The 141,553-nt window shown below is 46.2% G+C and overlaps 28 non-coding genes across 28 annotated transcripts; all 28 read left to right on the forward strand.

Annotated features, from left to right (window-relative positions):
* The first annotated feature begins 22,967 nt into the window (after positions 1-22,967).
* Trnai-aau (transfer RNA isoleucine (anticodon AAU)) lies at positions 22,968-23,039 on the forward strand. Its single transcript has one exon. It is a non-coding gene; the product is annotated as a tRNA-Ile (tRNA).
* A 4,471-nt stretch (positions 23,040-27,510) lies between these two features.
* Trnai-aau (transfer RNA isoleucine (anticodon AAU)) lies at positions 27,511-27,582 on the forward strand. The gene has a single exon. It is a non-coding gene; the product is annotated as a tRNA-Ile (tRNA).
* Positions 27,583-33,616: 6,034 nt separating this feature from the next.
* On the forward strand, positions 33,617-33,688 carry Trnai-aau (transfer RNA isoleucine (anticodon AAU)). The gene has a single exon. It is a non-coding gene; the product is annotated as a tRNA-Ile (tRNA).
* Positions 33,689-35,132: 1,444 nt separating this feature from the next.
* Trnai-aau (transfer RNA isoleucine (anticodon AAU)) lies at positions 35,133-35,204 on the forward strand. Its single transcript has one exon. It is a non-coding gene; the product is annotated as a tRNA-Ile (tRNA).
* A 15,223-nt stretch (positions 35,205-50,427) lies between these two features.
* Positions 50,428-50,499, forward strand: Trnai-aau (transfer RNA isoleucine (anticodon AAU)). The gene has a single exon. It is a non-coding gene; the product is annotated as a tRNA-Ile (tRNA).
* A 2,967-nt stretch (positions 50,500-53,466) lies between these two features.
* Positions 53,467-53,538, forward strand: Trnai-aau (transfer RNA isoleucine (anticodon AAU)). Its single transcript has one exon. It is a non-coding gene; the product is annotated as a tRNA-Ile (tRNA).
* A 1,459-nt stretch (positions 53,539-54,997) lies between these two features.
* On the forward strand, positions 54,998-55,069 carry Trnai-aau (transfer RNA isoleucine (anticodon AAU)). The gene has a single exon. It is a non-coding gene; the product is annotated as a tRNA-Ile (tRNA).
* Positions 55,070-56,514: 1,445 nt separating this feature from the next.
* On the forward strand, positions 56,515-56,586 carry Trnai-aau (transfer RNA isoleucine (anticodon AAU)). The gene has a single exon. It is a non-coding gene; the product is annotated as a tRNA-Ile (tRNA).
* Positions 56,587-59,555: 2,969 nt separating this feature from the next.
* On the forward strand, positions 59,556-59,627 carry Trnai-aau (transfer RNA isoleucine (anticodon AAU)). The gene has a single exon. It is a non-coding gene; the product is annotated as a tRNA-Ile (tRNA).
* Positions 59,628-61,073: 1,446 nt separating this feature from the next.
* Positions 61,074-61,145, forward strand: Trnav-aac (transfer RNA valine (anticodon AAC)). Its single transcript has one exon. It is a non-coding gene; the product is annotated as a tRNA-Val (tRNA).
* A 5,992-nt stretch (positions 61,146-67,137) lies between these two features.
* Trnai-aau (transfer RNA isoleucine (anticodon AAU)) lies at positions 67,138-67,209 on the forward strand. Its single transcript has one exon. It is a non-coding gene; the product is annotated as a tRNA-Ile (tRNA).
* A 1,444-nt stretch (positions 67,210-68,653) lies between these two features.
* On the forward strand, positions 68,654-68,725 carry Trnai-aau (transfer RNA isoleucine (anticodon AAU)). The gene has a single exon. It is a non-coding gene; the product is annotated as a tRNA-Ile (tRNA).
* A 6,001-nt stretch (positions 68,726-74,726) lies between these two features.
* On the forward strand, positions 74,727-74,798 carry Trnai-aau (transfer RNA isoleucine (anticodon AAU)). The gene has a single exon. It is a non-coding gene; the product is annotated as a tRNA-Ile (tRNA).
* Positions 74,799-76,242: 1,444 nt separating this feature from the next.
* Trnai-aau (transfer RNA isoleucine (anticodon AAU)) lies at positions 76,243-76,314 on the forward strand. The gene has a single exon. It is a non-coding gene; the product is annotated as a tRNA-Ile (tRNA).
* A 1,459-nt stretch (positions 76,315-77,773) lies between these two features.
* Positions 77,774-77,845, forward strand: Trnai-aau (transfer RNA isoleucine (anticodon AAU)). Its single transcript has one exon. It is a non-coding gene; the product is annotated as a tRNA-Ile (tRNA).
* Positions 77,846-86,925: 9,080 nt separating this feature from the next.
* On the forward strand, positions 86,926-86,997 carry Trnai-aau (transfer RNA isoleucine (anticodon AAU)). Its single transcript has one exon. It is a non-coding gene; the product is annotated as a tRNA-Ile (tRNA).
* A 1,459-nt stretch (positions 86,998-88,456) lies between these two features.
* On the forward strand, positions 88,457-88,528 carry Trnai-aau (transfer RNA isoleucine (anticodon AAU)). The gene has a single exon. It is a non-coding gene; the product is annotated as a tRNA-Ile (tRNA).
* A 2,984-nt stretch (positions 88,529-91,512) lies between these two features.
* On the forward strand, positions 91,513-91,584 carry Trnai-aau (transfer RNA isoleucine (anticodon AAU)). Its single transcript has one exon. It is a non-coding gene; the product is annotated as a tRNA-Ile (tRNA).
* A 1,447-nt stretch (positions 91,585-93,031) lies between these two features.
* Positions 93,032-93,103, forward strand: Trnai-aau (transfer RNA isoleucine (anticodon AAU)). The gene has a single exon. It is a non-coding gene; the product is annotated as a tRNA-Ile (tRNA).
* Positions 93,104-94,547: 1,444 nt separating this feature from the next.
* On the forward strand, positions 94,548-94,619 carry Trnai-aau (transfer RNA isoleucine (anticodon AAU)). The gene has a single exon. It is a non-coding gene; the product is annotated as a tRNA-Ile (tRNA).
* Positions 94,620-96,090: 1,471 nt separating this feature from the next.
* Trnai-aau (transfer RNA isoleucine (anticodon AAU)) lies at positions 96,091-96,162 on the forward strand. The gene has a single exon. It is a non-coding gene; the product is annotated as a tRNA-Ile (tRNA).
* Positions 96,163-97,621: 1,459 nt separating this feature from the next.
* Positions 97,622-97,693, forward strand: Trnai-aau (transfer RNA isoleucine (anticodon AAU)). Its single transcript has one exon. It is a non-coding gene; the product is annotated as a tRNA-Ile (tRNA).
* A 1,474-nt stretch (positions 97,694-99,167) lies between these two features.
* On the forward strand, positions 99,168-99,239 carry Trnai-aau (transfer RNA isoleucine (anticodon AAU)). Its single transcript has one exon. It is a non-coding gene; the product is annotated as a tRNA-Ile (tRNA).
* Positions 99,240-100,707: 1,468 nt separating this feature from the next.
* Positions 100,708-100,779, forward strand: Trnai-aau (transfer RNA isoleucine (anticodon AAU)). The gene has a single exon. It is a non-coding gene; the product is annotated as a tRNA-Ile (tRNA).
* Positions 100,780-102,241: 1,462 nt separating this feature from the next.
* Positions 102,242-102,313, forward strand: Trnai-aau (transfer RNA isoleucine (anticodon AAU)). Its single transcript has one exon. It is a non-coding gene; the product is annotated as a tRNA-Ile (tRNA).
* Positions 102,314-103,772: 1,459 nt separating this feature from the next.
* Positions 103,773-103,844, forward strand: Trnai-aau (transfer RNA isoleucine (anticodon AAU)). Its single transcript has one exon. It is a non-coding gene; the product is annotated as a tRNA-Ile (tRNA).
* Positions 103,845-106,804: 2,960 nt separating this feature from the next.
* Trnai-aau (transfer RNA isoleucine (anticodon AAU)) lies at positions 106,805-106,876 on the forward strand. Its single transcript has one exon. It is a non-coding gene; the product is annotated as a tRNA-Ile (tRNA).
* A 1,474-nt stretch (positions 106,877-108,350) lies between these two features.
* Trnai-aau (transfer RNA isoleucine (anticodon AAU)) lies at positions 108,351-108,422 on the forward strand. The gene has a single exon. It is a non-coding gene; the product is annotated as a tRNA-Ile (tRNA).
* Positions 108,423-141,553: the final 33,131 nt, after the last annotated feature.

Consider the following 141,553-nt stretch of genomic DNA (forward strand, 5'->3'; position numbering starts at 1 on the left):
AGCAGTAATTTGTCGCCATAGCTGCAAATATTAGCCGGTAATATGAAGTGTTGTCAGCTAAAGTCAGATGATGCAGACGACCGTAAGGACGAAGTACCCAAGAGTACCGCTAGGCCGCGCCTCTTTAGCTCAGTGGTAGAGCACTGGTCTAATAAACCAGGGGTTGTAAGTTCCATCCTCACAGGAGAAAGATGAATTTTGGAAATCAGTTGCGCGTCGTGGCCGTATAGCAAACAGTACCTGTGATGACGAACAATTAGCGACAGGCGTTTTTTTAAGAATCACTCTCAGATGCGATTAAGGCGAATGGCGCAGATAAAGCATTTGCCAAAGCGGTACAGCATAAGGTGGGACGAGGCAGTCTGAATTACATTTTATAGATGTATTTCTCACATATCTCAGAGTCTCTCGCGATATTCGTCGTCGTCGTCGTCGTCGTCGTCGTCGTCGTCGTCGTCGTCGCCGCCGCCGCCGCTTCTGCAGAAGTAGCAAATGGCAATCGTAGCAAATGCGGCGAGGGACGCCCTGCCTTCGATTCCGAATGCACAAAGTGTGTGGTCTTGTTTCTCAGTCTATATTTGGTCGGTCACGTCAGAGGTTGAATGTAACGAATGGGTGGGAAAGAGCAAGGGGCAGCGGCTGTGTAGAACGAAAACGCAAATCCTCAGGGGTGTGAGCGTTTCGAGATGAGTCGTATACATGTAAATGTTGGTCGTCAGTGACCGTGTAGCCTAATGGATAAGGCGTAGGACTTCGGATCTGAAGATTACAGGTTCGAATGCTGTCACGCTTGTGTTTTTCCAGTTCTGAAAAAGAAACATAACGTTTTAATGTAGCAATTGAGCAGTACGAAACCGTCTGAATGTTGCTGTTGACCATTTTTTGCTTGGAGATGCTCTTGAGCTTGAAACACACACAACAAGACCGGTGTTAACTAGCGAAATGGTCGGCAGAGTGCCGACACAGCGAGTTTTGACTATCACTTGCACATCTAAAACAACGTCGGAAAGTAACTCGTTCGGCTTTTGAGTCACATAAAGTATGTGCGTTAATTTTGACGCCACTAGCTCTGCATGTTGTCATGCTATTTCTTTACCTCTCACAAATGATTATGACATAAAAGTGAAGTACGTGACGAGTGTGACGTTAGGAAAACATTAGGCATCATGGAGAGATTCTGTACGGGACCACCCAACCCAAACGAGTACTGTGTGACGTGCTACCCGGCAGGTATTCGCCGAGGTAGCACGCTAGCTCAGGCGGTAGAGCTTCAGACTCTTAATCCCAGGGTCGTGGGTTCGAGCCAGACGCTAGGCGAAATGGAATTTTGTTCCGCTGCAAGTGTAAATTACCGTTTTTCTGATTAACGAGATTTAATGGAAATAGCAACTTTAAACTTTGCCTACATCTCTGTCAGTCGCAAGGAAGCTGTATTTGAAGGTGAAGATGATTTTGTAGACATGTGTGAAAGACATGTTCTGAAATGCAAGTGTTGTTGTTTGGAGAGCACATCGGTTACGTGTCAGATGTGTAGCCAAGCAGTAATTTGTCGCCATAGCTGCAAATATTAGCCGCTAATATGAAGTGTTGTCAGCTAAAGTCTGATGATGCAGACGACCGTAAGAACGAAGTACCCAAGAGTACTGCTAGGCCGCGCCTCTTTAGCTCAGTGGTAGAGCACTGGTCTAATAAACCAGGGGTCGTAAGTTCCATTCTCACAGGAGAAAGATTAATTTTGGAAATCAGTTGCGCGTCGTGGCCGTATAGCAAACAGAACCTGTGATGACGAACAATTAGCAACAGGCGTTTTTTTAAGAATCACTCTCAGATGCGATTAAGGCAAATGGCGCAAATAAAGCATTTGCCAAAGCGGTACAGCATAAGGTGGGACGAGGCAGTCTGAATTACATTTTATAGATGTATTTGTCACATATCTCAGAGCCTCTCGCGATATTCGTCGTCGTCGTCGTCGTCGTCGTCGTCGTCGTCGTCGTCGTCGTCGTCGCCGCCGCCGCCGCTTCTGCAGAAGTAGCAAATGGCAATCGTAGCAAATGCGGTGAGGGTCGCCCTGCCTTCGATTCCGAATGCACAAAGTGTGTGGTCTTGTTTCTCAGTCTATATTTGGTCGGTCTCGTCAGAGGTTGAATGTAACGAATGGGTGGGAAAGAGCAAGGGGCAGCGGCTGTGTAGAACGAAAACACAAATCCTCAGGGGTGTGAGCGTTTCGAGATGAGTCGTATACATTTAAATGTTGGTCGTCAGTGATTGTGTGGCCTAATGGATAAGGCGTCGGACTTCGGATCTGAAGATTACAGGTTCGAATGCTGTCACGCTTGTGTTTTTCCAGTTCTGAAAAAGAAACATTACGTTTTAATGTAGCAATTGAGCAGTACGAAACCGTCTGAATGTTGCTGTTGACCATTTTTTGCTTGGAGATGCTCTTGAGCTTGAAACACACACAACAAGACCGGTGTTAACTAGCGAAATGGTCGGCAGAGTGCCGACACAGCGAGTTTTGACTATCACTTGCACATCTAAAACAACGTCGGAAAGTAACTCGTTCGGCTTTTGAGTCACATAAAGTATGTGCGTTAATTTTGACGCCAGTAGCTCTTCATGTTGTCATGCAATTTCTTTACCTCTCAGAAATGATTATGACATAAAAGTGAAGTACGTGACGAGTGTGACGTTAGGAAAACATTAGACATCATGGAGAGATTCTGTATGGGACCACCCAACCCAAACGAGTACTGTGTGACGTGCTACCCGGCAGGTATTCAGCGAGGTAGCCGGCTAGCTCAGTCGGTAGAGCGTTAGACTCTTAATCCCAGGGTCGTGGGTTCGAGCCAGACGCTGGGCGGAACGGAATTTTGTTCCGCTGCAGGTGTAAATTACCGTTTTTCTGATTAACGAGATTTAATGGAAATAGCAACTTTAAACTTTGCCTACGTCTCTGTCAGTCGCAAGGAAGCTGTATTTGAAGGTGAAGGTGATTTTGTAGACATGTGTGAAAGACATGTTCTGAAATGCAAGTGTTGTTGTTTGGAGAGCACATCGGTTACGTGTCAGATGTGTAGCCAAGCAGTAATTTGTCGCCATAGCTGCAAATATTAGCCGGTAATATGAAGTGTTGTCAGCTAAAGTCTGATGATGCAGACGACCGTAAGGACGAAGTACACAAGAGTACTGCTAGGCCGCGCCTCTTTAGCTCAGTGGTAGAGCACTGGTCTAATAAACCAGGGGTCGTAAGTTCCATTCTCACAGGAGAAAGATTAATTTTGGAAATCAGTTGCGCGTCGTGGCCGTATAGCAAACAGTACCTGTGATGACGAACAATTAGCGACAGGCGTTTTTTTTAAGAACTACTCTCAGATGCGATTAAGGCAAATGGCGCAAATAAAGCATTTGCCAAAGCGGTACAGCATAAGGTGGGACGAGGCAGTCTGAATTACATTTTATAGATGTATTTCTCACATATCTCAGAGCCTCTCGCGATATTCGTCGTCGTCGTCGTCGTCGCCGTCGTCGTCGCCGCTTCTGCAGAAGTAGCAAATGGCAATCGTAGCAAATGCGGCGAGGGTCGCCCTGCCTTCGATTCCGAATGCACAAAGTGTGTGGTCTTGTTTCTCAGTCTATATTTGGTCGGTCTCGTCAGAGTTTGAATGTAACCAATGGGTGGGAAAGAGCAAGGGGCAGCGGCTGTGTAGAACGAAAACACAAATCCTCAGGGGTGTGAGCGTTTCGAGATGAGTCGTATACATGTAAATGTTGGTCGTCAGTGACCGTGTGGCCTAATGGATAAGGCGTCGGACTTCGGATCTGAAGATTACAGGTTCGAATGCTGTCACGCTTGTGTTTTTCCAGTTCTGAAAAAGAAACATAACGTTTTAATGTAGCAATTGAGCAGTACGAAACCGTCTGAATGTTGCTGTTGACCATTTTTTGCTTGGAGATGCTCTTGAGCTTGAAACACACACAACAAGACCGGTGTTAACTAGCGAAATGGTCGGCAGAGTGCCGACACAGCGAGTTTTGACTATCACTTGCACATCTAAAACAACGTCGGAAAGTGACTCGTTCGGCTTTTGAGTCACATAAAGTATGTGCATTAATTTTGACGCCACTAGCTCTGCATGTTGTCATGCAATTTCTTTACCTCTCAGAAAGGATTATGACATAAAAGTGAAGTACGTGACGAGTGTGACGTTAGGAAAACATTAGGCATCATGGAGAGATTCTGTATGGGACCACCCAACCAAAACGAGTACTGTGTGACGTGCTACCCGGCAGGTATTCACCGAGGTAGCCGGCTAGCTCAGTCGGTAGAGCGTCAGACTCTTAATCCCAGCGTCGTGCGTTCGAGCCAGACGCTGGGCGGAACGGAATTTTGTTCCGCTGCAGGTGTAAATTACCGTTTTTCTGATTAACGAGATTTAATGGAAATAGCAACTTTAAACTTTGCCTACGTCTCTGTCAGTCGCAAGGAAGCTGTATTTGAAGGTGAAGGTGATTTTGTAGACATGTGTGAAAGACATGTTCTGAAATGCAAGTGTTGTTGTTTGGAGAGCACATCGGTTACGTGTCAGATGTGTAGCCAAGCAGAAATTTGTCGCCATAGCTGCAAATATTAGCCGGTAATATGAAGTGTTGTCAGCTAAAGTCTGATGATGCAGACGACCGTAAGGACGAAGTAACCAAGAGTACCGCTAGGCCGCGCCGTTTTAGCTCGGTGGTAGAGCAATGGTCTAATAAACCAGGGGTCGTAAGTTCCATCCTCACAGGAGAAAGATGAATTTTGGAAATCAGTTGCGCGTCGTGGCCGTATAGCAAACAGTACCTGTGATGACGAACAATTAGCGACAGGCGTTTTTTTAAGAATCACTCTCAGATGCGATTAAGGCGAATGGCGCAGATAAAGCATTTGCCAAAGCGGTACAGCATAAGGTGGGACGAGGCAGTCTGAATTACATTTTATAGATGTATTTCTCACATATCTCAGAGCCTCTCGCGATATTCGTCGTCGTCGTCGTCGTCGTCGTCGTCGTCGTCGCCGCCGCTTCTGCAGAAGTAGCAAATGGCAATCGTAGCAAATGCGGCGAGGGTCGCCCTGCCTTCGATTCCGAATGCACAAAGTGTGTGGTCTTGTTTCTCAGTCTATATTTGGTCGGTCTCGTCAGAGGTTGAATGTAACGAATGGGTGGGAAAGAGCAAGGGGCAGCGGCTGTGTAGAACGAAAACACAAATCCTCAGGGGTGTGAGCGTTTCGAGATCAGTCGTATACATGTAAATGTTGGTCGTCAGTGACCGTGTGGCCTAATGGATAAGGCGTCGGACTTCGGATCTGACGATTACAGGTTCGAATGCTGTCACGCTTGTGTTTTTCCAGTTCTGAAAAAGAAACATAACGTTTTAATGTAGCAATTGAGCAGTACGAAACCGTCTGAATATTGCTGTTGACCATTTTTTGCTTGGAGATGCTCTTGAGCTTGAAACACACAAAACAAGACCGGTGTTAACTAGCGAAAAAGTCGGCAGAGTGCCGACACAGCGAGTTTTGACTATCACTTGCACATCTAAAACAACGTCGGAAAGTAACTCGTTCGGCTTTTGAGTCACATAAAGTATGTGCGTTAGTTTTGACGCCACTAGCTCTGCATGTTGTCATGCAATTTCTTTACCTCTCAGAAATGATTATGACATAAAAGTGAAGTACGTGACGAGTGTGACGTTAGGAAAACATTAGGCATCATGGAGAGATTCTGTATGGGACCACCCAACCCAAACGAGTACTGTGTGACGTGCTACCCGGCAGGTATTCACCGAGGTAGCCGGCTAGCTCAGTCGGTAGAGCGTCAGACTCTTAATCCCAGGGTCGTGGGTTCGAGCCAGACGCTGGGCGGAACGGAATTTTGTTCCGCTGCAGGTGTAAATTACCGTTTTTCTGATTAACGAGATTTAATGGAAATAGCAACTTTAAACTTTGCCTACGTCTCTGTCAGTCGCAAGGAAGCTGTATTTGAAGGTGAAGGTGATTTTGTAGACATGTGTGAAAGACATGTTCTGAAATGCAAGTGTTGTTGTTTGGAGAGCACATCGGTTACGTGTCAGATGTGTAGCTAAGCAGTAATTTGTCGCCATAGCTGCAAATATTAGCCGGTAATATGAAGTGTTGTCAGCTAAAGTCTGATGATGCAGACGACCGTAAGGACGAAGTACCCAAGAGTACCGCTAGGCCGCGCCTCTTTAGCTCAGTGGTAGAGCACTGGTCTAATAAACCAGGGGTCGTAAGTTCCATCCTCACAGGAGAAAGATGAATTTTGGAAATCAGTTGCGCGTCGTGGCCGTATAGCAAACAGTACCTGTAATGACGAAAAATTAGCGACAGGCGTTTGTTTAAGAATCACTCTCAGATGCGATTAAGGCGAATGGCGCAGATAAAGCATTTGCCAAAGCGGTACAGCATAAGGTGGGACGAGGCAGTCTGAATTACATTTTATAGATGTATTTCTCACATATCTCAGAGCCTCTCGCGATATTCGTCCTCGTCGTCGTCGTCGCCGCCGCCGCCGCTTCTGCAGAAGTAGCAAATGGCAATCGTAGCAAATGCGGCGAGGGACGCCCTGCCTTCGATTCCGAATGCACAAAGTGTGTGGTCTTGTTTCTCAGTCTATATTTGGTCGGTCTCGTCAGAGGTTGAATGTAACGAATGGGTGGGAAAGAGCAAGGGGCAGCGGCTGTGTAGAACGAAAACACAAATCCTCAGGGGTGTGAGCGTTTCGAGATGAGTCGTATACATGTAAATGTTGGTCGTCAGTGACCGTGTGGCCTAATGGATAAGGCGTCGGACTTCGGATCTGACGATTACAGGTTCGAATGCTGTCACGCTTGTGTTTTTCCAGTTCTGAAAAAGAAACATAACGTTTTAATGTAGCAATTGAGCAGTACGAAACCGTCTGAATATTGCTGTTGACCATTTTTTGCTTGGAGATGCTCTTGAGCTTGAAACACACAAAACAAGACCGGTGTTAACTAGCGAAAAAGTCGGCAGAGTGCCGACACAGCGAGTTTTGACTATCACTTGCACATCTAAAACAACGTCGGAAAGTAACTCGTTCGGCTTTTGAGTCACATAAAGTATGTGCGTTAGTTTTGACGCCACTAGCTCTGCATGTTGTCATGCAATTTCTTTACCTCTCAGAAATGATTATGACATAAAAGTGAAGTACGTGACGAGTGTGACGTTAGGAAAACATTAGGCATCATGGAGAGATTCTGTATGGGACCACCCAACCCAAACGAGTACTGTGTGACGTGCTACCCGGCAGGTATTCACCGAGGTAGCCGGCTAGCTCAGTCGGTAGAGCGTCAGACTCTTAATCCCAGGGTCGTGGGTTCGAGCCAGACGCTGGGCGGAACGGAATTTTGTTCCGCTGCAGGTGTAAATTACCGTTTTTCTGATTAACGAGATTTAATGGAAATAGCAACTTTAAACTTTGCCTACGTCTCTGTCAGTCGCAAGGAAGCTGTATTTGAAGGTGAAGGTGATTTTGTAGACATGTGTGAAAGACATGTTCTGAAATGCAAGTGTTGTTGTTTGGAGAGCACATCGGTTACGTGTCAGATGTGTAGCTAAGCAGTAATTTGTCGCCATAGCTGCAAATATTAGCCGGTAATATGAAGTGTTGTCAGCTAAAGTCTGATGATGCAGACGACCGTAAGGACGAAGTACCCAAGAGTACCGCTAGGCCGCGCCTCTTTAGCTCAGTGGTAGAGCACTGGTCTAATAAACCAGGGGTCGTAAGTTCCATCCTCACAGGAGAAAGATGAATTTTGGAAATCAGTTGCGCGTCGTGGCCGTATAGCAAACAGTACCTGTGATGACGAACAATTAGCGACAGGCGTTTTTTTAAGAATCACTCTCAGATGCGATTAAGGCGAATGGCGCAGATAAAGCATTTGCCAAAGCGGTACAGCATAAGGTGGGACGAGGCAGTCTGAATTACATTTTATAGATGTATTTCTCACATATCTCAGAGCCTCTCGCGATATTCGTCGTCGTCGTCGTCGTCGTCGTCGTCGTCGTCGTCGTCGCCGCCGCCGCCGCCGCTTCTGCAGAAGTAGCAAATGGCAATCGTAGCAAATGCGGCGAGGGACGCCCTGCCTTCGATTCCGAATGCACAAAGTGTGTGGTCTTGTTTCTCAGTCTATATTTGGTCGGTCACGTCAGAGGTTGAATGTAACGAATGGGTGGGAAAGAGCAAGGGGCAGCGGCTGTGTAGAACGAAAACACAAATCCTCAGGGGTGTGAGCGTTTCGAGATCAGTCGTATACATGTAAATGTTGGTCGTCAGTGACCGTGTGGCCTAATGGATAAGGCGTCGGACTTCGGATCTGACGATTACAGGTTCGAATGCTGTCACGCTTGTGTTTTTCCAGTTCTGAAAAAGAAACATAACGTTTTAATGTAGCAATTGAGCAGTACGAAACCGTCTGAATGTTGCTGTTGACCATTTTTTGCTTGGAGATGCTCTTGAGCTTGAAACACACAAAACAAGACCGGTGTTAACTAGCGAAAAAGTCGGCAGAGTGCCGACACAGCGAGTTTTGACTATCACTTGCACATCTAAAACAACGTCGGAAAGTAACTCGTTCGGCTTTTGAGTCACATAAAGTATGTGCGTTAGTTTTGACGCCACTAGCTCTGCATGTTGTCATGCAATTTCTTTACCTCTCAGAAATGATTATGACATAAAAGTGAAGTACGTGACGAGTGTGACGTTAGGAAAACATTAGGCATCATGGAGAGATTCTGTATGGGACCACCCAACCCAAACGAGTACTGTGTGACGTGCTACCCGGCAGGTATTCACCGAGGTAGCCGGCTAGCTCAGTCGGTAGAGCGTCAGAATCTTAATCCCAGGGTCGTGGGTTCGAGCCAGACGCTGGGCGGAACGGAATTTTGTTCCGCTGCAGGTGTAAATTACCGTTTTTCTGATTAACGAGATTTAATGGAAATAGCAACTTTAAACTTTGCCTACGTCTCTGTCAGTCGCAAGGAAGCTGTATTTGAAGGTGAAGGTGATTTTGTAGACATGTGTGAAAGACATGTTCTGAAATGCAAGTGTTGTTGTTTGGAGAGCACATCGGTTACGTGTCAGATGTGTAGCTAAGCAGTAATTTGTCGCCATAGCTGCAAATATTAGCCGGTAATATGAAGTGTTGTCAGCTAAAGTCTGATGATGCAGACGACCGTAAGGACGAAGTACCCAAGAGTACCGCTAGGCCGCGCCTCTTTAGCTCAGTGGTAGAGCACTGGTCTAATAAACCAGGGGTCGTAAGTTCCATCCTCACAGGAGAAAGATGAACTTTGGAAATCAGTTGCGCGTCGTGGCCGTATAGCAAACAGTACCTGTAATGACGAAAAATTAGCGACAGGCGTTTTTTTAAGAATCACTCTCAGATGCGATTAAGGCGAATGGCGCAGATAAAGCATTTGCCAAAGCGGTGCAGCATAAGGTGGGACGAGGCAGTCTGAATTACATTTTATAGATGTATTTCTCACATTTCTCAGAGCTTCTCGCGATATTCGTCCTCGTCGTCGTCGTCGCCGCCGCCGCCGCTTCTGCAGAAGTAGCAAATGGCAATCGTAGCAAATGCGGCGAGGGACGCCCTGCCTTCGATTCCGAATGCACAAAGTGTGTGGTCTTGTTTCTCAGTCTATATTTGGTCGGTCTCGTCAGAGGTTGAATGTAACGAATGGGTGGGAAAGAGCAAGGGGCAGCGGCTGTGTAGAACGAAAACACAAATCCTCAGGGGTGTGAGCGTTTCGAGATCAGTCGTATACATGTAAATGTTGGTCGTCAGTGACCGTGTGGCCTAATGGATAAGGCGTCGGACTTCGGATCTGACGATTACAGGTTCGAATGCTGTCACGCTTGTGTTTTTCCAGTTCTGAAAAAGAAACATAACGTTTTAATGTAGCAATTGAGCAGTACGAAACCGTCTGAATATTGCTGTTGACCATTTTTTGCTTGGAGATGCTCTTGAGCTTGAAACACACAAAACAAGACCGGTGTTAACTAGCGAAAAAGTCGGCAGAGTGCCGACACAGCGAGTTTTGACTATCACTTGCACATCTAAAACAACGTCGGAAAGTAACTCGTTCGGCTTTTGAGTCACATAAAGTATGTGCGTTAGTTTTGACGCCACTAGCTCTGCATGTTGTCATGCAATTTCTTTACCTCTCAGAAATGATTATGACATAAAAGTGAAGTACGTGACGAGTGTGACGTTAGGAAAACATTAGGCATCATGGAGAGATTCTGTATGGGACCACCCAACCCAAACGAGTACTGTGTGACGTGCTACCCGGCAGGTATTCACCGAGGTAGCCGGCTAGCTCAGTCGGTAGAGCGTCAGACTCTTAATCCCAGGGTCGTGGGTTCGAGCCAGACGCTGGGCGGAACGGAATTTTGTTCCGCTGCAGGTGTAAATTACCGTTTTTCTGATTAACGAGATTTAATGGAAATAGCAACTTTAAACTTTGCCTACGTCTCTGTCAGTCGCAAGGAAGCTGTATTTGAAGGTGAAGGTGATTTTGTAGACATGTGTGAAAGACATGTTCTGAAATGCAAGTGTTGTTGTTTGGAGAGCACATCGGTTACGTGTCAGATGTGTAGCTAAGCAGTAATTTGTCGCCATAGCTGCAAATATTAGCCGGTAATATGAAGTGTTGTCAGCTAAAGTCTGATGATGCAGACGACCGTAAGGACGAAGTACCCAAGAGTACCGCTAGGCCGCGCCTCTTTAGCTCAGTGGTAGAGCACTGGTCTAATAAACCAGGGGTCGTAAGTTCCATCCTCACAGGAGAAAGATGAATTTTGGAAATCAGTTGCGCGTCGTGGCCGTATAGCAAACAGTACCTGTGATGACGAACAATTAGCGACAGGCGTTTTTTTAAGAATCACTCTCAGATGCGATTAAGGCGAATGGCGCAGATAAAGCATTTGCCAAAGCGGTACAGCATAAGGTGGGACGAGGCAGTCTGAATTACATTTTATAGATGTATTTCTCACATATCTCAGAGCCTCTCGCGATATTCGTCGTCGTCGTCGTCGTCGTCGCCGCCGCCGCCGCCGCTTCTGCAGAAGTAGCAAATGGCAATCGTAGCAAATGCGGCGAGGGACGCCCTGCCTTCGATTCCGAATGCACAAAGTGTGTGGTCTTGTTTCTCAGTCTATATTTGGTCGGTCACGTCAGAGGTTGAATGTAACGAATGGGTGGGAAAGAGCAAGGGGCAGCGGCTGTGTAGAACGAAAACACAAATCCTCAGGGGTGTGAGCGTTTCGAGATCAGTCGTATACATGTAAATGTTGGTCGTCAGTGACCGTGTGGCCTAATGGATAAGGCGTCGGACTTCGGATCTGACGATTACAGGTTCGAATGCTGTCACGCTTGTGTTTTTCCAGTTCTTAAAAAGAAACATAACGTTTTAATGTAGCAATTGAGCAGTACGAAACCGTCTGAATGTTGCTGTTGACCATTTTTTGCTTGGAGATGCTCTTGAGCTTGAAACACACAAAACAAGACCGGTGTTAACTAGCGAAAAAGTCGGCAGAGTGCCGACACAGCGAGTTTTGACTATCACTTGCACATCTAAAACAACGTCGGAAAGTAACTCGTTCGGCTTTTGAGTCACATAAAGTATGTGCGTTAGTTTTGACGCCACTAGCTCTGCATGTTGTCATGCAATTTCTTTACCTCTCAGAAATGATTATGACATAAAAGTGAAGTACGTGACGAGTGTGACGTTAGGAAAACATTAGGCATCATGGAGAGATTCTGTATGGGACCACCCAACCCAAACGAGTACTGTGTGACGTGCTACCCGGCAGGTATTCACCGAGGTAGCCGGCTAGCTCAGTCGGTAGAGCGTCAGACTCTTAATCCCAGGGTCGTGGGTTCGAGCCAGACGCTGGGCGGAACGGAATTTTGTTCCGCTGCAGGTGTAAATTACCGTTTTTCTGATTAACGAGATTTAATGGAAATAGCAACTTTAAACTTTGCCTACGTCTCTGTCAGTCGCAAGGAAGCTGTATTTGAAGGTGAAGGTGATTTTGTAGACATGTGTGAAAGACATGTTCTGAAATGCAAGTGTTGTTGTTTGGAGAGCACATCGGTTACGTGTCAGATGTGTAGCTAAGCAGTAATTTGTCGCCATAGCTGCAAATATTAGCCGGTAATATGAAGTGTTGTCAGCTAAAGTCTGATGATGCAGACGACCGTAAGGACGAAGTACCCAAGAGTACCGCTAGGCCGCGCCTCTTTAGCTCAGTGGTAGAGCACTGGTCTAATAAACCAGGGGTCGTAAGTTCCATCCTCACAGGAGAAAGATGAACTTTGGAAATCAGTTGCGCGTCGTGGCCGTATAGCAAACAGTACCTGTAATGACGAAAAATTAGCGACAGGCGTTTTTTTAAGAATCACTCTCAGATGCGATTAAGGCGAATGGCGCAGATAAAGCATTTGCCAAAGCGGTGCAGCATAAGGTGGGACGAGGCAGTCTGAATTACATTTTATAGATGTATTTCTCACATATCTCAGAGCTTCTCGCGATATTCGTCCTCGTCGTCGTCGTCGCCGCCGCCGCCGCTTCTGCAGAAGTAGCAAATGGCAATCGTAGCAAATGCGGCGAGGGACGCCCTGCCTTCGATTCCGAATGCACAAAGTGTGTGGTCTTGTTTCTCAGTCTATATTTGGTCGGTCACGTCAGAGGTTGAATGTAACGAATGGGTGGGAAAGAGCAAGGGGCAGCGGCTTTGTAGAACGAAAACGCAAATCCTCAGGGGTGTGAGCGTTTCGAGATGAGTCGTATACATGTAAATGTTGGTCGTCAGTGACCGTGTAGCCTAATGGATAAGGCGTAGGACTTCGGATCTGAAGATTACAGGTTCGAATGCTGTCACGCTTATGTTTTTCCAGTTCTGAAAAAGAAACATAACGTTTTAATGTAGCAATTGAGCAGTACGAAACCGTCTGAATGTTGCTGTTGACCATTTTTTGCTTGGAGATGCTCTTGAGCTTGAAACACACACAACAAGACCGGTGTTAACTAGCGAAAAAGTCGGCAGAGTGCCGACAGAGCGAGTTTTGACTATCACTTGCACATCTAAAACAACGTCGGAAAGTAACTCGTTCGGCTTTTGAGTCACATAAAGTATGTGTGTTAGTTTTGACGCCACTAGCTCTGCATGTTGTCATGCAATTTCTTTACCTCTCAGAAATGATTATGACATAAAAGTGAAGTACGTGACGAGTGTGACGTTAGGAAAACATTAGGCATCATGGAGAGATTCTGTATGGGACCACCCAACCCAAACGAGTACTGTGTGACGTGCTACCCGGCAGGTATTCACCGAGGTAGCCGGCTAGCTCAGTCGGTAGAGCGTCAGACTCTTAATCCCAGGGTCGTGGGTTCGAGCCAGACGCTGGGCGGAACGGAATTTTGTTCCGCTGCAGGTGTAAATCACCGTTTTTCTGATTAACGAGATTTAATGGAAATAGCAACTTTAAACTTTGCCTACGTCTCTGTCAGTCGCAAGGAAGCTGTATTTGAAGGTGAAGGTGATTTTGTAGACATGTGTGAAAGACATGTTCTGAAATGCAAGTGTTGTTGTTTGGAGAGCACATCGGTTACGTGTCAGATGTGTATCCAAGCAGTAATTTGTCGCCATAGCTGCAAATATTAGCCGGTAATATGAAGTGTTGTCAGCTAAAGTCTGATGATGCAGACGACCGTAAGGACGAAGTACCCAAGAGAACCGCTAGGCCGCGCCGCTTTAGCTCGGTGGTAGAGCACTGGTCTAATAAACCAGGGGTCGTAAGTTCCATCCTCACAGGAGAAAGTTGAATTTTGGAAATCAGTTGCGCGTCGTGGCCGTATAGCAAACAGTACCTGTGATGACGAACAATTAGCGACAGGCGTTTTTTTAAGAATCACTCTCAGATGCGATTAAGGCGAATGGCGCAGATAAAGCATTTGCCAAAGCGGTACAGCATAAGGTGGGACGAGGCAGTCTGAATTACATTTTATAGATGTATTTCTCACATATCTCAGAGCCTCTCGCGATATTCGTCGTCGTCGTCGTCGTCGTCGTCGTCGTCGTCGTCGTCGCCGCCGCCGCCGCCGCTTCTGCAGAAGTAGCAAATGGCAATCGTAGCAAATGCGGCGAGGGACGCCCTGCCTTCGATTCCGAATGCACAAAGTGTGTGGTCTTGTTTCTCAGTCTATATTTGGTCGGTCACGTCAGAGGTTGAATGTAACGAATGGGTGGGAAAGAGCAAGGGGCAGCGGCTTTGTAGAACGAAAACGCAAATCCTCAGGGGTGTGAGCGTTTCGAGATGAGTCGTATACATGTAAATGTTGGTCGTCAGTGACCGTGTAGAATAATGGATAAGGCGTAGGACTTCGGATCTGAAGATTACAGGTTCGAATGCTGTCACGCTTATGTTTTTCCAGTTCTGAAAAAGAAACATAACGTTTTAATGTAGCAATTGAGCAGTACGAAACCGTCTGAATGTTGCTGTTGACCATTTTTTGCTTGGAGATGCTCTTGAGCTTGAAACACACACAACAAGACCGGTGTTAACTAGCGAAAAAGTCGGCAGAGTGCCGACAGAGCGAGTTTTGACTATCACTTGCACATCTAAAACAACGTCGGAAAGTAACTCGTTCGGCTTTTGAGTCACATAAAGTATGTGTGTTAGTTTTGACGCCACTAGCTCTGCATGTTGTCATGCAATTTCTTTACCTCTCAGAAATGATTATGACATAAAAGTGAAGTACGTGACGAGTGTGACGTTAGGAAAACATTAGGCATCATGGAGAGATTCTGTATGGGACCACCCAACCCAAACGAGTACTGTGTGACGTGCTACCCGGCAGGTATTCACCGAGGTAGCCGGCTAGCTCAGTCGGTAGAGCGTCAGACTCTTAATCCCAGGGTCGTGGGTTCGAGCCAGACGCTGGGCGGAACGGAATTTTGTTCCGCTGCAGGTGTAAATCACCGTTTTTCTGATTAACGAGATTTAATGGAAATAGCAACTTTAAACTTTGCCTACGTCTCTGTCAGTCGCAAGGAAGCTGTATTTGAAGGTGAAGGTGATTTTGTAGACATGTGTGAAAGACATGTTCTGAAATGCAAGTGTTGTTGTTTGGAGAGCACATCGGTTACGTGTCAGATGTGTATCCAAGCAGTAATTTGTCGCCATAGCTGCAAATATTAGCCGGTAATATGAAGTGTTGTCAGCTAAAGTCTGATGATGCAGACGACCGTAAGGACGAAGTACCCAAGAGAACCGCTAGGCCGCGCCGCTTTAGCTCGGTGGTAGAGCACTGGTCTAATAAACCAGGGGTCGTAAGTTCCATCCTCACAGGAGAAAGATGAATTTTGGAAATCAGTTGCGCGTCGTGGCCGTATAGCAAACAGTACCTGTGATGACGAACAATTAGCGACAGGCGTTTTTTTAAGAATCACTCTCAGATGCGGTTAAGGCGAATGGCGCAGATAAAGCATTTGCCAAAGCGGTACAGCATAAGGTGGGACGAGGCAGTCTGAATTACATTTTATAGATGTATTTCTCACATATCTCAGAGCCTCTCGCGATATTCGTCCTCGTCGTCATCGACGCCGCCGCCGCTTCTGCAGAAGTAGCAAATGGCAATCGTAGCAAATGCGGCGAGGGTCGCCCTGCCTTCGATTCCGAATGCACAAAGTGTGTGGTCTTGTTTCTCAGTCTATATTTGGTCGGTCACGTCAGAGGTTGAATGTAACGAATGGGTGGGAAAGAGCAAGGGGCAGCGGCTTTGTAGAACGAAAACGCAAATCCTCAGGGGTGTGAGCGTTTCGAGATGAGTCGTATACATGTAAATGTTGGTCGTCAGTGACCGTGTAGCCTAATGGATAAGGCGTAGGACTTCGGATCTGAAGATTACAGGTTCGAATGCTGTCACGCTTATGTTTTTCCAGTTCTGAAAAAGAAACATAACGTTTTAATGTAGCAATTGAGCAGTACGAAACCGTCTGAATGTTGCTGTTGACCATTTTTTGCTTGGAGATGCTCTTGAGCTTGAAACACACACAACAAGACCGGTGTTAACTAGCGAAAAAGTCGGCAGAGTGCCGACAGAGCGAGTTTTGACTATCACTTGCACATCTAAAACAACGTCGGAAAGTAACTCGTTCGGCTTTTGAGTCACATAAAGTATGTGTGTTAGTTTTGACGCCACTAGCTCTGCATGTTGTCATGCAATTTCTTTACCTCTCAGAAATGATTATGACATAAAAGTGAAGTACGTGACGAGTGTGACGTTAGGAAAACATTAGGCATCATGGAGAGATTCTGTATGGGACCACCCAACCCAAACGAGTACTGTGTGACGTGCTACCCGGCAGGTATTCACCGAGGTAGCCGGCTAGCTCAGTCGGTAGAGCGTCAGACTCTTAATCCCAGGGTCGTGGGTTCGAGCCAGACGCTGGGCGGAACGGAATTTTGTTCCGCTGCAAGTGTAAATTACCGTTTTTCTGATTAACGAGATTTAATGGAAATAGCAACTTTAAACTTTGCCTACATCTCTGTCAGTCGCAAGGAAGCTGTATTTGAAGGTGAAGGTGATTTTGTAGACATGTGTGAAAGACATGTTCTGAAATGCAAGTGTTGTTGTTTGGAGAGCACATCGGTTACGTGTCAGATGTGTAGCCAAGCAGTAATTTGTCGCCATAGCTGCAAATATTAGCCGGTAATATGAAGTGTTGTCAGCTAAAGTCTGATGATGCAGACGACCGTAAGGACGAAGTACCCAAGAGTACCGCTAGGCCGCGCCTCTTTAGCTCAGTGGTAGAGCACTGGTCTAATAAACCAGGGGTCGTAAGTTCCATCCTCACAGGAGAAAGATGAATTTTGGAAATCAGTTGCGCGTCGTGGCCGTATAGCAAACAGTACCTGTGATGACGAACAATTAGCGACAGGCGTTTTTTTAAGAATTACTCTCAGATGCGATTAAGGCGAATGGCGCAGATAAAGCATTTGCCAAAGCGGTACAGCATAAGGTGGGACGAGGCAGTCTGAATTACATTTTATAGATGTATTTCTCACATATCTCAGAGCCTCTCGCGGTATTCGTCGTCGTCGTCGTCGTCGTCGTCGTCGTCGCCGCCGCCGCTTCTGCAGAAGTAGCAAATGGCAATCGTAGCAAATGCGGCGAGGGTCGCCCTGCCTTCGATTCCGAATGCACAAAGTGTGTGGTCTTGTTTCTCAGTCTATATTTGGTCGGTCTCGTCAGAGGTTGAATGTAACGAATGGGTGGGAAAGAGCAAGGGGCAGCGGCTGTGTAGAACGAAAACACAAATCCTCAGGGGTGTGAGCGTTTCGAGATGAGTCGTATACATGTAAATGTTGGTCCTCAGTGACCGTGTGGCCTAATGGATAAGGCGTCGGACTTCGGATCTGACGATTACAGGTTCGAATGCTGTCACGCTTGTGTTTTTCCAGTTCTGAAAAAGAAACATAACGTTTTAATGTAGCAATTGAGCAGTACGAAACCGTCTGAATGTTGCTGTTGACCATTTTTTGCTTGGAGATGCTCTTGAGCTTGAAACACACACAACAAGACCGGTGTTAACTAGCGAAAAAGTCGGCAGAGTGCCGACACAGCGAGTTTTGACTATCACTTGCACATCTAAAACAACGTCGGAAAGTAACTCGTTCGGCTTTTGAGTCACATAAAGTATGTGCGTTAGTTTTGACGCCACTAGCTCTGCATGTTGTCATGCAATTTCTTTACCTCTCAGAAATGATTATGACATAAAAGTGAAGTACGTGACGAGTGTGACGTTAGGAAAACATTAGGCATCATGGAGAGATTCTGTATGGGACCACCCAACCCAAACGAGTACTGTGTGACGTGCTACCCGGCAGGTATTCACCGAGGTAGCCGGCTAGCTCAGTCGGTAGAGCGTCAGACTCTTAATCCCAGGGTCGTGGGTTCGAGCCAGACGCTGGGCGGAACGGAATTTTGTTCCGCTGCAGGTGTAAATCACCGTTTTTCTGATTAACGAGATTTAATGGAAATAGCAACTTTAAACTTTGCCTACGTCTCTGTCAGTCGCAAGGAAGCTGTATTTGAAGGTGAAGGTGATTTTGTAGACATGTGTGAAAGACATGTTCTGAAATGCAAGTGTTGTTGTTTGGAGAGCACATCGGTTACGTGTCAGATGTGTATCCAAGCAGTAATTTGTCGCCATAGCTGCAAATATTAGCCGGTAATATGAAGTGTTGTCAGCTAAAGTCTGATGATGCAGACGACCGTAAGGACGAAGTACCCAAGAGAACCGCTAGGCCGCGCCGCTTTAGCTCGGTGGTAGAGCACTGGTCTAATAAACCAGGGGTCGTAAGTTCCATCCTCACAGGAGAAAGATGAATTTTGGAAATCAGTTGCGCGTCGTGGCCGTATAGCAAACAGTACCTGTGATGACGAACAATTAGCGACAGGCGTTTTTTTAAGAATCACTCTCAGATGCGGTTAAGGCGAATGGCGCAGATAAAGCATTTGCCAAAGCGGTACAGCATAAGGTGGGACGAGGCAGTCTGAATTACATTTTATAGATGTATTTCTCACATATCTCAGAGCCTCTCGCGATATTCGTCGTCGTCGTCGTCGTCGTCGTCGTCGTCGTCGCCGCCGCCGCCGCTTCTGCAGAAGTAGCAAATGGCAATCGTAGCAAATGCGGCGAGGGTCGCCCTGCCTTCGATTCCGAATGCACAAAGTGTGTGGTCTTGTTTCTCAGTCTATATTTGGTCGGTCTCGTCAGAGGTTGAATGTAACGAATGGGTGGGAAAGAGCAAGGGGCAGCGGCTGTGTAGAACGAAAACACAAATCCTCAGGGGTGTGAGCGTTTCGAGATGAGTCGTATACATGTAAATGTTGGTCCTCAGTGACCGTGTGGCCTAATGGATAAGGCGTCGGACTTCGGATCTGACGATTACAGGTTCGAATGCTGTCACGCTTGTGTTTTTCCAGTTCTGAAAAAGAAACATAACGTTTTAATGTAGCAATTGAGCAGTACGAAACAGTCTGAATGTTGCTGTTGACCATTTTTTGCTTGGAGATGCTCTTGAGCTTGAATCACACACAACAAGACCGGTGTTAACTAGCGAAAAAGTCGGCAGAGTGCCGACACAGCGAGTTTTGACTATCACTTGCACATCTAAAACAACGTCGGAAAGTAACTCGTTCGGCTTTTGAGTCACATAAAGTATGTGCGTTAGTTTTGACGCCACTAGCTCTGCATGTTGTCATGCAATTTCTTTACCTCTCAGAAATGATTATGACATAAAAGTGAAGTACGTGACGAGTGTGACGTTAGGAAAACATTAGGCATCATGGAGAGATTCTGTATGGGACCACCCAACCCAAACGAGTACTGTGTGACGTGCTACCCGGCAGGTATTCACCGAGGTAGCCGGCTAGCTCAGTCGGTAGAGCGTCAGACTCTTAATCCCAGGGTCGTGGGTTCGAGCCAGACGCTGGGCGGAACGGAATTTTGTTCCGCTGCAGGTGTAAATCACCGTTTTTCTGATTAACGAGATTTAATGGAAATAGCAACTTTAAACTTTGCCTACGTCTCTGTCAGTCGCAAGGAAGCTGTATTTGAAGGTGAAGGTGATTTTGTAGACATGTGTGAAAGACATGTTCTGAAATGCAAGTGTTGTTGTTTGGAGAGCACATCGGTTACGTGTCAGATGTGTATCCAAGCAGTAATTTGTCGCCATAGCTGCAAATATTAGCCGGTAATATGAAGTGTTGTCAGCTAAAGTCTGATGATGCAGACGACCGTAAGGACGAAGTACCCAAGAGTACCGCTAGGCCGCGCCGCTTTAGCTCGGTGGTAGAGCACTGGTCTAATAAACCAGGGGTCGTAAGTTCCATCCTCACAGGAGAAAGATGAATTTTGGAAATCAGTTGCGCGTCGTGGCCGTATAGCAAACAGTACCTGTGATGACGAACAATTAGCGACAGGCGTTTTTTTAAGAATCACTCTCAGATGCGGTTAAGGCGAATGGCGCAGATAAAGCATTTGCCAAAGCGGTACAGCATAAGGTGGGACGAGGCAGTCTGAATTACATTTTATAGATGTATTTCTCACATATCTCAGAGCCTCTCGCGATATTCGTCCTCGTCGTCATCGACGCCGCCGCCGCTTCTGCAGAAGTAGCAAATGGCAATCGTAGCAAATGCGGCGAGGGTCGCCCTGCCTTCGATTCCGAATGCACAAAGTGTGTGGTCTTGTTTCTCAGTCTATATTTGGTCGGTCTCGTCAGAGGTTGAATGTAACGAATGGGTGGGAAAGAGCAAGGGGCAGCGGCTGTGTAGAACGAAAACACAAATCCTCAGGTTTGTGAGCGTTTCGAGATGAGTCGTATACATGTAAATGTTGGTCGTCAGTGACCGTGTGGCCTGATGGATAAGGCGTCGGACTTCGGATCTGAAGATTACAGGTTCGAATGCTGTCACGCTTGTGTTTTTCCAGTTCTGAAAAAGAAACATAACGTTTTAATGTAGCAATTGAGCAGTACGAAACCGTCTGAATGTTGCTGTTGACAATTTTTTGCTTGGAGATGCTCTTGAGCTTGAAACACACACAACAAGACCGGTGTTAACTAGCGAAATGGTCGGCAGAGTGCCGACACAGCGAGTTTTGACTGTCACTTGCACATCTAAAACAACGTCGGAAAGTAACTCGTTCGGCTTTTGAGTCACATAAAGTATGTGCGTTAATTTTGACGCCACTAGCTCTGCATGTTGTCATGCAATTTCTTTATCTCTCAGAAATGATTATGACATAAAAGTGAAGTACGTGACGAGTGTGACGTTAGGAAAACATTAGGCATCATGGAGAGATTCTGTATGGGACCACCCAACCCAAACGAGTACTGTGTGACGTGCTACCAGGCAGGTATTCACCGAGGTAGCCGGCTAGCTCAGTCGGTAGAGCGTCAGTCTCTTAATCCCAGGGTCGTGGGTTCGAGCCAGACGCTGGGCGGGACGGAATTTTGTTCCGCTGCAAGTGTAAATTACCGTTTTTCTGATTAACGAGATTTAATGGAAATAGCAACTTTAAACTTTGCCTGCGTCTCTGTCAGTCGCAAGGAAGCTGTATTTAAAGGTGAAGGTGATTTTGTAGACATGTGTGAAAGACATGTTCTGAAATGCAAGTGTTGTTGTTTGGAGAGCACATCGGTTACGTGTCAGATGTGTAGTCAAGCAGTAATTTGTCGCCATAGCTGCAAATATTAGCTGGTAATATGAAGTGTTGTCAGCTAAAGTCTGATGATGCAGACGACCGTAAGGACGAAGTACCCAAGAGTACCGCTAGGCCGCGCCTCTTTAGCTCAGTGGTAGAGCACTGGTCTAATAAACCAGGGGTCGTAAGTTCCATCCTCACAGGAGAAAGATGAATTTTGGAAATCAGTTGCGCGTCGTGGCCGTATAGCAAACAGTACCTGTGATGACGAACAATTAGCGACAGGCGTTTTTTTAAGAATCACTCTCAGATGCGATTAAGGCGAATGGCGCAGATAAAGCATTTGCCAAAGCGGTACAGCATAAGGTGGGACGAGGCAGTCTGAATTACATTCTATAGATGTATTTCTCACATATCTCAGAGCCTCTCGCGATATTCGTCGTCGTCGTCGTCGTCGTCGTCGTCGTCGCCGCCGCCGCCGCCGCTTCTGCAGAAGTAGCAAATGGCAATCGTAGCAAATGCGGCGAGGGACGCCCTGCCTTCGATTCCGAATGCACAAAGTGTGTGGTCTTGTTTCACAGTCTATATTTGGTCGGTCTCGTCAGAGGTTGAATGTAACGAATGGGTGGGAAAGAGCAAGGGGCAGCGGCTGTGTAGAACGAAAACACAAATCCTCAGGGGTGTGAGCGTTTCGAGATGAGTCGTATACATGTAAATGTTGGTCGTCAGTGACCGTGTGGCCTAATGGATAAGGCGTCGGACTTCGGATCTGAAGATTACAGGTTCGAATGCTGTCACGCTTGTGTTTTTCCAGTTCTGAAAAAGAAACATAACGTTTTAATGTAGCAATTGAGCAGTACGAAACCGTCTGAATGTTGCTGTTGACCATTTTTTGCTTGGAGATGCTCTTGAGCTTGAAACACACACAACAAGACCGGTGTTAACTAGCGAAATGGTCGGCAGAGTGCCGACACAGCGAGTTTTGACTATCACTTGCACATCTAAAACAACGTCGGAAAGTAACTCGTTCGGCTTTTGAGTCACATAAAGTATGTGCGTTAATTTTGACGCCACTAGCTCTGCATGTTGTCATGCAATTTCTTTACCTCTCAGAAATGATTATGACATAAAAGTGAAGTACGTGACGAGTGTGACGTTAGGAAAACATTAGGCATCATGGAGAGATTCTGTATGGGACCACCCAACACAAACGAGTACTGTGTGACGTGCTACCAGGCAGGTATTCACCGAGGTAGCCGGCTAGCTCAGTCGGTAGAGCGTCAGACTCTTAATCCCAGGGTCGTGGGTTCGAGCCAGACGCTGGGCGGAACGGAATTTTGTTCCGCTGCAGGTGTAAGTTACCGTTTTTCTGATTAACGAGATTTAATGGAAATAGCAACTTTAAACTTTGCCTACGTCTCTGTCAGTCGCAAGGAAGCTGTATTTGAAGGTGAAGGTGATTTCGTAGACATGTGTGAAAGACATGTTCTGAAATGCAAGTGTTGTTGTTTGGAGAGCACATCGGTTACGTGTCAGATGTGTAGTCAAGCAGTAATTTGTCGCCATAGCTGCAAATATTAGCCGGTAATATGAAGTGTTGTCAGCTAAAGTCTGATGATGCAGACGACCGTAAGGACGAAGTACCCAAGAGTACCGCTAGGCCGCGCCTCTTTAGCTCAGTGGTAGAGCACTGGTCTAATAAACCAGAGGTCGTAAGTTCCATCCTCACAGGAGAAAGATGAATTTTGGAAATCAGTTGCGCGTCGTGGCCGTATAGCAAACAGTACCTGTGATGACGAACAATTAGCGACAGGCGTTTTTTTAAGAATCACTCTCAGATGCGATTAAGGCGAATGGCGCAGATAAAGCATTTGCCAAAGCGGTACAGCATAAGGTGGGACGAGGCAGTCTGAATTACATTTTATAGATGTATTTCTCACATATCTCAGAGCCTCTCGCGATATTCGTCGTCGTCGTCGTCGTCGTCGTCGTCGTCGCCGCCGCCGCTTCTGCAGAAGTAGCAAATGGCAATCGTAGCAAATGCGGCGAGGGTCGCCCTGCCTTCGATTCCGAATGCACAAAGTGTGTGGTCTTGTTTCTCAGTCTATATTTGGTCGGTCTCGTCAGAGGTTGAATGTAACGAATGGGTGGGAAAGAGCAAGGGGCAGCGGCTGTGTAGAACGAAAACACAAATCCTCAGGGGTGTGAGCGTTTCGAGATGAGTCGTATACATGTAAATGTTGGTCGTCAGTGACCGTGTGGCCTAATGGATAAGGCGTCGGACTTCGGATCTGACGATTACAGGTTCGAATGCTGTCACGCTTGTGTTTTTCCAGTTCTGAAAAAGAAACATAACGTTTTAATGTAGCAATTGAGCAGTACGAAACCGTCTGAATGTTGCTGTTGACCATTTTTTGCTTGGAGATGCTCTTGAGCTTGAAACACACACAACAAGACCGGTGTTAACTAGCGAAAAAGTCGGCAGAGTGCCGACACAGCGAGTTTTGACTATCACTTGCACATCTAAAACAACGTCGGAAAGTAACTCGTTCGGCTTTTGAGTCACATAAAGTATGTGCGTTAGTTTTGACGCCACTAGCTCTGCATGTTGTCATGCAATTTCTTTACCTCTCAGAAATGATTATGACATAAAAGTGAAGTACGTGACGAGTGTGACGTTAGGAAAACATTAGGCATCATGGAGAGATTCTGTATGGGACCACCCAACCCAAACGAGTACTGTGTGACGTGCTACCCGGCAGGTATTCACCGAGGTAGCCGGCTAGCTCAGTCGGTAGAGCGTCAGACTCTTAATCCCAGGGTCGTGGGTTCGAGCCAGACGCTGGGCGGAACGGAATTTTGTTCCGCTGCAGGTGTAAATCACCGTTTTTCTGATTAACGAGATTTAATGGAAATAGCAACTTTAAACTTTGCCTACGTCTCTGTCAGTCGCAAGGAAGCTGTATTTGAAGGTGAAGGTGATTTTGTAGACATGTGTGAAAGACATGTTCTGAAATGCAAGTGTTGTTGTTTGGAGAGCACATCGGTTACGTGTCAGATGTGTATCCAAGCAGTAATTTGTCGCCATAGCTGCAAATATTAGCCGGTAATATGAAGTGTTGTCAGCTAAAGTCTGATGATGCAGACGACCGTAAGGACGAAGTACCCAAGAGTACCGCTAGGCCGCGCCGCTTTAGCTCGGTGGTAGAGCACTGGTCTAATAAACCAGGGGTCGTAAGTTCCATCCTCACAGGAGAAAGATGAATTTTGGAAATCAGTTGCGCGTCGTGGCCGTATAGCAAACAGTACCTGTGATGACGAACAATTAGCGACAGGCGTTTTTTTAAGAATCACTCTCAGATGCGGTTAAGGCGAATGGCGCAGATAAAGCATTTGCCAAAGCGGTACAGCATAAGGTGGGACGAGGCAGTCTGAATTACATTTTATAGATGTATTTCTCACATATCTCAGAGCCTCTCGCGATATTCGTCCTCGTCGTCATCGACGCCGCCGCCGCTTCTGCAGAAGTAGCAAATGGCAATCGTAGCAAATGCGGCGAGGGTCGCCCTGCCTTCGATTCCGAATGCACAAAGTGTGTGGTCTTGTTTCTCAGTCTATATTTGGTCGGTCTCGTCAGAGGTTGAATGTAACGAATGGGTGGGAAAGAGCAAGGGGCAGCGGCTGTGTAGAACGAAAACACAAATCCTCAGGTTTGTGAGCGTTTCGAGATGAGTCGTATACATGTAAATGCTGGTCGTCAGTGACCGTGTGGCCTGATGGATAAGTCGTCGGACTTCAGATCTGAAGATTACAGGTTCGAATGCTGTCACGCTTGTGTTTTTCCAGTTCTGAAAAAGAAACATAACGTTTTAATGTAGCAATTGAGCAGTACGAAACCGTCTGAATGTTGCTGTTGACCATTTTTTGCTTGGAGATGCTCTTGAGCTTGAAACACACACAACAAGACCGGTGTTAACTAGCGAAATGGTCGGCAGAGTGCCGACACAGCGAGTTTTGACTGTCACTTGCACATCTAAAACAACGTCGGAAAGTAACTCGTTCGGCTTTTGAGTCACATAAAGTATGTGCGTTAATTTTGACGCCACTAGCTCTGCATGTTGTCATGCAATTTCTTTATCTCTCAGAAATGATTATGACATAAAAGTGAAGTACGTGACGAGTGTGACGTTAGGAAAACATTAGGCATCATGGAGAGATTCTGTATGGGACCACCCAACCCAAACGAGTACTGTGTGACGTGCTACCCGGCAGGTATTCACCGAGGTAGCCGGCTAGCTCAGTCGGTAGAGCGTCAGTCTCTTAATCCCAGGGTCGTGGGTTCGAGCCAGACGCTGGGCGGGACGGAATTTTGTTCCGCTGCAAGTGTAAATTACCGTTTTTCTGATTAACGAGATTTAATGGAAATAGCAACTTTAAACTTTGCCTGCGTCTCTGTCAGTCGCAAGGAAGCTGTATTTAAAGGTGAAGGTGATTTTGTAGACATGTGTGAAAGACATGTTCTGAAATGCAAGTGTTGTTGTTTGGAGAGCACATCGGTTACGTGTCAGATGTGTAGTCAAGCAGTAATTTGTCGCCATAGCTGCAAATATTAGCTGGTAATATGAAGTGTTGTCAGCTAAAGTCTGATGATGCAGACGACCGTAAGGACGAAGTACCCAAGAGTACCGCTAGGCCGCGCCTCTTTAGCTCAGTGGTAGAGCACTGGTCTAATAAACCAGGGGTCGTAAGTTCCATCCTCACAGGAGAAAGATGAATTTTGGAAATCAGTTGCGCGTCGTGGCCGTATAGCAAACAGTACCTGTGATGACGAACAATTAGCGACAGGCGTTTTTTTAAGAATCACTCTCAGATGCGATTAAGGCGAATGGCGCAGATAAAGCATTTGCCAAAGCGGTACAGCATAAGGTGGGACGAGGCAGTCTGAATTACGTTCTATAGATGTATTTCTCACATATCTCAGAGCCTCTCGCGATATTCGTCGTCGTCGTCGCCGCCGCCGCCGCCGCTTCTGCAGAAGTAGCAAATGGCAATCGTAGCAAATGCGGCGAGGGACGCCCTGCCTTCGATTCCGAATGCACAAAGTGTGTGGTCTTGTTTCACAGTCTATATTTGGTCGGTCTCGTCAGAGGTTGAATGTAACGAATGGGTGGGAAAGAGCAAGGGGCAGCGGCTGTGTAGAACGAAAACACAAATCCTCAGGGGTGTGAGCGTTTCGAGATGAGTCGTATACATGTAAATGTTGGTCGTCAGTGACCGTGTGGCCTAATGGATAAGGCGTCGGACTTCGGATCTGAAGATTACAGGTTCGAATGCTGTCACGCTTGTGTTTTTCCAGTTCTGAAAAAGAAACATAACGTTTTAATGTAGCAATTGAGCAGTACGAAACCGTCTGAATGTTGCTGTTGACCATTTTTTGCTTGGAGATGCTCTTGAGCTTGAAACACACACAACAAGACCGGTGTTAACTAGCGAAATGGTCGGCAGAGTGCCGACACAGCGAGTTTTGACTATCACTTGCACATCTAAAACAACGTCGGAAAGTAACTCGTTCGGCTTTTTGAGTCACATAAAGTATGTGCGTTAATTTTGACGCCACTAGCTCTGCATGTTGTCATGCAATTTCTTTACCTCTCAGAAATGATTATGACATAAAAGTGAAGTACGTGACGAGTGTGACGTTAGGAAAACATTAGGCATCATGGAGAGATTCTGTATGGGACCACCCAACACAAACGAGTACTGTGTGACGTGCTACCCGGCAGGTATTCACCGAGGTAGCCGGCTAGCTCAGTCGGTAGAGCGTCAGACTCTTAATCCCAGGGTCGTGGGTTCGAGCCAGACGCTGGGCGGAACGGAATTTTGTTCCGCTGCAGGTGTAAGTTACCGTTTTTCTGATTAACGAGATTTAATGGAAATAGCAACTTTAAACTTTGCCTACGTCTCTGTCAGTCGCAAGGAAGCTGTATTTGAAGGTGAAGGTGATTTCGTAGACATGTGTGAAAGACATGTTCTGAAATGCAAGTGTTGTTGTTTGGAGAGCACATCGGTTACGTGTCAGATGTGTAGTCAAGCAGTAATTTGTCGCCATAGCTGCAAATATTAGCCGGTAATATGAAGTGTTGTCAGCTAAAGTCTGATGATGCAGACGACCGTAAGGACGAAGTACCCAAGAGTACCGCTAGGCCGCGCCTCTTTAGCTCAGTGGTAGAGCACTGGTCTAATAAACCAGAGGTCGTAAGTTCCATCCTCACAGGAGAAAGATGAATTTTGGAAATCAGTTGCGCGTCGTGGCCGTATAGCAAACAGTACCTGTGATGACGAACAATTAGCGACAGGCGTTTTTTTAAGAATCACTCTCAGATGCGATTAAGGCGAATGGCGCAGATAAAGCATTTGCCAAAGCGGTACAGCATAAGGTGGGACGAGGCAGTCTGAATTACATTTTATAGATGTATTTCTCACATATCTCAGAGCCTCTCGCGATATTCGTCGTCGTCGTCGTCGTCGTCGTCGTCGTCGTCGTCGCCGCCGCCGCTTCTGCAGAAGTAGCAAATGGCAATCGTAGCAAATGCGGCGAGGGTCGCCCTGCCTTCGATTCCGAATGCACAAAGTGTGTGGTCTTGTTTCTCAGTCTATATTTGGTCGGTCTCGTCAGAGGTTGAATGTAACGAATGGGTGGGAAAGAGCAAGGGGCAGCGGCTGTGTAGAACGAAAACACAAATCCTCAGGGGTGTGAGCGTTTCGAGATGAGTCGTATACATGTAAATGTTGGTCGTCAGTGACCGTGTGGCCTAATGGATAAGGCGTCGGACTTCGGATGTGACGATTACAGGTTCGAATACTGTCACGCTTGTGTTTTTCCAGTTCTGAAAAAGAAACATAACGTTTTAATGTAGCAATTGAGCAGTACGAAACCGTCTGAATGTTGCTGTTGACCATTTTTTGCTTGGAGATGCTCTTGAGCTTGAAACACACACAACAAGACCGGTGTTAACTAGCGAAAAAGTCGGCAGAGTGCCGACACAGCGAGTTTTGACTATCACTTGCACATCTAAAACAACGTCGGAAAGTAACTCGTTCGGCTTTTGAGTCACATAAAGTATGTGCGTTAGTTTTGACGCCACTAGCTCTGCATGTTGTCATGCAATTTCTTTACCTCTCAGAAATGATTATGACATAAAAGTGAAGTACGTGACGAGTGTGACGTTAGGAAAACATTAGGCATCATGGAGAGATTCTGTATGGGACCACCCAACCCAAACGAGTACTGTGTGACGTGCTACCCGGCAGGTATTCACCGAGGTAGCCGGCTAGCTCAGTCGGTAGAGCGTCAGACTCTTAATCCCAGGGTCGTGGGTTCGAGCCAGACGCTGGGCGGAACGTAATTTTGTTCCGCTGCAGGTGTAAATCACCGTTTTTCTGATTAACGAGATTTAATGGAAATAGCAACTTTAAACTTTGCCTACGTCTCTGTCAGTCGCAAGGAAGCTGTATTTGAAGGTGAAGGTGATTTTGTAGACATGTGTGAAAGACATGTTCTGAAATGCAAGTGTTGTTGTTTGGAGAGCACATCGGTTACGTGTCAGATGTGTATCCAAGCAGTAATTTGTCGCCATAGCTGCAAATATTAGCCGGTAATATGAAGTGTTGTCAGCTAAAGTCTGATGATGCAGACGACCGTAAGGACGAAGTACCCAAGAGTACCGCTAGGCCGCGCCGCTTTAGCTCGGTGGTAGAGCACTGGTCTAATAAACCAGGGGTCGTAAGTTCCATCCTCACAGGAGAAAGATGAATTTTGGAAATCAGTTGCGCGTCGTGGCCGTATAGCAAACAGTACCTGTGATGACGAACAATTAGCGACAGGCGTTTTTTTAAGAATCACTCTCAGATGCGGTTAAGGCGAATGGCGCAGATAAAGCATTTGCCAAAGCGGTACAGCATAAGGTGGGACGAGGCAGTCTGAATTACATTTTATAGATGTATTTCTCACATATCTCAGAGCCTCTCGCGATATTCGTCCTCGTCGTCATCGACGCCGCCGCCGCTTCTGCAGAAGTAGCAAATGGCAATCGTAGCAAATGCGGCGAGGGTCGCCCTGCCTTCGATTCCGAATGCACAAAGTGTGTGGTCTTGTTTCTCAGTCTATATTTGGTCGGTCTCGTCAGAGGTTGAATGTAACGAATGGGTGGGAAAGAGCAAGGGGCAGCGGCTGTGTAGAACGAAAACACAAATCCTCAGGTTTGTGAGCGTTTCGAGATGAGTCGTATACATGTAAATGTTGGTCGTCAGTGACCGTGTGGCCTGATGGATAAGGCGTCGGACTTCGGATCTGAAGATTACAGGTTCGAATGCTGTCACGCTTGTGTTTTTCCAGTTCTGAAAAAGAAACATAACGTTTTAATGTAGCAATTGAGCAGTACGAAACCGTCTGAATGTTGCTGTTGACCATTTTTTGCTTGGAGATGCTCTTGAGCTTGAAACACACACAACAAGACCGGTGTTAACTAGCGAAATGGTCGGCAGAGTGCCGACACAGCGAGTTTTGATTGTCACTTGCACATCTAAAACAACGTCGGAAAGTAACTCGTTCGGCTTTTGAGTCACATAAAGTATGTGCGTTAATTTTGACGCCACTAGCTCTGCATGTTGTCATGCAATTTCTTTATCTCTCAGAAATGATTATGACATAAAAGTGAAGTACGTGACGAGTGTGACGTTAGGAAAACATTAGGCATCATGGAGAGATTCTGTATGGGACCACCCAACCCAAACGAGTACTGTGTGACGTGCTACCCGGCAGGTATTCACCGAGGTAGCCGGCTAGCTCGGTCGGTAGAGCTTCAGTCTCTTAATCCCACGGTCGTGGGTTCGAGCCAGACGCACACACGCGAGACAGATTTCCGCTGCAAGTGTAAATTACCGTTTTTCTGATTAACGAGATTTAATGGAAATAGCAACTTTAAACTTTGCCTGCGTCTCTGTCAGTCGCAAGGAAGCTGTATTTAAAGGTGAAGGTGATTTTGTAGACATGTGTGAAAGGACATGTTCTGAAATGCAAGTGTTGTTGTTTGGAGAGCACATCGGTTACGTGTCAGATGTGTAGTCAAGCAGTAATTTGTCGCCATAGCTGCAAATATTAGCTGGTAATATGAAGTGTTGTCAGCTAAAGTCTGATGATGCAGACGACCGTAAGGACGAAGTACCCAAGAGTACCGCTAGGCCGCGCCTCTTTAGCTCAGTGGTAGAGCACTGGTCTAATAAACCAGGGGTCGTAAGTTCCATCCTCACAGGAGAAAGATGAATTTTGGAAATCAGTTGCGCGTCGTGGCCGTATAGCAAACAGTACCTGTGATGACGAACAATTAGCGACAGGCGTTTTTTTTAAGAATCACTCTCAGATGCGATTAAGGCGAATGGCGCAGATAAAGCATTTGCCAAAGCGGTACAGCATAAGGTGGGACGAGGCAGTCTGAATTACATTTTATAGATGTATTTCTCACATATCTCAGAGCCTCTCGCGATATTCGTCGTCGTCGTCGTCGTCGTCGTCGTCGTCGCCGCCGCCGCTTCTGCAGAAGTAGCAAATGGCAATCGTAGCAAATGCGGCGAGGGACGCCCTGCCTTCGATTCCGAATGCACAAAGTGTGTGGTCTTGTTTCACAGTCTATATTTGGTCGGTCTCGTCAGAGGTTGAATGTAACGAATGGGTGGGAAAGAGCAAGGGGCAGCGGCTGTGTAGAACGAAAACACAAATCCTCAGGGGTGTGAGCGTTTCGAGATGAGTCGTATACATGTAAATGTTGGTCGTCAGTGACCGTGTGGCCTAATGGATAAGGCGTCGGACTTCGGATCTGAAGATTACAGGTTCGAATGCTGTCACGCTTGTGTTTTTCCAGTTCTGAAAAAGAAACATAACGTTTTAATGTAGCAATTGAGCAGTACGAAACCGTCTGAATGTTGCTGTTGACCATTTTTTGCTTGGAGATGCTCTTGACCTTGAAACACACACAACAAGACCGGTGTTAACTAGCGAAATGGTCGGCAGAGTGCCGACACAGCGAGTTTTGACTATCACTTGCACATCTAAAACAACGTCGGAAAGTAACTCGTTCGGCTTTTGACTCACATAAAGTATGTGCGTTAATTTTGACGCCACTAGCTCTGCATGTTGTCATGCAATTTCTTTACCTCTCAGAAATGATTATGACATAAAAGTGAAGTACGTGACGAGTGTGACGTTAGGAAAACATTAGGCATCATGGAGAGATTCTGTATGGGACCACCCAACCCAAACGAGTACTGTGTGACGTGCTACCCGGCAGGTATTCACCGAGGTAGCCGGCTAGCTCAGTCGGTAGAGCGTCAGTCTCTTAATCCCACGGTCGTGGGTTCGAGCCAGACGCTGGGCGGGACGGAATTTTGTTCCGCTGCAAGTGTAAATTACCGTTTTTCTGATTAACGAGATTTAATGGAAATAGCAACTTTAAACTTTGCCTGCGTCTCTGTCAGTCGCAAGGAAGCTGTATTTAAAGGTGAAGGTGATTTTGTAGACATGTGTGAAAGACATGTTCTGAAATGCAAGTGTTGTTGTTTGGAGAGCACATCGGTTACGTGTCAGATGTGTAGTCAAGCAGTAATTTGTCGCCATAGCTGCAAATATTAGCTGGTAATATGAAGTGTTGTCAGCTAAAGTCTGATGATGCAGACGACCGTAAGGACGAAGTACCCAAGAGTACCGCTAGGCCGCGCCTCTTTAGCTCAGTGGTAGAGCACTGGTCTAATAAACCAGGGGTCGTAAGTTCCATCCTCACAGGAGAAAGATGAATTTTGGAAATCAGTTGCGCGTCGTGGCCGTATAGCAAACAGTACCTGTGATGACGAACAATTAGCGACAGGCGTTTTTTTAAGAATCACTCTCAGATGCGATTAAGGCGAATGGCGCAGATAAAGCATTTGCCAAAGCGGTACAGCATAAGGTGGGACGAGGCAGTCTGAATTACATTTTATAGATGTATTTCTCACATATCTCAGAGCCTCTCGCGATATTCGTCGTCGTCGTCGTCGTCGTCGTCGTCGTCGTCGTCGTCGCCGCCGTCGCCGCCGCCGCCGCCGCTTCTGCAGAAGTAGCAAATGGCAATCGTAGCAAATGCGGCGAGGGACGCCCTGCCTTCGATTCCGAATGCACAAAGTGTGTGGTCTTGTTTCACAGTCTATATTTGGTCGGTCTCGTCAGAGGTTGAATGTAACGAATGGGTGGGAAAGAGCAAGGGGCAGCGGCTGTGTAGAACGAAAACACAAATCCTCAGGGGTGTGAGCGTTTCGAGATGAGTCGTATACATGTAAATGTTGGTCGTCAGTGACCGTGTGGCCTAATGGATAAGGCGTCGGACTTCGGATCTGAAGATTACAGGTTCGAATGCTGTCACGCTTGTGTTTTTCCAGTTCTGAAAAAGAAACATAACGTTTTAATGTAGCAATTGGGCAGTACGAAACCGTCTGAATGTTGCTGTTGACCATTTTTTGCTTGGAGATGCTCTTGACCTTGAAACACACACAACAAGACCGGTGTTAACTAGCGAAATGGTCGGCAGAGTGCCGACACAGCGAGTTTTGACTATCACTTGCACATCTAAAACAACGTCGGAAAGTAACTCGTTCGGCTTTTGAGTCACATAAAGTATGTGCGTTAATTTTGACGCCACTAGCTCTGCATGTTGTCATGCAATTTCTTTACCTCTCAGAAATGATTATGACATAAAAGTGAAGTACGTGACGAGTGTGACGTTAGGAAAACATTAGGCATCATGGAGAGATTCTGTATGGGACCACCCAACACAAACGAGTACTGTGTGACGTGCTACCCGGCAGGTATTCACCGAGGTAGCCGGCTAGCTCAGTCGGTAGAGCGTCAGACTCTTAATCCCAGGGTCGTGGGTTCGAGCCAGACGCTGGGCGGAACGGAATTTTGTTCCGCTGCAGGTGTAAGTTACCGTTTTTCTGATTAACGAGGTTTAATGGAAATAGCAACTTTAAACTTTGCCTACGTCTCTGTCAGTCGCAAGGAAGCTGTATTTGAAGGTGAAGGTGATTTCGTAGACATGTGTGAAAGACATGTTCTGAAATGCAAGTGTTGTTGTTTGGAGAGCACATCGGTTACGTGTCAGATGTGTAGTCAAGCAGTAATTTGTCGCCATAGCTGCAAATATTAGCCGGTAATATGAAGTGTTGTCAGCTAAAGTCTGATGATGCAGACGACCGTAAGGACGAAGTACCCAAGAGTACCGCTAGGCCGCGCCTCTTTAGCTCAGTGGTAGAGCACTGGTCTAATAAACCAGAGGTCGTAAGTTCCATCCTCACAGGAGAAAGATGAATTTTGGAAATCAGTTGCGCGTCGTGGCCGTATAGCAAACAGTACCTGTGATGACGAACAATTAGCGACAGGCGTTTTTTTAAGAATCACTCTCAGATGCGATTAAGGCGAATGGCGCAGATAAAGCATTTGCCAAAGCGGTACAGCATAAGGTGGGACGAGGCAGTCTGAATTACATTTTATAGATGTATTTCTCACATATCTCAGAGCCTCTCGCGATATTCGTCGTCGTCGTCGTCGTCGTCGTCGCCGCCGCCGCTTCTGCAGAAGTAGCAAATGGCAATCGTAGCAAATGCGGCGAGGGTCGCCCTGCCTTCGATTCCGAATGGACAAAGTGTGTGGTCTTGTTTCTCAGTCTATATTTGGTCGGTCTCGTCAGAGGTTGAATGTAACGAATGGGTGGGAAAGAGCAAGGGGCAGCGGCTGTGTAGAACGAAAACACAAATCCTCAGGGGTGTGAGCGTTTCGAGATGAGTCGTATACATGTAAATGTTGGTCGTCAGTGACCGTGTGGCCTAATGGATAAGGCGTCGGACTTCGGATGTGACGATTACAGGTTCGAATGCTGTCACGCTTGTGTTTTTCCAGTTCTGAAAAAGAAACATAACGTTTTAATGTAGCAATTGAGCAGTACGAAACCGTCTGAATGTTGCTGTTGACCATTTTTTGCTTGGAGATGCTCTTGAGCTTGAAACACACACAACAAGACCGGTGTTAACTAGCGAAAAAGTCGGCAGAGTGCCGACACAGCGAGTTTTGACTATCACTTGCACATCTAAAACAACGTCGGAAAGTAACTCGTTCGGCTTTTGAGTCACATAAAGTATGTGCGTTAGTTTTGACGCCACTAGCTCTGCATGTTGTCATGCAATTTCTTTACCTCTCAGAAATGATTATGACATAAAAGTGAAGTACGTGACGAGTGTGACGTTAGGAAAACATTAGGCATCATGGAGAGATTCTGTATGGGACCACCCAACCCAAACGAGTACTGTGTGACGTGCTACCCGGCAGGTATTCACCGAGGTAGCCGGCTAGCTCAGTCGGTAGAGCGTCAGACTCTTAATCCCAGGGTCGTGGGTTCGAGCCAGACGCTGGGCGGAACGGAATTTTGTTCCGCTGCAGGTGTAAATCACCGTTTTTCTGATTAACGAGATTTAATGGAAATAGCAACTTTAAACTTTGCCTACGTCTCTGTCAGTCGCAAGGAAGCTGTATTTGAAGGTGAAGGTGATTTTGTAGACATGTGTGAAAGACATGTTCTGAAATGCAAGTGTTGTTGTTTGGAGAGCACATCGGTTACGTGTCAGATGTGTAGTCAAGCAGTAATTTGTCGCCATAGCTGCAAGTATTAGCCGGTAATATGAAGTGTTGTCAGCTAAAGTCTGATGATGCAGACGACCGTAAGGACGAAGTACCCAAGAGTACCGCTAGGCCGCGCCTCTTTAGCTCAGTGGTAGAGCACTGGTCTAATAAACCAGCGGTCGTAAGTTCAATCCTCACAGGAGAAAGATGAATTTTGGAAATCAGTTGCGCGTCGTGGCCGTATAGCAAACAGTACCTGTGATGACGAACAATTAGCGACAGGCGTTTTTTTAAGAATCACTCTCAGATGCGATTAAGGCGAATGGCGCAGATAAAGCATTTGCCAAAGCGGTACAGCATAAGGTGGGACGAGGCAGTCTGAATTACATTTTATAGATGTATTTCTCACATATCTCAGAGCCTCTCGCGATATTCGTCGTCGTCGTCGTCGTCGTCGCCGCCGCCGCCGCTTCTGCAGAAGTAGCAAATGGCAATCGTAGCAAATGCGGCGAGGGACGCCCTGCCTTCGATTCCGAATGCACAAAGTGTGTGGTCTTGTTTCTCAGTCTATATTTGGTCGGTCTCGTCAGAGGTTGAATGTAACGAATGGGTGGGAAAGAGCAAGGGGCAGCGGCTGTGTAGAACGAAAACACAAATGCTCAGGTTTGTGAGCGTTTCGAGATGAGTCGTATACATGTAAATGTTGGTCGTCAGTGACCGTGTGGCCTAATGGATAAGGCGTCGGACTTCGGATCTGAAGATTACAGGTTCGAATGCTGTCACGCTTGTGTTTTTCCAGTTCTGAAAAAGAAACATAACGTTTTAATGTAGCAATTGAGCAGTACGAAACCGTCTGAATGTTGCTGTTGACCATTTTTTGCTTGGAGATGCTCTTGAGCTTGAAACACACACAACAAGACCGGTGTTAACTAGCGAAATGGTCGGCAGAGTGCCGACACAGCGAGTTTTGACTGTCACTTGCACATCTAAAACAACGTCGGAAAGTAACTCGTTCGGCTTTTGAGTCACATAAAGTATGTGCGTTAATTTTGACGCCACTAGCTCTGCATGTTGTCATGCAATTTCTTTATCTCTCAGAAATGATTATGACATAAAAGTGAAGTACGTGACGAGTGTGACGTTAGGAAAACATTAGGCATCATGGAGAGATTCTGTATGGGACCACCCAACCCAAACGAGTACTGTGTGACGTGCTACCCGGCAGGTATTCACCGAGGTAGCCGGCTAGCTCAGTCGGTAGAGCGTCAGTCTCTTAATCCCAGGGTCGTGGGTTCGAGCCAGACGCTGGGCGGAACGGAATTTTGTTCCGCTGCAGGTGTAAATTACCGTTTTTCTGATTAACGAGATTTAATGGAAATAGCAACTTTAAACTTTGCCTACGTCTCTGTCAGTCGCAAGGAAGCTGTATTTGAAGGTGAAGGTGATTTTGTAGACATGTGTGAAAGACATGTTCTGAAATGCAAGTGTTGTTGTTTGGAGAGCACATCGGTTACGTGTCAGATGTGTAGCCAAGCAGTAATTTGTCGCCATAGCTGCAAATATTAGCCGGTAATATGAAGTGTTGTCAGCTAAAGTCTGATGATGCAGACGACCGTAAGGACGAAGTACCCAAGAGTACCGCTAGGCCGCGCCACTTTAGCTCAGTGGTAGAGCAGTGGTCTAATAAACCAGGGGTCGTAAGTTCCATCCTCACAGGAGATAGATGAATTTTGGAAATCAGTTGCGCGTCGTGGCCGTATAGCAAACATTACCTGCGATGACGAACAATTAGCGACAGGCGTTTTTTTAAGAATCACTCTCAGATGCGATTAAGGCGAATGGCGCAGATAAAGCATTTGCCAAAGCGGTACAGCATAAAGTGGGACGAGGCAGTCTGAATTACATTTTATAGATGTATTTCTCACATATCTCAGAGCCTCTCGCGATATTCGTCGTCGTCGTCGTCGTCGTCGTCGTCGTCGTCGCCGCCGCCGCCGCTTCTGCAGAAGTAGCAAATGGCAATCGTAGCAAATGCGGCGAGGTTCGCCCTGCCTTCGATTCCGAATGCACAAAGTGTGTGGTCTTGTTTCTCAGTCTATATTTGGTCGGTCTCGTCAGAGGTTGAATGTAACGAATGGGTGGGAAAGAGCAAGGGGCAGCGGCTGTGTAGAACGAAAACACAAATCCTCAGGGGTGTGAGCGTTTCGAGATGAGTCGTATACATGTAAATGTTGGTCGTCAGTGACCGTGTGGCCTAATGGATAAGGCGTCGGACTTCGGATCTGAAGATTACAGGTTCGAATGCTGTCACGCTTGTGTTTTTCCAGTTCTGAAAAAGAAACATAACGTTTTAATGTAGCAATTGAGCAGTACGAAACCGTCTGAATGTTGCTGTTGACCATTTTTTGCTTGGAGATGCTCTTGAGCTTGAAACACACACAACAAGACCGGTGTTAACTAGCGAAATGGTCGGCAGAGTGCCGACACAGCGAGTTTTGACTATCACTTGCACATCTAAAACAACGTCGGAAAGTAACTCGTTCGGCTTTTGAGTCACATAAAGTATGTGCGTTAATTTTGACGCCACTAGCTCTGCATGTTGTCATGCAATTTCTTTACCTCTCAGAAATGATTATGACATAAAAGTGAAGTACGTGACGAGTGTGACGTTAGGAAAACATTAGGCATCATGGAGAGATTCTGTATGGGACCACCCAACACAAACGAGTACTGTGTGACGTGCTACCCGGCAGGTATTCACCGAGGTAGCCGGCTAGCTCAGTCGGTAGAGCGTCAGACTCTTAATCCCAGGGTCGTGGGTTCGAGCCAGACGCTGGGCGGAACGGAATTTTGTTCCGCTGCAGGTGTAAGTTACCGTTTTTCTGATTAACGAGATTTAATGGAAATAGCAACTTTAAACTTTGCCTACGTCTCTGTCAGTCGCAAGGAAGCTGTATTTGAAGGTGAAGGTGATTTCGTAGACATGTGTGAAAGACATGTTCTGAAATGCAAGTGTTGTTGTTTGGAGAGCACATCGGTTACGTGTCAGATGTGTAGTCAAGCAGTAATTTGTCGCCATAGCTGCAAATATTAGCCGGTAATATGAAGTGTTGTCAGCTAAAGTCTGATGATGCAGACGACCGTAAGGACGAAGTACCCAAGAGTACCGCTAGGCCGCGCCTCTTTAGCTCAGTGGTAGAGCACTGGTCTAATAAACCAGGGGTCGTAAGTTCCATCCTCACAGGAGAAAGATGAATTTTGGAAATCAGTTGCGCGTCGTGGCCGTATAGCAAACAGTACCTGTGATGACGAACAATTAGCGACAGGCGTTTTTTTAAGAATCACTCTCAGATGCGATTAAGGCGAATGGCGCAGATAAAGCATTTGCCAAAGCGGTACAGCATAAGGTGGGACGAGGCAGTCTGAATTACATTTTATAGATGTATTTCTCACATATCTCAGAGCCTCTCGCGATCTTCGTCGTCGTCGTCGTCGTCGTCGTCGTCGCCGCCGCTTCTGCAGAAGTAGCAAATGGCAATCGTAGCAAATGCGGCGAGGGACGCCCTGCCTTCGATTCCGAATGCACAAAGTGTGTGGTCTTGTTTCACAGTCTATATTTGGTCGGTCTCGTCAGAGGTTGAATGTAACGAATGGGTGGGAAAGAGCAAGGGGCAGCGGCTGTGTAGAACGAAAACACAAATCCTCAGGGGTGTGAGCGTTTCGAGATGAGTCGTATACATGTAAATGTTGGTCGTCAGTGACCGTGTGGCCTAATGGATAAGGCGTCGGACTTCGGATCTGAAGATTACAGGTTCGAATGCTGTCACGCTTGTGTTTTTCCAGTTCTGAAAAAGAAACATAACGTTTTAATGTAGCAATTGAGCAGTACGAAACCGTCTGAATGTTGCTGTTGACCATTTTTTGCTTGGAGATGCTCTTGAGCTTGAAACACACACAACAAGACCGGTGTTAACTAGCGAAATGGTCGGCAGAGTGCCGACACAGCGAGTTTTGACTATCACTTGCACATCTAAAACAACGTCGGAAAGTAACTCGTTCGGCTTTTGAGTCACATAAAGTATGTGCGTTAATTTTGACGCCACTAGCTCTGCATGTTGTCATGCAATTTCTTTACCTCTCAGAAATGATTATGACATAAAAGTGAAGTACGTGACGAGTGTGACGTTAGGAAAACATTAGGCATCATGGAGAGATTCTGTATGGGACCACCCAACCCAAACGCGTACTGTGTGACGTGCTACCCGGCAGGTATTCACCGAGGTAGCCGGCTAGCTCAGTCGGTAGAGCGTCAGACTCTTAATCCCAGGGTCGTGGGTTCGAGCCAGACGCTGGGCGGGACGGAATTTTGTTCCGCTGCAAGTGTAAATTACCGTTTTTCTGATTAACGAGATTTAATGGAAATAGCAACTTTAAACTTTGCCTGCGTCTCTGTCAGTCGCAAGGAAGCTGTATTTAAAGGTGAAGGTGATTTTGTAGACATGTGTGAAAGACATGTTCTGAAATGCAAGTGTTGTTGTTTGGAGAGCACATCGGTTACGTGTCAGATGTGTAGTAAAGCAGTAATTTGTCGCCATAGCTGCAAATATTAGCTGGTAATATGAAGTGTTGTCAGCTAAAGTCTGATGATGCAGACGACCGTAAGGACGAAGTACCCAAGAGTACCGCTAGGCCGCGCCTCTTTAGCTCAGTGGTAGAGCACTGGTGTAATAAACCAGGGGTCGTAAGTTCCATCCTCACAGGAGAAAGATGAATTTTGGAAATCAGTTGCGCGTCGTGGCCGTATAGCAAACAGTACCTGTGATGACGAACAATTAGCGACAGGCGTTTTTTTAAGAATCACTCTCAGATGCGATTAAGGCGAATGGCGCAGATAAAGCATTTGCCAAAGCGGTACAGCATAAGGTGGGACGAGGCAGTCTGAATTACATTTTATAGATGTATTTCTCACATATCTCAGAGCCTCTCGCGATATTCGTCGTCGTCGTCGTCGTCGTCGTCGTCGTCGTCGTCGTCGTCGCCGCCGCCGCCGCTTCTGCAGAAGTAGCAAATGGCAATCGTAGCAAATGCGGCGAGGGACGCCCTGCCTTCGATTCCGAATGCACAAAGTGTGTGGTCTTGTTTCACAGTCTATATTTGGTCGGTCTCGTCAGAGGTTGAATGTAACGAATGGGTGGGAAAGAGCAAGGGGCAGCGGCTGTGTAGAACGAAAACACAAATCCTCAGGGGTGTGAGCGTTTCGAGATGAGTCGTATACATGTAAATGTTGGTCGTCAGTGACCGTGTGGCCTAATGGATAAGGCGTCGGACTTCGGATCTGAAGATTACAGGTTCGAATGCTGTCACGCTTGTGTTTTTCCAGTTCTGAAAAAGAAACATAACGTTTTAATGTAGCAATTGAGCAGTACGAAACCGTCTGAATGTTGCTGTTGACCATTTTTTGCTTGGAGATGCTCTTGAGCTTGAAACACACACAACAAGACCGGTGTTAACTAGCGAAATGGTCGGCAGAGTGCCGACACAGCGAGTTTTGACTATCACTTGCACATCTAAAACAACGTCGGAAAGTAACTCGTTCGGCTTTTGACTCACATAAAGTATGTGCGTTAATTTTGACGCCACTAGCTCTGCATGTTGTCATGCAATTTCTTTACCTCTCAGAAATGATTATGACATAAAAGTGAAGTACGTGACGAGTGTGACGTTAGGAAAACATTAGGCATCATGGAGAGATTCTGTATGGGACCACCCAACCCAAACGCGTACTGTGTGACGTGCTACCCGGCAGGTATTCACCGAGGTAGCCGGCTAGCTCAGTCGGTAGAGCGTCAGACTCTTAATCCCAGGGTCGTGGGTTCGAGCCAGACGCTGGGCGGGACGGAATTTTGTTCCGCTGCAAGTGTAAATTACCGTTTTTCTGATTAACGAGATTTAATGGAAATAGCAACTTTAAACTTTGCCTGCGTCTCTGTCAGTCGCAAGGAAGCTGTATTTAAAGGTGAAGGTGATTTTGTAGACATGTGTGAAAGACATGTTCTGAAATGCAAGTGTTGTTGTTTGGAGAGCACATCGGTTACGTGTCAGATGTGTAGTAAAGCAGTAATTTGTCGCCATAGCTGCAAATATTAGCTGGTAATATGAAGTGTTGTCAGCTAAAGTCTGATGATGCAGACGACCGTAAGGACGAAGTACCCAAGAGTACCGCTAGGCCGCGCCTCTTTAGCTCAGTGGTAGAGCACTGGTCTAATAAACCAGCGGTCGTAAGTTCCATCCTCACAGGAGAAAGATGAATTTTGGAAATCAGTTGCGCGTCGTGGCCGTATAGCAAACAGTACCTGTGATGACGAACAATTAGCGACAGGCGTTTTTTTAAGAATCACTCTCAGATGCGATTAAGGCGAATGGCGCAGATAAAGCATTTGCCAAAGCGGTACAGCATAAGGTGGGACGAGGCAGTCTGAATTACATTTTATAGATGTATTTCTCACATATCTCAGAGCCTCTCGCGATATTCGTCGTCGTCGTCGTCGTCGTCGTCGTCGTCGTCGTCGTCGTCGCCGCCGCCGCCGCTTCTGCAGAAGTAGCAAATGGCAATCGTAGCAAATGCGGCGAGGGACGCCCTGCCTTCGTTTCCGAATGCACAAAGTGTGTGGTCTTGTTTCTCAGTCTATATTTGGTCGGTCTCGTCAGAGGTTGAATGTAACGAATGGGTGGGAAAGAGCAAGGGGCAGCGGCTGTGTAGAACGAAAACACAAATCCTCAGGGGTGTGAGCGTTTCGAGATGAGTCGTATACATGTAAATGTTGGTCGTCAGTGACCGTGTGGCCTAATGGATAAGGCGTCGGACTTCGGATCTGAAGATTACAGGTTCGAATGCTGTCACGCTTGTGTTTTTCCAGTTCTGAAAAAGAAACATAACGTTTTAATGTAGCAATTGAGCAGTACGAAACCGTCTGAATGTTGCTGTTGACCATTTTTTGCTTGGAGATGCTCTTGAGCTTGAAACACACACAACAAGACCGGTGTTAACTAGCGAAATGGTCGGCAGAGTGCCGACACAGCGAGTTTTGACTATCACTTGCACATCTAAAACAACGTCGGAAAGTAACTCGTTCGGCTTTTGACTCACATAAAGTATGTGCGTTAATTTTGACGCCACTAGCTCTGCATGTTGTCATGCAATTTCTTTACCTCTCAGAAATGATTATGACATAAAAGTGAAGTACGTGACGAGTGTGACGTTAGGAAAACATTAGGCATCATGGAGAGATTCTGTATGGGACCACCCAACCCAAACGCGTACTGTGTGACGTGCTACCCGGCAGGTATTCACCGAGGTAGCCGGCTAGCTCAGTCGGTAGAGCGTCAGACTCTTAATCCCAGGGTCGTGGGTTCGAGCCAGACGCTGGGCGGGACGGAATTTTGTTCCGCTGCAAGTGTAAATTACCGTTTTTCTGATTAACGAGATTTAATGGAAATAGCAACTTTAAACTTTGCCTGCGTCTCTGTCAGTCGCAAGGAAGCTGTATTTAAAGGTGAAGGTGATTTTGTAGACATGTGTGAAAGACATGTTCTGAAATGCAAGTGTTGTTGTTTGGAGAGCACATCGGTTACGTGTCAGATGTGTAGTAAAGCAGTAATTTGTCGCCATAGCTGCAAATATTAGCTGGTAATATGAAGTGTTGTCAGCTAAAGTCTGATGATGCAGACGACCGTAAGGACGAAGTACCCAAGAGTACCGCTAGGCCGCGCCTCTTTAGCTCAGTGGTAGAGCACTGGTGTAATAAACCAGGGGTCGTAAGTTCCATCCTCACAGGAGAAAGATGAATTTTGGAAATCAGTTGCGCGTCGTGGCCGTATAGCAAACAGTACCTGTGATGACGAACAATTAGCGACAGGCGTTTTTTTAAGAATCACTCTCAGATGCGATTAAGGCGAATGGCGCAGATAAAGCATTTGCCAAAGCGGTACAGCATAAGGTGGGACGAGGCAGTCTGAATTACATTTTATAGATGTATTTCTCACATATCTCAGAGCCTCTCGCGATATTCGTCGTCGTCGTCGTCGTCGTCGTCGTCGTCGTCGTCGTCGTCGCCGCCGCCGCCGCTTCTGCAGAAGTAGCAAATGGCAATCGTAGCAAATGCGGCGAGGGACGCCCTGCCTTCGATTCCGAATGCACAAAGTGTGTGGTCTTGTTTCACAGTCTATATTTGGTCGGTCTCGTCAGAGGTTGAATGTAACGAATGGGTGGGAAAGAGCAAGGGGCAGCGGCTGTGTAGAACGAAAACACAAATCCTCAGGGGTGTGAGCGTTTCGAGATGAGTCGCATACATGTAAATGTTGGTCGTCAGTGACCGTGTGGCCTAACGGATAAGGCGTCGGACTTCGGATCTGAAGATTACAGGTTCGAATGCTGTCACGCTTGTGTTTTTCCAGTTCTGAAAAAGAAACATAACGTTTTAATGTAGCAATTGAGCAGTACGAAACCGTCTGAATGTTGCTGTTGACCATTTTTTGCTTGGAGATGCTCTTGAGCTTGAAACACACACAACAAGACCGGTGTTAACTAGCGAAATGGTCGGCAGAGTGCCGACACAGCGAGTTTTGACTATCACTTGCACATCTAAAACAACGTCGGAAAGTAACTCGTTCGGCTTTTGACTCACATAAAGTATGTGCGTTAATTTTGACGCCACTAGCTCTGCATGTTGTCATGCAATTTCTTTACCTCTCAGAAATGATTATGACATAAAAGTGAAGTACGTGACGAGTGTGACGTTAGGAAAACATTAGGCATCATGGAGAGATTCTGTATGGGACCACCCAACCCAAACGCGTACTGTGTGACGTGCTACCCGGCAGGTATTCACCGAGGTAGCCGGCTAGCTCGGTCGGTAGAGCGTCAGACTCTTAATCCCAGGGTCGTGGGTTCGAGCCAGACGCTGGGCGGGACGGAATTTTGTTCCGCTGCAAGTGTAAATTACCGTTTTTCTGATTAACGAGATTTAATGGAAATAGCAACTTTAAACTTTGCCTGCGTCTCTGTCAGTCGCAAGGAAGCTGTATTTAAAGGTGAAGGTGATTTTGTAGACATGTGTGAAAGACATGTTCTGAAATGCAAGTGTTGTTGTTTGGAGAGCACATCGGTTACGTGTCAGATGTGTAGTAAAGCAGTAATTTGTCGCCATAGCTGCAAATATTAGCTGGTAATATGAAGTGTTGTCAGCTAAAGTCTGATGATGCAGACGACCGTAAGGACGAAGTACCCAAGAGTACCGCTAGGCCGCGCCTCTTTAGCTCAGTGGTAGAGCACTGGTCTAATAAACCAGCGGTCGTAAGTTCCATCCTCACAGGAGAAAGATGAATTTTGGAAATCAGTTGCGCGTCGTGGCCGTATAGCAAACAGTACCTGTGATGACGAACAATTAGCGACAGGCGTTTTTTTAAGAATCACTCTCAGATGCGATTAAGGCGAATGGCGCAGATAAAGCATTTGCCAAAGCGGTACAGCATAAGGTGGGACGAGGCAGTCTGAATTACATTTTATAGATGTATTTCTCACATATCTCAGAGCCTCTCGCGATATTCGTCGTCGTCGTCGTCGTCGTCGTCGTCGTCGTCGTCGTCGCCGCCGCCGCCGCTTCTGCAGAAGTAGCAAATGGCAATCGTAGCAAATGCGGCGAGGGACGCCCTGCCTTCGTTTCCGAATGCACAAAGTGTGTGGTCTTGTTTCTCAGTCTATATTTGGTCGGTCTCGTCAGAGGTTGAATGTAACGAATGGGTGGGAAAGAGCAAGGGGCAGCGGCTGTGTAGAACGAAAACACAAATCCTCAGGGGTGTGAGCGTTTCGAGATGAGTCGTATACATGTAAATGTTGGTCGTCAGTGACCGTGTGGCCTAATGGATAAGGCGTCGGACTTCGGATCTGAAGATTACAGGTTCGAATGCTGTCACGCTTGTGTTTTTCCAGTTCTAAAAAAGAAACATAACGTTTTAATGTAGCAATTGAGCAGTACGAAACCGTCTGAATGTTGCTGTTGACCATTTTTTGCTTGGAGATGCTCTTGAGCTTGAAACACACACAACAAGACCGGTGTTAACTAGCGAAATGGTCGGCAGAGTGCCGACACAGCGAGTTTTGACTATCACTTGCACATCTAAAACAACGTCGGAAAGTAACTCGTTCGGCTTTTGACTCACATAAAGTATGTGCGTTAATTTTGACGCCACTAGCTCTGCATGTTGTCATGCAATTTCTTTACCTCTCAGAAATGATTATGACATAAAAGTGAAGTACGTGACGAGTGTGACGTTAGGAAAACATTAGGCATCATGGAGAGATTCTGTATGGGACCACCCAACCCAAACGCGTACTGTGTGACGTGCTACCCGGCAGGTATTCACCGAGGTAGCCGGCTAGCTCAGTCGGTAGAGCGTCAGACTCTTAATCCCAGGGTCGTGGGTTCGAGCCAGACGCTGGGCGGGACGGAATTTTGTTCCGCTGCAAGTGTAAATTACCGTTTTTCTGATTAACGAGATTTAATGGATATAGCAACTTTAAACTTTGCCTGCGTCTCTGTCAGTCGCAAGGAAGCTGTATTTAAAGGTGAAGGTGATTTTGTAGACATGTGTGAAAGACATGTTCTGAAATGCAAGTGTTGTTGTTTGGAGAGCACATCGGTTACGTGTCAGATGTGTAGTCAAGCAGTAATTTGTCGCCATAGCTGCAAATATTAGCCGCTAATATGAAGTGTTGTCAGCTAAAGTCTGATGATGCAGACGACCGTAAGGACGAAGTACCCAAGAGTACCGCTAGGCCGCGCCTCTTTAGCTCAGTGGTAGAGCACTGGTCTAATAAACCAGGGGTCGTAAGTTCCATCCTCACAGGAGAAAGATGAATTTTGGAAATCAGTTGCGCGTCGTGGCCATATAGCAAACAGTACCTGTGATGACGAACAATTAGCGACAGGCGTTTTTTTAAGAATCACTCTCAGATGCGATTAAGGCGAATGGCGCAGATAAAGCATTTGCCAAAGCGGTACAGCATAAGGTGGGACGAGGCAGTCTGAATTACATTTTATAGATGTATTTCTCACATATCTCAGAGCCTCTCGCGATATTCGTCGTCGTCGTCGTCGTCGTCGTCGTCGTCGTCGCCGCCGCCGCCGCTTCTGCAGAAGTAGCAAATGGCAATCGTAGCAAATGCGGCGAGGGACGCCCTGCCTTCGATTCCGAATGCACAAAGTGTGTGGTCTTGTTTCACAGTCTATATTTGGTCGGTCTCGTCAGAGGTTGAATGTAACGAATGGGTGGGAAAGAGCAAGGGGCAGCGGCTGTGTAGAACGAAAACACAAATCCTCAGGGGTGTGAGCGTTTCGAGATGAGTCGTATACATGTAAATGTTGGTCGTCAGTGACCGTGTGGCCTAATGGATAAGGCGTCGGACTTCGGATCTGAAGATTACAGGTTCGAATGCTGTCACGCTTGTGTTTTTCCAGTTCTGAAAAAGAAACATAACGTTTTAATGTAGCAATTGAGCAGTACGAAACCGTCTGAATGTTGCTGTTGACCATTTTTTGCTTGGAGATGCTCTTGAGCTTGAAACACACACAACAAGACCGGTGTTAACTAGCGAAATGGTCGGCAGAGTGCCGACACAGCGAGTTTTGACTATCACTTGCACATCTAAAACAACGTCGGAAAGTAACTCGTTCGGCTTTTGACTCACATAAAGTATGTGCGTTAATTTTGACGCCACTAGCTCTGCATGTTGTCATGCAATTTCTTTACCTCTCAGAAATGATTATGACATAAAAGTGAAGTACGTGACGAGTGTGACGTTAGGAAAACATTAGGCATCATGGAGAGATTCTGTATGGGACCACCCAACCCAAACGCGTACTGTGTGACGTGCTACCCGGCAGGTATTCACCGAGGTAGCCGGCTAGCTCGGTCGGTAGAGCGTCAGACTCTTAATCCCAGGGTCGTGGGTTCGAGCCAGACGCTGGGCGGGACGGAATTTTGTTCCGCTGCAAGTGTAAATTACCGTTTTTCTGATTAACGAGATTTAATGGAAATAGCAACTTTAAACTTTGCCTGCGTCTCTGTCAGTCGCAAGGAAGCTGTATTTAAAGGTGAAGGTGATTTTGTAGACATGTGTGAAAGACATGTTCTGAAATGCAAGTGTTGTTGTTTGGAGAGCACATCGGTTACGTGTCAGATGTGTAGTAAAGCAGTAATTTGTCGCCATAGCTGCAAATATTAGCTGGTAATATGAAGTGTTGTCAGCTAAAGTCTGATGATGCAGACGACCGTAAGGACGAAGTACCCAAGAGTACCGCTAGGCCGCGCCTCTTTAGCTCAGTGGTAGAGCACTGGTCTAATAAACCAGCGGTCGTAAGTTCCATCCTCACAGGAGAAAGATGAATTTTGGAAATCAGTTGCGCGTCGTGGCCGTATAGCAAACAGTACCTGTGATGACGAACAATTAGCGACAGGCGTTTTTTTAAGAATCACTCTCAGATGCGATTAAGGCGAATGGCGCAGATAAAGCATTTGCCAAAGCGGTACAGCATAAGGTGGGACGAGGCAGTCTGAATTACATTTTATAGATGTATTTCTCACATATCTCAGAGCCTCTCGCGATATTCGTCGTCGTCGTCGTCGTCGTCGTCGTCGTCGTCGTCGTCGTCGTCGTCGCCGCCGCCGCCGCTTCTGCAGAAGTAGCAAATGGCAATCGTAGCAAATGCGGCGAGGGACGCCCTGCCTTCGTTTCCGAATGCACAAAGTGTGTGGTCTTGTTTCTCAGTCTATATTTGGTCGGTCTCGTCAGAGGTTGAATGTAACGAATGGGTGGGAAAGAGCAAGGGGCAGCGGCTGTGTAGAACGAAAACACAAATCCTCAGGGGTGTGAGCGTTTCGAGATGAGTCGTATACATGTAAATGTTGGTCGTCAGTGACCGTGTGGCCTAATGGATAAGGCGTCGGACTTCGGATCTGAAGATTACAGGTTCGAATGCTGTCACGCTTGTGTTTTTCCAGTTCTAAAAAAGAAACATAACGTTTTAATGTAGCAATTGAGCAGTACGAAACCGTCTGAATGTTGCTGTTGACCATTTTTTGCTTGGAGATGCTCTTGAGCTTGAAACACACACAACAAGACCGGTGTTAACTAGCGAAATGGTCGGCAGAGTGCCGACACAGCGAGTTTTGACTATCACTTGCACATCTAAAACAACGTCGGAAAGTAACTCGTTCGGCTTTTGACTCACATAAAGTATGTGCGTTAATTTTGACGCCACTAGCTCTGCATGTTGTCATGCAATTTCTTTACCTCTCAGAAATGATTATGACATAAAAGTGAAGTACGTGACGAGTGTGACGTTAGGAAAACATTAGGCATCATGGAGAGATTCTGTATGGGACCACCCAACCCAAACGCGTACTGTGTGACGTGCTACCCGGCAGGTATTCACCGAGGTAGCCGGCTAGCTCAGTCGGTAGAGCGTCAGACTCTTAATCCCAGGGTCGTGGGTTCGAGCCAGACGCTGGGCGGGACGGAATTTTGTTCCGCTGCAAGTGTAAATTACCGTTTTTCTGATTAACGAGATTTAATGGATATAGCAACTTTAAACTTTGCCTGCGTCTCTGTCAGTCGCAAGGAAGCTGTATTTAAAGGTGAAGGTGATTTTGTAGACATGTGTGAAAGACATGTTCTGAAATGCAAGTGTTGTTGTTTGGAGAGCACATCGGTTACGTGTCAGATGTGTAGTCAAGCAGTAATTTGTCGCCATAGCTGCAAATATTAGCCGCTAATATGAAGTGTTGTCAGCTAAAGTCTGATGATGCAGACGACCGTAAGGACGAAGTACCCAAGAGTACCGCTAGGCCGCGCCTCTTTAGCTCAGTGATAGAGCACTGGTCTAATAAACCAGGGGTCGTAAGTTCCATCCTCACAGGAGAAAGATGAATTTTGGAAATCAGTTGCGCGTCGTGGCCATATAGCAAACAGTACCTGTGATGACGAACAATTAGCGACAGGCGTTTTTTTAAGAATCACTCTCAGAGGCGATTAAGGCGAATGGCGCAGATAAAGCATTTGCCAAAGCGGTACAGCATAAGGTGGGACGAGGCAGTCTGAATTACATTTTATAGATGTATTTCTCACATATCTCAGAGCCTCTCGCGATATTCGTCGTCGTCGTCGTCGTCGTCGTCGCCGCCGCCGCCGCTTCTGCAGAAGTAGCAAATGGCAATCGTAGCAAATGCCGCGAGGGACGCCCTGCCTTCGTTTCCGAATGCACAAAGTGTGTGGTCTTGTTTCACAGTCTATATTTGGTCGGTCTCGTCAGAGGTTGAATGTAACGAATGGGTGGGAAAGAGCAAGGGGCAGCGGCTGTGTAGAACGAAAACACAAATCCTCAGGGGTGTGAGCGTTTCGAGATGAGTCGTATACATGTAAATGTTGGTCGTCAGTGACCGTGTGGCCTAATGGATAAGGCGTCGGACTTCGGATCTGAAGATTACAGGTTCGAATGCTGTCACGCTTGTGTTTTTCCAGTTCTGAAAAAGAAACATAACGTTTTAATGTAGCAATTGAGCAGTACGAAACCGTCTGAATGTTGCTGTTGACCATTTTTTGCTTGGAGATGCTCTTGAGCTTGAAACACACACAACAAGACCGGTGTTAACTAGCGAAATGGTCGGCAGAGTGCCGACACAGCGAGTTTTGACTATCACTTGCACATCTAAAACAACGTCGGAAAGTAACTCGTTCGGCTTTTGAGTCACATAAAGTATGTGCGTTAATTTTGACGCCACTAGCTCTGCATGTTGTCATGCAATTTCTTTACCTCTCAGAAATGATTATGACATAAAAGTGAAGTACGTGACGAGTGTGACGTTAGGAAAACATTAGGCATCATGGAGAGATTCTGTATGGGACCACCCAACACAAACGAGTACTGTGTGACGTGCTACCCGGCAGGTATTCACCGAGGTAGCCGGCTAGCTCAGTCGGTAGAGCGTCAGACTCTTAATCCCAGGGTCGTGGGTTCGAGCCAGACGCTGGGCGGAACGGAATTTTGTTCCGCTGCAGGTGTAAGTTACCGTTTTTCTGATTAACGAGATTTAATGGAAATAGCAACTTTAAACTTTGCCTACGTCTCTGTCAGTCGCAAGGAAGCTGTATTTGAAGGTGAAGGTGATTTCGTAGACATGTGTGAAAGACATGTTCTGAAATGCAAGTGTTGTTGTTTGGAGAGCACATCGGTTACGTGTCAGATGTGTAGTCAAGCAGTAATTTGTCGCCATAGCTGCAAATATTAGCCGGTAATATGAAGTGTTGTCAGCTAAAGTCTGATGATGCAGACGACCGTAAGGACGAAGTACCCAAGAGTACCGCTAGGCCGCGCCTCTTTAGCTCAGTGGTAGAGCACTGGTCTAATAAACCAGCGGTCGTAAGTTCAATCCTCACAGGAGAAAGATGAATTTTGGAAATCAGTTGCGCGTCGTGGCCGTATAGCAAACAGTACCTGTGATGACGAACAATTAGCGACAGGCGTTTTTTTAAGAATCACTCTCAGATGCGATTAAGGCGAATGGCGCAGATAAAGCATTTGCCAAAGCGGTACAGCATAAGGTGGGACGAGGCAGTCTGAATTACATTTTATAGATGTATTTCTCACATATCTCAGAGCCTCTCGCGATATTCGTCGTCGTCGTCGTCGTCGTCGTCGTCGTCGTCGTCGCCGCCGCCGCCGCTTCTGCAGAAGTAGCAAATGGCAATCGTAGCAAATGCGGCGAGGGACGCCCTGCCTTCGTTTCCGAATGCACAAAGTGTGTGGTCATGTTTCTCAGTCTATATTTGGTCGGTCTCGTCAGAGGTTGAATGTAACGAATGGGTGGGAAAGAGCAAGGGGCAGCGGCTGTGTAGAACGAAAACACAAATCCTCAGGGGTGTGAGCGTTTCGAGATGAGTCGTATACATGTAAATGTTGGTCGTCAGTGACCGTGTGGCCTAATGGATAAGGCGTCGGACTTCGGATCTGAAGATTACAGGTTCGAATGCTGTCACGCTTGTGTTTTTCCAGTTCTGAAAAAGAAACATAACGTTTTAATGTAGCAATTGAGCAGTACGAAACCGTCTGAATGTTGCTGTTGACCATTTTTTGCTTGGAGATGCTCTTGAGCTTGAAACACACACAACAAGACCGGTGTTAACTAGCGAAATGGTCGGCAGAGTGCCGACACAGCGAGTTTTGACTATCACTTGCACATCTAAAACAACGTCGGAAAGTAACTCGTTCGGCTTTTGACTCACATAAAGTATGTGCGTTAATTTTGACGCCACTAGCTCTGCATGTTGTCATGCAATTTCTTTACCTCTCAGAAATGATTATGACATAAAAGTGAAGTACGTGACGAGTGTGACGTTAGGAAAACATTAGGCATCATGGAGAGATTCTGTATGGGACCACCCAACCCAAACGAGTACTGTGTGACGTGCTACCCGGCAGGTATTCACCGAGGTAGCCGGCTAGCTCAGTCGGTAGAGCGTCAGACTCTTAATCCCAGGGTCGTGGGTTCGAGCCAGACGCTGGGCGGAACGGAATTTTGTTCCGCTGCAAGTGTAAATTACCGTTTTTCTGATTAACGAGATTTAATGGAAATAGCAACTTTAAACTTTGCCTGCGTCTCTGTCAGTCGCAAGGAAGCTGTATTTAAAGGTGAAGGTGATTTTGTAGACATGTGTGAAAGACATGTTCTGAAATGCAAGTGTTGTTGTTTGGAGAGCACATCGGTTACGTGTCAGATGTGTAGTCAAGCAGTAATTTGTCGCCATAGCTGCAAATATTAGCTGGTAATATGAAGTGTTGTCAGCTAAAGTCTGATGATGCAGACGACCGTAAGGACGAAGTACCCAAGAGTACCGCTAGGCCGCGCCTCTTTAGCTCAGTGGTAGAGCACTGGTCTAATAAACCAGGGGTCGTAAGTTCCATCCTCACAGGAGAAAGATGAATTTTGGAAATCAGTTGCGCGTCGTGGCCGTATAGCAAACAGTACCTGTGATGACGAACAATTAGCGACAGGCGTTTTTTTAAGAATCACTCTCAGATGCGATTAAGGCGAATGGCGCAGATAAAGCATTTGCCAAAGCGGTACAGCATAAGGTGGGACGAGGCAGTCTGAATTACATTTTATAGATGTATTTCTCACATATCTCAGAGCCTCTCGCGATATTCGTCGTCGTCGTCGTCGTCGTCGTCGCCGCCGCCGCCGCTTCTGCAGAAGTAGCAAATGGCAATCGTAGCAAATGCGGCGAGGGACGCCCTGCCTTCGTTTCCGAATGCACAAAGTGTGTGGTCTTGTTTCACAGTCTATATTTGGTCGGTCTCGTCAGAGGTTGAATGTAACGAATGGGTGGGAAAGAGCAAGGGGCAGCGGCTGTACACAAATCCTCAGGGGTGTGAGCGTTTCGAGATGAGTCGTATACATGTAAATGTTGGTCGTCAGTGACCGTGTGGCCTAATGGATAAGGCGTCGGACTTCGGATCTGAAGATTACAGGTTCGAATGCTGTCACGCTTGTGTTTTTCCAGTTCTGAAAAAGAAACATAACGTTTTAATGTAGCAATTGAGCAGTACGAAACCGTCTGAATGTTGCTGTTGACCATTTTTTGCTTGGAGATGCTCTTGAGCTTGAAACACACACAACAAGACCGGTGTTAACTAGCGAAATGGTCGGCAGAGTGCCGACACAGCGAGTTTTGACTATCACTTGCACATCTAAAACAACGTCGGAAAGTAACTCGTTCGGCTTTTGACTCACATAAAGTATGTGCGTTAATTTTGACGCCACTAGCTCTGCATGTTGTCATGCAATTTCTTTACCTCTCAGAAATGATTATGACATAAAAGTGAAGTACGTGACGAGTGTGACGTTAGGAAAACATTAGGCATCATGGAGAGATTCTGTATGGGACCACCCAACACAAACGAGTACTGTGTGACGTGCTACCCGGCAGGTATTCACCGAGGTAGCCGGCTAGCTCAGTCGGTAGAGCGTCAGACTCTTAATCCCAGGGTCGTGGGTTCGAGCCACACGCTGGGCGGAACGGAATTTTGTTCCGCTGCAGGTGTAAATTACCGTTTTTCTGATTAACGAGATTTAATGGAAATAGCAACTTTAAACTTTGCCTACGTCTCTGTCAGTCGCAAGGAAGCTGTATTTGAAGGTGAAGGTGATTTCGTAGACATGTGTGAAAGACATGTTCTGAAATGCAAGTGTTGTTGTTTGGAGAGCACATCGGTTACGTGTCAGATGTGTAGTCAAGCGGTAATTTGTCGCCATAGCTGCAAATATTAGCCGGTAATATGAAGTGTTGTCAGCTAAAGTCTGATGATGCAGACGACCGTAAGGACGAAGTACCCAAGAGTACCGCTAGGCCGCGCCTCTTTAGCTCAGTGGTAGAGCACTGGTCTAATAAACCAGCGGTCGTAAGTTCAATCCTCACAGGAGAAAGATGAATTTTGGAAATCAGTTGCGCGTCGTGGCCGTATAGCAAACAGTACCTGTGATGACGAACAATTAGCGACAGGCGTTTTTTTAAGAATCACTCTCAGATGCGATTAAGGCGAATGGCGCAGATAAAGCATTTGCCAAAGCGGTACAGCATAAGGTGGGACGAGGCAGTCTGAATTACATTTTATAGATGTATTTCTCACATATCTCAGAGCCTCTCGCGATATTCGTCGTCGTCGTCGTCGTCGTCGTCGTCGTCGTCGTCGCCGCCGCCGCCGCTTCTGCAGAAGTAGCAAATGGCAATCGTAGCAAATGCGGCGAGGGACGCCCTGCCTTCGTTTCCGAATGCACAAAGTGTGTGGTCTTGTTTCACAGTCTATATTTGGTCGGTCTCGTCAGAGGTTGAATGTAACGAATGGGTGGGAAAGAGCAAGGGGCAGCGGCTGTGTAGAACGAAAACACAAATCCTCAGGGGTGTGAGCGTTTCGAGATGAGTCGTATACATGTAAATGTTGGTCGTCAGTGACCGTGTGGCCTAATGGATAAGGCGTCGGACTTCGGATCTGAAGATTACAGGTTCGAATGCTGTCACGCTTGTGTTTTTCCAGTTCTGAAAAAGAAACATAACGTTTTAATGTAGCAATTGAGCAGTACGAAACCGTCTGAATGTTGCTGTTGACCATTTTTTGCTTGGAGATGCTCTTGAGCTTGAAACACACACAACAAGACCGGTGTTAACTAGCGAAATGGTCGGCAGAGTGCCGACACAGCGAGTTTTGACTATCACTTGCACATCTAAAACAACGTCGGAAAGTAACTCGTTCGGCTTTTGACTCACATAAAGTATGTGCGTTAATTTTGACGCCACTAGCTCTGCATGTTGTCATGCAATTTCTTTACCTCTCAGAAATGATTATGACATAAAAGTGAAGTACGTGACGAGTGTGACGTTAGGAAAACATTAGGCATCATGGAGAGATTCTGTATGGGACCACCCAACACAAACGAGTACTGTGTGACGTGCTACCCGGCAGGTATTCACCGAGGTAGCCGGCTAGCTCAGTCGGTAGAGCGTCAGACTCTTAATCCCAGGGTCGTGGGTTCGAGCCAGACGCTGGGCGGAACGGAATTTTGTTCCGCTGCAGGTGTAAATTACCGTTTTTCTGATTAACGAGATTTAATGGAAATAGCAACTTTAAACTTTGCCTACGTCTCTGTCAGTCGCAAGGAAGCTGTATTTGAAGGTGAAGGTGATTTCGTAGACATGTGTGAAAGACATGTTCTGAAATGCAAGTGTTGTTGTTTGGAGAGCACATCGGTTACGTGTCAGATGTGTAGTCAAGCGGTAATTTGTCGCCATAGCTGCAAATATTAGCCGGTAATATGAAGTGTTGTCAGCTAAAGTCTGATGATGCAGACGACCGTAAGGACGAAGTACCCAAGAGTACCGCTAGGCCGCGCCTCTTTAGCTCAGTGGTAGAGCACTGGTCTAATAAACCAGCGGTCGTAAGTTCAATCCTCACAGGAGAAAGATGAATTTTGGAAATCAGTTGCGCGTCGTGGCCGTATAGCAAACAGTACCTGTGATGACGAACAATTAGCGACAGGCGTTTTTTTAAGAATCACTCTCAGATGCGATTAAGGCGAATGGCGCAGATAAAGCATTTGCCAAAGCGGTACAGCATAAGGTGGGACGAGGCAGTCTGAATTACATTTTATAGATGTATTTCTCACATATCTCAGAGCCTCTCGCGATATTCGTCGTCGTCGTCGTCGTCGTCGTCGCCGCCGCCGCTTCTGCAGAAGTAGCAAATGGCAATCGTAGCAAATGCGGCGAGGGACGCCCTGCCTTCGTTTCCGAATGCACAAAGTGTGTGGTCTTGTTTCACAGTCTATATTTGGTCGGTCTCGTCAGAGGTTGAATGTAACGAATGGGTGGGAAAGAGCAAGGGGCAGCGGCTGTGTAGAACGAAAACACAAATCCTCAGGGGTGTGAGCGTTTCGAGATGAGTCGTATACATGTAAATGTTGGTCGTCAGTGACCGTGTGGCCTAATGGATAAGGCGTCGGACTTCGGATCTGAAGATTACAGGTTCGAATGCTGTCACGCTTGTGTTTTTCCAGTTCTGAAAAAGAAACATAACGTTTTAATGTAGCAATTGAGCAGTACGAAACCGTCTGAATGTTGCTGTTGACCATTTTTTGCTTGGAGATGCTCTTGAGCTTGAAACACAACACAACAAGACCGGTGTTAACTAGCGAAATGGTCGGCAGAGTGCCGACACAGCGAGTTTTGACTATCACTTGCACATCTAAAACAACGTCGGAAAGTAACTCGTTCGGCTTTTGACTCACATAAAGTATGTGCGTTAATTTTGACGCCACTAGCTCTGCATGTTGTCATGCAATTTCTTTACCTCTCAGAAATGATTATGACATAAAAGTGAAGTACGTGACGAGTGTGACGTTAGGAAAACATTAGGCATCATGGAGAGATTCTGTATGGGACCACCCAACACAAACGAGTACTGTGTGACGTGCTACCTGGCAGGTATTCACCGAGGTAGCCGGCTAGCTCAGTCGGTAGAGCGTCAGACTCTTAATCCCAGGGTCGTGGGTTCGAGCCAGACGCTGGGCGGAACGGAATTTTGTTCCGCTGCAGGTGTAAATTACCGTTTTTCTGATTAACGAGATTTAATGGAAATAGCAACTTTAAACTTTGCCTACGTCTCTGTCAGTCGCAAGGAAGCTGTATTTGAAGGTGAAGGTGATTTCGTAGACATGTGTGAAAGACATGTTCTGAAATGCAAGTGTTGTTGTTTGGAGAGCACATCGGTTACGTGTCAGATGTGTAGTCAAGCGGTAATTTGTCGCCATAGCTGCAAATATTAGCCGGTAATATGAAGTGTTGTCAGCTAAAGTCTGATGATGCAGACGACCGTAAGGACGAAGTACCCAAGAGTACCGCTAGGCCGCGCCTCTTTAGCTCAGTGGTAGAGCACTGGTCTAATAAACCAGCGGTCGTAAGTTCAATCCTCACAGGAGAAAGATGAATTTTGGAAATCAGTTGCGCGTCGTGGCCGTATAGCAAACAGTACCTGTGATGACGAACAATTAGCGACAGGCGTTTTTTTAAGAATCACTCTCAGATGCGATTAAGGCGAATGGCGCAGATAAAGCATTTGCCAAAGCGGTACAGCATAAGGTGGGACGAGGCAGTCTGAATTACATTTTATAGATGTATTTCTCACATATCTCAGAGCCTCTCGCGATATTCGTCGTCGTCGTCGTCGTCGTCGTCGTCGCCGCCGCCGCCGCTTCTGCAGAAGTAGCAAATGGCAATCGTAGCAAATGCGGCGAGGGACGCCCTGCCTTCGTTTCCGAATGCACAAAGTGTGTGGTCTTGTTTCACAGTCTATATTTGGTCGGTCTCGTCAGAGGTTGAATGTAACGAATGGGTGGGAAAGAGCAAGGGGCAGCGGCTGTGTAGAACGAAAACACAAATCCTCAGGGGTGTGAGCGTTTCGAGATGAGTCGTATACATGTAAATGTTGGCCGTCAGTGACCGTGTGGCCTAATGGATAAGGCGTCGGACTTCGGATCTGAAGATTACAGGTTCGAATGCTGTCACGCTTGTGTTTTTCCAGTTCTGAAAAAGAAACATAACGTTTTAATGTAGCAATTGAGCAGTACGAAACCGTCTGAATGTTGCTGTTGACCATTTTTTGCTTGGAGATGCTCTTGAGCTTGAAACACACACAACAAGACCGGTGTTAACTAGCGAAATGGTCGGCAGAGTGCCGACACAGCGAGTTTTGACTATCACTTGCACATCTAAAACAACGTCGGAAAGTAACTCGTTCGGCTTTTGACTCACATAAAGTATGTGCGTTAATTTTGACGCCACTAGCTCTGCATGTTGTCATGCAATTTCTTTACCTCTCAGAAATGATTATGACATAAAAGTGAAGTACGTGACGAGTGTGACGTTAGGAAAACATTAGGCATCATGGAGAGATTCTGTATGGGACCACCCAACACAAACGAGTACTGTGTGACGTGCTACCCGGCAGGTATTCACCGAGGTAGCCGGCTAGCTCAGTCGGTAGAGCGTCAGACTCTTAATCCCAGGCTCGTGGGTTCGAGCCAGACGCTGGGCGGAACGGAATTTTGTTCCGCTGCAGGTGTAAATTACCGTTTTTCTGATTAACGAGATTTAATGGAAATAGCAACTTTAAACTTTGCCTACGTCTCTGTCAGTCGCAAGGAAGCTGTATTTGAAGGTGAAGGTGATTTCGTAGACATGTGTGAAAGACATGTTCTGAAATGCAAGTGTTGTTGTTTGGAGAGCACATCGGTTACGTGTCAGATGTGTAGTCAAGCAGTAATTTGTCGCCATAGCTGCAAATATTAGCCGGTAATATGAAGTGTTGTCAGCTAAAGTCTGATGATGCAGACGACCGTAAGGACGAAGTACCCAAGAGTACCGCTAGGCCGCGCCTCTTTAGCTCAGTGGTAGAGCACTGGTCTAATAAACCAGCGGTCGTAAGTTCAGTCCTCACAGGAGAAAGATGAATTTTGGAAATCAGTTGCGCGTCGTGGCCGTATAGCAAACAGTACCTGTGATGACGAACAATTAGCGACAGGCGTTTTTTTAAGAATCACTCTCAGATGCGATTAAGGCGAATGGCCCAGATAAAGCATTTGCCAAAGCGGTACAGCATAAGGTGGGACGAGGCAGTCTGAATTACATTTTATAGATGTATTTCTCACATATCTCAGAGCCTCTCGCGATATTCGTCGTCGTCGTCGTCGTCGTCGTCGCCGCCGCCGCCGCTTCTGCAGAAGTAGCAAATGGCAATCGTAGCAAATGCGGCGAGGGACGCCCTGCCTTCGTTTCCGAATGCACAAAGTGTGTGGTCTTGTTTCACAGTCTATATTTGGTCGGTCTCGTCAGAGGTTGAATGTAACGAATGGGTGGGAAAGAGCAAGGGGCAGCGGCTGTGTAGAACGAAAACACAAATCCTCAGGGGTGTGAGCGTTTCGAGATGAGTCGTATACATGTAAATGTTGGTCGTCAGTGACCGTGTGGCCTAATGGATAAGGCGTCGGACTTCGGATCTGAAGATTACAGGTTCGAATGCTGTCACGCTTGTGTTTTTCCAGTTCTGAAAAAGAAACATAACGTTTTAATGTAGCAATTGAGCAGTACGAAACCGTCTGAATGTTGCTGTTGACCATTTTTTGCTTGGAGATGCTCTTGAGCTTGAAACACACACAACAAGACCGGTGTTAACTAGCGAAATGGTCGGCAGAGTGCCGACACAGCGAGTTTTGACTATCACTTGCACATCTAAAACAACGTCGGAAAGTAACTCGTTCGGCTTTTGACTCACATAAAGTATGTGCGTTAATTTTGACGCCACTAGCTCTGCATGTTGTCATGCAATTTCTTTACCTCTCAGAAATGATTATGACATAAAAGTGAAGTACGTGACGAGTGTGACGTTAGGAAAACATTAGGCATCATGGAGAGATTCTGTATGGGACCACCCAACACAAACGAGTACTGTGTGACGTGCTACCCGGCAGGTATTCACCGAGGTAGCCGGCTAGCTCAGTCGGTAGAGCGTCAGACTCTTAATCCCAGGCTCGTGGGTTCGAGCCAGACGCTGGGCGGAACGGAATTTTGTTCCGCTGCAGGTGTAAATTACCGTTTTTCTGATTAACGAGATTTAATGGAAATAGCAACTTTAAACTTTGCCTACGTCTCTGTCAGTCGCAAGGAAGCTGTATTTGAAGGTGAAGGTGATTTCGTAGACATGTGTGAAAGACATGTTCTGAAATGCAAGTGTTGTTGTTTGGAGAGCACATCGGTTACGTGTCAGATGTGTAGTCAAGCGGTAATTTGTCGCCATAGCTGCAAATATTAGCCGGTAATATGAAGTGTTGTCAGCTAAAGTCTGATGATGCAGACGACCGTAAGGACGAAGTACCCAAGAGTACCGCTAGGCCGCGCCTCTTTAGCTCAGTGGTAGAGCACTGGTCTAATAAACCAGCGGTCGTAAGTTCAATCCTCACAGGAGAAAGATGAATTTTGGAAATCAGTTGCGCGTCGTGGCCGTATAGCAAACAGTACCTGTGATGACGAACAATTAGCGACAGGCGTTTTTTTAAGAATCACTCTCAGATGCGATTAAGGCGAATGGCGCAGATAAAGCATTTGCCAAAGCGGTACAGCATAAGGTGGGACGAGGCAGTCTGAATTACATTTTATAGATGTATTTCTCACATATCTCAGAGCCTCTCGCGATATTCGTCGTCGTCGTCGTCGTCGTCGTCGCCGCCGCCGCCGCTTCTGCAGAAGTAGCAAATGGCAATCGTAGCAAATGCGGCGAGGGACGCCCTGCCTTCGATTCCGAATGCACAAAGTGTGTGGTCTTGTTTCTCAGTCTATATTTGGTCGGTCTCGTCAGAGGTTGAATGTAACGAATGGGTGGGAAAGAGCAAGGGGCAGCGGCTGTGTAGAACGAAAACACAAATCCTCAGGGGTGTGAGCGTTTCGAGATGAGTCGTATACATTAAATGTTGGTCGTCAGTGACCGTGTGGCCTAATGGATAAGGCGTCGGACTTCGGATCTGAAGATTACAGGTTCGAATGCTGTCACGCTTGTGTTTTTCCAGTTCTGAAAAAGAAACATAACGTTTTAATGTAGCAATTGAGCAGTACGAAACCGTCTGAATGTTGCTGTTGACCATTTTTTGCTTGGAGATGCTCTTGAGCTTGAAACACACACAACAAGACCGGTGTTAACTAGCGAAATGGTCGGCAGAGTGCCGACACAGCGAGTTTTGACTATCACTTGCACATCTAAAACAACGTCGGAAAGTAACTCGTTCGGCTTTTGACTCACATAAAGTATGTGTGTTAATTTTGACGCCACTAGCTCTGCATGTTGTCATGCAATTTCTTTACCTCTCAGAAATGATTATGACATAAAAGTGAAGTACGTGACGAGTGTGACGTTAGGAAAACATTAGGCATCATGGAGAGATTCTGTATGGGACCACCCAACACAAACGAGTACTGTGTGACGTGGTACCCGGCAGGTATTCACCGAGGTAGCCGGCTAGCTCAGTCGGTAGAGCGTCAGGCTCTTAATACCAGGGTCGTGGGTTCGAGCCAGACGCTGGGCGGAACGGAATTTTGTTCCGCTGCAGGTGTAAATTACCGTTTTTCTGATTAACGAGATTTAATGGAAATAGCAACTTTAAACTTTGCCTACGTCTCTGTCAGTCGCAAGGAAGCTGTATTTGAAGGTGAAGGTGATTTTGTAGACATGTGTGAAAGACATGTTCTGAAATGCAAGTGTTGTTGTTTGGAGAGCACATCGGTTACGTGTCAGATGTGTAGTCAAGCAGTAATTTGTCGCCATAGCTGCAAATATTAGCCGGTAATATGAAGTGTTGTCAGCTAAAGTCTGATGATGCAGACGACCGTAAGGACGAAGTACCCAAGAGTACCGCTAGGCCGCGCCTCTTTAGCTCAGTGGTAGAGCACTGGTCTAACAAACCAGCGGTCGTAAGTTCAATCCTCACAGGAGAAAGATGAATTTTGGAAATCAGTTGCGCGTCGTGGCCGTATAGCAAACAGTACCTGTGATGACGAACAATTAGCGACAGGCGTTTTTTTAAGAATCACTCTCAGATGCGATTAAGGCGAATGGCGCAGATAAAGCATTTGCCAAAGCGGTACAGCATAAGGTGGGACGAGGCAGTCTGAATTACATTTTATAGATGTATTTCTCACATATCTCAGAGCCTCTCGCGATATTCGTCGTCGTCGTCGTCGTCGTCGTCGTCGTCGCCGCCGCCGCTTCTGCAGAAGTAGCAAATGGCAATCGTAGCAAATGCGGCGAGGGACGCCCTGCCTTCGATTCCGAATGCACAAAGTGTGTGGTCTTGTTTCACAGTCTATATTTGGTCGGTCTCGTCAGAGGTTGAATGTAACGAATGGGTGGGAAAGAGCAAGGGGCAGCGGCTGTGTAGAACGAAAACACAAATCCTCAGGGGTGTGAGCGTTTCGAGATGAGTCGTATACATGTAAATGTTGGTCGTCAGTGACCGTGTGGCCTAATGGATAAGGCGTCGGACTTCGGATCTGAAGATTACAGGTTCGAATGCTGTCACGCTTGTGTTTTTCCAGTTCTGAAAAAGAAACATAACGTTTTAATGTAGCAATTGAGCAGTACGAAACCGTCTGAATGTTGCTGTTGACCATTTTTTACTTGGAGATGCTCTTGAGCTTGAAACACACACAACAAGACCGGTGTTAACTAGCGAAATGGTCGGCAGAGTGCCGACACAGCGAGTTTTGACTATCACTTGCACAACTAAAACAACGTCGGAAAGTAACTCGTTCGGCTTATGAGTCACATAAAGTATGTGCGTTAATTTTGACGCCACTAGCTCTGCATGTTGTCATGCAATTTCTTTACCTCTCAGAAATGATTATGACATAAAAGTGAAGTACGTGACGAGTGTGACGTTAGGAAAACATTAGGCATCATGGAGAGATTCTGTATGGGACCACCCAACACAAACGAGTACTGTGTGACGTGCTACCCGGCAGGTATTCACCGAGGTAGCCGGCTAGCTCAGTCGGTAGAGCGTCAGACTCTTAATCCCAGGGTCGTGGGTTCGAGCCAGACGCTGGGCGGAACGGAATTTTCTTCCGCTGCAGGTGTAAATTACCGTTTTTCTGATTAACGGGATTTAATGGAAATAGCAACTTTAAACTTTGCCTACGTCTCTGTCAGTCGCAAGGAATCTGTATTTGAAGGTGAAGGTGATTTTGTAGACATGTGTGAAAGATATGTTCTGAAATGCAAGTGTTGTTGTTTGGAGAGCACATCGGTTACGTGTCAGATGTGTAGCCAAGCAGTAATTTGTCGCCATAGCTGCAAATATTAGCCGGTAATATGAAGTGTTGTCAGCTAAAGTCTGATGATGCAGACGACCGTAAGGACGAAGTACCCAAGAGTACCGCTAGGCCGCGCCTCTTTAGCTCAGTGGTAGAGCACTGGTCTAATAAACCAGGGGTCGTAAGTTCCATCCTCACAGGAAAAAGATGAATTTTGGAAATCAGTTGCGCGTCGTGGCCGTATAGCAAACAGTACCTGTGATGACGAACAATTAGCGACAGGCGTTTTTTTAAGAATCACTCTCAGATGCGATTAAGGCGAATGGCGCAGATAAAGCATTTGCCAAAGCGGTACAGCATAAGGTGGGACGAGGCAGTCTGAATTACATTTTATAGATGTATTTCTCACATATCTCAGAGCCTCTCGCGATATTCGTCGTCGTCGTCGTCGCCGCCGCCGCCGTTTCTGCAGAAGTAGCAAATGGCAATCGTAGCAAATGCGGCGAGGGTCGCCCTGCCTTCGATTCCGAATGCACAAAGTGTGTGGTCTTGTTTCTCAGTCTATATTTGGTCGGTCTCGTCAGAGGTTGAATGTAACGAATGGGTGGGAAAGAGCAAGGGGCAGCGGCTGTGTAGAACGAAAACACAAATCCTCAGGGGTGTGAGCGTTTCGAGATGAGTCGTATACATTAAATGTTGGTCGTCAGTGACCGTGTGGCCTAATGGATAAGGCGTCGGACTTCGGATCTGAAGATTACAGGTTCGAATGCTGTCACGCTTGTGTTTTTCCAGTTCTGAAAAAGAAACATAACGTTTTAATGTAGCAATTGAGCAGTACGAAACCGTCTGAATGTTGCTGTTGACCATTTTTTGCTTGGAGATGCTCTTGAGCTTGAAACACACACAACAAGACCGGTGTTAACTAGCGAAATGGTCGGCAGAGTGCCGACACAGCGAGTTTTGACTATCACTTGCACATCTAAAACAACGTCGGAAAGTAACTCGTTCGGCTTTTGAGTCACATAAAGTATGTGCGTTAATTTTGACGCCACTAGCTCTGCATGTTGTCATGCAATTTCTTTACCTCTCAGAAATGATTATGACATAAAAGTGAAGTACGTGACGAGTGTGACGTTAGGAAAACATTAGGCATCATGGAGAGATTCTGTATGGGACCACCCAACACAAACGAGTACTGTGTGACGTGCTACCCGGCAGGTATTCACCGAGGTAGCCGGCTAGCTCAGTCGGTAGAGCGTCAGACTCTTAATCCCAGGGTCGTGGGTTCTAGCCAGACGCTGGGCGGAACGGAATTTTGTTCCGCTGCAAGTGTAAATTACCGTTTTTCTGATTAACGAGATTTAATGGAAATAGCAACTTTAAACTTTGCCTACGTCTCTGTCAGTCGCAAGGAAGCTGTATTTGAAGGTGAAGGTGATTTTGTAGACATGTGTGAAAGACATGTTCTGAAATGCAAGTGTTGTTGTTTGGAGAGCACATCGGTTACATGTCAGATGTGTAGTCAAGCAGTAATTTGTCGCCATAGCTGCAAATATTAGCCGGTAATATGAAGTGTTGTCAGCTAAAGTCTGATGATGCAGACGACCGTAAGGACGAAGTACCCAAGAGTACCGCTAGGCCGCGCCTCTTTAGCTCAGTGGTAGAGCACTGGTCTAATAAACCAGGGGTTGTAAGTTCCATCCTCACAGGTGAAAGATGAATTTTGGAAATCAGTTGCGCGTCGTGGCCGTATAGCAAACAGTACCTGTGATGACGAACAATTAGCGACAGGCGTTTTTTTAAGAATCACTCTCAGATGCGATTAAGGCGAATGGCGCAGATAAAGCATTTGCCAAAGCGGTACAGCATAAGGTGGGACGAGGCAGTCTGAATTACATTTTATAGATGTATTTCTCACATATCTCAGAGCCTCTCGCGATATTCGTCGTCGTCGTCGTCGTCGTCGTCGCCGCCGCCGTTTCTGCAGAAGTAGTAAATGGCAATCGTAGCAAATGCGGCGAGGTTCGCCCTGCCTTCGATTCCGAATGCACAAAGTGTGTGGTCTTGTTTCTCAGTCTATATTTGGTCGGTCTCGTCAGAGGTTGAATGTAACGAATGGGTGGGAAAGAGCAAGGGGCAGCGGCTGTGTAGAACGAAAACACAAATCCTCAGGGGTTTGAGCGTTTCGAGATGAGTCGTATACATGTAAATGTTGGTCGTCAGTGACCGTGTGGCCTAATGGATAAGGCGTCGGACTTCGGATCTGAAGATTACAGGTTCGAATGCTGTCACGCTTGTGTTTTTCCAGTTCTGAAAAAGAAACATAACGTTTTAATGTAGCAATTGAGCAGTACGAAACCGTCTGAATGTTGCTGTTGACCATTTTTTGCTTGGAGATGCTCTTGAGCTTGAAACACACACAACAAGACCGGTGTTAACTAGCGAAATGGTCGGCAGAGTGCCGACACAGCGAGTTTTGACTATCACTTGCACATCTAAAACAACGTCGGAAAGAAACTCGTTCGTCTTTTGAGTCACATAAAGTATGTGCGTTAATTTTGACGCCACTAGCTCTGCATGTTGTCATGCAATTTCTTTACCTCTCAGAAATGATTATGACATAAAAGTGAAGTACGTGACGAGTGTGACGTTAGGAAAACATTAGGCATCATGGAGAGATTCTGTATGGGACCACCCAACCCAAACGAGTACTGTGTGACGTGCTACCCGGCAGGTATTCACCGAGGTAGCCGGCTAGCTCAGTCGGTAGAGCGTCAGACTCTTAATACCAGGGTCGTGGGTTCGAGCCAGACGCTGGGCGGAACGGAATTTTGTTCCGCTGCAAGTGTAAATTACCGTTTTTCTGATTAACGAGATTTAATGGAAATAGCAACTTTAAACTTTGCCTACGTCTCTGTCAGTCGCAAGGAAGCTGTATTTGAAGGTGAAGGTGATTTTGTAGACATGTGTGAAAGACATGTTCTGAAATGCAAGTGTTGTTGTTTGGAGAGCACATCGGTTACATGTCAGATGTGTAGTCAAGCAGTAATTTGTCGCCATAGCTGCAAATATTAGCCGGTAATATGAATTGTTGTCAGCTAAAGTCTGATGATGCAGACGACCGTAAGGACGAAGTACCCAAGAGTACCTCTAGGCCGCGCCTCTTTAGCTCAGTGGTAGAGCACTGGTCTAATAAACCAGGGGTCGTAAGTTCCATCCTCACAGGTGAAAGATGAATTTTGGAAATCAGTTGCGCGTCGTGGCCGTATAGCAAACAGTACCTGTGATGACGAACAATTAGCGACAGGCGTTTTTTTAAGAATCACTTTTAGATGCGATTAAGGCGAATGGCGCAGATAAAGCATTTGCCAAAGCGGTACAGCATAAGGTGGGACGAGGCAGTCTGAATTACATTTTATAGATGTATTTCTCACATATCTCAGAGCCTCTCGCGATATTCGTCGTCGTCGTCGTCGTCGTCGTCGTCGTCGCCGCTTCTGCAGAAGTAGCAAATGGCAATCGTAGCAAATGCGGCGAGGGACGCCCTGCCTTCGATTCCGAATGCACAAAGTGTGTGGTCTTGTTTCACAGTCTATATTTGGTCGGTCTCGTCAGAGGTTGAATGTAACGAATATGTGGGAAAGAGCAAGGGGCAGCGGCTGTGTAGAACGAAAACACAAATCCTCAGGGGTGTGAGCGTTTCGAGATGAGTCGTATACATGTAAATGTTGGTCGTCAGTGACCGTGTGGCCTAATGGATAAGGCGTCGCACTTCGGATCTGAAGATTACAGGTTCGAATGCTGTCACGCTTGGGTTTTTCCAGTTCTGAAAAAGAAACATAACGTTTTAATGTAGCAATTGAGCAGTACGAAACCGTCTGAATGTTGCTGTTGACCATTTTTTGCTTGGAGATGCTCTTGAGCTTGAAACACACACAACAAGACCGGTGTTAACTAGCGAAATGGTCGGCAGAGTGCCGACACAGCGAGTTTTGACTATCACTTGCACATCTAAAACAACGTCGGAAAGTAACTCGTTCGGCTTTTGAGTCACATAAAGTATGTGCGTTAATTTTGACGCCACTAGCTCTGCATGTTGTCATGCAATTTCTTTACCTCTCAGAAATGATTATGACATAAAAGTGAAGTACGTGACGAGTGTGACGTTAGGAAAACATTAGGCATCATGGAGAGATTCTGTATGGGACCACCCAACACAAACGAGTACTGTGTGACGTGCTACCCGGCAGGTATTCACCGAGGTAGCCGGCTAGCTCAGTCGGTAGAGCGTCATACTCTTAATCCCAGGGTCGTGGGTTCGAGCCAGACGCTGGGCGGAATGGAATTTTGTTCCGCTGCAGGTGTAAATTACCGTTTTTCTGATTAACGAGATTTAATGGAAATAGCAACTTTAAACTTTGCCTACGTCTCTGTCAGTCGCAAGGAAGCTGTATTTGAAGGTGAAGGTGATTTTTGTAGACATGTGTGAAAGACATGTTCTGAAATGCAAGTGTTGTTGTTTGGAGAGCACATCGGTTACGTGTCAGATGTGTAGTCAAGCAGTAATTTGTCGCCATAGCTGCAAATATTAGCCGGTAATATGAAGTGTTGTCAGCTAAAGTCTGATGATGCAGACGACCGTAAGGACGAAGTACCCAAGAGTACCGCTAGGCCGCGCCTCTTTAGCTCAGTGGTAGAGCACTGGTCTAATAAACCAGCGGTCGTAAGTTCAATCCTCACAGGAGAAAGATGAATTTTGGAAATCAGTTGCGCGTCGTGGCCGTATAGCAAACAGTACCTGTGATGACGAACAATTAGCGACAGGCGTTTTTTTAAGAATCACTCTCAGATGCGATTAAGGCGAATGGCGCAGATAAAGCATTTGCCAAAGCGGTACAGCATAAGGTGGGACGAGGCAGTCTGAATTACATTTTATAGATGTATTTCTCACATATCTCAGAGCCTCTCGCGATATTCGTCGTCGTCGTCGTCGTCGTCGCCGCCGCCGCCGTTTCTGCAGAAGTATGAAATGGCAATCGTAGCAAATGCGGCGAGGGTCGCCCTGCCTTCGATTCCGAATGCACAAAGTGTGTGGTCTTGTTTCTCAGTCTATATTTGGTCGGTCTCGTCAGAGGTTGAATGTAACGAATGGGTGGGAAAGAGCAAGGGGCAGCGGCTGTGTAGAACGAAAACACAAATCCTCAGGGGTGTGAGCGTTTCGAGATGAGTCGTATACATGTAAATGTTGGTCGTCAGTGACCGTGTGGCCTAATGGATAAGGCGTCGCACTTCGGATCTGAAGATTACAGGTTCGAATGCTGTCACGCTTGTGTTTTTCCAGTTCTGAAAAAGAAACATAACGTTTTAATGTAGCAATTGAGCAGTACGAAACCGTCTGAATGTTGCTGTTGACCATTTTTTGCTTGGAGATGCTCTTGAGCTTGAAACACACACAACAAGACCGGTGTTAACTAGCGAAATGGTCGGCAGAGTGCCGACACAGCGAGTTTTGACTATCACTTGCACATCTAAAACAACGTCGGAAAGTAACTCGTTCGGCTTTTGAGTCACATAAAGTATGTGCGTTAATTTTGACGCCACTAGCTCTGCATGTTGTCATGTAATTTCTTTACCTCTCAGAAATGATTATGACATAAAAGTGAAGTACGTGACGAGTGTGACGTTAGGAAAACATTAGGCATCATGGAGAGATTCTGTATGGGACCACCCAACACAAACGAGTACTGTGTGACGTGCTACCCGGCAGGTATTCACCGAGGTAGCCGGCTAGCTCAGTCGGTAGAGCGTCAGACTCTTAATCCCAGGGTCGTGGGTTCGAGCCAGACGCTGGGCGGAACGGAATTTCGTTCCGCTGCAGGTGTAAATTACCGTTTTTCTGATTAACGAGATTTAATGGAAATAGCAACTTTAAACTTTGCCTACGTCTCTGTCAGTCGCAAGGAAGCTGTATTTGAAGGTGAAGGTGATTTTGTAGACATGTGTGAAAGACATGTTCTGAAATGCAAGTGTTGTTGTTTGGAGAGCACATCGGTTACGTGTCAGATGTGTAGTCAAGCAGTAATTTGTCGCCATAGCTGCAAATATTAGCCGGTAATATGAAGTGTTGTCAGCTAAAGTCTGATGATGCAGACGACCGTAAGGACGAAGTACCCAAGAGTACCGCTAGGCCGCGCCTCTTTAGCTCAGTGGTAGAGCACTGGTCTAATAAACCAGCGGTCGTAAGTTCAATCCTCACAGGAGAAAGATGAATTTTGGAAATCAGTTGCGCGTCGTGGCCGTATAGCAAACAGTACCTGTGATGACGAACAATTAGCGACAGGCGTTTTTTTAAGAATCACTCTCAGATGCGATTAAGGCGAATGGCGCAGATAAAGCATTTGCCAAAGCGGTACAGCATAAGGTGGGACGAGGCAGTCTGAATTACATTTTATAGATGTATTTCTCACATATCTCAGAGCCTCTCGCGATATTCGTCGTCGTCGTCGTCGTCGTCGTCGTCGTCGTCGTCGTCGCCGCCGCCGCTTCTGCAGAAGTAGCAAATGGCAATCGTAGGAAATGCGGCGAGGGACGCCCTGCCTTCGATTCCGAATGCACAAAGTGTGTGGTCTTGTTTCACAGTCTATATTTGGTCGGTCTCGTCAGAGGTTGAATGTAACGAATGGGTGGGAAAGAGCAAGGGGCAGCGGCTGTGTAGAACGAAAACACAAATCCTCAGGGGTGTGAGCGTTTCGAGATGAGTCGTATACATGTAAATGTTGGTCGTCAGTGACCGTGTGGCCTAATGGATAAGGCGTCGCACTTCGGATCTGAAGATTACAGGTTCGAATGCTGTCACGCTTGTGTTTTTCCAGTTCTGAAAAAGAAACATAACGTTTTAATGTAGCAATTGAGCAGTACGAAACCGTCTGAATGTTGCTGTTGACCATTTTTTACTTGGAGATGCTCTTGAGCTTGAAACACACACAACAAGACCGGTGTTAACTAGCGAAATGGTCGGCAGAGTGCCGACACAGCGAGTTTTGACTATCACTTGCACAACTAAAACAACGTCGGAAAGTAACTCGTTCGGCTTATGAGTCACATAAAGTATGTGCGTTAATTTTGACGCCACTAGCTCTGCATGTTGTCATGCAATTTCTTTACCTCTCAGAAATGATTATGACATAAAAGTGAAGTACGTGACGAGTGTGACGTTAGGAAAACATTAGGCATCATGGAGAGATTCTGTATGGGACCACCCAACACAAACGAGTACTGTGTGACGTGCTACCCGGCAGGTATTCACCGAGGTAGCCGGCTAGCTCAGTCGGTAGAGCGTCAGACTCTTAATCCCAGGGTCGTGGGTTCGAGCCAGACGCTGGGCGGAACGGAATTTTCTTCCGCTGCAGGTGTAAATTACCGTTTTTCTGATTAACGGGATTTAATGGAAATAGCAACTTTAAACTTTGCCTACGTCTCTGTCAGTCGCAAGGAATCTGTATTTGAAGGTGAAGGTGATTTTGTAGACATGTGTGAAAGATATGTTCTGAAATGCAAGTGTTGTTGTTTGGAGAGCACATCGGTTACGTGTCAGATGTGTAGCCAAGCAGTAATTTGTCGCCATAGCTGCAAATATTAGCCGGTAATATGAAGTGTTGTCAGCTAAAGTCTGATGATGCAGACGACCGTAAGGACGAAGTACCCAAGAGTACCGCTAGGCCGCGCCTCTTTAGCTCAGTGGTAGAGCACTGGTCTAATAAACCAGGGGTCGTAAGTTCCATCCTCACAGGAAAAAGATGAATTTTGGAAATCAGTTGCGCGTCGTGGCCGTATAGCAAACAGTACCTGTGATGACGAACAATTAGCGACAGGCGTTTTTTTAAGAATCACTCTCAGATGCGATTAAGGCGAATGGCGCAGATAAAGCATTTGCCAAAGCGGTACAGCATAAGGTGGGACGAGGCAGTCTGAATTACATTTTATAGATGTATTTCTCACATATCTCAGAGCCTCTCGCGATATTCGTCGTCGTCGTCGTCGCCGCCGCCGCCGTTTCTGCAGAAGTAGCAAATGGCAATCGTAGCAAATGCGGCGAGGGTCGCCCTGCCTTCGATTCCGAATGCACAAAGTGTGTGGTCTTGTTTCTCAGTCTATATTTGGTCGGTCTCGTCAGAGGTTGAATGTAACGAATGGGTGGGAAAGAGCAAGGGGCAGCGGCTGTGTAGAACGAAAACACAAATCCTCAGGGGTGTGAGCGTTTCGAGATGAGTCGTATACATTAAATGTTGGTCGTCAGTGACCGTGTGGCCTAATGGATAAGGCGTCGGACTTCGGATCTGAAGATTACAGGTTCGAATGCTGTCACGCTTGTGTTTTTCCAGTTCTGAAAAAGAAACATAACGTTTTAATGTAGCAATTGAGCAGTGCGAAACCGTCTGAATGTTGCTGTTGACCATTTTTTGCTTGGAGATGCTCTTGAGCTTGAAACACACACAACAAGACCGGTGTTAACTAGCGAAATGGTCGGCAGAGTGCCGACACAGCGAGTTTTGACTATCACTTGCACATCTAAAACAACGTCGGAAAGTAACTCGTTCGGCTTTTGAGTCACATAAAGTATGTGCGTTAATTTTGACGCCACTAGCTCTGCATGTTGTCATGCAATTTCTTTACCTCTCAGAAATGATTATGACATAAAAGTGAAGTACGTGACGAGTGTGACGTTAGGAAAACATTAGGCATCATGGAGAGATTCTGTATGGGACCACCCAACACAAACGAGTACTGTGTGACGTGCTACCCGGCAGGTATTCACCGAGGTAGCCGGCTAGCTCAGTCGGTAGAGCGTCAGACTCTTAATCCCAGGGTCGTGGGTTCTAGCCAGACGCTGGGCGGAACGGAATTTTGTTCCGCTGCAAGTGTAAATTACCGTTTTTCTGATTAACGAGATTTAATGGAAATAGCAACTTTAAACTTTGCCTACGTCTCTGTCAGTCGCAAGGAAGCTGTATTTGAAGGTGAAGGTGATTTTGTAGACATGTGTGAAAGACATGTTCTGAAATGCAAGTGTTGTTGTTTGGAGAGCACATCGGTTACATGTCAGATGTGTAGTCAAGCAGTAATTTGTCGCCATAGCTGCAAATATTAGCCGGTAATATGAAGTGTTGTCAGCTAAAGTCTGATGATGCAGACGACCGTAAGGACGAAGTACCCAAGAGTACCGCTAGGCCGCGCCTCTTTAGCTCAGTGGTAGAGCACTGGTCTAATAAACCAGGGGTTGTAAGTTCCATCCTCACAGGTGAAAGATGAATTTTGGAAATCAGTTGCGCGTCGTGGCCGTATAGCAAACAGTACCTGTGATGACGAACAATTAGCGACAGGCGTTTTTTTAAGAATCACTCTCAGATGCGATTAAGGCGAATGGCGCAGATAAAGCATTTGCCAAAGCGGTACAGCATAAGGTGGGACGAGGCAGTCTGAATTACATTTTATAGATGTATTTCTCACATATCTCAGAGCCTCTCGCGATATTCGTCGTCGTCGTCGTCGTCGTCGTCGCCGCCGCCGTTTCTGCAGAAGTAGTAAATGGCAATCGTAGCAAATGCGGCGAGGTTCGCCCTGCCTTCGATTCCGAATGCACAAAGTGTGTGGTCTTGTTTCTCAGTCTATATTTGGTCGGTCTCGTCAGAGGTTGAATGTAACGAATGGGTGGGAAAGAGCAAGGGGCAGCGGCTGTGTAGAACGAAAACACAAATCCTCAGGGGTTTGAGCGTTTCGAGATGAGTCGTATACATGTAAATGTTGGTCGTCAGTGACCGTGTGGCCTAATGGATAAGGCGTCGGACTTCGGATCTGAAGATTACAGGTTCGAATGCTGTCACGCTTGTGTTTTTCCAGTTCTGAAAAAGAAACATAACGTTTTAATGTAGCAATTGAGCAGTACGAAACCGTCTGAATGTTGCTGTTGACCATTTTTTGCTTGGAGATGCTCTTGAGCTTGAAACACACACAACAAGACCGGTGTTAACTAGCGAAATGGTCGGCAGAGTGCCGACACAGCGAGTTTTGACTATCACTTGCACATCTAAAACAACGTCGGAAAGAAACTCGTTCGTCTTTTGAGTCACATAAAGTATGTGCGTTAATTTTGACGCCACTAGCTCTGCATGTTGTCATGCAATTTCTTTACCTCTCAGAAATGATTATGACATAAAAGTGAAGTACGTGACGAGTGTGACGTTAGGAAAACATTAGGCATCATGGAGAGATTCTGTATGGGACCACCCAACCCAAACGAGTACTGTGTGACGTGCTACCCGGCAGGTATTCACCGAGGTAGCCGGCTAGCTCAGTCGGTAGAGCGTCAGACTCTTAATACCAGGGTCGTGGGTTCGAGCCAGACGCTGGGCGGAACGGAATTTTGTTCCGCTGCAAGTGTAAATTACCGTTTTTCTGATTAACGAGATTTAATGGAAATAGCAACTTTAAACTTTGCCTACGTCTCTGTCAGTCGCAAGGAAGCTGTATTTGAAGGTGAAGGTGATTTTGTAGACATGTGTGAAAGACATGTTCTGAAATGCAAGTGTTGTTGTTTGGAGAGCACATCGGTTACATGTCAGATGTGTAGTCAAGCAGTAATTTGTCGCCATAGCTGCAAATATTAGCCGGTAATATGAATTGTTGTCAGCTAAAGTCTGATGATGCAGACGACCGTAAGGACGAAGTACCCAAGAGTACCTCTAGGCCGCGCCTCTTTAGCTCAGTGGTGGAGCACTGGTCTAATAAACCAGGGGTCGTAAGTTCCATCCTCACAGGTGAAAGATGAATTTTGGAAATCAGTTGCGCGTCGTGGCCGTATAGCAAACAGTACCTGTGATGACGAACAATTAGCGACAGGCGTTTTTTTAAGAATCACTTTTAGATGCGATTAAGGCGAATGGCGCAGATAAAGCATTTGCCAAAGCGGTACAGCATAAGGTGGGACGAGGCAGTCTGAATTACATTTTATAGATGTATTTCTCACATATCTCAGAGCCTCTCGCGATATTCGTCGTCGTCGTCGTCGTCGTCGTCGTCGTCGCCGCTTCTGCAGAAGTAGCAAATGGCAATCGTAGCAAATGCGGCGAGGGACGCCCTGCCTTCGATTCCGAATGCACAAAGTGTGTGGTCTTGTTTCACAGTCTATATTTGGTCGGTCTCGTCAGAGGTTGAATGTAACGAATATGTGGGAAAGAGCAAGGGGCAGCGGCTGTGTAGAACGAAAACACAAATCCTCAGGGGTGTGAGCGTTTCGAGATGAGTCGTATACATGTAAATGTTGGTCGTCAGTGACCGTGTGGCCTAATGGATAAGGCGTCGCACTTCGGATCTGAAGATTACAGGTTCGAATGCTGTCACGCTTGGGTTTTTCCAGTTCTGAAAAAGAAACATAACGTTTTAATGTAGCAATTGAGCAGTACGAAACCGTCTGAATGTTGCTGTTGACCATTTTTTGCTTGGAGATGCTCTTGAGCTTGAAACACACACAACAAGACCGGTGTTAACTAGCGAAATGGTCGGCAGAGTGCCGACACAGCGAGTTTTGACTATCACTTGCACATCTAAAACAACGTCGGAAAGTAACTCGTTCGGCTTTTGAGTCACATAAAGTATGTGCGTTAATTTTGACGCCACTAGCTCTGCATGTTGTCATGCAATTTCTTTACCTCTCACAAATGATTATGACATAAAAGTGAAGTACGTGACGAGTGTGACGTTAGGAAAACATTAGGCATCATGGAGAGATTCTGTATGGGACCACCCAACACAAACGAGTACTGTGTGACGTGCTACCCGGGAGGTATTCACCGAGGTAGCCGGCTAGCTCAGTCGGTAGAGCGTCAGACTCTTAATCCCAGGGTCGTGGGTTCGAGCCAGACGCTGGGCGGAATGGAATTTTGTTCCGCTGCAGGTGTAAATTACCGTTTTTCTGATTAACGAGATTTAATGGAAATAGCAACTTTAAACTTTGCCTACGTCTCTGTCAGTCGCAAGGAAGCTGTATTTGAAGGTGAAGGTGATTTTTGTAGACATGTGTGAAAGACATGTTCTGAAATGCAAGTGTTGTTGTTTGGAGAGCACATCGGTTACGTGTCAGATGTGTAGTCAAGCAGTAATTTGTCGCCATAGCTGCAAATATTAGCCGGTAATATGAAGTGTTGTCAGCTAAAGTCTGATGATGCAGACGACCGTAAGGACGAAGTACCCAAGAGTACCGCTAGGCCGCGCCTCTTTAGCTCAGTGGTAGAGCACTGGTCTAATAAACCAGCGGTCGTAAGTTCAATCCTCACAGGAGAAAGATGAATTTTGGAAATCAGTTGCGCGTCGTGGCCGTATAGCAAACAGTACCTGTGATGACGAACAATTAGCGACAGGCGTTTTTTTAAGAATCACTCTCAGATGCGATTAAGGCGAATGGCGCAGATAAAGCATTTGCCAAAGCGGTACAGCATAAGGTGGGACGAGGCAGTCTGAATTACATTTTATAGATGTATTTCTCACATATCTCAGAGCCTCTCGCGATATTCGTCGTCGTCGTCGTCGTCGTCGCCGCCGCCGCCGTTTCTGCAGAAGTATGAAATGGCAATCGTAGCAAATGCGGCGAGGGTCGCCCTGCCTTCGATTCCGAATGCACAAAGTGTGTGGTCTTGTTTCTCAGTCTATATTTGGTCGGTCTCGTCAGAGGTTGAATGTAACGAATGGGTGGGAAAGAGCAAGGGGCAGCGGCTGTGTAGAACGAAAACACAAATCCTCAGGGGTGTGAGCGTTTCGAGATGAGTCGTATACATGTAAATGTTGGTCGTCAGTGACCGTGTGGCCTAATGGATAAGGCGTCGCACTTCGGATCTGAAGATTACAGGTTCGAATGCTGTCACGCTTGTGTTTTTCCAGTTCTGAAAAAGAAACATAACGTTTTAATGTAGCAATTGAGCAGTACGAAACCGTCTGAATGTTGCTGTTGACCATTTTTTGCTTGGAGATGCTCTTGAGCTTGAAACACACACAACAAGACCGGTGTTAACTAGCGAAATGGTCGGCAGAGTGCCGACACAGCGAGTTTTGACTATCACTTGCACATCTAAAACAACGTCGGAAAGTAACTCGTTCGGCTTTTGAGTCACATAAAGTATGTGCGTTAATTTTGACGCCACTAGCTCTGCATGTTGTCATGTAATTTCTTTACCTCTCAGAAATGATTATGACATAAAAGTGAAGTACGTGACGAGTGTGACGTTAGGAAAACATTAGGCATCATGGAGAGATTCTGTATGGGACCACCCAACACAAACGAGTACTGTGTGACGTGCTACCCGGCAGGTATTCACCGAGGTAGCCGGCTAGCTCAGTCGGTAGAGCGTCAGACTCTTAATCCCAGGGTCGTGGGTTCGAGCCAGACGCTGGGCGGAACGGAATTTCGTTCCGCTGCAGGTGTAAATTACCGTTTTTCTGATTAACGAGATTTAATGGAAATAGCAACTTTAAACTTTGCCTACGTCTCTGTCAGTCGCAAGGAAGCTGTATTTGAAGGTGAAGGTGATTTTGTAGACATGTGTGAAAGACATGTTCTGAAATGCAAGTGTTGTTGTTTGGAGAGCACATCGGTTACGTGTCAGATGTGTAGTCAAGCAGTAATTTGTCGCCATAGCTGCAAATATTAGCCGGTAATATGAAGTGTTGTCAGCTAAAGTCTGATGATGCAGACGACCGTAAGGACGAAGTACCCAAGAGTACCGCTAGGCCGCGCCTCTTTAGCTCAGTGGTAGAGCACTGGTCTAATAAACCAGCGGTCGTAAGTTCAATCCTCACAGGAGAAAGATGAATTTTGGAAATCAGTTGCGCGTCGTGGCCGTATAGCAAACAGTACCTGTGATGACGAACAATTAGCGACAGGCGTTTTTTTAAGAATCACTCTCAGATGCGATTAAGGCGAATGGCGCAGATAAAGCATTTGCCAAAGCGGTACAGCATAAGGTGGGACGAGGCAGTCTGAATTACATTTTATAGATGTATTTCTCACATATCTCAGAGCCTCTCGCGATATTCGTCGTCGTCGTCGTCGTCGTCGTCGTCGTCGTCGTCGTCGCCGCCGCCGCTTCTGCAGAAGTAGCAAATGGCAATCGTAGGAAATGCGGCGAGGGACGCCCTGCCTTCGATTCCGAATGCACAAAGTGTGTGGTCTTGTTTCACAGTCTATATTTGGTCGGTCTCGTCAGAGGTTGAATGTAACGAATGGGTGGGAAAGAGCAAGGGGCAGCGGCTGTGTAGAACGAAAACACAAATCCTCAGGGGTGTGAGCGTTTCGAGATGAGTCGTATACATGTAAATGTTGGTCGTCAGTGACCGTGTGGCCTAATGGATAAGGCGTCGCACTTCGGATCTGAAGATTACAGGTTCGAATGCTGTCACGCTTGTGTTTTTCCAGTTCTGAAAAAGAAACATAACGTTTTAATGTAGCAATTGAGCAGTACGAAACCGTCTGAATGTTGCTGTTGACCATTTTTTGCTTGGAGATGCTCTTGAGCTTGAAACACACACAACAAGACCGGTGTTAACTAGCGAAATGGTCGGCAGAGTGCCGACACAGCGAGTTTTGACTATCACTTGCACATCTAAAACAACGTCGGAAAGTAACTCGTTCGGCTTTTGAGTCACATAAAGTATGTGCGTTAATTTTGACGCCACTAGCTCTGCATGTTGTCATGCAATTTCTTTACCTCTCAGAAATGATTATGACATAAAAGTGAAGTACGTGACGAGTGTGACGTTAGGAAAACATTAGGCATCATGGAGAGATTCTGTATGGGACCACCCAACACAAACGAGTACTGTGTGACGTGCTACCCGGCAGGTATTCACCGAGGTAGCCGGCTAGCTCAGTCGGTAGAGCGTCAGACTCTTAATCCCAGGGTCGTGGGTTCGAGCCAGACGCTGGGCGGAACGGAATTTTGTTCCGCTGCAGGTGTAAATTACCGTTTTTCTGATTAACGAGATTTAATGGAAATAGCAACTTTAAACTTTGCCTACGTCTCTGTCAGTCGCAAGGAAGCTGTATTTGAAGGTGAAGGTGATTTCGTAGACATGTGTGAAAGACATGTTCTGAAATGCAAGTGTTGTTGTTTGGAGAGCACATCGGTTACGTGTCAGATGTGTAGTCAAGCAGTAATTTGTCGCCATAGCTGCAAATATTAGCCGGTAATATGAAGTGTTGTCAGCTAAAGTCTGATGATGCAGACGACCGTAAGGACGAAGTACCCAAGAGTACCGCTAGGCCGCGCCTCTTTAGCTCAGTGGTAGAGCACTGGTCTAATAAACCAGCGGTCGTAAGTTCAATCCTCACAGGAGAAAGATGAATTTTGGAAATCAGTTGCGCGTCGTGGCCGTATAGCAAACAGTACCTGTGATGACGAACAATTAGCGACAGGCGTTTTTTTAAGAATCACTCTCAGATGCGATTAAGGCGAATGGCGCAGATAAAGCATTTGCCAAAGCGGTACAGCATAAGGTGGGACGAGGCAGTCTGAATTACATTTTATAGATGTATTTCTCACATATCTCAGAGCCTCTCGCGATATTCGTCGTCGTCGTCGTCGTCGTCGTCGTCGTCGTCGTCGTCGCCGCTTCTGCAGAAGTAGCAAATGGCAATCGTAGCAAATGCGGCGAGGGACGCCCTGCCTTCGATTCCGAATGCACAAAGTGTGTGGTCTTGTTTCACAGTCTATATTTGGTCGGTCTCGTCAGAGGTTGAATGTAACGAATGGGTGGGAAAGAGCAAGGCGCAGCGGCTGTGTAGAACGAAAACACAAATCCTCAGGGGTGTGAGCGTTTCGAGATGAGTCGTATACATGTAAATGTTGGTCGTCAGTGACCGTGTGGCCTAATGGATAAGGCGTCGGACTTCGGATCTGAAGATTACAGGTTCGAATGCTGTCACGCTTGTGTTTTTCCAGTTCTGAAAAAGAAACATAACGTTTTAATGTAGCAATTGAGCAGTACGAAACCGTCTGAATGTTGCTGTTGACCATTTTTTGCTTGGAGATGCTCTTGAGCTTGAAACACTCACAACAAGACCGGTGTTAACTAGCGAAATGGTCGGCAGAGTGCCGACACAGCGAGTTTTGACTATCACTTGCACATCTAAAACAACGTCGGAAAGTAACTCGTTCGGCTTTTGAGTCACATAAAGTATGTGCGTTAATTTTGACGCCACTAGCTCTGCATGTTGTCATGCAATTTCTTTACCTCTCAGAAATGATTATGACATAAAAGTGAAGTACGTGACGAGTGTGACGTTAGGAAAACATTAGGCATCATGGAGAGATTCTGTATGGGACCACCCAACACAAACGAGTACTGTGTGACGTGCTACCCGGCAGGTATTCACCGAGGTAGCCGGCTAGCTCAGTCGGTAGAGCGTCAGACTCTTAATCCCAGGGTCGTGGGTTCGAGACAGACGCTGGGCGGAACGGAATTTTGTTCCGCTGCAAGTGTAAATTACCGTTTTTCTGATTAACGAGATTTAATGGAAATAGCAACTTTAAACTTTGCCTACGTCTCTGTCAGTCGCAAGGAATCTGTATTTGAAGGTGAAGGTGATTTTGTAGACATGTGTGAAAGATATGTTCTGAAATGCAAGTGTTGTTGTTGGGAGAGCACATCGGTTACGTGTCAGATGTGTAGCCAAGCAGTAATTTGTCGCCATAGCTGCAAATATTAGCCGGTAATATGAAGTGTTGTCAGCTAAAGTCTGATGATGCAGACGACCGTAAGGACGAAGTACCCAAGAGTACCGCTAGGCCGCGCCTCTTTAGCTCAGTGGTAGAGCACTGGTCTAATAAACCAGGGGTCGTAAGTTCCATCCTCACAGGAGAAAGATGAATTTTGGAAATCAGTTGCGCGTCGTGGCCGTATAGCAAACAGTACCTGTGATGACGAACAATTAGCGACAGGCGTTTTTTTAAGAATCACTCTCAGATGCGATTAAGGCGAATGGCGCAGATAAAGCATTTGCCAAAGCGGTACAGCATAAGGTGGGACGAGGCAGTCTGAATTACATTTTATAGATGTATTTCTCACATATCTCAGAGCCTCTCGCGATATTCGTCGTCGTCGTCGTCGTCGTCGTCGTCGTCGTCGTCGTCGCCGCCGCCGCCGTTTCTGCAGAAGTAGCAAATGGCAATCGTAGCAAATGCGGCGAGGGTCGCCCTGCCTTCGATTCCGAATGCACAAAGTGTGTGGTCTTGTTTCTCAGTCTATATTTGGTCGGTCTCGTCAGAGGTTGAATGTAACGAATGGGTGGGAAAGAGCAAGGGGCAGCGGCTGTGTAGAACGAAAACACAAATCCTCAGGGGTGTGAGCGTTTCGAGATGAGTCGTATACATTAAATGTTGGTCGTCAGTGACCGTGTGGCCTAATGGATAAGGCGTCGGACTTCGGATCTGAAGATTACAGGTTCGAATGCTGTCACGCTTGTGTTTTTCCAGTTCTGAAAAAGAAACATAACGTTTTAATGTAGCAATTGAGCAGTACGAAACCGTCTGAATGTTGCTGTTGACCATTTTTTGCTTGGAGATGCTCTTGAGCTTGAAACACACATAACAAGACCGGTGTTAACTAGCGAAATGGTCGGCAGAGTGCCGACACAGCGAGTTTTGACTATCACTTGCACATCTAAAACAACGTCGGAAAGTAACTCGTTCGGCTTTTGAGTCACATAAAGTATGTGCGTTAATTTTGACGCCACTAGCTCTGCATGTTGTCATGCAATTTCTTTACCTCTCAGAAATGATTATGACATAAAAGTGAAGTACGTGACGAGTGTGACGTTAGGAAAACATTAGGCATCATGGAGAGATTCTGTATGGGACCACCCAACACAAACGAGTACTGTGTGACGTGCTACCCGGCAGGTATTCACCGAGGTAGCCGGCTAGCTCAGTCGGTAGAGCGTCAGACTCTTAATCCCAGGGTCGTGGGTTCGAGACAGACGCTGGGCGGAACGGAATTTTGTTCCGCTGCAAGTGTAAATTACCGTTTTTCTGATTAACGAGATTTAATGGAAATAGCAACTTTAAACTTTGCCTACGTCTCTGTCAGTCGCAAGGAATCTGTATTTGAAGGTGAAGGTGATTTTGTAGACATGTGTGAAAGATATGTTCTGAAATGCAAGTGTTGTTGTTTGGAGAGCACATCGGTTACGTGTCAGATGTGTAGCCAAGCAGTAATTTGTCGCCATAGCTGCAAATATTAGCCGGTAATATGAAGTGTTGTCAGCTAAAGTCTGATGATGCAGACGACCGTAAGGACGAAGTACCCAAGAGTACCGCTAGGCCGCGCCTCTTTAGCTCAGTGGTAGAGCACTGGTCTAATAAACCAGGGGTCGTAAGTTCCATCCTCACAGGAGAAAGATGAATTTTGGAAATCAGTTGCGCGTCGTGGCCGTATAGCAAACAGTACCTGTGATGACGAACAATTAGCGACAGGCGTTTTTTTAAGAATCACTCTCAGATGCGATTAAGGCGAATGGCGCAGATAAAGCATTTGCCAAAGCGGTACAGCATAAGGTGGGACGAGGCAGTCTGAATTACATTTTATAGATGTATTTCTCACATATCTCAGAGCCTCTCGCGATATTCGTCGTCGTCGTCGTCGTCGTCGTCGTCGTCGTCGTCGTCGCCGCCGCCGCCGCTTCTGCAGAAGTAGCAAATGGCAATCGTAGCAAATGCGGCGAGGGACGCCCTGCCTTCGATTCCGAATGCACAAAGTGTGTGGTCTTGTTTCTCAGTCTATATTTGGTCGGTCTCGTCAGAGGTTGAATGTAACGAATGGGTGGGAAAGAGCAAGGGGCAGCGGCTGTGTAGAACGAAAACACAAATCCTCAGGGGTGTGAGCGTTTCGAGATGAGTCGTATACATTAAATGTTGGTCGTCAGTGACCGTGTGGCCTAATGGATAAGGCGTCGGACTTCGGATCTGAAGATTACAGGTTCGAATGCTGTCACGCTTGTGTTTTTCCAGTTCTGAAAAAGAAACATAACGTTTTAATGTAGCAATTGAGCAGTACGAAACCGTCTGAATGTTGCTGTTGACCATTTTTTGCTTGGAGATGCTCTTGAGCTTGAAACACACACAACAAGACCGGTGTTAACTAGCGAAATGGTCGGCAGAGTGCCGACACAGCGAGTTTTGACTATCACTTGCACATCTAAAACAACGTCGGAAAGTAACTCGTTCGGCTTTTGAGTCACATAAAGTATGTGCGTTAATTTTGACGCCACTAGCTCTGCATGTTGTCATGCAATTTCTTTACCTCTCAGAAATGATTATGACATAAAAGTGAAGTACGTGACGAGTGTGACGTTAGGAAAACATTAGGCATCATGGAGAGATTCTGTATGGGACCACCCAACACAAACGAGTACTGTGTGACGTGCTACCCGGCAGGTATTCACCGAGGTAGCCGGCTAGCTCAGTCGGTAGAGCGTCAGACTCTTAATCCCAGGGTCGTGGGTTCTAGCCAGACGCTGGGCGGAACGGAATTTTGTTCCGCTGCAAGTGTAAATTACCGTTTTTCTGATTAACGAGATTTAATGGAAATAGCAACTTTAAACTTTGCCTACGTCTCTGTCAGTCGCAAGGAAGCTGTATTTGAAGGTGAAGGTGATTTTGTAGACATGTGTGAAAGACATGTTCTGAAATGCAAGTGTTGTTGTTTGGAGAGCACATCGGTTACATGTCAGATGTGTAGTCAAGCAGTAATTTGTCGCCATAGCTGCAAATATTAGCCGGTAATATGAATTGTTGTCAGCTAAAGTCTGATGATGCAGACGACCGTAAGGACGAAGTACCCAAGAGTACCTCTAGGCCGCGCCTCTTTAGCTCAGTGGTAGAGCACTGGTCTAATAAACCAGGGGTCGTAAGTTCCATCCTCACAGGTGAAAGATGAATTTTGGAAATCAGTTGCGCGTCGTGGCCGTATAGCAAACAGTACCTGTGATGACGAACAATTAGCGACAGGCGTTTTTTTAAGAATCACTCTCAGATGCGATTAAGGCGAATGGCGCAGATAAAGCATTTGCCAAAGCGGTACAGCATAAGGTGGGACGAGGCAGTCTGAATTACATTTTATAGATGTATTTCTCACATATCTCAGAGCCTCTCGCGATATTCGTCGTCGTCGTCGTCGTCGTCGTCGTCGTCGCCGCTTCTGCAGAAGTAGCAAATGGCAATCGTAGCAAATGCGGCGAGGGACGCCCTGCCTTCGATTCCGAATGCACAAAGTGTGTGGTCTTGTTTCACAGTCTATATTTGGTCGGTCTCGTCAGAGGTTGAATGTAACGAATATGTGGGAAAGAGCAAGGGGCAGCGGCTGTGTAGAACGAAAACACAAATCCTCAGGGGTGTGAGCGTTTCGAGATGAGTCGTATACATGTAAATGTTGGTCGTCAGTGACCGTGTGGCCTAATGGATAAGGCGTCGCACTTCGGATCTGAAGATTACAGGTTCGAATGCTGTCACGCTTGTGTTTTTCCAGTTCTGAAAAAGAAACATAACGTTTTAATGTAGCAATTGAGCAGTACGAAACCGTCTGAATGTTGCTGTTGACCATTTTTTGCTTGGAGATGCTCTTGAGCTTGAAACGCACACAACAAGACCGGTGTTAACTAGCGAAATGGTCGGCAGAGTGCCGACACAGCGAGTTTTGACTATCACTTGCACATCTAAAACAACGTCGGAAAGTAACTCGTTCGGCTTTTGAGTCACATAAAGTATGTGCGTTAATTTTGACGCCACTAGCTCTGCATGTTGTCATGCAATTTCTTTACCTCTCAGAAATGATTATGACATAAAAGTGAAGTACGTGACGAGTGTGACGTTAGGAAAACATTAGGCATCATGGAGAGATTCTGTATGGGACCACCCAACACAAACGAGTACTGTGTGACGTGCTACCCGGCAGGTATTCACCGAGGTAGCCGGCTAGCTCAGTCGGTAGAGCGTCAGACTCTTAATCCCAGGGTCGTGGGTTCGAGCCAGACGCTGGGCGGAATGGAATTTTGTTCCGCTGCAGGTGTAAATTACCGTTTTTCTGATTAACGAGATTTAATGGAAATAGCAACTTTAAACTTTGCCTACGTCTCTGTCAGTCGCAAGGAAGCTGTATTTGAAGGTGAAGGTGATTTTTGTAGACATGTGTGAAAGACATGTTCTGAAATGCAAGTGTTGTTGTTTGGAGAGCACATCGGTTACGTGTCAGATGTGTAGTCAAGCAGTAATTTGTCGCCATAGCTGCAAATATTAGCCGGTAATATGAAGTGTTGTCAGCTAAAGTCTGATGATGCAGACGACCGTAAGGACGAAGTACCCAAGAGTACCGCTAGGCCGCGCCTCTTTAGCTCAGTGGTAGAGCACTGGTCTAATAACCCAGCGGTCGTAAGTTCAATCCTCACAGGAGAAAGATGAATTTTGGAAATCAGTTGCGCGTCGTGGCCGTATAGCAAACAGTACCTGTGATGACGAACAATTAGCGACAGGCGTTTTTTTAAGAATCACTCTCAGATGCGATTAAGGCGAATGGCGCAGATAAAGCATTTGCCAAAGCGGTACAGCATAAGGTGGGACGAGGCAGTCTGAATTACATTTTATAGATGTATTTCTCACATATCTCAGAGCCTCTCGCGATATTCGTCGTCGTCGTCGTCGTCGTCGCCGCCGCCGCCGTTTCTGCAGAAGTATGAAATGGCAATCGTAGCAAATGCGGCGAGGGTCGCCCTGCCTTCGATTCCGAATGCACAAAGTGTGTGGTCTTGTTTCTCAGTCTATATTTGGTCGGTCTCGTCAGAGGTTGAATGTAACGAATGGGTGGGAAAGAGCAAGGGGCAGCGGCTGTGTAGAACGAAAACACAAATCCTCAGGGGTGTGAGCGTTTCGAGATGAGTCGTATACATGTAAATGTTGGTCGTCAGTGACCGTGTGGCCTAATGGATAAGGCATCGGACTTCGGATCTGAAGATTACAGGTTCGAATGCTGTCACGCTTGTGTTTTTCCAGTTCTGAAAAAGAAACATAACGTTTTAATGTAGCAATTGAGCAGTACGAAACCGTCTGAATGTTGCTGTTGACCATTTTTTGCTTGGAGATGCTCTTGAGCTTGAAACACACACAACAAGACCGGTGTTAACTAGCGAAATGGTCGGCAGAGTGCCGACACAGCGAGTTTTGACTATCACTTGCACATCTAAAACAACGTCGGAAAGAAACTCGTTCGGCTTTTGAGTCACATAAAGTATGTGCGTTAATTTTGACGCCACTAGCTCTGCATGTTGTCATGCAATTTCTTTACCTCTCAGAAATGATTATGACATAAAAGTGAAGTACGTGACGAGTGTGACGTTAGGAAAACATTAGGCATCATGGAGAGATTCTGTATGGGACCACCCAACACAAACGAGTACTGTGTGACGTGCTACCCGGCAGGTATTCACCGAGGTAGCCGGCTAGCTCAGTCGGTAGAGCGTCAGACTCTTAATCCCAGGGTCGTGGGTTCGAGCCAGACGCTGGGCGGAACGGAATTTTGTTCCGCTGCAAGTGTAAATTACCGTTTTTCTGATTAACGAGATTTAATGGAAATAGCAACTTTAAACTTTGCCTACGTCTCTGTCAGTCGCAAGGAAGCTGTATTTGAAGGTGAAGGTGATTTTGTAGACATGTGTGAAAGACATGTTCTGAAATGCAAGTGTTGTTGTTTGGAGAGCACATCGGTTACGTGTCAGATGTGTAGTCAAGCAGTAATTTGTCGCCATAGCTGCAAATATTAGCCGGTAATATGAATTGTTGTCAGCTAAAGTCTGATGATGCAGACGACCGTAAGGACGAAGTACCCAAGAGTACCGCTAGGCCGCGCCTCTTTAGCTCAGTGGTAGAGCACTGGTCTAATAAACCAGGGGTCGTAAGTTCCATCCTCACAGGTGAAAGATGAATTTTGGAAATCAGTTGCGCGTCGTGGCCGTATAGCAAACAGTACCTGTGATGACGAACAATTAGCGACAGGCGTTTTTTTAAGAATCACTCTCAGATGCGATTAAGGCGAATGGCGCAGATAAAGCATTTGCCAAAGCGGTACAGCATAAGGTGGGACGAGGCAGTCTGAATTACATTTTATAGATGTATTTCTCACATATCTCAGAGCCTCTCGCGATATTCGTCGTCGTCGTCGTCGTCGTCGTCGTCGTCGTCGTCGTCGTCGCCGCTTCTGCAGAAGTAGCAAATGGCAATCGTAGCAAATGCGGCGAGGGACGCCCTGCCTTCGATTCCGAATGCACAAAGTGTGTGGTCTTGTTTCACAGTCTATATTTGGTCGGTCTCGTCAGAGGTTGAATGTAACGAATGGGTGGGAAAGAGCAAGGGGCAGCGGCTGTGTAGAACGAAAACACAAATCCTCAGGGGTGTGAGCGTTTCGAGATGAGTCGTATACATGTAAACGTTGGTCGTCAGTGACCGTGTGGCCTAATGGATAAGGCGTCGCACTTCGGATCTGAAGATTACAGGTTCGAATGCTGTCACGCTTGTGTTTTTCCAGTTCTGAAAAAGAAACATAACGTTTTAATGTAGCAATTGAGCAGTACGAAACCGTCTGAATGTTGCTGTTGACCATTTTTTGCTTGGAGATGCTCTTGAGCTTGAAACACACACAACAAGACCGGTGTTAACTAGCGAAATGGTCGGCAGAGTGCCGACACAGCGAGTTTTGACTATCACTTGCACATCTAAAACAACGTCGGAAAGTAACTCGTTCGGCTTTTGAGTCACATAAAGTATGTGCGTTAATTTTGACGCCACTAGCTCTGCATGTTGTCATGCAATTTCTTTACCTCTCAGAAATGATTATGACATAAAAGTGAAGTACGTGACGAGTGTGACATTAGGAAAACATTAGGCATCATGGAGAGATTCTGTATGGGACCACCCAACACAAACGAGTACTGTGTGACGTGCTACCCGGCAGGTATTCACCGAGGTAGCCGGCTAGCTCAGTCGGTAGAGCGTCAGACTCTTAATCCCAGGGTCGTGGGTTCGAGCCAGACGCTGGGCGGAACGGAATTTTGTTCCGCTGCAGGTGTAAATTACCGTTTTTCTGATTAACGAGATTTAATGGAAATAGCAACTTTAAACTTTGCCTACGTCTCTGTCAGTCGCAAGGAAGCTGTATTTGAAGGTGAAGGTGATTTTGTAGACATGTGTGAAAGACATGTTCTGAAATGCAAGTGTTGTTGTTTGGAGAGCACATCGGTTACGTGTCAGATGTGTAGTCAAGCAGTAATTTGTCGCCATAGCTGCAAATATTAGCCGGTAATATGAAGTGTTGTCAGCTAAAGTCTGATGATGCAGACGACCGTAAGGACGAAGTACCCAAGAGTACCGCTAGGCCGCGCCTCTTTAGCTCAGTGGTAGAGCACTGGTCTAATAAACCAGCGGTCGTAAGTTCAATCCTCACAGGAGAAAGATGAATTTTGGAAATCAGTTGCGCGTCGTGGCCGTATAGCAAACAGTACCTGTGATGACGAACAATTAGCGACAGGCGTTTTTTTAAGAATCACTCTCAGATGCGATTAAGGCGAATGGCGCAGATAAAGCATTTGCCAAAGCGGTACAGCATAAGGTGGGACGAGGCAGTCTGAATTACATTTTATAGATGTATTTCTCACATATCTCAGAGCCTCTCGCGATATTCGTCGTCGTCGTCGTCGTCGTCGTCGTCGTCGCCGCCGCCGCCGCCGCCGCTTCTGCAGAAGTAGCAAATGGCAATCGTAGGAAATGCGGCGAGGGACGCCCTGCCTTCGATTCCGAATGCACAAAGTGTGTGGTCTTGTTTCACAGTCTATATTTGGTCGGTCTCGTCAGAGGTTGAATGTAACGAATGGGTGGGAAAGAGCAAGGGGCAGCGGCTGTGTAGAACGAAAACACAAATCCTCAGGGGTGTGAGCGTTTCGAGATGAGTCGTATACATGTAAATGTTGGTCGTCAGTGACCGTGTGGCCTAATGGATAAGGCGTCGCACTTCGGATCTGAAGATTACAGGTTCGAATGCTGTCACGCTTGTGTTTTTCCAGTTCTGAAAAAGAAACATTACGTTTTAATGTAGCAATTGAGCAGTACGAAACCGTCTGAATGTTGCTGTTGACCATTTTTTGCTTGGAGATGCTCTTGAGCTTGAAACACACACAACAAGACCGGTGTTAACTAGCGAAATGGTCGGCAGAGTGCCGACACAGCGAGTTTTGACTATCACTTGCACATCTAAAACAACGTCGGAAAGTAACTCGTTCGGCTTTTGAGTCACATAAAGTATGTGCGTTAATTTTGACGCCACTAGCTCTGCATGTTGTCATGCAATTTCTTTACCTCTCAGAAATGATTATGACATAAAAGTGAAGTACGTGACGAGTGTGACGTTAGGAAAACATTAGGCATCATGGAGAGATTCTGTATGGGACCACCCAACACAAACGAGTACTGTGTGACGTGCTACCCGGCAGGTATTCACCGAGGTAGCCGGCTAGCTCAGTCGGTAGAGCGTCAGACTCTTAATCCCAGGGTCGTGGGTTCGAGCCAGACGCTGGGCGGAACGGAATTTTGTTCCGCTGCAGGTGTAAATTACCGTTTTTCTGATTAACGAGATTTAATGGAAATAGCAACTTTAAACTTTGCCTACGTCTCTGTCAGTCGCAAGGAAGCTGTATTTGAAGGTGAAGGTGATTTCGTAGACATGTGTGAAAGACATGTTCTGAAATGCAAGTGTTGTTGTTTGGAGAGCACATCGGTTACGTGTCAGATGTGTAGTCAAGCAGTAATTTGTCGCCATAGCTGCAAATATTAGCCGGTAATATGAAGTGTTGTCAGCTAAAGTCTGATGATGCAGACGACCGTAAGGACGAAGTACCCAAGAGTACCGCTAGGCCGCGCCTCTTTAGCTCAGTGGTAGAGCACTGGTCTAATAAACCAGCGGTCGTAAGTTCAATCCTCACAGGAGAAAGATGAATTTTGGAAATCAGTTGCGCGTCGTGGCCGTATAGCAAACAGTACCTGTGATGACGAACAATTAGCGACAGGCGTTTTTTTAAGAATCACTCTCAGATGCGATTAAGGCGAATGGCGCAGATAAAGCATTTGCCAAAGCAGTACAGCATAAGGTGGGACGAGGCAGTCTGAATTACATTTTATAGATGTATTTCTCACATATCTCAGAGCCTCTCGCGATATTCGTCGTCGTCGTCGTCGTCGTCGTCGTCGTCGTCGTCGTCGTCGCCGCTTCTGCAGAAGTAGCAAATGGCAATCGTAGCAAATGCGGCGAGGGACGCCCTGCCTTCGATTCCGAATGCACAAAGTGTGTGGTCTTGTTTCACAGTCTATATTTGGTCGGTCTCGTCAGAGGTTGAATGTAACGAATGGGTGGGAAAGAGCAAGGGGCAGCGGCTGTGTAGAACGAAAACACAAATCCTCAGGGGTGTGAGCGTTTCGAGATGAGTCGTATACATGTAAATGTTGGTCGTCAGTGACCGTGTGGCCTAATGGATAAGGCGTCGCACTTCGGATCTGAAGATTACAGGTTCGAATGCTGTCACGCTTGCGTTTTTCCAGTTCTGAAAAAGAAACATAACGTTTTAATGTAGCAATTGAGCAGTACGAAACCGTCTGAATGTTGCTGTTGACCATTTTTTGCTTGGAGATGCTCTTGAGCTTGAAACACACACAACAAGACCGGTGTTAACTAGCGAAATGGTCGGCAGAGTGCCGACACAGCGAGTTTTGACTATCACTTGCACATCTAAAACAACGTCGGAAAGTAACTCGTTCGGCTTTTGAGTCACATAAAGTATGTGCGTTAATTTTGACGCCACTAGCTCTGCATGTTGTCATGCAATTTCTTTACCTCTCAGAAATGATTATGACATAAAAGTGAAGTACGTGACGAGTGTGACGTTAGGAAAACATTAGGCATCATGGAGAGATTCTGTATGGGACCACCCAACACAAACGAGTACTGTGTGACGTGCTACCCGGCAGGTATTCACCGAGGTAGCCGGCTAGCTCAGTCGGTAGAGCGTCAGACTCTTAATCCCAGGGTCGTGGGTTCGAGCCAGACGCTGGGCGGAACGGAATTTTGTTCCGCTGCAGGTGTAAATTACCGTTTTTCTGATTAACGAGATTTAATGGAAATAGCAACTTTAAACTTTGCCTACGTCTCTGTCAGTCGCAAGGAAGCTGTATTTGAAGGTGAAGGTGATTTCGTAGACATGTGTGAAAGACATGTTCTGAAATGCAAGTGTTGTTGTTTGGAGAGCACATCGGTTACGTGTCAGATGTGTAGTCAAGCAGTAATTTGTCGCCATAGCTGCAAATATTAGCCGGTAATATGAAGTGTTGTCAGCTAAAGTCTGATGATGCAGACGACCGTAAGGACGAAGTACCCAAGAGTACCGCTAGGCCGCGCCTCTTTAGCTCAGTGGTAGAGCACTGGTCTAATAAACCAGCGGTCGTAAGTTCCATCCTCACAGGAGAAAGATGAATTTTGGAAATCAGTTGCGCGTCGTGGCCGTATAGCAAACAGTACCTGTGATGACGAACAATTAGCGACAGGCGTTTTTTTAAGAATCACTCTCAGATGCGATTAAGGCGAATGGCGCAGATAAAGCATTTGCCAAAGCGGTACAGCATAAGGTGGGACGAGGCAGTCGGAATTACATTTTATAGATGTATTTCTCACATATCTCAGAGCCTCTCGCGATATTCGTCGTCGTCGTCGTCGTCGTCGTCGTCGTCGTCGTCGTCGTCGCCGCTTCTGCAGAAGTAGCAAATGGCAATCGTAGCAAATGCGGCGAGGGACGCCCTGCCTTCGATTCCGAATGCACAAAGTGTGTGGTCTTGTTTCACAGTCTATATTTGGTCGGTCTCGTCAGAGGTTGAATGTAACGAATGGGTGGGAAAGAGCAAGGGGCAGCGGCTGTGTAGAACGAAAACACAAATCCTCAGGGGTGTGAGCGTTTCGAGATGAGTCGTATACATGTAAATGTTGGTCGTCAGTGACCGTGTGGCCTAATGGATAAGGTGTCGCACTTCGGATCTGAAGATTACAGGTTCGAATGCTGTCACGCTTGTGTTTTTCCAGTTCTGAAAAAGAAACATAACGTTTTAATGTAGCAATTGAGCAGTACGAAACCGTCTGAATGTTGCTGTTGACCATTTTTTGCTTGGAGATGCTCTTGAGCTTGAAACACACACAACAAGACCGGTGTTAACTAGCGAAATGGTCGGCAGAGTGCCGACACAGCGAGTTTTGACTATCACTTGCACATCTAAAACAACGTCGGAAAGTAACTCGTTCGGCTTTTGAGTCACATAAAGTATGTGCGTTAATTTTGACGCCACTAGCTCTGCATGTTGTCATGCAATTTCTTTACCTCTCAGAAATGATTATGACATAAAAGTGAAGTACGTGACGAGTGTGACGTTAGGAAAACATTAGGCATCATGGAGAGATTCTGTATGGGACCACCCAACACAAACGAGTACTGTGTGACGTGCTACCCGGCAGGTATTCACCGAGGTAGCCGGCTAGCTCAGTCGGTAGAGCGTCAGACTCTTAATCCCAGGGTCGTGGGTTCGAGCCAGACGCTGGGCGGAACGGAATTTTGTTCCGCTGCAGGTGTAAATTACCGTTTTTCTGATTAACGAGATTTAATGGAAATAGCAACTTTAAACTTTGCCTACGTCTCTGTCAGTCGCAAGGAAGCTGTATTTGAAGGTGAAGGTGATTTTGTAGACATGTGTGAAAGACATGTTCTGAAATGCAAGTGTTGTTGTTTGGAGAGCACATCGGTTACGTGTCAGATGTGTAGTCAAGCAGTAATTTGTCGCCATAGCTGCAAATATTAGCCGGTAATATGAAGTGTTGTCAGCTAAAGTCTGATGATGCAGACGACCGTAAGGACGAAGTACCCAAGAGTACCGCTAGGCCGCGCCTCTTTAGCTCAGTGGTAGAGCACTGGTCTAATAAACCAGCGGTCGTAAGTTCAATCCTCACAGGAGAAAGATGAATTTTGGAAATCAGTTGCGCGTCGTGGCCGTATAGCAAACAGTACCTGTGATGACGAACAATTAGCGACAGGCGTTTTTTTAAGAATCACTCTCAGATGCGATTAAGGCGAATGGCGCAGATAAAGCATTTGCCAAAGCGGTACAGCATAAGGTGGGACGAGGCAGTCTGAATTACATTTTATAGATGTATTTCTCACATATCTCAGAGCCTCTCGCGATATTCGTCGTCGTCGTCGTCGTCGTCGTCGTCGCCGCCGCCGCTTCTGCAGAAGTAGCAAATGGCAATCGTAGCAAATGCGGCGAGGGACGCCCTGCCTTCGATTCCGAATGCACAAAGTGTGTGGTCTTGTTTCACAGTCTATATTTGGTCGGTCTCGTCAGAGGTTGAATGTAACGAATGGGTGGGAAAGAGCAAGGGGCAGCGGCTGTGTAGAACGAAAACACAAATCCTCAGGGGTGTGAGCGTTTCGAGATGAGTCGTATACATGTAAATGTTGGTCGTCAGTGACCGTGTGGCCTAATGGATAAGGCGTCGCACTTCGGATCTGAAGATTACAGGTTCGAATGCTGTCACGCTTGTGTTTTTCCAGTTCTGAAAAAGAAACATAACGTTTTAATGTAGCAATTGAGCAGTACGAAACCGTCTGAATGTTGCTGTTGACCATTTTTTGCTTGGAGATGCTCTTGAGCTTGAAACACACACAACAAGACCGGTGTTAACTAGCGAAATGGTCGGCAGAGTGCCGACACAGCGAGTTTTGACTATCACTTGCACATCTAAAACAACGTCGGAAAGTAACTCGTTCGGCTTTTGAGTCACATAAAGTATGTGCGTTAATTTTGACGCCACTAGCTCTGCATGTTGTCATGCAATTTCTTTACCTCTCAGAAATGATTATGACATAAAAGTGAAGTACGTGACGAGTGTGACGTTAGGAAAACATTAGGCATCATGGAGAGATTCTGTATGGGACCACCCAACACAAACGAGTACTGTGTGACGTGCTACCCGGCAGGTATTCACCGAGGTAGCCGGCTAGCTCAGTCGGTAGAGCGTCAGACTCTTAATCCCAGGGTCGTGGGTTCGAGCCAGACGCTGGGCGGAACGGAATTTTGTTCCGCTGCAGGTGTAAATTACCGTTTTTCTGATTAACGAGATTTAATGGAAATAGCAACTTTAAACTTTGCCTACGTCTCTGTCAGTCGCAAGGAAGCTGTATTTGAAGGTGAAGGTGATTTCGTAGACATGTGTGAAAGACATGTTCTGAAATGCAAGTGTTGTTGTTTGGAGAGCACATCGGTTACGTGTCAGATGTGTAGTCAAGCAGTAATTTGTCGCCATAGCTGCAAATATTAGCCGGTAATATGAAGTGTTGTCAGCTAAAGTCTGATGATGCAGACGACCGTAAGGACGAAGTACCCAAGAGTACCGCTAGGCCGCGCCTCTTTAGCTCAGTGGTAGAGCACTGGTCTAATAAACCAGCGGTCGTAAGTTCAATCCTCACAGGAGAAAGATGAATTTTGGAAATCAGTTGCGCGTCGTGGCCGTATAGCAAACAGTACCTGTGATGACGAACAATTAGCGACAGGCGTTTTTTTAAGAATCACTCTCAGATGCGATTAAGGCGAATGGCGCAGATAAAGCATTTGCCAAAGCGGTACAGCATAAGGTGGGACGAGGCAGTCTGAATTACATTTTATAGATGTATTTCTCACATATCTCAGAGCCTCTCGCGATATTCGTCGTCGTCGTCGTCGTCGTCGCCGCCGCCGCCGCTTCTGCAGAAGTAGCAAATGGCAATCGTAGCAAATGCGGCGAGGGACGCCCTGCCTTCGATTCCGAATGCACAAAGTGTGTGGTCTTGTTTCACAGTCTATATTTGGTCGGTCTCGTCAGAGGTTGAATGTAACGAATGGGTGGGAAAGAGCAAGGCGCAGCGGCTGTGTAGAACGAAAACACAAATCCTCAGGGGTGTGAGCGTTTCGAGATGAGTCGTATACATGTAAATGTTGGTCGTCAGTGACCGTGTGGCCTAATGGATAAGGCGTCGGACTTCGGATCTGAAGATTACAGGTTCGAATGCTGTCACGCTTGTGTTTTTCCAGTTCTGAAAAAGAAACATAACGTTTTAATGTAGCAATTGAGCAGTACGAAACCGTCTGAATGTTGCTGTTGACCATTTTTTGCTTGGAGATGCTCTTGAGCTTGAAACACACACAACAAGACCGGTGTTAACTAGCGAAATGGTCGGCAGAGTGCCGACACAGCGAGTTTTGACTATCACTTGCACATCTAAAACAACGTCGGAAAGTAACTCGTTCGGCTTTTGAGTCACATAAAGTATGTGCGTTAATTTTGACGCCACTAGCTCTGCATGTTGTCATGCAATTTCTTTACCTCTCAGAAATGATTATGACATAAAAGTGAAGTACGTGACGAGTGTGACGTTAGGAAAACATTAGGCATCATGGAGAGATTCTGTATGGGACCACCCAACACAAACGAGTACTGTGTGACGTGCTACCCGGCAGGTATTCACCGAGGTAGCCGGCTAGCTCAGTCGGTAGAGCGTCAGACTCTTAATCCCAGGGTCGTGGGTTCGAGCCAGACGCTGGGCGGAACGGAATTTTGTTCCGCTGCAGGTGTAAATTACCGTTTTTCTGATTAACGAGATTTAATGGAAATAGCAACTTTAAACTTTGCCTACGTCTCTGTCAGTCGCAAGGAAGCTGTATTTGAAGGTGAAGGTGATTTTGTAGACATGTGTGAAAGACATGTTCTGAAATGCAAGTGTTGTTGTTTGGAGAGCACATCGGTTACGTGTCAGATGTGTAGTCAAGCAGTAATTTGTCGCCATAGCTGCAAATATTAGCCGGTAATATGAAGTGTTGTCAGCTAAAGTCTGATGATGCAGACGACCGTAAGGACGAAGTACCCAAGAGTACCGCTAGGCCGCGCCTCTTTAGCTCAGTGGTAGAGCACTGGTCTAATAAACCAGCGGTCGTAAGTTCAATCCTCACAGGAGAAAGATGAATTTTGGAAATCAGTTGCGCGTCGTGGCCGTATAGCAAACAGTACCTGTGATGACGAACAATTAGCGACAGGCGTTTTTTTAAGAATCACTCTCAGATGCGATTAAGGCGAATGGCGCAGATAAAGCATTTGCCAAAGCGGTACAGCATAAGGTGGGACGAGGCAGTCTGAATTACATTTTATAGATGTATTTCTCACATATCTCAGAGCCTCTCGCGATATTCGTCGTCGTCGTCGTCGTCGTCGTCGTCGTCGTCGTCGTCGTCGTCGCCGCCGCCGCCGCCGCTTCTGCAGAAGTAGCAAATGGCAATCGTAGCAAATGCGGCGAGGGACGCCCTGCCTTCGATTCCGAATGCACAAAGTGTGTGGTCTTGTTTCACAGTCTATATTTGGTCGGTCTCGTCAGAGGTTGAATGTAACGAATGGGTGGGAAAGAGCAAGGGGCAGCGGCTGTGTAGAACGAAAACACAAATCCTCAGGGGTGTGAGCGTTTCGAGATGAGTCGTATACATGTAAATGTTGGTCGTCAGTGACCGTGTGGCCTAATGGATAAGGCGTCGGACTTCGGATCTGAAGATTACAGGTTCGAATGCTGTCACGCTTGTGTTTTTCCAGTTCTGAAAAAGAAACATAACGTTTTAATGTAGCAATTGAGCAGTACGAAACCGTCTGAATGATGCTGTTGACCATTTTTTGCTTGGAGATGCTCTTGAGCTTGAAACACACACAACAAGACCGGTGTTAACTAGCGAAATGGTCGGCAGAGTGCCGACACAGCGAGTTTTGACTATCACTTGCACATCTAAAACAACGTCGGAAAGTAACTCGTTCGGCTTTTGAGTCACATAAAGTATGTGCGTTAATTTTGACGCCACTAGCTCTGCATGTTGTCATGCAATTTCTTTACCTCTCAGAAATGATTATGACATAAAAGTGAAGTACGTGACGAGTGTGACGTTAGGAAAACATTAGGCATCATGGAGAGATTCTGTATGGGACCACCCAACACAAACGAGTACTGTGTGACGTGCTACCCGGCAGGTATTCACCGAGGTAGCCGGCTAGCTCAGTCGGTAGAGCGTCAGACTCTTAATCCCAGGGTCGTGGGTTCGAGCCAGACGCTGGGCGGAACGGAATTTTGTTCCGCTGCAGGTGTAAATTACCGTTTTTCTGATTAACGAGATTTAATGGAAATAGCAACTTTAAACTTTGCCTACGTCTCTGTCAGTCGCAAGGAAGCTGTATTTGAAGGTGAAGGTGATTTTGTAGACATGTGTGAAAGACATGTTCTGAAATGCAAGTGTTGTTGTTTGGAGAGCACATCGGTTACGTGTCAGATGTGTAGTCAAGCAGTAATTTGTCGCCATAGCTGCAAATATTAGCCGGTAATATGAAGTGTTGTCAGCTAAAGTCTGATGATGCAGACGACCGTAAGGACGAAGTACCCAAGAGTACCGCTAGGCCGCGCCTCTTTAGCTCAGTGGTAGAGCACTGGTCTAATAAACCAGCGGTCGTAAGTTCAATCCTCACAGGAGAAAGATGAATTTTGGAAATCAGTTGCGCGTCGTGGCCGTATAGCAAACAGTACCTGTGATGACGAACAATTAGCGACAGGCGTTTTTTTAAGAATCACTCTCAGATGCGATTAAGGCGAATGGCGCAGATAAAGCATTTGCCAAAGCGGTACAGCATAAGGTGGGACGAGGCAGTCTGAATTACATTTTATAGATGTATTTCTCACATATCTCAGAGCCTCTCGCGATATTCGTCGTCGTCGTCGTCGTCGTCGTCGTCGTCGTCGTCGCCGCCGCCGCCGCTTCTGCAGAAGTAGCAAATGGCAATCGTAGCAAATGCGGCGAGGGACGCCCTGCCTTCGATTCCGAATGCACAAAGTGTGTGGTCTTGTTTCACAGTCTATATTTGGTCGGTCTCGTCAGAGGTTGAATGTAACGAATGGGTGGGAAAGAGCAAGGGGCAGCGGCTGTGTAGAACGAAAACACAAATCCTCAGGGGTGTGAGCGTTTCGAGATGAGTCGTATACATGTAAATGTTGGTCGTCAGTGACCGTGTGGCCTAATGGATAAGGTGTCAGACTTCGGATCTGAAGATTACAGGTTCGAATGCTGTCACGCTTGTGTTTTTCCAGTTCTGAAAAAGAAACATAACGTTTTAATGTAGCAATTGAGCAGTACGAAACCGTCTGAATGTTGCTGTTGACCATTTTTTGCTTGGAGATGCTCTTGAGCTTGAAACACACACAACAAGACCGGTGTTAACTAGCGAAATGGTCGGCAGAGTGCCGACACAGCGAGTTTTGACTATCACTTGCACATCTAAAACAACGTCGGAAAGTAACTCGTTCGGCTTTTGAGTCACATAAAGTATGTGCGTTAATTTTGACGCCACTAGCTCTGCATGTTGTCATGCAATTTCTTTACCTCTCAGAAATGATTATGACATAAAAGTGAAGTACGTGACGAGTGTGACGTTAGGAAAACATTAGGCATCATGGAGAGATTCTGTATGGGACCACCCAACACAAACGAGTACTGTGTGACGTGCTACCCGGCAGGTATTCACCGAGGTAGCCGGCTAGCTCAGTCGGTAGAGCGTCAGACTCTTAATCCCAGGCTCGTGGGTTCGAGCCAGACGCTGGGCGGAACGGAATTTTGTTCCGCTGCAGGTGTAAATTACCGTTTTTCTGATTAACGAGATTTAATGGAAATAGCAACTTTAAACTTTGCCTACGTCTCTGTCAGTCGCAAGGAAGCTGTATTTGAAGGTGAAGGTGATTTTGTAGACATGTGTGAAAGACATGTTCTGAAATGCAAGTGTTGTTGTTTGGAGAGCACATCGGTTACGTGTCAGATGTGTAGTCAAGCAGTAATTTGTCGCCATAGCTGCAAATATTAGCCGGTAATATGAAGTGTTGTCAGCTAAAGTCTGATGATGCAGACGACCGTAAGGACGAAGTACCCAAGAGTACCGCTAGGCCGCGCCTCTTTAGCTCAGTGGTAGAGCACTGGTCTAATAAACCAGCGGTCGTAAGTTCAATCCTCACAGGAGAAAGATGAATTTTGGAAATCAGTTGCGCGTCGTGGCCGTATAGCAAACAGTACCTGTGATGACGAACAATTAGCGACAGGCGTTTTTTTAAGAATCACTCTCAGATGCGATTAAGGCGAATGGCGCAGATAAAGCATTTGCCAAAGCGGTACAGCATAAGGTGGGACGAGGCAGTCTGAATTACATTTTATAGATGTATTTCTCACATATCTCAGAGCCTCTCGCGATATTCGTCGTCGTCGTCGTCGTCGTCGTCGTCGTCGTCGTCGTCGTCGTCGTCGCCGCCGCCGCCGCCGCTTCTGCAGAAGTAGCAAATGGCAATCGTAGCAAATGCGGCGAGGGACGCCCTGCCTTCGATTCCGAATGCACAAAGTGTGTGGTCTTGTTTCACAGTCTATATTTGGTCGGTCTCGTCAGAGGTTGAATGTAACGAATGGGTGGGAAAGAGCAAGGGGCAGCGGCTGTGTAGAACGAAAACACAAATCCTCAGGGGTGTGAGCGTTTCGAGATGAGTCGTATACATGTAAATGTTGGTCGTCAGTGACCGTGTGGCCTAATGGATAAGGTGTCGGACTTCGGATCTGAAGATTACAGGTTCGAATGCTGTCACGCTTGTGTTTTTCCAGTTCTGAAAAAGAAACATAACGTTTTAATGTAGCAATTGAGCAGTACGAAACCGTCTGAATGTTGCTGTTGACCATTTTTTGCTTGGAGATGCTCTTGAGCTTGAAACACACACAACAAGACCGGTGTTAACTAGCGAAATGGTCGGCAGAGTGCCGACACAGCGAGTTTTGACTATCACTTGCACATCTAAAACAACGTCGGAAAGTAACTCGTTCGGCTTTTGAGTCACATAAAGTATGTGCGTTAATTTTGACGCCACTAGCTCTGCATGTTGTCATGCAATTTCTTTACCTCTCAGAAATGATTATGACATAAAAGTGAAGTACGTGACGAGTGTGACGTTAGGAAAACATTAGGCATCATGGAGAGATTCTGTATGGGACCACCCAACACAAACGAGTACTGTGTGACGTGCTACCCGGCAGGTATTCACCGAGGTAGCCGGCTAGCTCAGTCGGTAGAGCGTCAGACTCTTAATCCCAGGCTCGTGGGTTCGAGCCAGACGCTGGGCGGAACGGAATTTTGTTCCGCTGCAGGTGTAAATTACCGTTTTTCTGATTAACGAGATTTAATGGAAATAGCAACTTTAAACTTTGCCTACGTCTCTGTCAGTCGCAAGGAAGCTGTATTTGAAGGTGAAGGTGATTTTGTAGACATGTGTGAAAGACATGTTCTGAAATGCAAGTGTTGTTGTTTGGAGAGCACATCGGTTACGTGTCAGATGTGTAGTCAAGCAGTAATTTGTCGCCATAGCTGCAAATATTAGCCGGTAATATGAAGTGTTGTCAGCTAAAGTCTGATGATGCAGACGACCGTAAGGACGAAGTACCCAAGAGTACCGCTAGGCCGCGCCTCTTTAGCTCAGTGGTAGAGCACTGGTCTAATAAACCAGCGGTCGTAAGTTCAATCCTCACAGGAGAAAGATGAATTTTGGAAATCAGTTGCGCGTCGTGGCCGTATAGCAAACAGTACCTGTGATGACGAACAATTAGCGACAGGCGTTTTTTTAAGAATCACTCTCAGATGCGATTAAGGCGAATGGCGCAGATAAAGCATTTGCCAAAGCGGTACAGCATAAGGTGGGACGAGGCAGTCTGAATTACATTTTATAGATGTATTTCTCACATATCTCAGAGCCTCTCGCGATATTCGTCGTCGTCGTCGTCGTCGTCGTCGTCGTCGTCGTCGTCGTCGCCGCCGCCGCCGCCGCTTCTGCAGAAGTAGCAAATGGCAATCGTAGCAAATGCGGCGAGGGACGCCCTGCCTTCGATTCCGAATGCACAAAGTGTGTGGTCTTGTTTCACAGTCTATATTTGGTCGGTCTCGTCAGAGGTTGAATGTAACGAATGGGTGGGAAAGAGCAAGGGGCAGCGGCTGTGTAGAACGAAAACACAAATCCTCAGGGGTGTGAGCGTTTCGAGATGAGTCGTATACATGTAAATGTTGGTCGTCAGTGACCGTGTGGCCTAATGGATAAGGTGTCGGACTTCGGATCTGAAGATTACAGGTTCGAATGCTGTCACGCTTGTGTTTTTCCAGTTCTGAAAAAGAAACATAACGTTTTAATGTAGCAATTGAGCAGTACGAAACCGTCTGAATGTTGCTGTTGACCATTTTTTGCTTGGAGATGCTCTTGAGCTTGAAACACACACAACAAGACCGGTGTTAACTAGCGAAATGGTCGGCAGAGTGCCGACACAGCGAGTTTTGACTATCACTTGCACATCTAAAACAACGTCGGAAAGTAACTCGTTCGGCTTTTGAGTCACATAAAGTATGTGCGTTAATTTTGACGCCACTAGCTCTGCATGTTGTCATGCAATTTCTTTACCTCTCAGAAATGATTATGACATAAAAGTGAAGTACGTGACGAGTGTGACGTTAGGAAAACATTAGGCATCATGGAGAGATTCTGTATGGGACCACCCAACACAAACGAGTACTGTGTGACGTGCTACCCGGCAGGTATTCACCGAGGTAGCCGGCTAGCTCAGTCGGTAGAGCGTCAGACTCTTAATCCCAGGCTCGTGGGTTCGAGCCAGACGCTGGGCGGAACGGAATTTTGTTCCGCTGCAGGTGTAAATTACCGTTTTTCTGATTAACGAGATTTAATGGAAATAGCAACTTTAAACTTTGCCTACGTCTCTGTCAGTCGCAAGGAAGCTGTATTTGAAGGTGAAGGTGATTTTGTAGACATGTGTGAAAGACATGTTCTGAAATGCAAGTGTTGTTGTTTGGAGAGCACATCGGTTACGTGTCAGATGTGTAGTCAAGCAGTAATTTGTCGCCATAGCTGCAAATATTAGCCGGTAATATGAAGTGTTGTCAGCTAAAGTCTGATGATGCAGACGACCGTAAGGACGAAGTACCCAAGAGTACCGCTAGGCCGCGCCTCTTTAGCTCAGTGGTAGAGCACTGGTCTAATAAACCAGCGGTCGTAAGTTCAATCCTCACAGGAGAAAGATGAATTTTGGAAATCAGTTGCGCGTCGTGGCCGTATAGCAAACAGTACCTGTGATGACGAACAATTAGCGACAGGCGTTTTTTTAAGAATCACTCTCAGATGCGATTAAGGCGAATGGCGCAGATAAAGCATTTGCCAAAGCGGTACAGCATAAGGTGGGACGAGGCAGTCTGAATTACATTTTATAGATGTATTTCTCACATATCTCAGAGCCTCTCGCGATATTCGTCGTCGTCGTCGTCGTCGTCGTCGTCGTCGTCGTCGCCGCCGCCGCCGCCGCTTCTGCAGAAGTAGCAAATGGCAATCGTAGCAAATGCGGCGAGGGACGCCCTGCCTTCGATTCCGAATGCACAAAGTGTGTGGTCTTGTTTCACAGTCTATATTTGGTCGGTCTCGTCAGAGGTTGAATGTAACGAATGGGTGGGAAAGAGCAAGGGGCAGCGGCTGTGTAGAACGAAAACACAAATCCTCAGGGGTGTGAGCGTTTCGAGATGAGTCGTATACATGTAAATGTTGGTCGTCAGTGACCGTGTGGCCTAATGGATAAGGTGTCGGACTTCGGATCTGAAGATTACAGGTTCGAATGCTGTCACGCTTGTGTTTTTCCAGTTCTGAAAAAGAAACATAACGTTTTAATGTAGCAATTGAGCAGTACGAAACCGTCTGAATGTTGCTGTTGACCATTTTTTGCTTGGAGATGCTCTTGAGCTTGAAACACACACAACAAGACCGGTGTTAACTAGCGAAATGGTCGGCAGAGTGCCGACACAGCGAGTTTTGACTATCACTTGCACATCTAAAACAACGTCGGAAAGTAACTCGTTCGGCTTTTGAGTCACATAAAGTATGTGCGTTAATTTTGACGCCACTAGCTCTGCATGTTGTCATGCAATTTCTTTACCTCTCAGAAATGATTATGACATAAAAGTGAAGTACGTGACGAGTGTGACGTTAGGAAAACATTAGGCATCATGGAGAGATTCTGTATGGGACCACCCAACACAAACGAGTACTGTGTGACGTGCTACCCGGCAGGTATTCACCGAGGTAGCCGGCTAGCTCAGTCGGTAGAGCGTCAGACTCTTAATCCCAGGCTCGTGGGTTCGAGCCAGACGCTGGGCGGAACGGAATTTTGTTCCGCTGCAGGTGTAAATTACCGTTTTTCTGATTAACGAGATTTAATGGAAATAGCAACTTTAAACTTTGCCTACGTCTCTGTCAGTCGCAAGGAAGCTGTATTTGAAGGTGAAGGTGATTTTGTAGACATGTGTGAAAGACATGTTCTGAAATGCAAGTGTTGTTGTTTGGAGAGCACATCGGTTACGTGTCAGATGTGTAGTCAAGCAGTAATTTGTCGCCATAGCTGCAAATATTAGCCGGTAATATGAAGTGTTGTCAGCTAAAGTCTGATGATGCAGACGACCGTAAGGACGAAGTACCCAAGAGTACCGCTAGGCCGCGCCTCTTTAGCTCAGTGGTAGAGCACTGGTCTAATAAACCAGCGGTCGTAAGTTCAATCCTCACAGGAGAAAGATGAATTTTGGAAATCAGTTGCGCGTCGTGGCCGTATAGCAAACAGTACCTGTGATGACGAACAATTAGCGACAGGCGTTTTTTTAAGAATCACTCTCAGATGCGATTAAGGCGAATGGCGCAGATAAAGCATTTGCCAAAGCGGTACAGCATAAGGTGGGACGAGGCAGTCTGAATTACATTTTATAGATGTATTTCTCACATATCTCAGAGCCTCTCGCGATATTCGTCGTCGTCGTCGTCGTCGTCGTCGTCGTCGTCGCCGCCGCCGCCGCCGCTTCTGCAGAAGTAGCAAATGGCAATCGTAGCAAATGCGGCGAGGGACGCCCTGCCTTCGATTCCGAATGCACAAAGTGTGTGGTCTTGTTTCACAGTCTATATTTGGTCGGTCTCGTCAGAGGTTGAATGTAACGAATGGGTGGGAAAGAGCAAGGGGCAGCGGCTGTGTAGAACGAAAACACAAATCCTCAGGGGTGTGAGCGTTTCGAGATGAGTCGTATACATGTAAATGTTGGTCGTCAGTGACCGTGTGGCCTAATGGATAAGGTGTCGGACTTCGGATCTGAAGATTACAGGTTCGAATGCTGGCACGCTTGTGTTTTTCCAGTTCTGAAAAAGAAACATAACGTTTTAATGTAGCAATTGAGCAGTACGAAACCGTCTGAATGTTGCTGTTGACCATTTTTTGCTTGGAGATGCTCTTGAGCTTGAAACACACACAACAAGACCGGTGTTAACTAGCGAAATGGTCGGCAGAGTGCCGACACAGCGAGTTTTGACTATCACTTGCACATCTAAAACAACGTCGGAAAGTAACTCGTTCGGCTTTTGAGTCACATAAAGTATGTGCGTTAATTTTGACGCCACTAGCTCTGCATGTTGTCATGCAATTTCTTTACCTCTCAGAAATGATTATGACATAAAAGTGAAGTACGTGACGAGTGTGACGTTAGGAAAACATTAGGCATCATGGAGAGATTCTGTATGGGACCACCCAACACAAACGAGTACTGTGTGACGTGCTACCCGGCAGGTATTCACCGAGGTAGCCGGCTAGCTCAGTCGGTAGAGCGTCAGACTCTTAATCCCAGGGTCGTGGGTTCGAGCCAGACGCTGGGCGGAACGGAATTTTGTTCCGCTGCAGGTGTAAATTACCGTTTTTCTGATTAACGAGATTTAATGGAAATAGCAACTTTAAACTTTGCCTACGTCTCTGTCAGTCGCAAGGAAGCTGTATTTGAAGGTGAAGGTGATTTTGTAGACATGTGTGAAAGACATGTTCTGAAAAGCAAGTGTTGTTGTTTGGAGAGCACATCGGTTACGTGTCAGATGTGTAGTCAAGCAGTAATTTGTCGCCATAGCTGCAAATATTAGCCGGTAATATGAAGTGTTGTCAGCTAAAGTCTGATGATGCAGACGACCGTAAGGACGAAGTACCCAAGAGTACCGCTAGGCCGCGCCTCTTTAGCTCAGTGGTAGAGCACTGGTCTAATAAACCAGCGGTCGTAAGTTCAATCCTCACAGGAGAAAGATGAATTTTGGAAATCAGTTGCGCGTCGTGGCCGTATAGCAAACAGTACCTGTGATGACGAACAATTAGCGACAGGCGTTTTTTTAAGAATCACTCTCAGATGCGATTAAGGCGAATGGCGCAGATAAAGCATTTGCCAAAGCGGTACAGCATAAGGTGGGACGAGGCAGTCTGAATTACATTTTATAGATGTATTTCTCACATATCTCAGAGCCTCTCGCGATATTCGTCGTCGTCGTCGTCGTCGTCGCCGCCGCCGCCGCTTCTGCAGAAGTAGCAAATGGCAATCGTAGCAAATGCGGCGAGGGACGCCCTGCCTTCGATTCCGAATGCACAAAGTGTGTGGTCTTGTTTCACAGTCTATATTTGGTCGGTCTCGTCAGAGGTTGAATGTAACGAATGGGTGGGAAAGAGCAAGGGGCAGCGGCTGTGTAGAACGAAAACACAAATCCTCAGGGGTGTGAGCGTTTCGAGATGAGTCGTATACATGTAAATGTTGGTCGTCAGTGACCGTGTGGCCTAATGGATAAGGCGTCGGACTTCGGATCTGAAGATTACAGGTTCGAATGCTGTCACGCTTGTGTTTTTCCAGTTCTGAAAAAGAAACATAACGTTTTAATGTAGCAATTGAGCAGTACGAAACCGTCTGAATGTTGCTGTTGACCATTTTTTACTTGGAGATGCTCTTGAGCTTGAAACACACACAACAAGACCGGTGTTAACTAGCGAAATGGTCGGCAGAGTGCCGACACAGCGAGTTTTGACTATCACTTGCACAACTAAAACAACGTCGGAAAGTAACTCGTTCGGCTTTTGAGTCACATAAAGTATGTGCGTTAATTTTGACGCCACTAGCTCTGCATGTTGTCATGCAATTTCTTTACCTCTCAGAAATGATTATGACATAAAAGTGAAGTACGTGACGAGTGTGACGTTAGGAAAACATTAGGCATCATGGAGAGATTCTGTATGGGACCACCCAACACAAACGAGTACTGTGTGACGTGCTACCCGGCAGGTATTCACCGAGGTAGCCGGCTAGCTCAGTCGGTAGAGCGTCAGACTCTTAATCCCAGGGTCGTGGGTTCGAGCCAGACGCTGGGCGGAACGGAATTTTGTTCCGCTGCAGGTGTAAATTACCGTTTTTCTGATTGACGAGATTTAATGGAAATAGCAACTTTAAACTTTGCCTACGTCTCTGTCAGTCGCAAGGAATCTGTATTTGAAGGTGAAGGTGATTTTGTAGACATGTGTGAAAGATATGTTCTGAAATGCAAGTGTTGTTGTTTGGAGAGCACATCGGTTACGTGTCAGATGTGTAGTCAAGCAGTAATTTGTCGCCATAGCTGCAAATATTAGCCGGTAATATGAAGTGTTGTCAGCTAAAGTCTGATGATGCAGACGACCGTAAGGACGAAGTACCCAAGAGTACCGCTAGGCCGCGCCTCTTTAGCTCAGTGGTAGAGCACTGGTCTAATAAACCAGGGGTCGTAAGTTCCATCCTCACAGGAAAAAGATGAATTTTGGAAATAAGTTGCGCGTCGTGGCCGTATAGCAAACAGTACCTGTGATGACGAACAATTAGCGACAGGCGTTTTTTTAAGAATCACTCTCAGATGCGATTAAGGCGAATGGCGCAGATAAAGCATTTGCCAAAGCGGTACAGCATAAGGTGGGACGAGGCAGTCTGAATTACATTTTATAGATGTATTTCTCACATATCTCAGAGCCTCTCGCGATATTCGTCGTCGTCGTCGTCGTCGTCGCCGCCGCCGCCGTTTCTGCAGAAGTAGCAAATGGCAATCGTAGCAAATGCGGCGAGGGTCGCCCTGCCTTCGATTCCGAATGCACAAAGTGTGTGGTCTTGTTTCTCAGTCTATATTTGGTCGGTCTCGTCAGAGGTTGAATGTAACGAATGGGTGGGAAAGAGCAAGGGGCAGCGGCTGTGTAGAACGAAAACACAAATCCTCAGGGGTGTGAGCGTTTCGAGATGAGTCGTATACATGTAAATGTTGGTCGTCAGTGACCGTGTGGCCTAATGGATAAGGCGTCGGACTTCGGATCTGAAGATTACAGGTTCGAATGCTGTCACGCTTGTGTTTTTCCAGTTCTGAAAAAGAAACATAACGTTTTAATGTAGCAATTGAGCAGTACGAAACCGTCTGAATGTTGCTGTTGACCATTTTTTGCTTGGAGATGCTCTTGAGCTTGAAACACACACAACAAGACCGGTGTTAACTAGCGAAATGGTCGGCAGAGTGCCGACACAGCGAGTTTTGACTATCACTTGCACATCTAAAACAACGTCGGAAAGTAACTCGTTCGGCTTTTGAGTCACATAAAGTATGTGCGTTAATTTTGACGCCACTAGCTCTGCATGTTGTCATGCAATTTCTTTACCTCTCAGAAATGATTATGACATAAAAGTGAAGTACGTGACGAGTGTGACGTTAGGAAAACATTAGGCATCATGGAGAGATTCTGTATGGGACCACCCAACACAAACGAGTACTGTGTGACGTGCTACCCGGCAGGTATTCACCGAGGTAGCCGGCTAGCTCAGTCGGTAGAGCGTCAGACTCTTAATCCCAGGGTCGTGGGTTCGAGCCAGACGCTGGGCGGAACGGAATTTTGTTCCGCTGCAGGTGTAAATTACCGTTTTTCTGATTAACGAGATTTAATGGAAATAGCAACTTTAAACTTTGCCTACGTCTCTGTCAGTCGCAAGGAAGCTGTATTTGAAGGTGAAGGTGATTTCGTAGACATGTGTGAAAGACATGTTCTGAAATGCAAGTGTTGTTGTTTGGAGAGCACATCGGTTACGTGTCAGATGTGTAGTCAAGCAGTAATTTGTCGCCATAGCTGCAAATATTAGCCGGTAATATGAAGTGTTGTCAGCTAAAGTCTGATGATGCAGACGACCGTAAGGACGAAGTACCCAAGAGTACCGCTAGGCCGCGCCTCTTTAGCTCAGTGGTAGAGCACTGGTCTAATAAACCAGCGGTCGTAAGTTCAATCCTCACAGGAGAAAGATGAATTTTGGAAATCAGTTGCGCGTCGTGGCCGTATAGCAAACAGTACCTGTGATGACGAACAATTAGCGACAGGCGTTTTTTTAAGAATCACTCTCAGATGCGATTAAGGCGAATGGCGCAGATAAAGCATTTGCCAAAGCGGTACAGCATAAGGTGGGACGAGGCAGTCTGAATTACATTTTATAGATGTATTTCTCACATATCTCAGAGCCTCTCGCGATATTCGTCGTCGTCGTCGTCGTCGTCGTCGTCGTCGTCGTCGTCGTCGCCGCCGCCGCCGCCGCCGCCGCTTCTGCAGAAGTAGCAAATGGCAATCGTAGCAAATGCGGCGAGGGACGCCCTGCCTTCGATTCCGAATGCACAAAGTGTGTGGTCTTGTTTCACAGTCTATATTTGGTCGGTCTCGTCAGAGGTTGAATGTAACGAATGGGTGGGAAAGAGCAAGGCGCAGCGGCTGTGTAGAACGAAAACACAAATCCTCAGGGGTGTGAGCGTTTCGAGATGAGTCGTATACATGTAAATGTTGGTCGTCAGTGACCGTGTGGCCTAATGGATAAGGCGTCGGACTTCGGATCTGAAGATTACAGGTTCGAATGCTGTCACGCTTGTGTTTTTCCAGTTCTGAAAAAGAAACATAACGTTTTAATGTAGCAATTGAGCAGTACGAAACCGTCTGAATGTTGCTGTTGACCATTTTTTGCTTGGAGATGCTCTTGAGCTTGAAACACACACAACAAGACCGGTGTTAACTAGCGAAATGGTCGGCAGAGTGCCGACACAGCGAGTTTTGACTATCACTTGCACATCTAAAACAACGTCGGAAAGTAACTCGTTCGGCTTTTGAGTCACATAAAGTATGTGCGTTAATTTTGACGCCACTAGCTCTGCATGTTGTCATGCAATTTCTTTACCTCTCAGAAATGATTATGACATAAAAGTGAAGTACGTGACGAGTGTGACGTTAGGAAAACATTAGGCATCATGGAGAGATTCTGTATGGGACCACCCAACACAAACGAGTACTGTGTGACGTGCTACCCGGCAGGTATTCACCGAGGTAGCCGGCTAGCTCAGTCGGTAGAGCGTCAGACTCTTAATCCCAGGGTCGTGGGTTCGAGCCAGACGCTGGGCGGAACGGAATTTTCTTCCGCTGCAGGTGTAAATTACCGTTTTTCTGATTAACGAGATTTAATGGAAATAGCAACTTTAAACTTTGCCTACGTCTCTGTCAGTCGCAAGGAAGCTGTATTTGAAGGTGAAGGTGATTTTGTAGACATGTGTGAAAGACATGTTCTGAAATGCAAGTGTTGTTGTTTGGAGAGCACATCGGTTACGTGTCAGATGTGTAGTCAAGCAGTAATTTGTCGCCATAGCTGCAAATATTAGCCGGTAATATGAAGTGTTGTCAGCTAAAGTCTGATGATGCAGACGACCGTAAGGACGAAGTACCCAAGAGTACCGCTAGGCCGCGCCTCTTTAGCTCAGTGGTAGAGCACTGGTCTAATAAACCAGCGGTCGTAAGTTCAATCCTCACAGGAGAAAGATGAATTTTGGAAATCAGTTGCGCGTCGTGGCCGTATAGCAAACAGTACCTGTGATGACGAACAATTAGCGACAGGCGTTTTTTTAAGAATCACTCTCAGATGCGATTAAGGCGAATGGCGCAGATAAAGCATTTGCCAAAGCGGTACAGCATAAGGTGGGACGAGGCAGTCTGAATTACATTTTATAGATGTATTTCTCACATATCTCAGAGCCTCTCGCGATATTCGTCGTCGTCGTCGTCGTCGTCGTCGTCGCCGCCGCCGCCGCTTCTGCAGAAGTAGCAAATGGCAATCGTAGCAAATGCGGCGAGGGACGCCCTGCCTTCGATTCCGAATGCACAAAGTGTGTGGTCTTGTTTCACAGTCTATATTTGGTCGGTCTCGTCAGAGGTTGAATGTAACGAATGGGTGGGAAAGAGCAAGGGGCAGCGGCTGTGTAGAACGAAAACACAAATCCTCAGGGGTGTGAGCGTTTCGAGATGAGTCGTATACATGTAAATGTTGGTCGTCAGTGACCGTGTGGCCTAATGGATAAGGCGTCGGACTTCGGATCTGAAGATTACAGGTTCGAATGCTGTCACGCTTGTGTTTTTCCAGTTCTGAAAAAGAAACATAACGTTTTAATGTAGCAATTGAGCAGTACGAAACCGTCTGAATGTTGCTGTTGACCATTTTTTACTTGGAGATGCTCTTGAGCTTGAAACACACACAACAAGACCGGTGTTAACTAGCGAAATGGTCGGCAGAGTGCCGACACAGCGAGTTTTGACTATCACTTGCACAACTAAAACAACGTCGGAAAGTAACTCGTTCGGCTTTTGAGTCACATAAAGTATGTGCGTTAATTTTGACGCCACTAGCTCTGCATGTTGTCATGCAATTTCTTTACCTCTCAGAAATGATTATGACATAAAAGTGAAGTACGTGACGAGTGTGACGTTAGGAAAACATTAGGCATCATGGAGAGATTCTGTATGGGACCACCCAACACAAACGAGTACTGTGTGACGTGCTACCCGGCAGGTATTCACCGAGGTAGCCGGCTAGCTCAGTCGGTAGAGCGTCAGACTCTTAATCCCAGGGTCGTGGGTTCGAGCCAGACGCTGGGCGGAACGGAATTTTGTTCCGCTGCAGGTGTAAATTACCGTTTTTCTGATTGACGAGATTTAATGGAAATAGCAACTTTAAACTTTGCCTACGTCTCTGTCAGTCGCAAGGAATCTGTATTTGAAGGTGAAGGTGATTTTGTAGACATGTGTGAAAGATATGTTCTGAAATGCAAGTGTTGTTGTTTGGAGAGCTCATCGGTTACGTGTCAGATGTGTAGCCAAGCAGTAATTTGTCGCCATAGCTGCAAATATTAGCCGGTAATATGAAGTGTTGTCAGCTAAAGTCTGATGATGCAGACGACCGTAAGGACGAAGTACCCAAGAGTACCGCTAGGCCGCGCCTCTTTAGCTCAGTGGTAGAGCACTGGTCTAATAAACCAGGGGTCGTAAGTTCCATCCTCACAGGAAAAAGATGAATTTTGGAAATCAGTTGCGCGTCGTGGCCGTATAGCAAACAGTACCTGTGATGACGAACAATTAGCGACAGGCGTTTTTTTAAGAATCACTCTCAGATGCGATTAAGGCGAATGGCGCAGATAAAGCATTTGCCAAAGCGGTACAGCATAAGGTGGGACGAGGCAGTCTGAATTACATTTTATAGATGTATTTCTCACATATCTCAGAGCCTCTCGCGATATTCGTCGTCGTCGTCGTCGTCGTCGCCGCCGCCGCCGTTTCTGCAGAAGTAGCAAATGGCAATCGTAGCAAATGCGGCGAGGGTCGCCCTGCCTTCGATTCCGAATGCACAAAGTGTGTGGTCTTGTTTCTCAGTCTATATTTGGTCGGTCTCGTCAGAGGTTGAATGTAACGAATGGGTGGGAAAGAGCAAGGGGCAGCGGCTGTGTAGAACGAAAACACAAATCCTCAGGGGTGTGAGCGTTTCGAGATGAGTCGTATACATGTAAATGTTGGTCGTCAGTGACCGTGTGGCCTAATGGATAAGGCGTCGGACCTCGGATCTGAAGATTACAGGTTCGAATGCTGTCACGCTTGTGTTTTTCCAGTTCTGAAAAAGAAACATAACGTTTTAATGTAGCAATTGAGCAGTACGAAACCGTCTGAATGTTGCTGTTGACCATTTTTTGCTTGGAGATGCTCTTGACCTTGAAACACACACAACAAGACCGGTGTTAACTAGCGAAATGGTCGGCAGAGTGCCGACACAGCGAGTTTTGACTATCACTTGCACATCTAAAACAACGTCGGAAAGTAACTCGTTCGGCTTTTGAGTCACATAAAGTATGTGCGTTAATTTTGACGCCACTAGCTCTGCATGTTGTCATGCAATTTCTTTACCTCTCAGAAATGATTATGACATAAAAGTGAAGTACGTGACGAGTGTGACGTTAGGAAAACATTAGGCATCATGGAGAGATTCTGTATGGGACCACCCAACCCAAACGAGTACTGTGTGACGTGCTACCCGGCAGGTATTCACCGAGGTAGCCGGCTAGCTCAGTCGGTAGAGCGTCAGACTCTTAATCCCAGGGTCGTGGGTTCTAGCCAGACGCTGGGCGGAATGGAATTTTGTTCCGCTGCAAGTGTAAATTACCGTTTTTCTGATTAACGAGATTTAATGGAAATAGCAACTTTAAACTTTGCCTACGTCTCTGTCAGTCGCAAGGAAGCTGTATTTGAAGGTGAAGGTGATTTTGTAGACATGTGTGAAAGACATGTTCTGAAATGCAAGTGTTGTTGTTTGGAGAGCACATCGGTTACATGTCAGATGTGTAGTCAAGCAGTAATTTGTCGCCATAGCTGCAAATATTAGCCGGTAATATGAAGTGTTGTCAGCTAAAGTCTGATGATGCAGACGACCGTAAGGACGAAGTACCCAAGAGTACCGCTAGGCCGCGCCTCTTTAGCTCAGTGGTAGAGCACTGGTCTAATAAACCAGGGGTCGTAAGTTCCATCCTCACAGGTGAAAGATGAATTTTGGAAATCAGTTGCGCGTCGTGGCCGTATAGCAAACAGTACCTGTGATGACGAACAATTAGCGACAGGCGTTTTTTTAAGAATCACTCTCAGATGCGATTAAGGCGAATGGCGCAGATAAAGCATTTGCCAAAGCGGTACAGCATAAGGTGGGACGAGGCAGTCTGAATTACATTTTATAGATGTATTTCTCACATATCTCAGAGCCTCTCGCGATATTCGTCGTCGTCGTCGTCGTCGTCGTCGTCGTCGCCGCCGCTTCTGCAGAAGTAGCAAATGGCAATCGTAGCAAATGCGGCGAGGGACGCCCTGCCTTCGATTCCGAATGCACAAAGTGTGTGGTCTTGTTTCACAGTCTATATTTGGTCGGTCTCGTCAGAGGTTGAATGTAACGAATGGGTGGGAAAGAGCAAGGGGCAGCGGCTGTGTAGAACGAAAACACAAATCCTCAGGGGTGTGAGCGTTTCGAGATGAGTCGTATACATGTAAATGTTGGTCGTCAGTGACCGTGTGGCCTAATGGATAAGGCGTCGGACTTCGGATCTGAAGATTACAGGTTCGAATGCTGTCACGCTTGTGTTTTTCCAGTTCTGAAAAAGAAACATAACGTTTTAATGTAGCAATTGAGCAGTACGAAACCGTCTGAATGTTGCTGTTGACCATTTTTTGCTTGGAGATGCTCTTGAGCTTGAAACACACACAACAAGACCGGTGTTAACTAGCGAAATGGTCGGCAGAGTGCCGACACAGCGAGTTTTGACTATCACTTGCACATCTAAAACAACGTCGGAAAGTAACTCGTTCGGCTTTTGAGTCACATAAAGTATGTGCGTTAATTTTGACGCCACTAGCTCTGCATGTTGTCATGCAATTTCTTTACCTCTCAGAAATGATTATGACATAAAAGTGAAGTACGTGACGTGTGTGACGTTAGGAAAACATTAGGCATCATGGAGAGATTCTGTATGGGACCACCCAACACAAACGAGTACTGTGTGACGTGCTACCCGGCAGGTATTCACCGAGGTAGCCGGCTAGCTCAGTCGGTAGAGCGTCAGACTCTTAATCCCAGGGTCGTGGGTTCGAGCCAGACGCTGGGCGGAACGGAATTTTCTTCCGCTGCAGGTGTAAATTACCGTTTTTCTGATTAACGAGATTTAATGGAAATAGCAACTATAACTTTGCCTACGTCTCTGTCAGTCGCAAGGAATCTGTATTTGAAGGTGAAGGTGATTTTGTAGACATGTGTGAAAGATATGTTCTGAAATGCAAGTGTTGTTGTTTGGAGAGCACATCGGTTACGTGTCAGATGTGTAGCCAAGCAGTAATTTGTCGCCATAGCTGCAAATATTAGCCGGTAATATGAAGTGTTGTCAGCTAAAGTCTGATGATGCAGACGACCGTAAGGACGAAGTACCCAAGAGTACCGCTAGGCCGCGCCTATTTAGCTCAGTGGTAGAGCACTGGTCTAATAAACCAGGGGTCGTAAGTTCCATCCTCACAGGAGAAAGTTGAATTTTGGAAATCAGTTGCGCGTCGTGGCCGTATAGCAAACAGTACCTGTGATGACGAACAATTAGCGACAGGCGTTTTTTTAAGAATCACTCTCAGATGCGATTAAGGCGAATGGCGCAGATAAAGCATTTGCCAAAGCGGTACAGCTTAAGGTGGGACGAGGCAGTCTGAATTACATTTTATAGATGTATTTCTCACATATCTCAGAGCCTCTCGCGATATTCGTCGTCGTCGTCGTCGTCGTCGTCGTCGTCGCCGCCGCCGCCGTTTCTGCAGAAGTAGCAAATGGCAATCGTAGCAAATGCGGCGAGGGTCGCCCTGCCTTCGATTCCGAATGCACAAAGTGTGTGGTCTTGTTTCTCAGTCTATATTTGGTCGGTCACGTCAGAGGTTGAATGTAACGAATGGGTGGGAAAGAGCAAGGGGCAGCGGCTGTGTAGAACGAAAACACAAATCCTCAGGGGTGTGAGCGTTTCGAGATGAGTCGTATACATGTAAATGTTGGTCGTCAGTGACCGTGTGGCCTAATGGATAAGGCGTCGGACTTCGGATCTGAAGATTACAGGTTCGAATGCTGTCACGCTTGTGTTTTTCCAGTTCTGAAAAAGAAACATAACGTTTTAATGTAGCAATTGAGCAGTACGAAACCGTCTGAATGTTGCTGTTGACCATTTATTGCTTGGAGATGCTCTTGAGCTTGAAACACACACAACAAGACCGGTGTTAACTAGCGAAATGGTCGGCAGAGTGCCGACACAGCGAGTTTTGACTATCACTTGCACATCTAAAACAACGTCGGAAAGTAACTCGTTCGGCTTTTGAGTCACATAAAGTATGTGCGTTAATTTTGACGCCACTAGCTCTGCATGTTGTCATGCAATTTCTTTACCTCTCAGAAATGATTATGACATAAAAGTGAAGTACGTGACGAGTGTGACGTTAGGAAAACATTAGGCATCATGGAGAGATTCTGTATGGGACCACCCAACACAAACGAGTACTGTGTGACGTGCTACCCGGCAGGTATTTACCGAGGTAGCCGGCTAGCTCAGTCGGTAGAGCGTCAGACTCTTAATCCCAGGGTCGTGGGTTCGAGCCAGACGCTGGGCGGAACGGAATTTTCTTCCGCTGCAGGTGTAAATTACCGTTTTTCTGATTAACGAGATTTAATGGAAATAGCAACTTTAAACTTTGCCTACGTCTCTGTCAGTCGCAAGGAATCTGTATTTGAAGGTGAAGGTGATTTTGTAGACATGTGTGAAAGATATGTTCTGAAATGCAAGTGTTGTTGTTTGGAGAGCACATCGGTTACGTGTCAGATGTGTAGCCAAGCAGTAATTTGTCGCCATAGCTGCAAATATTAGCCGGTAATATGAAGTGTTGTCAGCTAAAGTCTGATGATGCAGACGACCGTAAGGACGAAGTACCCAAGAGTACCGCTAGGCCGCGCCTATTTAGCTCAGTGGTAGAGCACTGGTCTAATAAACCAGGGGTCGTAAGTTCCATCCTCACAGGAGAAAGTTGAATTTTGGAAATCAGTTGCGCGTCGTGGCCGTATAGCAAACAGTACCTGTGATGACGAACAATTAGCGACAGGCGTTTTTTTAAGAATCACTCTCAGATGCGATTAAGGCGAATGGCGCAGATAAAGCATTTGCCAAAGCGGTACAGCTTAAGGTGGGACGAGGCAGTCTGAATTACATTTTATAGATGTATTTCTCACATATCTCAGAGCCTCTCGCGATATTCGTCGTCGTCGTCGTCGTCGTCGTCGCCGCCGCCGCCGTTTCTGCAGAAGTAGCAAATGGCAATCGTAGCAAATGCGGCGAGGGTCGCCCTGCCTTCGATTCCGAATGCACAAAGTGTGTGGTCTTGTTTCTCAGTCTATATTTGGTCGGTCACGTCAGAGGTTGAATGTAACGAATGGGTGGGAAAGAGCAAGGGGCAGCGGCTGTGTAGAACGAAAACACAAATCCTCAGGGGTGTGAGCGTTTCGAGATGAGTCGTATACATGTAAATGTTGGTCGTCAGTGACCGTGTGGCCTAATGGATAAGGCGTCGGACTTCGGATCTGAAGATTACAGGTTCGAATGCTGTCACGCTTGTGTTTTTCCAGTTCTGAAAAAGAAACATAACGTTTTAATGTAGCAATTGAGCAGTACGAAACCGTCTGAATGTTGCTGTTGACCATTTTTTGCTTGGAGATGCTCTTGAGCTTGAAACACACACAACAAGACCGGTGTTAACTAGCGAAATGGTCGGCAGAGTGCCGACACAGCGAGTTTTGACTATCACTTGCACATCTAAAACAACGTCGGAAAGTAACTCGTTCGGCTTTTGAGTCACATAAAGTATGTGCGTTAATTTTGACGCCACTAGCTCTGCATGTTCTCATGCAATTTCTTTACCTCTCAGAAATGATTATGACATAAAAGTGAAGTACGTGACGAGTGTGACGTTAGGAAAACATTAGGCATCATGGAGAGATTCTGTATGGGACCACCCAACACAAACGAGTACTGTGTGACGTGCTACCCGGCAGGTATTTACCGAGGTAGCCGGCTAGCTCAGTCGGTAGAGCGTCAGACTCTTAATCCCAGGGTCGTGGGTTCGAGCCAGACGCTGGGCGGAACGGAATTTTCTTCCGCTGCAGGTGTAAATTACCGTTTTTCTGATTAACGAGATTTAATGGAAATAGCAACTTTAAACTTTGCCTACGTCTCTGTCAGTCGCAAGGAATCTGTATTTGAAGGTGAAGGTGATTTTGTAGACATGTGTGAAAGATATGTTCTGAAATGCAAGTGTTGTTGTTTGGAGAGCACATCGGTTACGTGTCAGATGTGTAGCCAAGCAGTAATTTGTCGCCATAGCTGCAAATATTAGCCGGTAATATGAAGTGTTGTCAGCTAAAGTCTGATGATGCAGACGACCGTAAGGACGAAGTACCTAAGAGTACCGCTAGGCCGCGCCTCTTTAGCTCAGTGGTAGAGCACTGGTCTAATAAACCAGGGGTCGTAAGTTCCATCCTCACAGGAGAAAGATGAATTTTGGAAATCAGTTGCGCATCGTGGCCGTATAGCAAACAGTACCTGTGATGACGAACAATTAGCGACAGGCGTTTTTTTAAGAATCACTCTCAGATGCGATTAAGGCGAATGGCGCAGATAAAGCATTTGCCAAAGCGGTACAGCATAAGGTGGGACGAGGCAGTCTGAATTACATTTTATAGATGTATTTCTCACATATCTCAGAGCCTCTCGCGATATTCGTCGTCGTCGTCGTCGTCGTCGTCGCCGCCGCCGCCGTTTCTGCAGAAGTAGCAAATGGCAATCGTAGCAAATGCGGCGAGGGTCGCCCTGCCTTCGATTCCGAATGCACAAAGTGTGTGGTCTTGTTTCTCAGTCTATATTTGGTCGGTCTCGTCAGAGGTTGAATGTAACGAATGGGTGGGAAAGAGCAAGGGGCAGCGGCTGTGTAGAACGAAAACACAAATCCTCAGGGGTGTGAGCGTTTCGAGATGAGTCGTATACATGTAAATGTTGGTCGTCAGTGACCGTGTGGCCTAATGGATAAGGCGTCGGACTTCGGATCTGAAGATTACAGGTTCGAATGCTGTCACGCTTGTGTTTTTCCAGTTCTGAAAAAGAAACATAACGTTTTAATGTAGCAATTGAGCAGTACGAAACCGTCTGAATGTTGCTGTTGACCATTTTTTGCTTGGAGATGCTCTTGAGCTTGAAACACACACAACAAGACCGGTGTTAACTAGCGAAATGGTCGGCAGAGTGCCGACACAGCGAGTTTTGACTATCACTTGCACATCTAAAACAACGTCGGAAAGTAACTCGTTCGGCTTTTGAGTCACATAAAGTATGTGCGTTAATTTTGACGCCACTAGCTCTGCATGTTGTCATGCAATTTCTTTACCTCTCAGAAATGATTATGACATAAAAGTGAAGTACGTGACGAGTGTGACGTTAGGAAAACATTAGGCATCATGGAGAGATTCTGTATGGGACCACCCAACCCAAACGAGTACTGCGTGACGTGCTACCCGGCAGGTATTCACCGAGGTAGCCGGCTAGCTCAGTCGGTAGAGCGTCAGACTCTTAATCCCAGGGTCGTGGGTTCGAGCCAGACGCTGGGCGGAACGGAATTTTGTTCCGCTGCAAGTGTAAATTACCGTTTTTCTGATTAACGAGATTTAATGGAAATAGCAACTTTAAACTTTGCCTACGTCTCTGTCAGTCGCAAGGAAGCTGTATTTGAAGGTGAAGGTGATTTTGTAGACATGTGTGAAAGACATGTTCTGAAATGCAAGTGTTGTTGTTTGGAGAGCACATCGGTTACATGTCAGATGTGTAGTCAAGCAGTAATTTGTCGCCATAGCTGCAAATATTAGCCGGTAATATGAAGTGTTGTCAGCTAAAGTCTGATGATGCAGACGACCGTAAGGACGAAGTACCCAAGAGTACCGCTAGGCCCCGCCTCTTTAGCTCAGTGGTAGAGCACTGGTCTAATAAACCAGGGGTCGTAAGTTCCATCCTCACAGGAGAAAGATGAATTTTGGAAATCAGTTGCGCGTCGTGGCCGTATAGCAAACAGTACCTGTGATGACGAACAATTAGCGACAGGCGTTTTTTTAAGAATCACTCTCAGATGCGATTAAGGCGAATGGCGCAGATAAAGCATTTGCCAAAGCGGTACAGCATAAGGTGGGACGAGGCAGTCTGAATTACATTTTATAGATGTATTTCTCACATATCTCAGAGCCTCTCGCGATATTCGTCGTCGTCGTCGTCGTCGTCGTCGTCGTCGCCGCCGCTTCTGCAGAAGTAGCAAATGGCAATCGTAGCAAATGCGGCGAGGGACGCCCTGCCTTCGATTCCGAATGCACAAAGTGTGTGGTCTTGTTTGACAGTCTATATTTGGTCGGTCTCGTCAGAGGTTGAATGTAACGAATGGGTGGGAAAGAGCAAGGGGCAGCGGCTGTGTAGAACGAAAACACAAATCCTCAGGGGTGTGAGCGTTTCGAGATGAGTGGTATACATGTAAATGTTGGTCGTCAGTGACCGTGTGGCCTAATGGATAAGGCGTCGGACTTCGGATCTGAAGATTACAGGTTCGAATGCTGTCACGCTTGTGTTTTTCCAGTTCTGAAAAAGAAACATAACGTTTTAATGTAGCAATTGAGCAGTACGAAACCGTCTGAATGTTGCTGTTGACCATTTTTTGCTTGGAGATGCTCTTGAGCTTGAAACACACACAACAAGACCGGTGTTAACTAGCGAAATGGTCGGCAGAGTGCCGACACAGCGAGTTTTGACTATCACTTGCACATCTAAAACAACGTCGGAAAGTAACTCGTTCGGCTTTTGAGTCACATAAAGTATGATTAGATTAGATTAGATTAGATTAATACTTGTTCCATAGATCATGAATACGACACTTCGTAATGATGTGGAACGTGTCAGGTTAATAAAAGATGTCTGTACAAGAAATTACATTACACAAAATATTGCATGACACTAATGATTAAGTTTTTTTTTTTTTTTTTTTTTTTTTTTTTTTTTTACTTACTTTATATCTAAAAATTCAGCCAATGAGTAGAAGGAGTTGTCATCTAGAAATTCTTTTAATTTATTTTTAAATGTTAGTTGGCTATCTGTCAGGCTTTTGATGCTGTTTGGTAGGTGCCCAAAGACTTTTGTGGGCGCATAATTTACCCCTTTCTGTGCCAAACTCAGATTTAACCCTGCATAGTGAAGATCATCCTTTCTCCTGGTGTTATAGGTATGCACACTGCTATTACTTTTGAATTGGGTTGGATTATTATCAACAAATTTCATAAGGGAATATATATACTGTGAGGTTACTGTGAGGATCCCTAGATCCTTAAATAGATGTCTGCAGGATGACCGTGGGTGGGCTCCAGCAATTATTCTGATTACACGTTTTTGTGCAATGAATACTTTTCTACTCAACGATGAATTACCCCAGAATATGATGCCATACGAAAGCAGTGAATGAAAGTAGGCATAGTAAGCTAATTTACTGAGATTCTTATCACCAAAATTTGCAATAACCCTAATAGCATACGTAGCTGAACTCAGACGTTTCAGCAGACCATCAATGTGTTGCTTCCAGTTTAACCTCTCATCAATGGACACACCTAAAAATTTTGAAAATTCTACCTTAGCTACAGACTTCTGTTCAAATTCTATATTTATTACTGGAGTTTTGCCATTTACTGTACGGAACTGTATATACTGTGTTTTATCAAAATTTAAAGAGAGTCCGTTTGCTGAGAACCACTTAATAATTTTGTGAAAAACATCATTTACAATTACATCACTTAGTTCTTGGTTTTTGGATGTTATTACTATACTTGTATCATCAGCAAAAAGAACTAACTTTGCATCTTCATCAATGTGGAATGGTAAGTCATTAATGTATATCAAGAACAGTAAAGGACCTAAGACCGAACCCTGTGGGACCCCGTGCTTGATAGCACCCCAGTTTGAGGAATCAGCTGTTTTAACATTACACGAACCACTTATTTCAACTTTCTGCATTCTTCCAGTTAAGTATGAATTAAACCATTTGTGCACTGCCCCACTCAAACCATAATGATTTAGCTTATCTAGAAGAATTCCATGATTTACACAATCAAAGGCCTTTGAGAGATCACAAAAAATACCAATGGGTGATGTCCGGTTATTCAGAGCATTTAATATTTGATCAGTGAAAGCATATATAGCATTTTCTGTTGAAAAGCCTTTCTGAAAACCAAACTGACATTTTGTTAGTACTTTATTTTTACAAATATGGGAGGCTACTCTTGAATACATTACTTTCTCAAAAATTTTTGATAGAGCTGTCAGAAGAGAGATTGGGCGGTAGTTGTTGACATCCGACATATCCCCCTTTTTATGCAATGGTTTTACAATGGCATATTTCAGTCTATCAGGGAAAACACCCTGCTCCAAAGAGCTATTACATACGTGGCTGAGAATTCTACTTATCTGTGGGGAACAAGCTTTAAGTACTTTGCTGGAAATGCCATCAATTCCGTAAGAGCTTTTACTTTTCAGTGAGTTTATTATTTTACTGATTTCAGAGGGAGAGGTTGGTGGAATTACAGCTGTTTCAAACTGTGCAGGTATGGCCTCTTCTATTAATAGCCTTGCCTCTTCTAGTGAAGATCTAGATCCTATTTTCTCCACAACATTTAAAAAATGATTATTCAAAATATTTTCAATTTCTGATTGTTTGTTAGTGCACTTGTCATTCATTTTTATTGCACTAAAGTCTTCCTGTGCTCTTGGTTGCCCTGTTTCCCTTTCAATAATATTCCAAATTGCTTTAATTTTATTATCAGAGTTACTGATCTCAGACATGATACACATGCTTCTGGACTTTTTAATAACTTTTCTTAGTACCGCACAATAGTTTTTATAATATTGAACAATTTCGGGGTCAGTACTCCATCTTGCTGTTAGATACAGTTCTCTTTTGCGGTTGCGTTAATTTTGACGCCACTAGCTCTGCATGTTGTCATGCAATTTCTTTACCTCTCACAAATGATTATGACATAAAAGTGAAGTACGTGACGAGTGTGACGTTAGGAAAACATTAGGCATCATGGAGAGATTCTGTATGGGACCACCCAACCCAAACGAGTACTGTGTGACGTGCTACCCGGCAGGTATTCACCGAGGTAGCCGGCTAGCTCAGTCGGTAGAGCGTCAGACTCTTAATCCCAGGGTCGTGGGTTCGAGCCAGACGCTGGGCGGAACGGAATTTTGTTCCGCTGCAAGTGTAAATTACCGTTTTTCTGATTAACGAGATTTAATGGAAATAGCAACTTTAAACTTTGCCTACGTCTCTGTCAGTCGCAAGGAAGCTGTATTTGAAGGTGAAGGTGATTTTGTAGACATGTGTGAAAGACATGTTCTGAAATGCAAGTGTTGTTGTTTGGAGAGCACATCGGTTACGTGTCAGATGTGTAGTCAAGCAGTAATTTGTCGCCATAGCTGCAAATATTAGCCGGTAATATGAAGTGTTGTCAGCTAAAGTCTGATGATGCAGACGACCGTAAGGACGAAGTAGCCAAGAGTACCGCTAGGCCGCGCGTCTTTAGCTCAGTGGTAGAGCACTGGTCTAATAAACCAGGGGTCGTAAGTTCCATCCTCACAGGAGAAAGATGAATTTTGGAAATCAGTTGCGCGTCGTGGCCGTATAGCAAACAGTACCTGTGATGACGAACAATTAGCGACAGGCGTTTTTTTAAGAATCACTCTCAGATGCGATTAAGGCGAATGGCGCAGATAAAGCATTTGCCAAAGAGGTACAGCATAAGGTGGGACGAGGCAGTCTGAATTACATTTTATAGATGTATTTCTCACATATCTCAGAGCCTCTCGCGATATTCGTCGTCGTCGTCGTCGTCGTCGTCGTCGTCGTCGTCGCCGCCGCTTCTGCAGAAGTAGCAAATGGCAACCGTAGCAAATGCGGCGAGGGACGCCCTGCCTTCGATTCCGAATTCACAAAGTGTGTGGTCTTGTTTCACAGTCTATATTTGGTCGGTCTCGTCAGAGGTTGAATGTAACGAATGGGTGGGAAAGAGCAAGGGGCAGCGGCTGTGTAGAACGAAAACACAAATCCTCAGGGGTGTGAGCGTTTCGAGATGAGTCGTATACATGTAAATGTTGGTCGTCAGTGACCGTGTGGCCGAAAGGATAAGGCGTCGGACTTCGGATCTGAAGATTACAGGTTCGAATGCTGTCACGCTTGTGTTTTTCCAGTTCTGAAAAAGAAACATAACGTTTTAATGTAGCAATTGAGCAGTACGAAACCGTCTGAATGTTGCTGTTGACCATTTTTTGCTTGGAGATGCTCTTGAGCTTGAAACACACATAACAAGACCGGTGTTAACTAGCGAAATGGTCGGCAGAGTGCCGACACAGCGAGTTTTGACTATCACTTGCACATCTAAAACAACGTCGGAAAGTAACTCGTTCGGCTTTTGAGTCACATAAAGTATGTGCGTTAATTTTGACGCCACTAGCTCTGCATGTTGTCATGCAATTTCTTTACCTCTCAGAAATGATTATGACATAAAAGTGAAGTACGTGACGAGTGTGACGTTAGGAAAACATTAGGCATCATGGAGAGATTCTGTATGGGACCACCCAACCCAAACGAGTACTGTGTGACGTGCTACCCGGCAGGTATTCTCCGAGGTAGCCGGCTAGCTCAGTCGGTAGAGCGTCAGACTCTTAATCCCAGGGTCGTGGGTTCGAGCCAGACGCTGGGCGGAACGGAATTTTGTTCCGCTGCAAGTGTAAATTACCGTTTTTCTGATTAACGAGATTTAATGGAAATAGCAACTTTAAACTTTGCCTACGTCTCTGTCAGTCGCAAGGAAGCTTCTATTTGAAGGTGAAGGTGATTTTGTAGACATGTGTGAAAGACATGTTCTGAAATGCAAGTGTTGTTGTTTGGAGAGCACATCGGTTACGTGTCAGATGTGTAGTCAAGCAGTAATTTGTCGCCATAGCTGCAAATATTAGCCGGTAATATGAAGTGTTGTCAGCTAAAGTCTGATGATGCAGACGACCGTAAGGACGAAGTAGCCAAGAGTACCGCTAGGCCGCGCGTCTTTAGCTCAGTGGTAGAGCACTGGTCTAATAAACCAGGGGTCGTAAGTTCCATCCTCACAGGAGAAAGATGAATTTTGGAAATCAGTTGCGCGTCGTGGCCGTATAGCAAACAGTACCTGTGATGACGAACAATTAGCGACAGGCGTTTTTTTAAGAATCACTCTCAGATGCGATTAAGGCGAATGGCGCAGATAAAGCATTTGCCAAAGCGGTACAGCATAAGGTGGGACGAGGCAGTCTGAATTACATTTTATAGATGTATTTCTCACATATCTCAGAGCCTCTCGCGATATTCGTCGTCGTCGTCGTCGTCGTCGTCGTCGTCGCCGCCGCCGCCGCTTCTGCAGAAGTAGCAAATGGCAATCGTAGCAAATGCGGCGAGGGACGCCCTGCCTTCGATTCCGAATGCACAAAGTGTGTGGTCTTGTTTCACAGTCTATATTTGGTCGGTCTCGTCAGAGGTTGAATGTAACGAATGGGTGGGAAAGAGCAAGGGGCAGCGGCTGTGTAGAACGAAAACACAAATCCTCAGGGGTGTGAGCGTTTCGAGATGAGTCGTATACATGTAAATGTTGGTCGTCAGTGACCGTGTGGCCTAATGGATAAGGCATCGGACTTCGGATCTGAAGATTACAGGTTCGAATGCTGTCATGCTTGTGTTTTTCCAGTTCTGAAAAAGAAACATAACGTTTTAATGTAGCAATTGAGCAGTACGAAACCGTCTGAATGTTGCTGTTGACCATTTTTTGCTTGGAGATGCTCTTGAGCTTGAAACACACACAACAAGACCGGTGTTAACTAGCGAAATGGTCGGCAGAGTGCCGACACAGCGAGTTTTGACTATCACTTGCACATCTAAAACAACGTCGGAAAGTAACTCGTTCGGCTTTTGAGTCACTTAAGTATGTGCGTTAATTTTGACGCCACTAGCTCTGCATGTTGTCATGCAATTTCTTTACCTCTCACAAATGATTATGACATAAAAGTGAAGTACGTGACGAGTGTGACGTTAGGAAAACATTAGGCATCATGGAGAGATTCTGTATGGGACAACCCAACCCAAACGAGTACTGTGTGACGTGCTACCCGGCAGGTATTCACCGACGTAGCCGGCTAGCTCAGTCGGTAGAGCGTCAGACTTTTAATCCCAGGGTCGTGGGTTCGAGCCAGACGCTGGGCGGAACGGAATTTTGTTCCGCTGCAAGTGTAAATTACCGTTTTTCTGATTAACGAGATTTAATGGAAATAGCAACTTTAAACTTTGCCTACGTCTCTGTCAGTCGCAAGGAAGCTGTATTTGAAGGTGAAGGTGATTTTGTAGACATGTGTGAAAGACATGTTCTGAAATACAAGTGTTGTTGTTTGGAGAGCACATCGGTTACGTGTCAGATGTGTAGTCAAGCAGTAATTTGTCGCCATAGCTGCAAATATTAGCCGGTAATATGAAGTGTTGTCAGCTAAAGTCTGATGATGCAGACGACCGTAAGGACGAAGTACCCAAGAGTACCGCTAGGCCGCCCGTCTTTAGCTCAGTGGTAGAGCACTGGTCTAATAAACCAGGGGTCGTAAGTTCCATCCTCACAGGAGAAAGATGAATTTTGGAAATCAGTTGCGCGTCGTGGCCGTATAGCAAACAGTACCTGTGATGACGAACAATTAGCGACAGGCGTTTTTTTAAGAATCACTCTCAGATGCGATTAAGGCGAATGGCGCAGATAAAGCATTTGCCAAAGCGGTACAGCATAAGGTGGGACGAGGCAGTCTGAATTACATTTTATAGATGTATTTCTCACATATCTCAGAGCCTCTCGCGATATTCGTCGTCGTCGTCGTCGTCGTCGTCGTCGTCGTCGTCGTCGTCGCCGCCGCCGCCGCTTCTGCAGAAGTAGCAAATGGCAATCGTAGCAAATGCGGCGAGGGTCGCCCTGCCTTCGATTCCGAATGCACAAAGTGTGTGGTCTTGTTTGACAGTCTATATTTGGTCGGTCTCGTCAGAGGTTGAATGTAACGAATGGGTGGGAAAGAGCAAGGGGCAGCGGCTGTGTAGAACGAAAACACAAATCCTCAGGGGTGTGAGCGTTTCGAGATGAGTCGTATACATGTAAATGTTGGTCGTCAGTGAACGTGTGGCCTAATGGATAAGGCGTCGGACTTCGGATCTGAAGATTACAGGTTCGAATGCTGTCACGCTTGTGTTTTTCCAGTTCTGAAAAAGAAACATAACGTTTTAATGTAGCAATTGAGCAGTACGAAACCGTCTGAATGTTGCTGTTGACCATTTTTTGCTTGGAGATGCTCTTGAGCTTGAAACACACACAACAAGACCGGTGTTAACTAGCGAAATGGTCGGCAGAGTGCCGACACAGCGAGTTTTGACTATCACTTGCACATCTAAAACAACGTCGGAAAGTAACTCGTTCGGCTTTTGAGTCACATAAAGTATGTGCGTTAATTTTGACGCCACTAGCTCTGCATGTTGTCATGCAATTTCTTTACCTCTCAGAAATGATTATGACATAAAAGTGAAGTACGTGACGAGTGTGACGTTAGGAAAACATTAGGCATCATGGAGAGATTCTGTATGGGACCACCCAACCCAAACGAGTACTGTGTGACGTGCTACCCGGCAGGTATTCACCGAGGTAGCCGGCTAGCTCAGTCGGTAGAGCGCCAGACTCTTAATCCCAGGGTTGTGGGTTCGAGCCAGACGCTGGGCGGAACGGAATTTTGTTCCGCTGCAAGTGTAAATTACCGTTTTTCTGATTAACGAGATTTAATGGAAATAGCAACTTTAAACTTTGCCTACGTCTCTGTCAGTCGCAAGGAAGCTGTATTTGAAGGTGAAGGTGATTTTGTAGACATGTGTGAAAGACATGTTCTGAAATGCAAGTGTTGTTGTTTGGAGAGCACATCGGTTACGTGTCAGATGTGTAGTCAAGCAGTAATTTGTCGCCATAGCTGCAAATATTAGCCGGTAATATGAAGTGTTGTCAGCTAAAGTCTGATGATGCAGACGACCGTAAGGACGAAGTAGCCAAGAGTACCGCTAGGCCGCGCGTCTTTAGCTCAGTGGTAGAGCACTGGTGTAATAAACCAGGGGTCGTAAGTTCCATCCTCACAGGAGAAAGATGAATTTTGGAAATCAGTTGCGCGTCGTGGATGTATAGCAAACAGTACCTGTGATGACGAACAATTAGCGACAGGCGTTTTTTTAAGATTTACTCTCAGATGTGATTAAGGCGAATGGCGCAGATAAAGCATTTGCCAAAGCGGTACAGCATAAGGTGGGACGAGGCAGTCTGAATTACATTTTATAGATGTATTTCTCACATATCTCAGAGCCTCTCGCGATATTCGTCGTCGTCGTCGTCGTCGTCGCCGCCGCCGCCGCCGCTTCTGCAGAAGTAGCAAATGGCAATCGTAGCAAATGCGGCGAGGGACGCCCTGCCTTCGATTCCGAATGCACAAAGTGTGTGGTCTTGTTTCACAGTCTATATTTGGTCGGTCTCGTCAGAGGTTGAATGTAACGAATGGGTGGGAAAGAGCAAGGGGCAGCGGCTGTGTAGAACGAAAACACAAATCCTCAGGGGTGTGAGCGTTTCGAGATGAGTCGTATACATGTAAAAGTTGGTCGTCAGTGACCTTGTGGCCTAATGGATAAGGCGTCGGACTTCGGATCTGAAGATTACAGGTTCGAATGCTGTCACGCTTGTGTTTTTCCAGTTCTGAAAAAGAAACATAACGTTTTAATGTAGCAATTGAGCAGTACGAAACCGTCTGAATGTTGCTGTTGACCATTTTCTGCTTGGAGATGCTCTTGAGCTTGAAACACACACAACAAGACCGGTGTTAACTAGCGAAATGGTCGGCAGAGTGCCGACACAGCGAGTTTTGACTATCACTTGCACATCTAAAACAACGTCGGAAAGTAACTCGTTCGGCTTTTGAGTCACATAAAGTATGTGCGTTAATTTTGACGCCACTAGCTCTGCATGTTGTCATGCAATTTCTTTACCTCTCAGAAATGATTATGACATAAAAGTGAAGTACGTGACGAGTGTGACGTTAGGAAAACATTACGCATCATGGAGAGATTCTGTATGGGACCACCCAACACAAACGAGTACTGTGTGACGTACTACCCGGCAGGTATTCACCGAGGTAGCCGGCTAGCTCAGTCGGTAGAGCGTCAGACTTTTAATCCCAGGGTCGTGGGTTCGAGCCAGACGCTGGGCGGAACGGAATTTTGTTCCGCTGCAAGTGTAAATTACCGTTTTTCTGATTAACGAGATTTAATGGAAATAGCAACTTTAAACTTTGCCTACGTCTCTGTCAGTCGCAAGGAAGCTGTATTTGAAGGTGAAGGTGATTTTGTAGACATGTGTGAAAGACATGTTCTGAAATGCAAGTGTTGTTGTTTGGAGAGCACATCGGTTACGTGTCAGATGTGTAGTCAAGCAGTAATTTGTCGCCATAGCTGCAAATATTAGCCGGTAATATGAAGTGTTGTCAGCTAAAGTCTGATGATGCAGACGACCGTAAGGACGAAGTAGCCAAGAGTACCGCTAGGCCGCGCGTCTTTAGCTCAGTGGTAGAGCACTGGTGTAATAAACCAGGGGTCGTAAGTTCCATCCTCACAGGAGAAAGATGAATTTTGGAAATCAGTTGCGCGTCGTGGCCGTATAGCAAACAGTACCTGTGATGACGAACAATTAGCGACAGGCGTTTTTTTAAGATTTACTCTCAGATGTGATTAAGGCGAATGGCGCAGATAAAGCATTTGCCAAAGCGGTACAGCATAAGGTGGGACGAGGCAGTCTGAATTACATTTTATAGATGTATTTCTCACATATCTCAGAGCCTCTCGCGATATTCGTCGTCGTCGTCGTCGTCGTCGTCGTCGTCGTCGTCGTCGTCGCCGCCGCCGCTTCTGCAGAAGTAGCAAATGGCAATCGTAGCAAATGCGGCGAGGGACGCCCTGCCTTCGATTCCGAATGCACAAAGTGTGTGGTCTTGTTTCACAGTCTATATTTGGTCGGTCTCGTCAGAGGTTGAATGTAACGAATGGGTGGGAAAGAGCAAGGGGCAGCGGCTGTGTAGAACGAAAACACAAATCCTCAGGGGTGTGAGCGTTTCGAGATGAGTCGTATACATGTAAATGTTGGTCGTCAGTGACCGTGTGGCCTAATGGATAAGGCGTCGGACTTCGGATCTGAAGATTACAGGTTCGAATGCTGTCACGCTTGTGTTTTTCCAGTTCTGAAAAAGAAACATAACGTTTTAATGTAGCAATTGAGCAGTACGAAACCGTCTGAATGTTGCTGTTGACCATTTTTTGCTTGGAGATGCTCTTGAGCTTGAAACACACACAACAAGACCGGTGTTAACTAGCGAAATGGTCGGCAGAGTGCCGACACAGCGAGTTTTGACTATCACTTGCACATCTAAAACAACGTCGGAAAGTAACTCGTTCGGCTTTTGAGTCACATAATGTATGTGCGTTAATTTTGACGCCACTAGCTCTGCATGTTGTCATGCAATTTCTTTACCTCTCAGAAATGATTATGACATAAAAGTGAAGTACGTGACGAGTGTGACGTTAGGAAAACATTAGGCATCATGGAGAGATTCTGTATGGGACCACCCAACCCAAACGAGTACTGTGTGACGTGCTACCCGGCAGGTATTCACCGAGGTAGCCGGCTAGCTCAGTCGGTAGAGCGTTAGATTCTTAATCCCAGGGTCGTGGGTTCGAGCCAGACGCTGGGCGGAACGGAATTTTGTTCCGCTGCAAGTGTAAATTACCGTTTTTCTGATTAACGAGATTTAATGAAAATAGCAACTTTAAACTTTGCCTACGTCTCTGTCAGTCGCAAGGAAGCTGTATTTGAAGGTGAAGGTGATTTTGTAGACATGTGTGAAAGACATGTTCTGAAATGCAAGTGTTGTTGTTTGGAGAGCACATCGGTTACGTGTCAGATGTGTAGTCAAGCAGTAATTTGTCGCCATAGCTGCAAATATTAGCCGGTAATATGAAGTGTTGTCAGCTAAAGTCTGATGATGCAGACGACCGTAAGGACGAAGTACCCAAGAGTACCGCTAGGCCGCGCGTCTTTAGCTCAGTGGTAGAGCACTGGTCTAATAAACCAGGGGTCGTAAGTTCCATCCTCACAGGAGAAAGATGAATTTTGGAAATCAGTTGCGCGTCGTGGCCGTATAGCAAACAGTACCTGTGATGACGAACAATTAGCGACAGGCGTTTTTTTAAGAATCACTCTCAGATGCGATTAAGGCGAATGGCGCAGATAAAGCATTTGCCAAAGCGGTACAGCATAAGGTGGGACGAGGCAGTCTGAATTACATTTTATAGATGTATTTCTCACATATCTCAGAGCCTTTCGCGATATTCGTCGTCGTCGTCGTCGTCGTCGTCGCCGCCGCCGCCGCTTATGCAGAAGTAGCAAATGGCAATCGTAGCAAATGCGGCGAGGGACGCCCTGCCTTTGATTCCGAATGCACAATGTGTGTGGTCTTGTTTCACAGTCTATATTTGGTCGGTCACGTCAGAGGTTGAATGTAACGAATGGGTGGGAAAGAGCAAGGGGCAGCGCCTGTGTAGAACGAAAACACAAATCCTCAGGGGTGTGAGCGTTTCGAGATGAGTCGTATACATGTAAATGTTGGTCGTCAGTGACCGTGTGGCCTAAAGGATAAGGCGTCGGACTTCGGATCTGAAGATTACAGGTTCGAATGCTGTCACGCTTGTGTTTTTCCAGTTCTGAAAAAGAAACATAACGTTTTAATGTAGCAATTGAGCAGTACGAAACCGTCTGAATGTTGCTGTTGACCATTTTTTGCTTGGAGATGCTCTTGAGCTTGAAACACACACAACAAGACCGGTGTTAACTAGCGAAATGGTCGGCAGAGTGCCGACACAGCGAGTTTTGACTATCACTTGCACATCTAAAACAACGTCGGAAAGTAACTCGTTCGGCGTTTGAGTCATATAAAGTATGTGCGTTAATTTTGACGCCACTAGCTCTGCATGTTGTCATGCAATTTCTTTACCTCTCACAAATGATTATGACATAAAAGTGAAGTACGTGACGAGTGTGACGTTAGGAAAACATTAGGCATCATGGAGAGATTCTGTATGGGACCACCCAACCCAAACGAGTACTGTGTGACGTGCTACCCGGCAGGTATTCAGCGAGGTAGCCGGCTAGCTCAGTCGGTAGAGCGTCAGACTTTTAATCCCAGGGTCGTGGGTTCGAGCCAGACGCTGGGCGGAACGGAATTTTGTTCCGCTGCAAGTGTAAATTACCGTTTTTCTGATTAACGAGATTTAATGGAAATAGCAACTTTAAACTTTGCCTACGTCTCTGTCAGTCGCAAGGAAGCTGTATTTGAAGGTGAAGGTGATTTTGTAGACATGTGTGAAAGACATGTTCTGAAATGCAAGTGTTGTTGTTTGGAGAGCACATCGGTTACGTGTCAGATGTGTAGTCAAGCAGTAATTTGTCGCCATAGCTGCAAATATTAGCCGGTAATATGAAGTGTTGTCAGCTAAAGTCTGATGATGCAGACGACCGTAAGGACGAAGTACCCAAGAGTACCGCTAGGCCGCGCGTCTTTAGCTCAGTGGTAGAGCACTGGTCTAATAAACCAGGGGTCGTAAGTTCCATCCTCACAGGAGAAAGATGAATTTTGGAAATCAGTTGCGCGTCGTGGCCGTATAGCAAACAGTACCTGTGATGACGAACAATTAGCGACAGGCGTTTTTTTAAGAATCACTCTCAGATGCGATTAAGGCGAATGGCGCAGATAAAGCATTTGCCAAAGCGGTACAGCATAAGGTGGGACGAGGCAGTCTGAATTACATTTTATAGATGTATTTCTCACATATCTCAGAGCCTTTCGCGATATTCGTCGTCGTCGTCGTCGTCGTCGTCGCCGCCGCCGCCGCTTATGCAGAAGTAGCAAATGGCAATCGTAGCAAATGCGGCGAGGGACGCCCTGCCTTTGATTCCGAATGCACAATGTGTGTGGTCTTGTTTCACAGTCTATATTTGGTCGGTCACGTCAGAGGTTGAATGTAACGAATGGGTGGGAAAGAGCAAGGGGCAGCGCCTGTGTAGAACGAAAACACAAATCCTCAGGGGTGTGAGCGTTTCGAGATGAGTCGTATACATGTAAATGTTGGTCGTCAGTGACCGTGTGGCCTAAAGGATAAGGCGTCGGACTTCGGATCTGAAGATTACAGGTTCGAATGCTGTCACGCTTGTGTTTTTCCAGTTCTGAAAAAGAAACATAACGTTTTAATGTAGCAATTGAGCAGTACGAAACCGTCTGAATGTTGCTGTTGACCATTTTTTGCTTGGAGATGCTCTTGAGCTTGAAACACACACAACAAGACCGGTGTTAACTAGCGAAATGGTCGGCAGAGTGCCGACACAGCGAGTTTTGACTATCACTTGCACATCTAAAACAACGTCGGAAAGTAACTCGTTCGGCGTTTGAGTCACATAAAGTATGTGCGTTAATTTTGACGCCACTAGCTCTGCATGTTGTCATGCAATTTCTTTACCTCTCACAAATGATTATGACATAAAAGTGAAGTACGTGACGAGTGTGACGTTAGGAAAACATTAGGCATCATGGAGAGATTCTGTATGGGACCACCCAACCCAAACGAGTACTGTGTGACGTGCTACCCGGCAGGTATTCACCGAGGTAGCCGGCTAGCTCAGTCGGTAGAGCGTCAGACTCTTAATCCCAGGGTCGTGGGTTCGAGCCAGACGCTGGGCGGAACGGAATTTTGTTCCGCTGCAAGTGTAAATTACCGTTTTTCTGATTAACGAGATTTAATGGAAATAGCAACTTTAAACTTTGCCTACGTCTCTGTCAGTCGCAAGGAAGCTGTATTTGAAGGTGAAGGTGATTTTGTAGACATGTGTGAAAGACATGTTCTGAAATGCAAGTGTTGTTGTTTGGAGAGCACATCGGTTACGTGTCAGATGTGTAGTCAAGCAGTAATTTGTCGCCATAGCTGCAAATATTAGCCGGTAATATGAAGTGTTGTCAGCTAAAGTCTGATGATGCAGACGACCGTAAGGACGAAGTACCCAAGAGTACCGCTAGGCCGCGCCTCTTTAGCTCAGTGGTAGAGCACTGGTCTAATAAACCAGGGGTCGTAAGTTCCATCCTCACAGGAGAAAGATGAATTTTGGAAATCAGTTGCGCGTCGTGGCCGTATAGCAAACAGTACCTGTGATGACGAACAATTAGCGACAGGCGTTTTTTTAAGAATCACTCTCAGATGCGATTAAGGCGAATGGCGCAGATAAAGCATTTGCCAAAGCGGTACAGCATAAGGTGGGACGAGGCAGTCTGAATTACATTTTATAGATGTATTTCTCACATATCTCAGAGCCTCTCGCGATATTCGTCGTCGTCGTCGTCGTCGTCGTCGCCGCTTCTGCAGAAGTAGCAAATGGCAATCGTAGCAAATGCGGCGAGGGACGCCCTGCCTTCGATTCCGAATGCACAAAGTGTGTGGTCTTGTTTCACAGTCTATATTTGGTCGGTCTCGTCAGAGGTTGAATGTAACGAATGGGTGGGAAAGAGCAAGGGGCAGCGGCTGTGTAGAACGAAAACACAAATCCTCAGGGGTGTGAGCGTTTCGAGATGAGTGGTATACATGTAAATGTTGGTCGTCAGTGACCGTGTGGCCTAATGGATAAGGCGTCGGACTTCGGATCTGAAGATTACAGTTTCGAATGCTGTCACGCTTGTGTTTTTCCAGTTCTGAAAAAGAAACATAACGTTTTAATGTAGCAATTGAGCAGTACGAAACCGTCTGAATGTTGCTGTTGACCATTTTTTGCTTGGAGATGCTCTTGAGCTTGAAACACACACAACAAGACCGGTGTTAACTAGCGAAATGGTCGGCAGAGTGCCGACACAGCGAGTTTTGACTATCACTTGCACATCTAAAACAACGTCGGAAAGTAACTCGTTCGGCGTTTGAGTCACATAAAGTATGTGCGTTAATTTTGACGCCACTAGCTCTGCATGTTGTCATGCAATTTCTTTACCTCTCACAAATGATTATGACATAAAAGTGAAGTACGTGACGAGTGTGACGTTAGGAAAACATTAGGCATCATGGAGAGATTCTGTATGGGACCACCCAACCCAAACGAGTACTGTGTGACGTGCTACCCGGGAGGTATTCAGCGAGGTAGCCGGCTAGCTCAGTCGGTAGAGCGTCAGACTTTTAATCCCAGGGTCGTGGGTTCGAGCCAGACGCTGGGCGGAACGGAATTTTGTTCCGCTGCAAGTGTAAATTACCGTTTTTCTGATTAACGAGATTTAATGGAAATAGCAACTTTAAACTTTGCCTACGTCTCTGTCAGTCGCAAGGAAGCTGTATTTGAAGGTGAAGGTGATTTTGTAGACATGTGTGAAAGACATGTTCTGAAATGCAAGTGTTGTTGTTTGGAGAGCACATCGGTTACGTGTCAGATGTGTAGTCAAGCAGTAATTTGTCGCCATAGCTGCAAATATTAGCCGGTAATATGAAGTGTTGTCAGCTAAAGTCTGATGATGCAGACGACCGTAAGGACGAAGTACCCAAGAGTACCGCTAGGCCGCGCGTCTTTAGCTCAGTGGTAGAGCACTGGTCTAATAAACCAGGGGTCGTAAGTTCCATCCTCACAGGAGAAAGATGAATTTTGGAAATCAGTTGCGCGTCGTGGCCGTATAGCAAACAGTACCTGTGATGACGAACAATTAGCGACAGGCGTTTTTTTAAGAATCACTCTCAGATGCGATTAAGGCGAATGGCGCAGATAAAGCATTTGCCAAAGCGGTACAGCATAAGGTGGGACGAGGCAGTCTGAATTACATTTTATAGATGTATTTCTCACATATCTCAGAGCCTTTCGCGATATTCGTCGTCGTCGTCGTCGTCGTCGTCGCCGCCGCCGCCGCTTCTGCAGAAGTAGCAAATGGCAATCGTAGCAAATGCGGCGAGGGACGCCCTGCCTTTGATTCCGAATGCACAATGTGTGTGGTCTTGTTTCACAGTCTATATTTGGTCGGTCTCGTCAGAGGTTGAATGTAACGAATGGGTGGGAAAGAGCAAGGGGCAGCGGCTGTGTAGAACGAAAACACAAATCCTCAGGGGTGTGAGCGTTTCGAGATGAGTCGTATACATGTAAATGTTGGTCGTCAGTGACCGTGTGGCCTAAAGGATAAGGCGTCGGACTTCGGATCTGAAGATTACAGGTTCGAATGCTGTCACGCTTGTGTTTTTCCAGTTCTGAAAAAGAAACATAACGTTTTAATGTAGCAATTGAGCAGTACGAAACCGTCTGAATGTTGCTGTTGACCATTTTTTGCTTGGAGATGCTCTTGAGCTTGAAACACACACAACAAGACCGGTGTTAACTAGCGAAATGGTCGGCAGAGTGCCGACACAGCGAGTTTTGACTATCACTTGCACATCTAAAACAACGTCGGAAAGTAACTCGTTCGGCGTTTGAGTCACATAAAGTATGTGCGTTAATTTTGACGCCACTAGCTCTGCATGTTGTCATGCAATTTCTTTACCTCTCAGAAATGATTATGACATAAAAGTGAAGTACGTGACGAGTGTGACGTTAGGAAAACATTAGGCATCATGGAGAGATTCTGTATGGGACCACCCAACCCAAACGAGTACTGTGTGACGTGCTACCCGGCAGGTATTCACCGAGGTAGCCGGCTAGCTCAGTCGGTAGAGCGTCAGACTCTTAATCCCAGGGTCGTGGGTTCGAGCCAGACGCTGGGCGGAACGGAATTTTGTTCCGCTGCAAGTGTAAATTACCGTTTTTCTGATTAACGAGATTTAATGGAAATAGCAACTTTAAACTTTGCCTACGTCTCTGTCAGTCGCAAGGAAGCTGTATTTGAAGGTGAAGGTGATTTTGTAGACATGTGTGAAAGACATGTTCTGAAATGCAAGTGTTGTTGTTTGGAGAGCACATCGGTTACGTGTCAGATGTGTAGTCAAGCAGTAATTTGTCGCCATAGCTGCAAATATTAGCCGGTAATATGAAGTGTTGTCAGCTAAAGTCTGATGATGCAGACGACCGTAAGGACGAAGTACCCAAGAGTACCGCTAGGCCGCGCCTCTTTAGCTCAGTGGTAGAGCACTGGTCTAATAAACCAGGGGTCGTAAGTTCCATCCTCACAGGAGAAAGATGAATTTTGGAAATCAGTTGCGCGTCGTGGCCGTATAGCAAACAGTACCTGTGATGACGAACAATTAGCGACAGGCGTTTTTTTAAGAATCACTCTCAGATGCGATTAAGGCGAATGGCGCAGATAAAGCATTTGCCAAAGCGGTACAGCATAAGGTGGGACGAGGCAGTCTGAATTACATTTTATAGATGTATTTCTCACATATCTCAGAGCCTCTCGCGATATTCGTCGTCGTCGTCGTCGTCGTCGTCGCCGCTTCTGCAGAAGTAGCAAATGGCAATCGTAGCAAATGCGGCGAGGGACGCCCTGCCTTCGATTCCGAATGCACAAAGTGTGTGGTCTTGTTTCACAGTCTATATTTGGTCGGTCTCGTCAGAGGTTGAATGTAACGAATGGGTGGGAAAGAGCAAGGGGCAGCGGCTGTGTAGAACGAAAACACAAATCCTCAGGGGTGTGAGCGTTTCGAGATGAGTCGTATACATGTAAATGTTGGTCGTCAGTGACTGTGTGGCCTAATGGATAAGGCGTCGGACTTCGGATCTGAAGATTACAGGCTCGAATGCTGTCACGCTTGTGTTTTTCCAGTTCTGAAAAAGAAACATAACGTTTTAATGTAGCAATTGAGCAGTACGAAACCGTCTGAATGTTGCTGTTGACCATTTTTTGCTTGGAGATGCTCTTGAGCTTGAAACACACACAACAAGACCGGTGTTAACTAGCGAAATGGTCGGCAGAGTGCCGACACAGCGAGTTTTGACTATCACTTGCACATCTAAAACAACGTCGGAAAGTAACTCGTTCGGCGTTTGAGTCACATAAAGTATGTGCGTTAATTTTGACGCCACTAGCTCTGCATGTTGTCATGCAATTTCTTTACCTCTCAGAAATGATTATGACATAAAAGTGAAGTACGTGACGAGTGTGACGTTAGGAAAACATTAGGCATCATGGAGAGATTCTGTATGGGACCACCCAACCCAAACGAGTACTATGTGACGTGCTACCCGGCAGGTATTCACCGAGGTAGCCGGCTAGCTCAGTCGGTAGAGCGTCAGACTCTTAATCCCAGGGTCGTGGGTTCGAGCCAGACGCTGGGCGGAACGGAATTTTGTTCCGCTGCAATTGTAAATTACCGTTTTTCTGATTAACGAGATTTAATGGAAATAGCAACTTTAAACTTTGCCTACGTCTCTGTCAGTCGCAAGGAAGCTGTATTTGAAGGTGAAGGTGATTTTGTAGACATGTGTGAAAGACATGTTCTGAAATGCAAGTGTTGTTGTTTGGAGAGCACATCGGTTACGTGTCAGATGTGTAGTCAAGCAGTAATTTGTCGCCATAGCTGCAAATATTAGCCGGTAATATGAAGTGTTGTCAGCTAAAGTCTGATGATGCAGACGACCGTAAGGACGAAGTACCCAAGAGTACCGCTAGGCCGCGCCTCTTTAGCTCAGTGGTAGAGCACTGGTCTAATAAACCAGGGGTCGTAAGTTCCATCCTCACAGGAGAAAGATGAATTTTGGAAATCAGTTGCGCGTCGTGGCCGTATAGCAAACAGTACCTGTGATGACGAACAATTAGCGACAGGCGTTTTTTTAAGAATCACTCTCAGATGCGATTAAGGCGAATGGCGCAGATAAAGCATTTGCCAAAGCGGTACAGCATAAGGTGGGACGAGGCAGTCTGAATTACATTTTATAGATGTATTTCTCACATATCTCAGAGCCTCTCGCGATATTCGTCGTCGTCGTCGTCGTCGTCGTCGTCGCCGCTTCTGCAGAAGTAGCAAATGGCAATCGTAGCAAATGCGGCGAGGGACGCCCTGCCTTCGATTCCGAATGCACAAAGTGTGTGGTCTTGTTTCACAGTCTATATTTGGTCGGTCTCGTCAGAGGTTGAATGTAACGAATGGGTGGGAAAGAGCAAGGGGCAGCGGCTGTGTAGAACGAAAACACAAATCCTCAGGGGTGTGAGCGTTTCGAGATGAGTGGTATACATGTAAATGTTGGTCGTCAGTGACCGTGTGGCCTAATGGATAAGGCGTCGGACTTCGGATCTGAAGATTACAGATTCGAATGCTGTCACGCTTGTGTTTTTCCAGTTCTGAAAAAGAAACATAACGTTTTAATGTAGCAATTGAGCAGTACGAAACCGTCTGAATGTTGCTGTTGACCATTTTTTGCTTGGAGATGCTCTTGAGCTTGAAACACACACAACAAGACCGGTGTTAACTAGCGAAATGGTCGGCAGAGTGCCGACACAGCGAGTTTTGACTATCACTTGCACATCTAAAACAACGTCGGAAAGTAACTCGTTCGGCTTTTGAGTCACATAAAGTTTGTGTGTTAATTTTGACGCCACTAGCTCTGCATGTTGTCATGCAATTTCTTTACCTCTCAGAAATGATTATGACATAAAAGTGAAGTACGTGACGAGTGTGACGTTAGGAAAACATTAGGCATCATGGAGAGATTCTGTATGGGACCACCCAACCCAAACGAGTACTGTGTGACGTGCTACCCGGCAGGTATTCACCGAGGTAGCCGGCTAGCTCAGTCGGTAGAGCGTTAGACTCTTAATCCCAGGGTCGTGGGTTCGAGCCAGACGCTGGGCGGAACGGAATTTTGTTCCGCTGCAGGTGTAAATTACCGTTTTTCTGATTAACGAGATTTAATGGAAATAGCAACTTTAAACTTTGCCTACGTCTCTGTCAGTCGCAAGGAAGCTGTATTTGAAGGTGAAGGTGATTTTGTAGACATGTGTGAAAGACATGTTCTGAAATGCAAGTGTTGTTGTTTGGAGAGCACATCGGTTACGTGTCAGATGTGTAGTCAAGCAGTAATTTGTCGCCATAGCTGCAAATATTAGCCGGTAATATGAAGTGTTGTCAGCTAAAGTCTGATGATGCAGACGACCGTAAGGACGAAGTACCCAAGAGTACCGCTAGGCCGCGCCTCTTTAGCTCAGTGGTAGAGCACTGGTCTAATAAACCAGGGGTCGTAAGTTCCATCCTCACAGGAGAAAGATGAATTTTGGAAATCAGTTGCGCGTCGTGGCCGTATAGCAAACAGTACCTGTGATGACGAACAATTAGCGACAGGCGTTTTTTTAAGAATCACTCTCAGATGCGATTAAGGCGAATGGCGCAGGTAAAGCATTTGCCAAAGCGGTACAGCATAAGGTGGGACGAGGCAGTCTGAATTACATTTTATAGATGTATTTCTCACATATCTCAGAGCCTCTCGCGATATTCGTCGTCGTCGTCGTCGTCGTCGTCGCCGCTTCTGCAGAAGTAGCAAATGGCAATCGTAGCAAATGCGGCGAGGGACGCCCTGCCTTCGATTCCGAATGCACAAAGTGTGTGGTCTTGTTTCACAGTCTATATTTGGTCGGTCTCGTCAGAGGTTGAATGTAACGAATGGGTGGGAAAGAGCAAGGGGCAGCGGCTGTGTAGAACGAAAACACAAATCCTCAGGGGTGTGAGCGTTTCGAGATGAGTCGTATACATGTAAATGTTGGTCGTCAGTGACTGTGTGGCCTAATGGATAAGGCGTCGGACTTCGGATCTGAAGATTACAGGTTCGAATGCTGTCACGCTTGTGTTTTTCCAGTTCTGAAAAAGAAACATAACGTTTTAATGTAGCAATTGAGCAGTACGAAACCGTCTGAATGTTGCTGTTGACCATTTTTTGCTTGGAGATGCTCTTGAGCTTGAAACACACACAACAAGACCGGTGTTAACTAGCGAAATGGTCGGCAGAGTGCCGACACAGCGAGTTTTGACTATCACTTGCACATCTAAAACAACGTCGGAAAGTAACTCGTTCGGCGTTTGAGTCACATAAAGTATGTGCGTTAATTTTGACGCCACTAGCTCTGCATGTTGTCATGCAATTTCTTTACCTCTCAGAAATGATTATGACATAAAAGTGAAGTACGTGACGAGTGTGACGTTAGGAAAACATTAGGCATCATGGAGAGATTCTGTATGGGACCACCCAACCCAAACGAGTACTATGTGACGTGCTACCCGGCAGGTATTCACCGAGGTAGCCGGCTAGCTCAGTCGGTAGAGCGTCAGACTCTTAATCCCAGGGTCGTGGGTTCGAGCCAGACGCTGGGCGGAACGGAATTTTGTTCCGCTGCAATTGTAAATTACCGTTTTTCTGATTAACGAGATTTAATGGAAATAGCAACTTTAAACTTTGCCTACGTCTCTGTCAGTCGCAAGGAAGCTGTATTTGAAGGTGAAGGTGATTTTGTAGACATGTGTGAAAGACATGTTCTGAAATGCAAGTGTTGTTGTTTGGAGAGCACATCGGTTACGTGTCAGATGTGTAGTCAAGCAGTAATTTGTCGCCATAGCTGCAAATATTAGCCGGTAATATGAAGTGTTGTCAGCTAAAGTCTGATGATGCAGACGACCGTAAGGACGAAGTACCCAAGAGTACCGCTAGGCCGCGCCTCTTTAGCTCAGTGGTAGAGCACTGGTCTAATAAACCAGGGGTCGTAAGTTCCATCCTCACAGGAGAAAGATGAATTTTGGAAATCAGTTGCGCGTCGTGGCCGTATAGCAAACAGTACCTGTGATGACGAACAATTAGCGACAGGCGTTTTTTTAAGAATCACTCTCAGATGCGATTAAGGCGAATGGCGCAGATAAAGCATTTGCCAAAGCGGTACAGCATAAGGTGGGACGAGGCAGTCTGAATTACATTTTATAGATGTATTTCTCACATATCTCAGAGCCTCTCGCGATATTCGTCGTCGTCGTCGTCGTCGTCGTCGTCGCCGCTTCTGCAGAAGTAGCAAATGGCAATCGTAGCAAATGCGGCGAGGGACGCCCTGCCTTCGATTCCGAATGCACAAAGTGTGTGGTCTTGTTTCACAGTCTATATTTGGTCGGTCTCGTCAGAGGTTGAATGTAACGAATGGGTGGGAAAGAGCAAGGGGCAGCGGCTGTGTAGAACGAAAACACAAATCCTCAGGGGTGTGAGCGTTTCGAGATGAGTGGTATACATGTAAATGTTGGTCGTCAGTGACCGTGTGGCCTAATGGATAAGGCGTCGGACTTCGGATCTGAAGATTACAGATTCGAATGCTGTCACGCTTGTGTTTTTCCAGTTCTGAAAAAGAAACATAACGTTTTAATGTAGCAATTGAGCAGTACGAAACCGTCTGAATGTTGCTGTTGACCATTTTTTGCTTGGAGATGCTCTTGAGCTTGAAACACACACAACAAGACCGGTGTTAACTAGCGAAATGGTCGGCAGAGTGCCGACACAGCGAGTTTTGACTATCACTTGCACATCTAAAACAACGTCGGAAAGTAACTCGTTCGGCTTTTGAGTCACATAAAGTATGTGTGTTAATTTTGACGCCACTAGCTCTGCATGTTGTCATGCAATTTCTTTACCTCTCAGAAATGATTATGACATAAAAGTGAAGTACGTGACGAGTGTGACGTTAGGAAAACATTAGGCATCATGGAGAGATTCTGTATGGGACCACCCAACCCAAACGAGTACTGTGTGACGTGCTACCCGGCAGGTATTCACCGAGGTAGCCGGCTAGCTCAGTCGGTAGAGCGTTAGACTCTTAATCCCAGGGTCGTGGGTTCGAGCCAGACGCTGGGCGGAACGGAATTTTGTTCCGCTGCAGGTGTAAATTACCGTTTTTCTGATTAACGAGATTTAATGGAAATAGCAACTTTAAACTTTGCCTACGTCTCTGTCAGTCGCAAGGAAGCTGTATTTGAAGGTGAAGGTGATTTTGTAGACATGTGTGAAAGACATGTTCTGAAATGCAAGTGTTGTTGTTTGGAGAGCACATCGGTTACGTGTCAGATGTGTAGTCAAGCAGTAATTTGTCGCCATAGCTGCAAATATTAGCCGGTAATATGAAGTGTTGTCAGCTAAAGTCTGATGATGCAGACGACCGTAAGGACGAAGTACCCAAGAGTACCGCTAGGCCGCGCCTCTTTAGCTCAGTGGTAGAGCACTGGTCTAATAAACCAGGGGTCGTAAGTTCCATCCTCACAGGAGAAAGATGAATTTTGGAAATCAGTTGCGCGTCGTGGCCATATAGCAAACAGTACCTGTGATGACGAACAATTAGCGACAGGCGTTTTTTTAAGAATCACTCTCAGATGCGATTAAGGCGAATGGCGCAGGTAAAGCATTTGCCAAAGCGGTACAGCATAAGGTGGGACGAGGCAGTCTGAATTACATTTTATAGATGTATTTCTCACATATCTCAGAGCCTCTCGCGATATTCGTCGTCGTCGTCGTCGTCGTCGTCGCTGCCGCCGCCGCTTCTGCAGAAGTAGCAAATGGCAATCGTAGCAAATGCGGCGAGGGACGCCCCGCCTTCGATTCCGAATGCACAAAGTGTGTGGTCTTGTTTCACAGTCTATATTTGGTCGGTCTCGTCAGAGGTTGAATGTAACGAATGGGTGGGAAAGAGAAAGGGGCAGCGGCTGTGTAGAACGAAAACACAAATCCTCAGGGGTGTGAGCGTTTCGAGATGAGTCGTATACATGTAAATGTTGGTCGTCAGTGACCGTGTGGCCTAATGGATAAGGCGTCGGACTTCGGATCTGAAGATTACAGGTTCGAATGCTGTCACGCTTGTGTTTTTCCAGTTCTGAAAAAGAAACA

Source organism: Schistocerca gregaria, unplaced genomic scaffold (assembly GCF_023897955.1).
Source record: "Schistocerca gregaria isolate iqSchGreg1 unplaced genomic scaffold, iqSchGreg1.2 ptg000169l, whole genome shotgun sequence".
Lineage (NCBI taxonomy): Eukaryota > Metazoa > Arthropoda > Insecta > Orthoptera > Acrididae > Schistocerca > Schistocerca gregaria.